This window comes from Gymnoscopelus braueri, assembly GCF_963280865.1.
Source record: "Gymnoscopelus braueri genome assembly, chromosome: 21".
NCBI lineage: Eukaryota > Metazoa > Chordata > Actinopteri > Myctophiformes > Myctophidae > Gymnoscopelus > Gymnoscopelus braueri.
The window spans coordinates 46,596,296-46,716,295 of NC_137623.1; the positions used below are offsets into that span (position 1 = coordinate 46,596,296).

General features: G+C 42.6%; 1 protein-coding gene across 2 annotated transcripts; it reads right to left on the minus strand.

Moving 5' to 3' along the window:
* Positions 1 to 31,991: 31,991 nt before the first annotated feature.
* Positions 31,992 to 72,165, minus strand: pfkpa (phosphofructokinase, platelet a). 2 transcript variants are annotated; one of them, XM_080417327.1, is made up of 23 exons: positions 71,917 to 72,165; positions 65,784 to 65,857; positions 64,536 to 64,613; positions 63,298 to 63,487; positions 58,801 to 58,966; positions 57,765 to 57,809; positions 57,513 to 57,621; positions 55,620 to 55,715; positions 54,380 to 54,472; positions 53,021 to 53,146; positions 50,424 to 50,488; positions 48,224 to 48,293; positions 45,948 to 46,094; positions 44,648 to 44,718; positions 43,485 to 43,572; positions 42,341 to 42,493; positions 39,989 to 40,141; positions 38,386 to 38,550; positions 37,856 to 37,917; positions 36,465 to 36,576; positions 35,773 to 35,872; positions 32,970 to 33,075; positions 31,992 to 32,234 (listed from the first exon to the last, which is right to left on the minus strand). In XM_080417327.1, the coding sequence occupies exons 1-23, from the start codon at positions 72,026 to 72,028 to the stop codon at positions 32,072 to 32,074; spliced, it is 2,544 nt and encodes an 847-aa protein (XP_080273453.1). In that variant the 5' UTR covers positions 72,029 to 72,165; the 3' UTR covers positions 31,992 to 32,071. The 2 variants fall into 2 exon arrangements, with proteins under 2 accessions (XP_080273453.1, XP_080273452.1); XM_080417326.1 differs by lacking the exon at positions 42,341 to 42,493.
* Positions 72,166 to 120,000: the final 47,835 nt, after the last annotated feature.

Consider the following 120,000-nt stretch of genomic DNA (forward strand, 5'->3'; position numbering starts at 1 on the left):
AAGTATTTCAGAGTTATGGGGGTCCGTGGTCTAATGCATACCAAACTGGGGTCCTTGAAATTAAAAAAAGTTTGGGAACCACTGCTCTAGTCTAAGTCTGGCGATGCCAGGCTATGTACTGTAGCTGGCAGGAAATAAACTTGGACCCAAGCTGTTCCTTAGCAACGCTATTCCACTGACAAGGTCTATAATCAAAGAGCTAACATTAGCCTGTCACTATGTGGCTGACAAAGGAGGATGTTGGCAGACAAAAAAAGAAAGAAAAAAAGAAAAGAAATTGACATGAGATCTTTCACATAAATGTAAGTAGCCTATTGTTTAAAGGTAGGGTAAGTGATATTTTTTGGTTAAAACAAAAAGTATTTTGTTAAAAGGTTAAAGCACTATATTCTGATAGTAATCATTGCTATAGAGTGTTTTTTCAGTAACAGATCTCCCTGTCTCTCCAGCTCTTTAATAAACAGAAAATACATTTTCCGGTAGGTGTCAAATTCTCAGCCAATCAGGAGAAAGTACCCATTTTTAAGCTTCATTTGTATAGTGTTCCAGTTCCAATTTTGTCTGCTCATTTCTTAGTGTCATCACTTCCAATTTCACTTGTTTAATCTGTATCCTGATTGAGTTCTCTGTCCTGGTTGGATAAAATTGGAAATGAAACTGAAACTGAAACGAAAATGCATTTTCTATTTAATAAAGAGGTGGAGAGACAAGGAGACTCTTGTTACTGAACAAACACTCTATAGCAATGAGTACTATCAGAATATAGAGCTATTTAACACTTATTTTAACAAAAGCAAATCACTTACCCTACCTAGGGTTAGGGTTAGACAGAATCTTTTTCACTGCATTTTTGATTCATATGGAATTCATCAACTTATGTTATCAGGTGAATGAAGCATTGCAAATGATCAAAGGAGACAGACAGACAGACAGACAGACAGACAGACAGACAGACAGACAGACAGACAGACAGACAGACAGACAGACAGACAGACAGACAGACAGACAGACAGACAGACAGACAGACAGACAGTAAAGGTGTAGGCCTATGTAGCTACATAGGCAGGGGAGCATCATTTTGATATGAGAGAAAGACAGAAAAAAAGTTGTGAACAAAGTTGACAACTCAATATGGCCAAGTAGCCTAATAGAATGTAAACAAATACGCATGATGACGCATCAAACAACGTTCTAGCCTATACACTAATGTATATCATTTACAGCACTGGTTACAGTTCATTTTTAAATGTATCTACTTTAATTACCCACAGTATCTCAAACACAAGTTTACTTTGATGTTCCAAAAGTATCTAATTCAGTTTCCAAAAAATCCTTTAGGTTTAAAGCTCCTTCTGACTGGAACAATCTACCTGTTCATATTCGGTCAATATCATCTCCTCAATTGTTTAAAACGGCGCTGTCCTCTCACCTTGAGACTACCTGTTCACGTTTTCACTAATTATCAGTATAACAGATCTATGACACAATGATTCATGTATGTGCTCTGTGTATTGTTGTTGTGTTATTGTTTTATGTTTTGTCTTGTTTTCCCCCCTTGATTGTTGTTGTTTTGTCCTGTTTATTTATGCTTTGTTTTTGTTCTGTTTCTTAAATGTATTATGTATTCTGTAACTGCGGAGCCCCTTGAAAACGAGATGGTTCATCTCAAGGGGTTATTCCCAATAAAGAATTTCAATATATATTTATTCAGGCTATATTAGGACCAAGGAGCACCAGATCATAGCTTATATCCAAACACCACAACCACAAACACCAAACAAACTGCACCTGCAAATGTCGGTGACAGCAATGTATGTAACTAAATTAAGCATGTGTCAATCAATCAAACAAATACATGAACCCTACCTTAGACTGTTTCTTATGCTTGTGTATGTGTTTCTTTATTTTATTTTATTTTTTTATCTTCTGCCTGAGAGTTTTTATTCCTGTTTATGTGTATTTCCTTCTGTTGTGAGGTGTACAGAGACCCCTCGGGGTGATGATGCACCGTAGACAAATAAAACTGAACTGATCAAACGTATAACAATATTGAAGCTTCCTGCCTTTTGCTCCTGCATAATGATTCGGGAAACACTGATTTTGTGTGCCTTCTCTATTAGTATCCCCAAGCTGGACCCTCTTGCATCTGTCTCTATGTAAATAAGACTTTAAAAAGTCTTATTATTATATCCGCTCCCAACTCTGTTTCTCAACTCTGAGACAATTAATTAGTTGTCTCAGAGTTGAGAGACAGAGTTTGGAGTGGAGTGTACCCCCTGCTGCTGTCTCATGGTGGTAGCTTCACTATGAATTGAGTACAAAGGACCCCAATTGAAACAGTTTTTATTGTTATATTTAGTTGACCTTGTATTTGAACTGTACCTTCATGTGCTTTTTTTCTGCAAACTTCAAAATAAAGTATTCAATCAATCAATTAATCAATCAATCAATCCATCAATCAAAAAGCTGTTTGTCCATTTCGTCGCCAGTTTTTGCACAATTGGCTAAACATTATCTCTGGAGTCATATGGTGATCAAGATGTATCAGTCACATTCTTATCATTTTCCATTCCGATTGGCTACGATTATGTTTTCACCCCCGTGAATCCATCTGTCTGTGAGCAGCTAATCTCGGGCACCGTTTGACCGATCGGCGTGCACACTCACTCAGCAGGCCCCACCCCAAACTTTCCAAATCCGTTGCTATACAACAGGCCACTTCCTATTTTTTGCCTATGACTCTTGAACCATAGGTCGTAGAATCAACATTCACTTTCAGATCCAAATTTTCTTCTTGAGAGAGTGAGAAAGAAAGAAAGAAAGAAAGAAAGAAAGAAAGAAAGAAAGAAAGAAAGAAAGAAAGAAAGAAAGAAAGAAAGAAAGAAAGAAAGAATGATGGCCATGGGGAATAGGCCTACATAGACCTATAGGTTTTGCCACCAAGCCAGTCATGAACCAACAACACACATACACACTGTAGATCCACTGTATAGGTCAGTCTTCAATTCCAAATGAACAACAACAAATGATGGCTGTTACATCAAAGCCCAAAACCTCTAGCTTGAACTGAGAAGTAAATCGTAAACCCAAAGACGGATGTGACGAAGAGCCACACATACACCTGTACTGTTCCCTGACAACACACACACACACACACACACACACACACACACACACACACTCACACTCACACTCACACTCACACTCACACTCACACTCACACTCACACTCACACTCTCACACACACACACACACACACACACACACACACACACACACACACACACACACACACACACACACACACACACACACACACACACACACACACACACACACACACACACACCAGACTCTCTAGATTCACCTTCACCATTGATCATTCAGCCTTCAAATCCAGAGCCAGAACAGTCACTGAACATGTTTCATTGCCACCCAGGCAATAGTACAACAGCTTGAATGACATTAGTATGCACACTGCATAACAGCACAAGCAGAAACCGCACAAATAAATAAAATAAAAAGTTAATAAAGAGCCGTCTTCTACTTGACTCCATCAGTTGTGTAAGTGATGGCCAGGGTCAAACGTTGGAACCCATGGATAGAGAGACAGAGGCCCTCTCTCTCTCTAGTTCATCCTCGGACGTGCCCTCCAGCCACGTCTCCAGTCATCTCCATCCTCCATACACCTGGCTAGCTCGCCAATACGTTCCTCCCCTGCTGGGAGCTCACGGTGTCAATGGCACCGACCAGCCTCATTCTCCTGTCAGACATCATCTTCTCCCTCACACTTGGTAGCCCCCCCGTCCCATACAGATGCTTGTTGGTAACATGTTCATCCTGGTTGATGTTTAGTACTACACATGGCATTCTGGTGTAGAGCACAGTGGTCAGGGACTTATTTGGAGCAGGCTTCAGGGTCCAGCATTCACAGCTGTATTGGAGAACAGACTCTACTGAACTGAGAAGAAGCTGAGCTTGATATGGAGGAGAGGTTGTCATGAAAGCAACACCCATGCCACCCAGGCTGTCAAACTCCTCACTGTTGCCGTCTGGGTGTCATCACCTTGGCTCTTGTGAAAGCAAGGGTCATCCGTGTACATGGCATCTATGGTCCAACATGAAAGAAAGAAAGAAAGAAAGAAAGAAAGAAAGACATTTTTTAAACATGCAGACAGAGCTACACCTAGAAATGTGACTATGGTTGGTGTGCCATGCCTAAATAAATTGAGAGATTAAAATAGAAATCTAGGTGTGCGAATCAGGTTTTAACACTTGTAACGCGCTCCAATCACTTTCAATTGAACCATTGTAAGCAGTGATGATTTAATTTACTGAAACACCAAGCAGTGTGAAATATGTGTGTTTCATATTCAATCATTTCCCTTAAATCACATGAACCAAGCTTAGCATCTCTATTCTGGGGGGCGAACGTTCGGCGAAAACATTGTATCACTGAGCTGATAAGATCCTCTTTATCTATAAAGAGGATCCTGTTCAGAGCTGATGCTCTTATCCAGAGGAACATACAGGTGAGGGTTTAATAAGTATGAGGTTTCATACAGGGATATTTGATGCTGCGACACCGCCAGAAAACATTGTGTATGTATTCATATAAATAATATAAGAGCCATGCAGACAGCAGCTTCAAGCACCTTAATGTTCTGTTAATGGCTAAATATTATACACTAGAGGTTCGGGCCGAGGAATCCATAGAGAAAAAAAAAAATCACACCCTGTGTGAAGTGGGTGGTGTCTTGCTAGCTAATCACAATACTGAATGGAGTCAACCAATCATGTACAAAAAATAAGTGAAGAAGTGATGGAAGAAACCATAACTTTAAAAAAACAAATGTATGTTTTTTTTAAAGTTATGGTTTCTTATATAGGGCTATGCACATGTGTCATGTGACACTGGCCAATCACAGTCCTGAATAGACAGTGCAGGGTTAGGCGGGGTACATTTTTGGCCAATCACAGCACAGGATTTGGTGTACAAATATCCAAACCTCACATATAGGGGCGGTTTCCTATAAAATATTTTCATTGTAGCCTACGACTAAAATATGTATCTGAAAACATTATGGGTTAGAAATAAGCAACATAGTAACAAACATGCTTCTCCACTGGCTGTGTCTCTATCCCTTGGGAAGCGTGAGCCAGCAGGCTACAAACACTAGCCCTCTGCTCCACACAGCTGCAGTGAGTGAGATTCCACCGGTCCATAGCCTGAAGGGGTGGGTCCTCATTTTAAACTTAATCAGTACACTAAAATATGTATCTGATAACATAACTTAGAAAGAAGCCACGTAGCAGCAAACATGCTTATCACGGCCGTCTCTCTCTCCCTTGTAAACAAACACGAGCCCTGCCACGCACGGCTGCAGTGATTGAGATTCCAGCGTTCCATAGCCTGAAGGAATGAGACCTTCTGATTGGTAGAGAACCATGTTGAGACGACATTTCAGACTGAAACTTCAAAATAAAATGACCGAAAAAGCCATTGCACTCGACCTTTAAAGACAAGATACGGTAGGCTATAAGCTGTTCCTCCCAGCTGGCAGTGGGGCACTAAGAATGGCCTTGTCGGGCCATCTGTCTGTCCATCCATCAAATACTTAGGTACAAAACCAGATACTGTATCTCGAAAATGAGTGACTGGCTTGTCAAGGAATTGTCTGTACACCTATAGGCCAAACATTCCACCTTCCCGAATTGTAAAATATCTCTAACAGGCAGGTTGTAGGGTGTACCCTAAGGAGCTGCACTGCCTCTAAGGGCTGCTAGCAAAGCTTCTGGACTATTAGTCTTATTAGAGAGGCCTATCTCACAAAATCAAGCTCTCCAGAGGGTGGGCCAAGCAGCCAAGTGGGTGGGCCCGACCAGTGTGTGTATTATACATATTTCATTTTAATGAACGCATTAACGTGCCAGCGATTCTTTGTGAGAACGTGCCTCTCGATATACCCAATTTATATTCAAGAAGAAAAAAAACCAAGACCAGTGGCTCTCTAGTTTACGAGTGGAGAGTTGACAGTGTGCATTGGCAGTAGTTTGACTGTGGTAGTAGATAATTGGATGGTAATTAATGGAATGGAGAGCAATAAATAACTTTGCGAGTTTGGCTTGTCAAGGACACAGAGGTGATGGGGAGTTTGAGGAAGAGAATGGAGTGAGTGAGAGTGGGAGGGGAAGATGGAGAGAGAGAGAGAAAGTGAGAGGACAGATCTTTTCTTCATCCTGTCAGCTAATCCACATCACTCCTTCATTCATCCCCTCCCTTCCTAAACACCTCCCCAAATGCCTTCCTTCTCTCTATTCTCTCTATTCCCCTCTCCAGATGACCCTCCTCCCCCCTAAAAAGAAAAGAAAAAGAAAGCCCCACTCCGCCTCATCTTCAGCAGGCTGCTTGAAGTTAACTTGTTTCCATGGAAACTAAGACAAAGTGCAAGAATACAGATGAAATTAAAGATTTGATGTACCACAAAAAAATAAGAATCTCACATTAAATGCACAAAATCTCTGTAGGTCCATATGTTATTCACGTATCTCGAGAACCGCCCGGCCGACCGACTTCAAACTCAGCGTGCGCATCGCCAAAGACCCGAGGGAGTTGAGTGTGCGGCGTCGAGTCGCTCGGATAGGCGGTTGTCTAGAACCACTGAGCTGACCGTTACGCCCATATCCAGGCATATACAGTACAGAGATCCGGTTGTCCAGAACCGCCGATCCGACCGATATGCCCATACCGTTTATGGGCATGCCCATACATGGGTACACATCAAGAATCTCCAAATATGGGCATGAAAGGGGCACAGACTGACAGACGGGTACAACAGGTATTACAAACCCGGGTAGGGGGCATGCATTCACAACTTGCACCGTTCCCGAGTAGGTCTAGTATAAATAAATAAATAAATGACTGAATGAATAAATAAATGTATGATATGATGGGCTCTTTTGAATCAGTTTCCCTGAGTATAATCATCATCGAGGATGATATACTGTACTCTATTTAGTCTCTCTCTCCCACATATTGGACATTGGACATTTCCTCCTTGAATGAAAAAAACATCAACAACAACAACAACATCAACAACAAAGATGAAGTCCTTTGCTATTAACTTAAATCCACAGACAAAGAACATGATTCTTTAGTATCTGTCTGTCTCTCTGTCTCACACACACGCATGCACGTGTGCGTGATGACTTATTCGTCATGACTTATTAACCAGGTAATGATGTTTAACCAACATTGACTCCTTCATTCAGGTAAGGTCGGCCACATTGTGATGACATTGGAGAAAATGTAAACAACAATGAAATTAAAAAATAAAGCTGTTAACAGAAAAAAAAAACGACATCTGGCCGAATAGCATGGTTGGGTCATTTAATCCCTTGGTTCTCAAAGTGTGGTCCCGGGACCCCCAGGGGTCCTTGAGGGTGTTCCAGGGGGTCCCCAGCTAAATGACTCATAGTTAGGAACCAAATGGACCCTTACAGATCTGTAACTCTGAGAGTGTGTAAACACTGTACACTCTCAGAGTTGTGGGGGTCCGTGAGCCTAATGAACATCAAACTGGGGTTCCTAAATGAAAAGGTTTGAGAATCACTGCTTTAACCACATGTGCCTTATTCTGGAGCAAACACTCAATGAAAATAGCCAATGTAAGCTCATCACAATCGTCGCTGTGAGCGAGTATATTAGCTATTATCTATAGCTATTATCGTCAAAGAGATTTGTTGTAGAGGGAAATACTAGCGCAGTGGTTCCCAAAATGTTTAGCTGAAGAACCAAAAGAGAAATTAGACATATGCCCGGGACCCAAACTAGTGAAAATAGCAGATCTACAAGCTCACAACGCGGCGTCAAGCTACTCAAAAAAAATTGGGGAGCTCGGCCGGAGCTCTTAATTGATCCCTCTGAACTTCAAAGGGGGTTGTGCAATGAGTCGATTGATTGGGCCATAAAAGTGTCAAACTCGTCCTGTGTTCGTTAGTGCTCTCTCTAATCAATTAATGCATCAGAGACAGCAATCACTTTGATACCTGTCAGAGAGGGGGGGGGTGTGTACACACAAACAGATCTGCGATCTTACCTACTACCTAGTATACCTTTAAACTTGTTTTTTAATCTTTTGAAATAATATGTACTGTATATACTGTATCTTTTTTTATGTAGGAAACAGAAAAAAGGAGATATTTACTCGCGACACATAAAGATTGGACCTACAGTATAGAGCCCAGGGGGACCCCCCGGTCAACTAAGTGTACAGGGTTTAAGTGGTTAAGCCGAGGAGAGGTGCATCCTGTGTTAGACAGGCAGCAGGTAGGACTGATCCGCTATGTCCCTCCTTCACACATGGATGACTTCTCAAGGAGATGAAAGCATGTGTGCTACACGACTGAAGGACACGCACACACACACACACACACACACACACACACACACACACACACACACACACACACACACACACACACACACACACACACACACACACACACAAACAGACACGCACACACACAAAGACAGACACACACACACAGACACGCGCACGCACACACACACACACACACACACACACACACACACAAGCATACATACACACATACACACACACACGCGCGCACACACACACACACACTGTGACGGCAAGAGAAACCGTTACACACACACACACACACACACACACACACACACACACACACACACACACACACACACACACACACACACACACACACACACACACACACACACACACACACACACACACACACACACACACACACACACACACACAGACTAGCTCATACAGTCTAATATCGTTGCTGTCAGGCAGACACCTCGTATCTCCACATTTCAAGTATTTCAAAGTAGAAAATCGCTGATCTACAACACGCTGTGAGCTTGTAGATCAGCTATTTTCACTATTTAATTGTTTTAATATAAAATGATAATAAAAAGGTTTTGGACATGCAAGGTTTCCACATGACAGCAACGATATACCGTGTGTCTCACAAGTTTGTGTGCGTGTGTGTGTGTGTGTGTGTGTGTGTGTGTGTGTGTGTGTGTGTGTGTGTGTGTGTGTGTGTGTGTGTGTGTGTGTGTGTGTGTGTGTGTGTCTGTGTCTGTGTGTCTGTGTGTGTGTGTCTGTCTGTGAGCAAGTGTAGACCTTTGCATACACATAGACAGCAGACACGCACATAGAAACACACACACACACACACACACACACACACACACACACACACACCACACACACACACACACACACACGCACACACGCACACACGCACACACGCACACACATGCACACACATGCACACACACACACACACAGACAGTGACAGTGGCAGCTTAGTCCCAGGAGGCATTTAAAAGTGAGGACACAGTCAGGGAGGATTTGGCCATCCAGGCATGCTCCAGTGGTGCACGAGGAGACCAGTTCAATAGAACCAGTGTACCTTGCCTCCACTCTGTCACTGCTGCTTTTGTGGCTTTTCATCTCCTCCAACAATATATTTATTGTACTTTTTCCTATTTTTTTGTCCTATTTCCTATGCGGTGTGAAGAAGAAGAGTCAAAGAAGCGCTGTGTGTGGATATGGCCTTCAACACGCTGCTGTGGGCCTTTGCACATTCATTTGAATGCGTATAGATACTTTTTTTCTCTTTTCTTTTCTTTCTCTTTATGGATGTTAACCAGGGGTTTTACAAGTTGTGTCACCTTAATGTGCCTCTATTGTACTCCTGTCTAATGCAGTAACAGCGTGCTTCAGGGAAAAGGGATTTTAACTGATTGGGTTGCATTATTCTCTGTCTAAGCCTGCTCCCCTACAGCAGTACAGTGCTGCCACCCAACTGAGTATGATGTATGAGGTACACAGTTCACCAAATTACACCTAATGAAACGTATTGCTTCTGATTGAATTCAACACACCCTGCCTTTTCTTCTGACTTGGCGTCCGTTAAACACGGGTTAACTACCCCGGGATACTGATCAATGGGTGCTGTGAATTGAGGGGTTAATGAGTAAGCAGTTACGGGAGAGAGAAAGAGAGCGAGAGAGGGGGGGGGGGAACAGGAGAGAATGATTTACTCTTTTCATAATTGGGATTTATGGCAAACATTTTCCACACCGTGGCCCTAAAGATTAACCCTGCATGCTATGCTACACTCTCCTTGCTTCTGGGGGTATAAGGTTCATCATATTAACATTCCATATGTTCGGTTTCCTCCCCTGAGGATTATGGGTAAACAGAACCTGGCTGAGCATCTGTCTGCCCATCTCTGATCTTGATGTGCCTCTGGATAGATCCCGAACAGACAGACAGACAGACAGGTTGTTTTGCGGCGCCTTGTGATTGAGGGAGTAAATTTAAGTTTCAGTGCGTCGGACATGCCTTCACCTTCAAACCAAGACCGAAATCACCCAAGGAGCCAAGCCTAGGGAGGGGGAGGGGAGACAAGGAGACGAGGAGGAGGGGGAGGGGGTCGGCCTCCCGTAAATATCCCCAGCTCTTGTTAACGTGTCACGGGCTTTTTAATGCATCGACAGACAGCCCACCTGGGACTCGTGGGGGGATAGAGAGAAAAAAAAGAGAGGGGGAATAAAAAGCGGAACACGGCCCGTCCGCTTCCCCTCGTTATTTTTACACGTCTTTATGACTCAATTTAGCGGGCGGGAAATAAAACAACCGGGGTGTCGGAGCTCCAGGGGCTCCGGTTGAGTTACTGAGGGCTCCGTGAGCTGTCAGACAGAGAGAGAGAGAGAGAGAGAGAGAGAGAGAGAGAGAGAGAGAGAGAGAGAGAGAGAGAGAGAGAGAGAGAGAGAGAGAGAGAGAGAGAGAGAGAGAGAGAGAGAGAGAGAGAGGCACAGTGGCGGCATGGAGTGCTGGGTGGGTAGGGGGTGTTGGGGATTGGGTTGGAGGACAAGAGGGAGATGGCAGAGAGAGAGCAGCACTAATCAAGCAGGTTTATTTGGTATCAGAGTCAGATGTTTTAGAACCTTTAGATTCACGTGTCGGCAGCTCAAAGCTTACACGCTTAGCTGAGGAAGTAAACATTGCAAAGAACCCCCCCTGTATACTATGGCATGTTAACTATAGCATGTTATTTAGTGTGGGCGGCTGGGCGCCATCAAATATCACTCCACACACCACCAACACCACATCACAAACTTCCCCTGGTGGGATTAATATAAAGTTGTTTGAATTGAACCACTCCACCACATAATTAACATACTCATCTCTCTATAAATTACACAAATCTCTGCGTGTGTGCGTGCCGTGTGTGATTCTACCGACTTCCAATTTGGCGTGTGTTTTGCCAAGGACCCGAGGGAGTGCGATGCCCGGTAAGAGGTTAGTCGGATCAGCGGTTCTCCAAAAACAAAATCTATATATCCCCATACGGTATTATAGAAATCCCTGATATCATCAACATAACGTCATTGTACCGGCGTCATAAACTGGCCTCCAAGTACTATGGTAATGGTTACTGCACCAAGTACTCTGACAACAGGTACAATGGGTATTGCATAGCCGGAGGGGCATCTGTAACAGGTATTGTTCCCAATGGGCATCAGCCTAGTGTTAATAAAAACTAAACAAAAGCAAGACTAGGTCAAAAGCTAGTTTAAGGCTGGACCACTTATGAAACGCTGCCTGGAAGGCTTTTAATTTGAAACGATACAGGAAGGTGTTCAGGTTTTCACTGTAGTGGTTTGGTCATGCCATTTTAATACATCATCCAGGCTGACTGGAACCAAGGGTCAGGGTCGGCATGAGGCAATGTGGCACCTAGGGAAAAATAACCAAAGTGCCTTCCCCAGCTAAGCCCCCCCACGGGGATTTCACACATGTGATAAAACACGTCATACTGTCGGCTACTTAAACCAGTGTGCAGTTAAAACCAACATTAAATGTTGGTTTAGGTTAAAACATTACTGTCCACAAACAATGAAACAATAGCAAATAAGCAGGTTATACAGTCAGTCTCTAAGTACAGGCGTCAGAGGCAGAGTTGATGCGTGATATCTGTCACATGGCAGACACACACACACACACACACACACACACACACACACACACACACACACACACACACACACACACACACACACACACACACACACACACACACACACACACACACACACACACACACACACACACACACACAGTTCTTCATATAAATGACTAAGCTTGATACTTGAGAAACAAGCAGCCAGCGCTGGGCTGAATTCACAGCAGCGTTGCTATTTGAGAAAGTGGTCAGCTTTGACCGCCACGGCAGGAGGCCTACTGAACCCAGACCTACTAGACCCAGACCTACTGAACCCAAATCTACTGAACCCAGACCTAACTGGACCCAGGCCTACTGAACCCAGAGTGTCGGCCAACCAGAAGCGTGCTTTGGTCTGAAGTAGGCGTGGAATAGATGTATTCACTCCATACTAAAAACACATAGCAGCCGATAGATGCACGGTAAACCGTTGAAGGAAACATTGAAATATTATTAGTATCACATGAGCCAAAATAAAAGTCATAGCATGTATATTTCTCTTTGTTCTCACATGCTCTCATCCCTTTCTCTATATGCAAATTGTATTGCAAGAGCCATATGAATCTGTCTGCATCACTAACGCTAACCAAATCAAATGTAGTTTTTGACACCTGTTGAATTTAAACTTTTATCATGATATAGCTAAAAGACAATCAAACACAAGGTATATAGTTATTGATATAATGTGTTCACATGAATTACAAACAAAGTGTATCAGACCACAGCATACTATACTATCAATGCACTCAAACAGATGTATCAGATATATATGATTATTTTGGGGGTCCCCAGTTCAAATATGATTAGTTTGGGGGGTCCCGACTCCCCACTCCCAGTCCACTCCCAGTTCAAATATGATTATTTTAGCACTGCTTAAGTAGCATCCGCCTCAGCGTAATCTCTACTTGATTGAATGGACTGTGTGGCTGCACAAGTTCATCAAATCATATGGGCACAGAACTCGTTACAGGAGCTAAATCCATCCTTAAGAATTAAAGGACGTGTGGCAGAAATGAGTGTATTCCATACAAAAACTAGAAAAAGTGCTCCTCGGAGCACAGGTCTCCGCCAGGTCAAGTAAGTTATTGTGGCCTCCTGGTGGCGCTATAATAGGCCAATGTGAAAAGGGTGGCATTTCTTCCTCGGCCTAGTGGGAATGTGCGTGCAAATTTTCACGGAAATCGCACGCCGCGTTCATGATTTCAGACATTTTGTTCAAAACGGACCAATCCTGCAAACTTTGGAAGTCAACCTTAGTCAATCAGGATGGAATATGAAATATCGGACATATGCGTCTTGATCACATGACTATAGAGATACTGTGTACTGATTTGTGTGATGTTTGGATAAAATCTGAAGGATTAATATCCAAAAATGTATTTGACATAAGTCGGCCTCCTGGTGGCGCTGTAAAAAGAATTTAAAAAAAATATTTGATATTTAATATCATATGGTGTATGTCCCTCAAACCTTTTTCAAAAGGTTTGAGCCTAAATCATCACTCAGATATACTCATCCCAAGTCAATTGTCTCTGGCTTATACAGCACTTTCAGCTGCAATACCAAAACGTCCTCTTGGGCAGGGGGGGGCTACTGAGCAATTCTGTCTGTTAATAAAAAAAAATATTTAAAAAAAAAAAAGGAAAAAGGAAAAATTCTGCATAAAAAGAAGCATCTAAGAAAAATACAAAATCGAAAAAAAAAAACACTTTGAACATTTTTGAACAATTCCACCAAGTGTTTGAGGTGCCTGTTTCACCCACTTCCGGGGGGCGGAGCCAAAATCCGAGCCCGAAACATTTGTTCGTAGACCCCCACTTAGGGGGGGTAGAAAAAGTTTCGGAGCGATTCGGGCACTTTTCATTTAACATTGGGTTTGCCATCATTAATGTTTGTGACATCAGAAACATTTCCATTCTGAGATCGCCCGTTCAGACACGCCCATTCTGGAAATCCATGAAATGAGAAGGAATGACTGAATTAAAAATAAAAACATTTTTTGGGGTACAAGAGACACTGGGGACCCCAAAAAATACAAAAAAACAAGAAAAAAGTGATGGTGTAGACCCTTTAAATACATCCCATAGCTTAGAGGGACAATTTCTCTGTGATTGGGTAAGTCATTGCTATAGGCCAGTGGTTCTCAACCAGTGGTCCGGGGACCACCAGTGGTCCTTGAGGAGGTTCCAGGTGGTCCCCAGCTAAATGATGGAGAGTTGGTAACCAAACGGACCCTTTTAGATCTTTAACTCTTAAGACCGTAAAATTAAACCAAATAGACCCTTATGGGTCCATTTGGATTCATTTTACGCTCTCAAGAGTTAAATTATTGTTAACACATTGAATGCCAAAAACGGTCCGGACCGTTTTTGAGGATCCAAACGAGAAGTGCCGAAAACGGTCCGGACCGTTTTTGACCCAATTCTATTTTTATACATGTGGGCCACGTGGGGCGCTAAAACAAAACTTTGACATCACCCAAGGAGTTTCTGAGAAGAAGAGGCTGGATCTGGCTCCATGTCAAAAATCCTTCCGGTCGGCGTTTTCAATGTTATCTCCTTGACTAAAAGCTTAATATCTCCATTTCTTTTTAACGTGGTGGAAACGAGACGTTTTCGATCGGCGATCACGCTGCAATGGAGGATCGCGTTAGAAATATTATTGTTCCAGGCGTTAGTCGGGACCCTCCGCCGTCTCGCACGCACGCTTTGTTTACATGCACTTCCGCGTCGGGGCTTCTACAGCACGAAACGTATAACGCAAGTGGATGGAAGAAATGCAGGCACTCAACGTATAATATTTTAATAAACCTCTGGCACCCAATGTGTTAAACATCTGCATTACTTAATTTACAAGAAGTCTACACAATTAGAGGATGTAGAATAATTGTTATTTTGTCAACGTTTCCCTGTCATCTCTCCTATGCCACCAACATAAATACAGCATGGATTTGTGGACAAAATCTTATCCAACAATAACAAAATATTCTTGGGTCTGAGAGGCTAAATCTCATCAAACGGTGGTTCCGTGGCTCAAATGTCAAATAAATAATGGACCTTGATATGTAAAGGGTTGAAAACCAATGCTATAGGCCAACCAGCATCCCAGGAACGATTGATCTGCGACTGGCTAGTTTGTCGTCATATTAGGCCAACCGGTCGACCATTGGTGTAACTACATCACTCAGTCAGTCAGTCAGTTAGTGCTGCAGGCCCCACTGCTCCGGTCAAGTCAAAAAATAAAAGAAAAAAGGGAGAGATTTCCACATAGTATGCTGTAAACGCAAACGAGAAGTTTTCTGCTAACACTCGAATGCTTTCAATATGCCAGACAGGACAGCCCTCCAAGAAAATGATTGGCGTATTCTGTTGTTTTTCTCTCTAGCCTCTCTTCCTCCGTTTAGGTGCAACATGTAAGCTCTGACTATGCTGTTGTTGATGCTCTGATACATCTCTTTTTACAGCATGCTCTGATAGCCGTACCTTAATGGTGCTGTCTTCCCTTAGAAAGAAAAGGCCTTATCTTCTCTCTCTCTTCTATTTCTTTCTTTTTAATGCTGTTATTCCAGACCAATTGGGAGCACACGCCTGGGGAAAGGAGGAGAGAGGGGGGGTGGGGGGAGGTGTTCCAGTAATTAAAATTCTGTTCAGCATGACAACGCTGTTTCATGCCTCATTTTTTTCACACGTGGGATGAATGCCGGATAAGCGAGGAGAATTTAATGGGTAAATAGACACTGACAGTGTGTGCGCTTCAAGTACATGCCGCTGATGCCGTGCTACGTCGAGCAGCACACACACACAGGTTGGAAAATATAGTGCTTCATGGCAGCTTATCAGTTATACCGACGGAATAAGGTGTGCTGCTCTAGCGTTGAGTAGCAAGCCAGTGGTGTCGGTTGGAGGCTTTAATGTTTAATGTGCATTGACAAAAAGGAATACAGATTTGTATTCATCCGCTCTCTGGCTGAAGACCAAAAACACGCTTCAACGGAAGCATGTGCATCTGTAATGTGGGCACATGCAAGCGTATATTACGAACAAAGGTGTGCGTGCGTACGCGCGTGTATGTGTGTGTGTGTGTGTGTGTGTGTGTCTGTGTGTGTGTGTGTGTGTGTGTGTGTGTGTATCTGACACCGAGAGCATGGTATACAGAACAGGTTGCCAAAGGTTGCTCACACGCACGCACGCGCGTGTGTGTGTGTGTGTGCTTATACCTGCACATGCAGGGACTGCATGCGTTCACGCATGCCTATTTGTGGCGTTCACGCTCGCAAACATGCATGCCTATGCCCTTGCACGTATTCCATTGTGCACATGCTTGCGTGTGCTGTTTCTGTGATGTGTTTACACGTTCCAGGGGGCGGGGGTAGGGGGGGGGGGCTCCCCTGGGACGGTGTCCGCGAGGCTTGTCAACTACTGTCAGTCAGTCATCAATCCCACCCCCACCACGCAAGCATCCGCAGTCCCTATCGGCCTCCAGCCCCCCCCCCCCCCCCCTCAATGCAACACAAAGACGCAGCAGAAGCACTGGTGGAAAGTAGCTAAGTATATTTACTAAAGTACTATACTTGAGTACAATTTTGTGGTACTTTTACTTTGCAAATCTTCTATACTTCCACTCTGTTATATCTCAGATGCAGTTTTTACTCCACTACAATGATTTGAAAGATTTAGTAACAAGTTACTTTGTAGATTTAGATGTATTAACGACTGAAGCCCTATTTTATACTGTGTTTATTCGAAAATAGCTGATCTACAAGCTCACAACTCGTCACATCGCGACGCGCTGTGAGCTTGTAGATCTGCCATTTGGAAAAGGTCCAACAAATGTTGACAAATGAGAACTTTGCTTTTGGTGCTGTACTTATATTTTGATGATGGCAATACTTTTGTACTTTTGCTCAAGTATAAAGTTTTGAACGCAGGACTTTTACGTGTAACAGAGTATTTCTACATTTTGGTACTGCTATACTTTTACTTAAATATACATCCCAATTACTTCTTCCACGAGTGAGCAGAAAGAAGCAACCACAGGGACCGTCGCTCCTACAGTATTTAACCTCTCCACAGTATGCCTGCCTAAGGCATATCACTCTCTCTCTCTCTCTCTCTCTCTCTCTCTCTCTCTCTCTCTCTCTCTCTCTCTTTCTCTCTCTGTCTATCTATTCCTCTATGCATGTCCCAGTGTCTTGCTCTCTCTCTCTTTCTACCCCCTCCCCACTCTTTTTGCCTCCTTATCAAAGCCTTTCTGGCTGTTTTGTTTCCCGACTCCGTGGAGAGTTATTACTTGTGACAACAATCACGGTCGTTTATTTTCCCTCCACTGCTGGCCCATGTGTGTGTGTGCGTGTGTGTGTGTGTGTGTGTGTGTGTGTGTGTGTGTGTGTGTGTGTGTGTGTGTGTGCGCGTGTGTGCGTGTGCGTGTGTGTGCGTGTGTGTGTGTGTGTGTGTGTGTGTGTGTGTGTGTGTGTGTGTGTGTGTGTGTGTGTGTGTGTGTGTGTGTGTGTGTGTGTGTGTGTGTGTGTGCGCAGCAGGCTAGTATTACCCTATGATATTCAAGAGCTCCCTATTAAATATGCATGAACCCTGGAGATGAAAATTAATTTTGGGAATGCTCTCTCCTCTCTCTCACTTCTCTCTATCTCTCTCTCTCTCTCTCTTTCTCCCTCTCACTCTCTCCCTCCCGCATTCTCTCTTTGAAAGTACAAATATGCCCTCATCTGCCTTTGTATCAAAACCATTTATTATACATTTTGGCGATGATGGTGTAATGCAACAGCATACAGGGGGGGGCAACAATATTATCGACCCCCCCCTCCCCCACTTAACAAGAAAGAAAAGAATTGTCGCACAAAGCCCCCCCCCCCCCCCCCCAAATTTCTGAACAAGTTTGCCCTGAGCTCTTGCCATCCATGAATATTTAGGGCCATAAAATGGGAAATATTAAATTGAATTATGTATGTATGAAGGGATGTAAATCTGTATTAGCACACTGCAGTTGTTCTCCTCTGTCTCTCGCTTTCTCAAGCGACATGATCTTCTTCCCGTGCTATCCTTCCATCCCTGCTCGGTTCCACAGCACACACGTGACCTCTGCCCCCTGCTGTAAACACATACATGATGTGGGTGTGCATGAAATGCGCTGTGATGTTGGATAAGTAAGTAATGATTCGTATCAATACTGCAATATAGAAATACTCTGTTACAAGAAAAAGTCCGGAATTAAAAATGTACTTGAGGAAAAGTACAAAAGTATTGGCATCGAAATGTACTTAAAGTACCAAAAGTAAAAAATATTTTGAAAATAGCTGATGCTATTGAAAAAAGCCCACAATGCGTCGCATCGCGACGCATTGTGGGCTTGTAGATCGGCTATTTTCAAATGGCCGAAATGTATACAGAGCTGAAGTGGTTAATGTAGGTTTTGTAATATTAATCAAAATCTAAGTAACTAAAGTTTTCAAATAATTGTAGTGGAATAAAAGTACAATGTTTAGATCCGAGATGTAGTCGAGTAGAAGTAAAAAATACTCAAGTACAAATACCTCAAAATTGTACTTAAGTAAATGTACTTAGTTACTTTCCACCACTGCACACACACGTGACCTCTGCCCCCCATGCTGCAACACATACATGATGTGGGTGTGCATGAAATGCGCTGTGATGTAGGATAAGCAACGATTCGTCTGCAAAGAAAGAACCATGTGCCAGGGCCAAGCATGAAAGCCATCATAGATACACACAGACTTGTTGTGTGTGGGAGGTTGAAGTCAATACAATCTGAGAAATAAAACACCACTACAAAAAGCTACAGTAGGCCTATTGATGCGTTTGTAGGAATGTAGCAAACGCAGTAAATTGTGCTGAAGTATCATTGGTCGGTATTATAACTAACACAACACTAACATTTTTCGGAATGTGGAAAAATGGTCCGTGCATGGGACTAATGTGCAGCCACTGTTAAATCTGTAGCGTTAACCACTTAATCCCTATACATTTTTGTACTCCCTTTTCTCCCCAATTAAGTCGTTTTGTCAATTAATTCCTCCCCACAAACATTTCTGTGTTGTCACTGCTGTCGTATCCTACTGACTCACCTACCAGTGAGGAGCCCCCACCAGGAGGACGTAGAGCCTTCGCCCTACTCCTCCTGCCGAACACTCCCCGCTGATAGGTGCCGCCCCAGCCCGTAGGAGTACGTGCAATAACCACCAGTATCACCCTCCCTGCCCCGAACATAGGCCAATTATGTTCGTGTAGACGCATGGACAAAGCCGAATGCACCACGGTGGATTCGAACCCACAACCTTCGTAGTGGTGGGCAGGGACTTTTACCACTGCGCCGCCCAAGCACGGATAAGTAAACTCTGACACCTGATTTATGGTTGTGTGGCGGTGTCAGAAAAGAATGCAACCGCCTGACAATTCGATTTGTTTGTCATTTTAAGTGCACCCTCATCCTAAAGTGCGCCTCTCTCCTGTAGAGTATGCACCGTGCATTTAAGAGAGGATCAAATAAATAAACAGGAGGAGATATGATGAAGTGCGGCTGATTACGCATTCCACTAAGCTCTGGCAATTTGCAAGGGTTGGCTTTGTGTGGAATTTCTCTGTCTCTAAAAAGCCAGCTAGTGCATATTAGTGCAGGCCTATATTAATCACTTTGAACCCGGCATCCCTATTTTGGGCATATCATTACGTGTGTTGAACAATGCCAAGGACACTGGCACGGCTCACTTTTACATACACACAGACATACATCTAAGTAGATGTTTATATAACCTAGGAGGAGTAAGAAACTTGCACACAGCATTCACTTAAAATATCTCACAGCATGTACTGTAGCAGCATCTGGCAAAAATAGCAGATCTACAAGCTCACGACGCGCCACAACACGACGCATTGTGAGCTTATACGATAGATCGACTAATTTGATGCTGAGGGTTAAAAGGAGGGGACCGAGTATAGAGCCCTGGGGGGATCCCAGTCATTATGAAGTGAATAATGTGTAACTGGTTATAATGCTTTTGTACGTTTTATGTCAGAGAGAAGTAAACTGAAACCATGTTCAAACTACAATAAAGATGGCAGTGTATCTAATCTATGTACAGTAGTGGTCAATCCAGTGCACTGTCTGCTTCAAATAACTTTAATGACATTGTCCACCAGTCATTAGGGAGACACATTCAAACCACTGCAGATATACTGTACTAGTTATTAAAGTATTTCACCCAAAAAAATTGGGTATTTTCTATCAATTACACACCCCATGAAGCATTGAATTCATGGAGTTTTTTTGTTTTTGTCGCATTCCTAAATCAATAATTTGATGACCAGCGGTCTCTCCGGTAGGACTCCTTTGAGTCTCCTACTAGATACATTGGCATCTTTCCACCGGTAATCAAATTATTGGCTTAATGAATAATTTTAACTAATCTGTACTGTGTGTTAAAGGAGTAGTTCACCCAAACAAAATCTTATTTTCTGTCAATTACACACCCCATGAAGCATTGAATTCATGGAGTTTTTTGTCGCATTCTTAATCATTTCCTGCCAGAATTATTTCAGATTTTTAGCTGTAGACTGCCAGAGATTTTTCATTGAAAAAAAAAATTCTCAGGAGCCAAGATACAGATTTTTTAAGTTTTAAGTTAACAATGAAGTGGATAGGAGTTTAAATCTTTGATATATCATATCTCCTTGGTCTTTGGGTCTAAAAATAAGAAAAAAACGAAAAAAAAAAAAAAAAAAAAAAACTTTTTTTTTTTTTTAAATAGAACGCAGATCTGCGTCTTTGGCAGCCAGGCGAGAAATTAAATAGAACGCAGATATGCGTCTTTGGCAGCCAATGTGTTAACTCATTCACTGCCAGAATAAATAAATACATCTTAACCACTTGAACCCCAGCATCCATATTCTTGGGGCGAAATTTGTCAAAAGTAACAGCTCTACAAGCTCACAATGCGTCACGTTATGACACGCTGTGAGCTTGTTGATGCTGCTATTTTTAGCGAAGAGATTGGGCGTAGGTCCAACTACTCTGGTCCGTTTTACGAAGAACAGAGGGATTAAGTCGTTAAAATATGTTCCAGGTTGTAGCTTTAATTGATCAATTTGAGCATCACTGAAATTAGCTTTTCTTTTTTTGTTCTTGAGCTGAAGGCTTCAAATTGCACCAGTCCACTGCACCTTTATTCCTTTAAACTCTGCTTCAGATGCAGAATGCAAGTAGAGAACGGTCCCATGCACTGGGGTCCCAGGGGGGCATAAGGCTGGCACTCACTCACCCACACACCTATTTGCATAACTGCATCTTTCATGAGCTGTAGTCAATGGCCGATCCATATTGTAGAGGTATATGTGCTTATTTCTGTGTGTGTGTGTGTGTGTGTGTGTGTGCGCGTGTGTGCGTGTGTGCGTGTGTGTGTGTGTGTGTGTGTGTGTGTGTGTGTGTGTGTGTGTGTGTGTGTGTGCGCGTGTGTGCACGTGTGTGTGCACGTGTGTGTGCACGTGCGTGCGTGTGAGAGAAAAAGAGAGAGAGAGAGAGAGCATCATTACCTTTTACATTACATGTGCAGGTTCTCAGTGTGAATTGATGTAACTGTAAGTCCAGCAAATCTAAGTAAATGCATGTTTAGTGTTTTTGTTCCACTATGTCTTATATTGATGCCGGTGCAAAGAAATTAATGTTTGTTACTGTTTGGTGTGTGTGTGTGTGTGTGTGTGTGTGTGTATGTGTACGTGCGTGCGTACGTGTGTGTGTGTGCGTGCGTGGCTGTGTGTAGTGCATTTCCGCGTGGTACAACAAACGATGGGGCCCGGGCCTCTGCAGTCATTGAGCATGTCCCTTCTCCACAAGAATTAGCGGAGCCGGCTTCCGTCTCTTCATCACCTTCATGGTCTCTGCTGCTGGCACCTTGTTTAGGTCCTGGTCAATAACAGCAGGAGAAGGATGGACCACGGCTGGTGGGTGGTACGCACACCCCCACCGCTCTTATCAGGTAAAGTGGTTTTTGATTAGTGTTAATGGTGGGGACTTAATGGCCCTCTCCGCCCTTACGCACACACAAAACATGTCTGTCTGTGTGTGTGTGCGTGTGTGCGTGTGTGTGTGTGTGTGTGTGTGTGTGTGTGTGTGTGTGTGTGTGTGTGTGTGTGGGCGCGCGCGTGTGTGTGCATGTGTGTGTGTGTGTGTGTGTGTGTGTGCATGTGTGTGTGTGTGTGTGTGTGTGTGTGTGTGTGTGTGTGTGTGTGTGTGTGTGTGTGTGTGTGTGTGTGTGTGTGTGTGTGTGTGTGTGTGTGTGTGTGTGTGTGTGTGTGTGTGTGTGTGTGTGTGTGTGTTGGGGGTAGGCCTATAGGGGCAGTTTAGGTGGTGGTTGCTTGGATGAGCTTGGAAGAGATTGGATGTAGAGTGTAAAAAGAGCGTACCAAGTACAATTGTATTACATGTGTGTGCGTGTGGATGTGTTAGCATCTGTGTGTGCATCTCCGTATGCACACAATAGTTGTATGTGTGTGTGATGTGTGTGTGTGTGCGTCTGAGTTTTTTGGTGAGCTTGCGTGTGTGTTGTTTGCGCGTAAAGAAAGAGCTCGTGTGCGTTTTTTTTCCTCAAGGGCATGCTAGCAATGCATCACGTTAGAATGGGTGGCCTGCCTGGAAGCTCTGTGCGGTGATGGATCGGAGCTCGTTTTACCCCCAAACCTGCTCTTTAACCGTTACATAAAAAGCACTGTCGCTTTTAGCTATCTGCAGAATGCTGCACGATGGTGACTGTGTTGCAATCCATCCAGCCAGGGGGGGATTGTTCACTATCACGGGGGGAAAGTAATTGAGTACATTTACTCAAGTACTGTACCTGGAGTGCAATCTTGAGATGCATTTAGTTTACTTGAGTACGTCAATGTTTTGATACTTTAAACTACTACTCCACTATACAATATCTCAGAGGCAAATACTGCATTTTTTACTTTACTTGCTCTGACCTACTTGCTGATTTAGATTATTATTACAAAACTTACACTAAACAATGAAGTCCTATGTCATACTTTGTCTATTCTAAATAATCTTTTATTTTCGAAAGATTGTGACAAATATTTAAAACGTTAGACAAAACTTGTGAATATGAACATTCAGCATGAGATCTGCATCAAAGAAAGAAAGTTGCTCATAACGTAAATGACACAGTCGGATTTTATTTTCCAAAACAAATCTTGACAGAGACAAAGAGTGGAGGTGTAATATTGGCGAGTTTATCGCCGTTTGATACAATCGCCTGTAACAGAGTAGGCTATTTCTACATTGGGGTATTCAGAGTACATTCTCCCACCAGTGTCTGTGTCACAATCCCTCTGGCCAGGGTGGGAGGTTCAGTATGCTAGCAAGCACGGCGCGCAGTTCATGGCCTTAAACAGCAAGAATGAGGCTTTTCTTGTTGTTGCATATAGCTCCTGGGTGTAGCATGCTCCAGACGTCGGCTTTCCGAAACGCTCGGCATCTGTTGCGACAGACAGACCGCCTGGCATGTTAATGCAGAGTTAATATTATTCTTATGAACTACGAGTGACTTCAAATGTTAGCGGGCGCTCTTGTCAAATTAGCGTCAGCTCCATTAATGCCACCGTCTATTTCCTGTCATGCTCACACATACTGGGGTCGCTCACTCACTCACTCACTCACTCACTCACTCACTCACTCACTCACTCACTCACTCACTCACTCACTCACACATGCTTATGGGCGCAAACTGACATGCACGCTATTGCCCACATGCACATTAGGCGTGACATGTGCACGCACACACGCACACACGCACACATGCAACCGTTCATACCCCCACACCTCAGAGATCAAACAAACACACACACACACAAACACACTCACACACACACACACACACACACACACACACACACACACACACACACACACACACACACACACACACACACACACACACACACACACACACACACACACACACACACACACACACACACGTATGCATATGCACGCACGTCACGCAGGCACAATCGCACACGCTCAAACACATATGCACACAGACAGACAGACAGACAGACAGACAGACAGACACACACACACACACACACACACACACACATGCGCACGGCAACTTCTGATTCTTCCACAGAGAGGCGAGGCGAGGGGAGGAAAATGAATGTCCTCAGTCATTTATCACAGAGCCCCCAAAAGTACAGATGAATCCAGTGATGAAAATCTGTCCTGAGAAATGTCAGGAAGATATTAACTTCAATACATCAAAGCATGAGGCGCCGTCTCTAAGCTGACTGCCAGCCCGGCGCTCCTCCTAGCCTCCTACCCTTCTGGTTAAATTGGAGGGAGCAAAGCGCCCCATCGGCAGCCATGTAACGTCCGCCGGCTCTGCTGCACGATTTGTCACATTGGAAAACGAGTAAATAAAGACACAAGTCACTTTCATGTAAAAAGATTAACATCGGAAATCACGCGGAGCGAATTTCATTAGCGCTCCAATACCATTCTTTAGATCTGTCTGATCCCAATGAAGTGTGGGGAAGAGAGAGCGGGAATTATGGGGGCATTGGGTGTCTGAGTGTGTGTGTGCGTGTTTGTGTGTGTGTGTGTGTGTGTGTGTGTGTGTGTGTGTGTGTGTGTGTGTGTGTGTGTGTGTGTGTGTGTGTGTGTGTGTGTGTGTGTGTGTGTGTGTGTGTGTGTGTGTGTGTGTGTGCGTGGGGGGGGGGTTCTTTTCATGTAGATTTCACTAATCGCTTCCCAAACAAAATACTGCCGACTTGTAGTAATAAGGAAGTTAAGGCTCAGTGGACAGATAGAGGGAGAGAGAGTGGAGAGAGGTTAATGGAATAGGGAGCTTTCCATGCCTCCCTGACTGGCTTAATTGCCAAGAGGGAAGATTCGCCAGATGAGAATTGGAGAATTCCGAAGCTTGTCCGGTGGATTGTGGGAAATCCTAAATTGGTGTGCGACTTTGGGTCCTGTTTTAAGCCAGGGCCTCGTCTCGTGTGTGCAAGGCTGCACGCGCACGAGCGTGTGTGTGTATGTGTGTACTTGTATTTCTATACTTGTCAGGGCCAAAGGTCCCCACAAATAGATAGAATTTGAGAATTTACATTGTGAGGACCATTTTCTTGGTCCTCATTGGTGTGTGTGTGTGTGTGTGTGTGTGTGTGTGTGTGTGTGTGTGTGTGTGTGTGTGTGTGTGTGTGTGTGTGTGTGTGTGTGTGTGTGTGTGTGTGTGTGTGTGTGTGTGTGTGTGTGTGTATGTGTGTGTGTGTGTGTGTGTGTGTGTGTGTGTGTGTGTGTGTGTGTGTGTGTGTGTGTGTGTGCGTGTGCATGTGCGTGTGAAGCATCAAATCCCTTGGACAACGTGTGGAAATGGCTCCTGTGATTCAGTGGTATTTCTTTGTCAACCAACACCAACCAGAGTGTGTTTTCAAAGCTGCCAATATAGGAATGAAGCAGGGAACCTATTCACGTCGGAAAATCCATAAGTTCTACTATACTCTGTCACCTCTCCTGAAATGTATTATAAGCTCGTTTATTTTTGCATGGATTTATTCGCTCATAAATATTCATCGGGCAACATGTCACGTATAGGCCTGCACAATTCATTAGGAGTCAAAAAATAAATAAATAAATATAGTTTTCTCAATAACACCAAGCAGGGATTTATTGGCTCTCATTACTATTGTGATCACAAAACCTTTATAGAAATCTATTTTAGTACCATGGACGGCTGTATATATGCTATTTACAGCACGAGAAAATTCCCGGACAATATTTTTTCATCTGTGTTTACGCCAGAATGTCGAGTCAGAGTCAGCGAGCGAGAGAGAGAGACGGTGAATGTGCTTTTAATCTAAAAAGGGTCAATTTGCGAAGGCCATTTCGGAGATTCAGTGCGAGCTTATAATTGGGGGGCCTTGTCTGAAGACAATGTAGAAGTAAATGAAGACAAAGTTACTGAGTGCGCCGCTCGCTCTTTGACGGCGAGTGCGGGGCGGCTAACACCCTTCATTTGCAACCTTTAATCAGGCCGAGGAGATCAAACGCGCGTGCGATTTTCTGAAGGGGGAAGAAAGAGCGAGACGAGGGAGGGAGAGAAATGAAATGCTAATTAGTATTGATTACCTATGTATATATGACCCCCAACGGGTTCCGCCTCGCATTCTTAAATCAGCCCAAATTATTGGATTTTGTTAATTTCATGCTCAGGGAGAAAGAGGACGCCGGCAAAAAATGCGGCCAATGGCCTCGGCCATGATCCACGTGCCCGCCGCCGGGGTCCGGGGAAATTATAGTGACATTATAGTGACAGGAAACTATGCATCTTTTGTGTGTAGAAGGCGTGGGTGTAAAGAGCTTGAATGAACCACTCTGCTGGCTTGTGTAGCGGATGATAATTACGACGAGAAGGGGAAGCTGTGGGGAATTTTATGTGATTCAGGTACGCTTTTTTGTTCGCATCATTTCATGTCACTGCGCTGTCACTTAGCAATGGCCACAGACGGTCTTGCCATGTCTGCATGTAATTGCTTATGGACAACGACGGGGAAAAAAAGGTAGATCCATTTAAGCGGGAAGTCGAGCCCAATTACATATACACATATTTAATACACCCATGGGAAATTGAAATTTCCTTTCAAATGATAAGGTTAATTAATTAAAAATAATCATAATTATGGCTGTCTCTCTCTCTCTCTCTCTCTCTATCACACACGCACACACACATACACATGTGCATCCACACACACGCACGCACGCACGCACGCACGCACGCACACACACACACACACACACACACACACACACACACACACACACACACACACACACACACACACACACACACACACACACACAGTGCTCGTACACGTGTGTGCACTCAAACACAAGGCAAATTAATCGACTTTAACCACATACACCCTATACACTCGGGTAGGCCTACCCCAGGGGGGTCAGTGCTTTTTTCTGTCTACACCAAATCTCTGTGCCGAAAATAGCCGATCTACAAGATATAATGCGGGTCACATGGCCACAGTGTGTTTAGAGCTTGTAGATCTGCTATTTTCACCAAATGTTGGCCCATATTCGCCAGATGTAAGCTTATCATGACATACCTGAATGGGGAGTCTAGCGTTTGTGTGGTTAATAATAAGCCACCATGCATTGAAGTAGTCCAGAGCAGTGTTAATTTTGACAGCACATTTTTACTTAGTTTAGTCTTAGTCTTTTGAATAAAATGTCAATTTGTTTTTGTCATATTTTAGTCATCTGAAAAGTTTTAGTCGACTAAACATCATAAGATTTTAGTCCACTAAATCTACAGTTGATTTTGATGACAAAATTTATTTTGGCCGTGCTTTGATGGTGTCAAATAATGGTAGATTTTACACTTGATTGCATGCTGAAAATAGGCAAGTTCACAGTGTTGTGAGCTTGTAGATCTGCTATTTTCAGAGCGCAACACCCGAGCACAACCAAACATAAATTGATTGTCTTTTAGTTCTACTGGATCTCTTCTCCACTAGTCCCTCCCTGACATTTTAGTCTAGTTTTTGCTTAGTTTTCGTCAGTGAAAAAAAGTAGTGACGAAAATATTTGGACCTGATGAACCTCACCTCACAAGCAGCAAGGAGAGCATAGTGTGTGTGTGTGTGTGTGTGTGTGTGTGTGTGTGTGTGCGTGTGCGTGTGCGTGTGCGTGTGCGCGTGCGCGCGTGTGTGTGTGTGTGTGTGTGTGTGTGTGTGTGTGTGTGTGTGTGTGTGTGTGTGTGTGTGTGTGTGTGTGTGTGTGTTGCTGCTGCACTGTTACAGCAAGTGACACTGAATCACAACGGACCTGACGAACCCCATCACCAGCAGAGAGAGCACACTCAGCACAGTGCTTTGGCGCCACCTGCTGCTTCCTCGGTGCACATGCACTATAGCAGCAAATTAACAAGAGCTCGAGACTAAATCACAGTGGTGCAAAGTTATTGAGTACATTTACTCAAATACTGTACTTAAGGACAATTTACTGGAGTATTTCCAATTTTCTGTACTTTTTACTTCTATTCCACTACATCTCAGAGGCAAATATTGTACTTTTACTCCACTACAATTATTTGAAAACTTTAGTGACTAGTTACTTTGTAGATTTTTATTATTATTACAAAACCTACATTACCTACTTCAGCCCTATATACATTTCGACCATTTGAAAATAGCCGTTCTACAAGACGTATTGTGAGCTTGTAGATCTGCTATTTTCAAAAGATTTGTATACATTTTAAAAAACTTGTGAAATGGGACATTCTGCATAATGAGTACTTTCTACTTTTGGTCCTTTAATTACATTTTGATACCAATACTTATGTACTTTTACTCAAGTACATTTTGAATTACAGACTTTTACTTGTAACAGAGTATTTCTACATTGCAGTAGGCTATTGGTTCTTTTACTTAAGTAAAACATTGTAGTAAATGGTGCATTCATATAGCACTTTCATTCAAAGCGCTTTACATAGATTGTGCATTACATTCACCCATTCACACACACATTCATACACCGATGGCGGAGGAAACCATGCAAGGCACCAACCTGCTCATCGGGAGCAATTAGGGGTTCAGCGTCTTGCTCAAGGACACTTCGACACTAACTGGGGGAGCCCGGGATCGAACTGGGAACCTCATCGGTTTCCATCCGACCCCTGAGCCACATGCCGCCCCAGTAGTACTTTTTAACACCACTGCATGGGGGTCATGTTAGATAGATTGATGTATGTGTGTATTTATTGTAATGGCCTTGTGACAGCCTAACTGTTTTATTTGCACCACATAACTGTATGTTCCACATGAGTGTAACTTACCTTGAGGTGCCTGGTGGATCAGCCAGTTATTATTAAAGGGACATTTCGCCAATTTTGCATCAAATCCTGGTGTGTTTTTTGTGTTTGTGTGAGGCAGCTTGATGAAAAAAATACATCTCTGGGACATGATGCTAGGATGCTGCAAAGACCCCATTCAAGCAGGGACCCTCCCAACTTTGTACCAAGTATAGGGAGGCATTGGGGACCATTTATATAGCCTTAGCCAGGGGTTGAACCCACAACCTCCCAACCTCCGGTTGTGATCGTTTAGAATGGAGTTATGAACAGTGGTGGAAAAAGTACTCAGATATTTTACTTAAATAAAAGTAGCAATACCAAATACTCTGTTACAAGTAAAAGGCCTGTGTTCAAAATGTTAGTTGAGTAAAAGTACAAAAGTATTGGCATCAAAATGTACTTAAAGTACATCAACTATTTTCAAATAGCCTATGTATGAAATAGGGCTAAAGTGGTTAATGTATGTTTTATAATATAATATTTTATATCTGCAAAGTTACTAGTAACTACAGTTTTCAAATAATTGTAGTGGAGTAAAAGTACAATATTTGTAGAGTAGAAGTAAAAGTATTGAAAATTGGAAATACTCCGGTAAAGTAAAAAATACCTCAAAATTGCACTTAAGTACAGTACTTAAGTAAATGTACTTAGTTACTTTACACCACTGGTTATGAAAATGTTCTACTGTACCACTCGTCCTAGGACATAACGTCATATAAAGGCTAGTCCAAAATTCTCCTTTAATGTATGACTGCAGTGCCAATATGAGTACCACAATACTTTAATACACACGGTCTGATCCGTCTCACCACATTAGGTTCCACCACCTCAGGTGTGTGTTTATGCCAGCTATACAGTACCTTGTGATATCAAACATTCATACTGTCACTCTGTAGCGTGACAGTATGATTATTGACTCTACTCATTTCGGAAGAATGACATGACATGATTTATGATTGTTGATTTTCCCTCAGGAACATCATGAACTCAGCAACATCTCTCACATGAATCACCAAGGCTACTTTTAGTTTATATGCCCCCATGGAACAGCCTCCAAGCAGATAAGTACCCATACGATAGCATACAACTTTATTGTGTGGAAAACTGTCCTTTCTTATTACACCAGCCACCCTGCTCCCCCACAGTCCATCGTAAACTGCCTGCTTGAATAAAAACCTGGACAACCACTCAAACTCAACAGCAAAAAAACTGAGCTCATGATTTTGGCTCCCAAGGCACTTTTTGATTGATTGATATCTTTATTGATCATGAAATAAAACATTATTTCAGGGCTGCACAATTGAATGTTAATCCTGGTCACGATTTTGACTTCCCACAATTACATAAAAATGATCGTCCGATTATTGATATGTAAAATGTGTGATAATCGTGATAATCATTTTGGCCATAATCGTGCAGTCCTACCTTGCTATTCCTTCATACTTTAACCTACAAAGAAACTCGATTCACAATTTAAGATTTTTACTTAAATATCAACCAATGCAAAGTATATGGTATTTTCAAGCTTTTTTTCATTCACCTGTTTGCAGTCATGTTACAAAAAATTTTGAGCTATTTTAGGATTTGAATCGCTGTGATATTTTTTTTTAATTACTTCTATACTTTTGGAGCTATCCCACTTCAAACCACATTTTCAGGCCAGTTAATCCATTAAAGCAACACTGGTTGTGATAAGGCAAAATGTAAAAAAACAATAAGTGGCTCACTCACCCCATTCTCCAGACACCATTTAGTAACAAAGAAATCAACGACTAGGGGACATTTTGTATATCGGATGTTTATTGTGTGGGAAACATCAGCTGTTCTTACACATTTAAATTAATGGTGCAATACAATATATTACCTATACTTAGTACAGCAGTGCCTAAATTAAATATGTTACATCCAAGTGTTTCGAGCAAAAAACAATGAATAGTATTAAAAAGTAAAACCTTTCTTTGAAATGTAAAGCTTGTCAGACAGTGCTCTCCACCTGCAGCAAGCAGTAGAGTCCTCATCTCTAACAAGGAGGTTGTTTTTGCCTCGTCCGCGTGTCGGTCTGTGACCGACCTATCTCCACAAATAACGACCGGATTCGGTGACCCCTTGACCTTTTTTAGCGCCACTCATCAGGCCAAACTTTCAAATGAGCAAAAAACTAGGCAGTTTAGGCCTTGGTTGGAGGACTGCACTCTACTGAGCGTATTCGTGTTCTGCGTCGGTCTGACACATTAATACGCTGAGCCTCACACTGGCCCTATAGGCAGATATATATGCTGTATATATACTGTATATACACACACACACACAGAAAGGTTCTACAGAATTTAGGATTTATACTGTCATAGCCTACTTAAAGGAGGTTCAGAAACAGAGAAAGTGCAATTTAGAAATGACGGCGACAACGAACAACCAGGGCAACAAAGATACACACATGAACAGTCAGTGGTTGTTGTCATGGCATGGTGTGGGCTGTGTGCGTCTTAACACATTTTGACTTTGAATTTCTTCAAGAGTTCAGGAGCACTGCAGAGCTTCGGGTTAAGGTCCCTAGTAACTATACTAAACAATGGAAACGGAAAACAATGGAATGGTGAATGTTGAGCCTTCTGTGTGTGGGGGGTATTGTCAGAACATGATCACACAGTGTTAGGCGAGAGGAAAAGAGACTTAATCTATACTTTGTCACGCGGTCGCATCGCTCCGCATGATTCGCATATGTTCAACTTAACCAATTAAACCCACTAGTCTTAGTGAACCTGGGCCCTGGGTACTTCTTTTTGGTCTACACCAAAATCTCTTCACCAAAAATAGCCGATCTACGAGCCGCAACGAGACACGTTTTGAGCTTGTAGATCTGCTATTTCTGCTGAATGTTCCCCCCCGGAATATGCTGGGGTTCAAGTGTTTAATACATAATTTTTTCAAGTGACTGCACAGCCGCACAGCGAAGTATATATTGAGTCTCAACAGAGAGCGAGCTGTTTAAACTCTTTTACAAACACGACGATACGCTGACTGCCTCGCAGACTGAGGGGTGGTGGTGGGGTGGGGGGTAGGTGGGGACACACACACATTATGGTCCTGGCGGGCCGGGCCGGGCCTCCCTCATTCTCACATGGTGACGGTGGCAGCTCCGTCGGACTCTCTGGGCCGGTTGCGGATCACGTGCTCCAGCTGGCCGGCGTCGGACACGTCGTAGCTGGTCTTGTACTTGGCCAGGATCTTCATCAGCGGACGCAGCTTCAACCACCACTGTTCCTTGGGGATCCTGTGGCTGTGAGAAGCACATTTCAACATGAGTTTTGAACCCAACCCATTAAGACCTGATGCGATTCTTAAAAAAAATCTAAATCCTAACTTTTTTGAAAAAAATCTAAAAAATATTTTTTCAAGATTGTTCAAAAATAGCAGATCTACAAGCTCATAGCGCGGCACTCGGTGCCGCACTATGAGCTTGTATATCTGCTATTTTTGAATAGCCAAAGAAATCTTAAGTGACACAGATGCGTTCCAGGTCTTAATGGGTTAAGACAGGGAACGCATCTGTGTCATTTTAAGATTTCTTTGGCTATTCAAAAATAGCAGATATACAGATATAATGCTTGTAGAAAATGTTTTGAAAAATCTTGAAAATGTTTGCAAATCTTTGAATACATATTCTTTAAAGCGAACATTTGTTCCAGGGACCTCCAGAAACAAATATTTGAGTTAAAAATCTTCGCCATATATATTCAAAGATTTGCACACATTTTTCAAAAATAGCAGATCTACAAGCTCAGAGTGTGCTCAATGAGCTTGTATATCTGCTATTTTTTTAATAAACAAAGTATAAAATAATGGTTAGAGTGGTTACACAGATGCGCTCCTGGTTTTAATACCAACATTGCCAGGTACACAAAGTTACCCACCTGGTACAGATAGAATACATAAGAGTACCAGGCAAAGCTACAGTATGCATACACAAATGTAACTAGTTGTAACAAAGAGATAATGTAACAGTAATACATACACAAAGTCAGTCTCCGGTTTGAGCTGTAGGACAGGCTGGAAGACCAGGGCTCTACGACGCATTCCCAGTAAGCAGCACGAGTCCTCCGAGTTAGCGAACACTCGTCCTACACAGGAACAACACACACAGCAGTGAGCGCTGGAATACACACAGGTTTAATATGCTGTCGACACTGGGGCTGGGCCATATTGACGAAAATCAAATACTGTATTTTTAACCTAATACCTCAATATCAATAATGTGACAATATTTTGGGGATTGTTCATTAGCGCTTTTTAAAAACTTTTTTTTTTAAAGAAGAGATCATTAGTAATGTGGATATGATGACCAATCAGGTAGAGGCGTTTGTTGTTCATTTTAAGTTCAGATCATACTGTCATTTTAACCGCAGTGGTTCTCAACCCTCAGGGTTCCTTTTGGGGGTTCCAATTGGAGCCTTAAAAGGTCTGCAACTCTGAGAGTGTACATTTGGTTCCACTTGTACACTCTCAGAGTTATGGGGCGGTCCTTGGAATGAAATAAAATAAAGCTAGAGAACCAATGTTTTACAGTAATGCAGACGTTAAGACCAGGGGAAAAAAAAATGAACTAGAATGTGTTTATTGTTGCGGTATGTTCACATAATGAGGAATTTGACTGGGTCGCATTGGTCCTACAATATATCAGTATATTATAACATAATCCCAGATTATTTCTAGTCTCATACTGATATATTGCCCAGCTCTAGTCGACACCACTTTCAGAACAGTGTTTTCCAGCATGCCTTGGCGTGCTCTTAACATTAGTGGCTTTAGTTTTTTGTTAGTGATATGTTTTGGGTTAAAATAAGTTTTAAATAGCTCTGTATTCCCATAGCAATTATTGCCATATAGTGTTTGTTCAATAACAGGGGTCTCCGCATATCTCCACCTCTATAATAAACAGGAGGGAGACCTCAGGAGAAAGGACAAACAAGTCAAATGGAAGTGATGAAACGTACGCATGAGCAGACAAAATTGGAACTGGAACACAAGCTGATATAAATCTAGAACCCCACAAAATCTTTGTGGGGTTCTCACTCCTGATTGGAGTATATGTAACCCTTCTCTCTCCTGATTGGATGAAATAATTAACCCCTCTGAAAATGTATTTTCTGTTTATTAAAGAGCTGGCGAGACGGTGAGACCCCTGTTACTGTAACAAACAATGTAAAGCAATGATTCCTATCAGACCTGTAACTTCTGAACTTTTTTTTATTTTAATTTTTTACTAAAAAACTATAACTTACAGCACCTTTAAATGTTAGGGTATTCTTAGTGAATGCTCTGTGCAGTGAAAGCGTGGCAACAAAGACAGGATGGAGGTGGGGGGTGAGGTGATGTGCGACACAGGACTACTGATGCTTTGTGACAGTGATGACATTGACAGACAGCGGTCTATCGAGAGAACTGAAGGTCAAAGCCACTTCCCCTGGGTCATAAGGAAATGTTCCCAATGAAGAATCCCATTGACTTTGTATAAACATCACTTAATATAACCCCTCTTTAGTCACGCATACATTTTAATTTGCTGATTAATTGTCACTCAAATAATTGTGATTAACGATTGATTTGTGTTTTTAAACATTGGAACAAAATAAATAAAAATAGCATTTCCATTTGCCACCATTGGCCGGGTTAATGCGTGGGTGAAATAGGCTCTTTCTCCCCCTCTTTCTCGTGCTGATAGAGCTCTCCCCTAAGCACCCCCACTCTCTCCCTTTAAATAAACGATACAGTATACCTGGATTCATTGCATTGTTATTTTTGGAACACAGTTCTTATTAAGTGATGGATTTTGAATAAAAATTATGAAATAAACAAGTTGTCCACAGTTCTAAAACACTAATGGTGATATGAAGCTCTATAGACAACACAAGCACAGATGGGACAAAAAAATATGTGTCAATGTATAAGAAAGATGCTCACATATTTTTCATAGGCCTTTTTTAGTTTTTTTTTGGTAAATTTGGAAACGGCTTGCCAATTAGCTTTTAGTAATTAGGGCGAGGGCTTCCAAACTTGACCAAAATAACAAAACATAAAAATATTGAAGCATATGTTGAAGCAGCACTAAAAAAGCGAGGAAACATAGCTGAATAAACAGATGGTCATGGAGTCAGAAAACATAGACAAGTGATTTACCTTCATCTTATGTCATCCATGTTGCACCGCAAATAGACAGGAAAGAACAGGAAAGAGTTCCAACTTTAACTTTTATCCTTTAGGTAAGATACACTGCAGTGTGGTTTTTCAACAGAATAGTTAACTAATAATGAACTAAATAATTAACCACTTAAACCCTCTAGATTTAGAGAAACAAACCTGTGTTTCTTACCGTATTTGGAATCTTTCCCTCCCTCTCTACACCAAATCTCTTTGCCCGAAAATAGCCGATCTACAAGCTCACAAGACGTCGCAACGCAACATCTTGCAAGCTTGTAGATCGACACTTTTTGGTGAATGTTTCCCCCCAGAATTGGGATGCTGGGTTCAATAAGTTAAAAAGAAGATTGAGCATCACGTGCAGTGGCTAAATACATTGAAAAAAATTAAAGAAAGTATATAAAGACTTTGAGGTTGAGTCAAGTAACATTCACAACATAATACAAATCCATAACCACTTAAATAAATGAATGAATTCTTAAAGCGAGTGACTCCATGACAGATCCAGGTAAACACATCACAAACCACACATCTGAAGGGAGAATCTACTGTACAAGTCACAGCAACAAGCTTCTATCCAACAACAACACCACCACGGTTGTTCTACTTGGCAAGCGTACCGTGTCTGTATGTCTCCTGCAGCTTCTTAGAGATCCACTGCATCGCCTTCGCCGAGATCTTGGTCCCGAAGTTACGGTCGAACGGAGAAGGCGCTCCGCCCTTTCAAAACAACCAAGCTTTTACTTAAAGGAGTAGTTCACCCAAAACAAATCTTATTTTCTATCAATTTTCTACACACCCCATGAAGCATTGAATTCATGGAGATTTTTATGTTTTTGTCGCATTCCTGAGCCAATAATTTGATGACTGGCAGAGTCAGAGTAATGCATCCGGTAGGAGACTCAAAGAGTCTTGAGGGGTAGGAGAAAAAAAAATCTCCATCAATTCAAGGCTTCATGGGGTGTGTAATTGATAGAAAATACGATTCTTTTGGGTGAACTACTCCTTTAAGACAGTGGTTCTCAAAGTGGGGTCAGGGATCATTTAAATGAGTCAGTTTAACGACTTTAATTTGAAAATAGCAGATCTACGGGCTCACAACGCAAGCTTGTAGATGTGCTATTTTCAAACAATATCTGTCTCTATACTTATAAACATAGTTCCATTTCTGTCTGGTTTCAATTGTACGCAGAGTAAACACTCTGGTATCATTTTGTACACACCGCTCAGTATTAGGATTTTGCGGTGTGTCAACAGTAATGTGTGTGTGTGTGTGTGTGTGTGTGTGTGCGCAGAACAGACCCAGACATACCTGCTGCATGTGTCCCAGCACATTCTTCCTGCAGTCAAACACTCCCTTGCCTTCCTCAGTGTACAGCTGGTAGATGAAGTCTGTCGTGTAATTCTCGTTACTGTTCTCGTTCCTACACACAACAAGCGACATTCATCTTTGAGCGTATTGCTGCTTTCCATTCGCCCTCACACGGGCCCATTCTTACACGTTCAGAGTTCAATTCAACATGAGTTTCTGTAAAACCAGGGCCTGAAATTCATTTTTTCAAAATAGGAGGGGAATTCCCCCCATATAGGATTCACTTAAGCGGGGAATTATACACTTGGGGGGGGGGGGGGGGGGGTACTACATGTTAAGCTTAACTACAGGTCTTACATTTACCGTTTCGTGCAATTCGTCGCTCTGCTCCAATTTAAGGGAAGTGTGTGTGTGTGAGAGTGAAAAAGAGACACAAAGAGAGACAGAGAGAGAGAGAGAGAGAGAGAGAGAGAGGAAAGCAGGGGATGAAATGGACACAAACTATAGTAGCCTACAGATTTAAGATTGATTTTAAATATCAGTAGAATTAAGCTCTCAAAATCTTAAACGATTTGTAAATCTGGTCACATCACACACTACAGGATAATCTTATAAGATTTGAAACATGCACAACATGCACAAAATAATGGGGCTTCACACATGACAGGATTGGATTAGTGATCCCATGCAGAAGCTGTAGCAAATGTAAAGACAAACTGATGTCTCCTGCTGTATGTTCTATGCACTAATCCTTGGAAAGTCAGAATACACATGGGACAAAGATGGAGAGTTCATAATAATAACATAATTATAAATAGTAATAATTTACACTTCACAGAGATAGATAGGAACTAAAGCACAAGGCAGACAAACAATGTGTAGAAGGGGGGAGAATGATAGAGACGGAACAGAGCGATTTGGAGAGGCGGCGAGAAAAGCAGAGACGTTTGCACTAGTATTTATTGGTCTGGTGTTTTTTTCACAGAGTGGTATTCACTTCAGATGAGGTATTTATATTTTAAGCCTGATTTATACTGATCGTACACTGAAAATAGCAATCATCAAGCTCACAACTCATCGCCATAGAGCAGTGCATTGAGAGATTGCGTAGCATAAAAATACATAGCCAGCGGAGAGGGGAGTGGGAGGGGGTCTCATTGTTGCCTGTAGAGGGAGACAGAGCGCATTTATACGTGTACAGTGGTAGCCAATAAAGAGTCCCGCATTCACGTTGGCTCTGATTAATATTAACATTGATGTAAATGTGTGCGTCCCGCATTATAAGTGCTAAATTTGGGAATCCATTAAAATATGCCGAAATTCAGGACCTGGAAACTCTCCTGCTATGCCATTAAATGTGAGGTGAGAGTGGCTGCTGAGCAGACCATTACCTGAGGACCAGCCCTCTCTGGATGCTGGTCTTCATCTTCTCTGTCAAGTGCTCAACGTTGGCCTGCGGAGATCACAATCACTTCATTAAGATAAAGGTGCTTGCATATTATGCATGGTATTATCTCCATAATTGTAACACAAAACCTGATGAAATGATTAAGAATGGACAAAATACTTGTAAAGAAACGTACAAAAGGACCTCTTCTGTACAGTAAGCATACAGCGGTCTCAACCTGGTACGATTTGGACTTTTTTCAGTTAAAAGTACGTCCTTTTTGTCCAGTCGTCAAGCAAAACAGTATAAAGAAAATCTCTACAAGCTCACAACGTGTCCCATTGCATTGTGATACTTAAAGATTGGATTTTTTTGCCATTTTTAAAACAATTAGATATTTTCATGAATCGATTCGTTTGATTCAATGCTGCACCCGTAGACAACTTAGGAAGTCTAATTTGAGACAGACGTTGCTGGGATAGTATACAGACAACAGCATGATAACTCATTTGTGAAACTAGGAGAGTACTTTACCTGCAGGTCTCTGATGTCAAACGGCTCTTCAAAGATGTAGGCAGCATCTGCCCCGGCAGCCAAGCCCCCTACGCTGGCCAGGTACCCACAGTATCCCCCCATGGTCTCAATAATGAACACACGACGCTTGGTACCGCTGGCTGACTGCTTGATGCGGTCGCAGGTCTGTTATATGCGCACACACACACACACACACACACACACACACACACACACACACACACACACACACACACACACACACACACACACACACACACACACACACACACACACACACACACACACACACACACACACACACACACACACACACACACACACACACACACACACACACACACACACACACACACACACACACAAATTAACTACTACACACATGAACATGAACTACTACATTATGTGACTCTAAAATAGTATATATATTTTAACTTAAAACATACCTTTCTCCTGAGTTAATGAGTGTTTTAGTTATATATTTAGTAGTAAATGTGAAGAGTTTCATTAGTACATGTTAGGAATATGAGAAGGTTTAGATATCATGTTTTGTTACATTAAGACCACCATAACATTACATTCAGTGCATCAAGTTCCAAAGCTCAAACATGGCATTTCAAACTTCAGTACAAAATAAGGTGATAAGAGAAAATAAGGCACATTCAGGGTTATATAATGCAGCTTTCTCCAGATCTCACTGGAGTCCGGATGGGAGAGCATAATGACCAGCTGGAAAACATGTGACATCAAGGACAGTTCTATCTAGAGCACAAAATCGACTTTGAGGACAATGCCATCATTTAATTACAAGCCTAATGTCAATTACAAGCCTAATGTCAGTGAGGTGGAAACAGTGCTGGGCAATATGACTTAAAGTGATCTCACAATTGTTAATTAGCAAAAGCTTTGCTAATTCATTACTTTATTTAATAACTTTAAATAACGGAATTTTGCAACTTAAAATTACAATTAGACCAGTGTAGTTCCATGTTGTTTATTTAATGTCCGGTCAAATATTTTTAATTTAATGTGTAACAGAGCTTAAAGATGAAAAAAGGCCATATAGAGGGATGATTTGTAAGACATTTCTTTTCTATTTTAAAGCTACACTATGTAACTTTTTTAGTGAATGTTATTTTGACCAATATGTACGGTAGAGCATGTTAATACAATATCACTAACACACAACTGTGGTGGTTGCCTTTGGTCTCCCTGCTCTTCTATCGTTGACAATTGCTGCTGCCTTAAGGTCAAAATTATTTTTCTCTCCCGAGTAAGAATGTGTGCTCTATTAGCTCGGTGGTAAAAAACACACAGGGGACCCGGGTTTGAATCTCGGGTAGAACATGTCATGAAAGTTACAGAGTGTAGCTTTAAAGTTCCTATCAGTCACTGAAATATAATGCATCATATTGGACCTCTAGAAATACTGCCCAGCACTAAGCAGGACTAGGGAAACTACTGCACTGAATAAACAGAAAGCTATCAGCACTGTTGTGTGTGATCACATTATACATCAAGGTCATTGATTCATTTCTAGAGCATCTCAAAGCGGTCAAGCTGTGGTGGTGGCAGCGGCGGCGGTCGGTTCGGACACCCTTACCTCCACGATGGCATTGAGGGCCGTGTCTGCCCCGATACTAAGGTCGGTGCCGGGTACATTGTTACTAATGGTGGCAGGCAGCATACACATCGGGATGCAAAACTCCTCATACGTGGACCGAGCCTCATACATCTGCAGCAGACACTCAAAGGCCTGATGAAGCGGCAGTCAACAGCACACACACAGTGAATGGGTTAGAAGGACAGGAGGCTGACGGACGGCCGGCGCTGAGAGAGAGAGATTCACCGTCTCTCCCAGGGTTCTGGAGTGTACTGTATACCCTGCCATTCAGACTCTCTCCGTGTGATAGAGGCTTTGGCTTCCCTTTTGGCAGAAAGCAGGGAGTGAGGGGAGAATCAGAGGGACAGACGTGGCCAGTGCGACGAATGAAATGGAAACAGAGCCGAGATAACATGACTGGAAACATGGAGAAGAGGAGAAGAGAATAGTAGAGAAGAGAGGGAAAGAGGGCAGGGGACAGGAGAAGAGTGAAAAAAGTAAAGTAAAGGATAAGAAAGGAAAAGAAAGAGAGAGAGGAAACAATGGAATTCAGATGACCAGGAAGATAAAGGTAGATGGAAACAGAATGAAGATGGCCTTAAAGAGACAGAGGAGAGAAAGATGCAAAAGAAGTTTTTTTTTGTTTTTGGAGATTAGGAATGTGTGAAAGAGGAGAAAAGCGGGCAGGGTGAGTTCGTTTTCTGTGAGTGAGTGTGTGTGTGTGTGTGTGTGTGCGTGAGTGCATGTGTGTGTGTGTGTATGTGTGTGTGCGCGGGTGCATGCATCGGATGCAGTACAATACAGTGACTGTGGAGAATGGCCTGAAAGGATCAGCTGTACAATGGCAAGAAATGGCAGAAAGGCTGGACTCAGGGAAGACCGGAACCATTCACACATCTAGATCCAGAGGAGGAGGATTATGATAAAGAAGATGATAGGAAGATGAAAATGGTCCAGCCATGACTTGGGCTGGTCAGGGTCTCACTAGTTACTACATTGTGAATGGTCTGCCTCCTCTTGATGGGAAGGGGAAGGCCCCAGAGAACAACATCCGAGATGATCTGGTCTTCTTGCTCCGACTCTTCTTTGTGCCACAACAACAGACAAGACATGGGAGGGATGCTTACCACACATCTGAGCTTGGGTGGGATGGTCCCTGCAACGAAAGCTTCTGGACATACTATCCAAGAGAACTCTTGTGTATGTTCCATCAAGTTGATGCTGGAGCTCTTTATTCATTGCCCAGGTTTTGGCACCATAAAGAAGGACTGAAAAAGTTGATGCCCGTAGCTCTTGAAACATCCGACTGCAATATCGGATGCAATTTAATACAAGCACTCAGTCCAGGCATGTCCTTTCCTGATCGAGAAGTCGTTTCTGCTGCTGACTACATAATGCCCAGGGTATACATGCCTTGAAACTGTAGCATTTGATGGTAATTCTTTTTGATGGTTATGCTACAGTATGTGTATATTATGTAGAAAATATCTTCGACTTTTGCCTGTCCCTGCCATGTTTCTATATACCGTTTGATTTCCTTTCTCCTTGCTCTCCCTGCCCTCCCCCTCTTCTTTTTCTTTTCTCTTCCTGAAAACAACATAAAACGATGGACAAACACAAATTGCACCCACTTCTTTACACCTGTAATATGACTAAGTTATTCTGAATCTGATGGTCATTTGATGGCAAGTATTTGAACCCAAACTATAAAATAATATAATAATAATCTAGGCTACATATATTTTTTCAAAACAGCTGTTACCATGTGCTCTACCAGCCAGCTGCAGCCGCTGACATATCGACAAACTTCTGTATTTCTTCAGAAATCCGTCACAAAGTCGTAAATATAAATTAGTATTCTTAGTATGGTATTACAGAATTCAATGAGTGGTATACTAGTATCTACTTTTCCATTAGCTACAGTTTTGTTAGCCTGGTTAGTACAAGCTACACCACAATGCTATGCCACCACACTACTGAGCACACTTGTCGTGATGTTAATGAGGTGGGTGCAGACACACGCACACACACACACACACACACACACACACACACCCACACACACACACACACGCGTCACAAAAACAACGTCAGGAAGAGGGCACAGGTGGAACAAACATGGCAGCACGACACATTTGCACATAACAGCATGCCTCCATGTTGTCACTCACCTACCTGATGTTGCACCGAGCGACAGACCCGTTAACTACTGGCATGTCACAGGTAGTATTATGAGCAGGTGTGTGTGTGTGTGTTTGTGTGCAATGCATGTGCGTGCGTGCATGCACATGCATGTACTGTATATGCATGTGGGGCTCTCTTGGTAAGCCACGGTAAGCCCCGATCACTTACACTAGTGATGGCGTTCAGTGCCGTGTCAGCGCCAATGCTGAGGTCTGACCCTGGCACATTGTTGGACACTGTGGCAGGAACCATGACCATGGGCACGCACAGCTCCACGTATTTCCCGCGCAAATCCAACAATTCCAGCAGTGAGAGGAAGGCCTACAGGGCAGAGCCAAGGGCTTTTAGTGGCTGGAGAGGGTGCACTGGTGGGTGGGTGGGTGGGTTGAGTGGTGCTACTAGCCAGGTGGGGGGAAGAGAGGAGGGGGGAAGACATGAGAGGAGGGATGGCGCCTTTAGGGAAGAGAGCCAGGTCTATCACAACGGACAGCAGCGTGAAACAGACAGGTTACCACTCCACATACAATGTTATCCTAAAAAAGGACATTCTCTCAACGTACATCAAGAGAATCCAAAGCTGGTGAGTGTCTAAAACAGGAGGAGAGAGAGCGTGAAATGGTTGGAGAAAAGCAAGCTGTTCCTCTTTTTTTTTTCTCAAATTGAGGCCAAATCACTGCGGCTGAAGCGGTTTCACTTCCAGTGTTGTTGGTTCACTTTTGGTTTCAACAGCTTCAATGGCCCAACACACAGGTACGGGATCTAGGTTCAGTTGGACTATTCTATCATCAAGACATCAAAACATCATTTCAAATCACTGAAAATCTGCTGTAAACTAAATGATCAGATTAAGTGTTTTCCCCCCCCCAGAAACGCCTGTAAAGCATCAGTCATGGTTTACAGACATTTCGGGAGAACAAATAATTAAGAAATTATAATAATGTTGCATGACTGAGCGTACATTAGGAATATGCATGAAGAAGCATGTAAATGTAATGTAACATAACATAACATGGCGGAAAGGATGTGAAATTAACACTGTTCTCTGTAATTGCTATACATTCATTAACAACGGTCTATAATTGCTATACATTCATTAACAACTGACACAATTAGCAATGCATTAAGAGAACTGACATTCATTTTACATTATAGTAACTATTTTCAAACTCACAAAACTCATGAAGCATACATTAAGCGTTAGCACTACCGTGTGAGTTTTCAAAACTCGAGAGCTGATATGCTTATGGATTAAAATCATAGCTGAGAATGTAGCATCGTCAGTCTAATTAACAGGAAAAAGGGTTTGACATACCTCAAATCCACCAATAATTAGCAGCGCATTTATGTTATGTGCTCGTATTTGCTCAGCAATTTTGTCAGCATGCTTTGCAGGGAGTGTTCTGGAGGACAGAAAGATACATTACATGAGTTATTTATGTTGTGAAAAAGTATTTCACTAATTTACTGAAAGATGTGAACGGTTTCTATCCATGAACCATCTGTCTGAAGGATCTAATATATAAGTAGGGCTGAAACTTTACTTGACAACATTAAGTTGAGTGCCAAAACCATATATATACCTTTTTGCAAATACACCCGTGGAGTGCGAAAAATCCTTAAAACCGTATATACGGTTTTCATACCTTTTTGTTTTTTTCGTTTTGTCCACAAGGGGGGGGGCTAGCGCAGCCCTGGAATCATCCATGAACACTCTAAGAAGTAAGGGACAGATGGATCACCGTGCCAAAAAATCTCGCTCCCATCCGCTTCCATTCTATCTCCTGGCTAAAAACCTCTGTATCTCCTTAACTTTTTACAGTGGGCAAAACGAGTCCCGTTCGATCCGAGATTACTCCGCCATGGTGACTCGCGTGAGACATGTTGTTGTTCCAGGCTTTAGCCAGGACAATCGCGCAACCTACACGCATGCTTTTTTTTTCATGGAACGCTCGTCGTGGAGTCTACAGATTTAAACAGCACAATGCAGCGTAACTGTGAGATTTCTGGCACCGAACATAATCTGTTATTATAAAATTCTGGCACCCAATGTGTTAATTGTCATACAAATAATTGCGATTAACGATTTAATTGTGTTTTGGGCTTTCAACATTGGAACATAAAAGGGTATTGGAAAGGGTACATACAGTATGACAAATAACTTAAATATACAAAGAAATGACTGACAATGACAGTATCAATAATACAAATATATAATGTAGTACTATTATCAAAATAGGCCATAATAATTTAATAATTTCCTTTTTTTTGTGTAAATAGCCGATCTGCAAGCTCACATCTTGTCAAATCGCGATGTAGCTTGTAGGTTTGATATTTCCAGTTTCCACTATTTTTGAAAATGTTCAACATGAAAACGATTCTGCAAAAATAATTGTGATTACCTTAAATAATTGCGATCAGGAGATTATGGAATAATTGTGACAGGGCCCATATGACAGGGCCCAATGAGGACGTTACCTTTTGGTTCCCAGCAGGGATCCTCCTTGGCCCGTCCATCCTCCTACATCAGACCATTTGATCTCCTTGATCTGAGGGGGAACAGCATCCATGCATGCAACAAATGAGACATGAGGCATATAGGAGAGAGGAAGGGTGACTGGGGTTATCTAGTGGCAGGCCGGGCACCTCCTCTCAGAGATGTCTTGTTTAATTAGGGTTAATTTAATATCTAGACTCATGTTAATTAACCATAATATTTACCTACCCAAGATGCTGCCTGACAACAGTAAACAGTCATTCGGTGTGTGTGTGTGTGTGTGTGTGTGTGTGTGTGTGTGTGTGTGTGTGTGTGTGTGTGTGTGTGTGTGCTTGCGTGCGTGTCTAAGAGAGGTGTGAAGTTGCACCAAGGCCAAGGCCACTGGAGTATAAATATCCATTTCCACAGCTACTGTAATCTTGTTAGGGTCAGTTACCCTTGAATGCTAGCAGGCCATAGAATGCTAACCGGTGATTAGAGTTTTTGACTCAAGATACCCGCTGTGACACATATTACATAACATGTTATGTAGCGCAGTGTCTGGTCCTTTAACATTCATAGAGGGGGCGGGGCATTTGTGGACATTTACAATAGAATCTGAAAGAGCAATGAGAACAAAGGAAAAGGCCAGAGAAACCAGTTTGCCCAAGGGTCAGATTACAGTTAAGAGAATGACATAATGCAGGCTTTCAGATGCAGGTGACTCCACATTCAAACAGTAGACCAGTGGTAGACCACTCCTGAGGTTAACATGATGCGACAACTGTCCCTGACTGATAGATCAACATGCAGCTCATCTGCTATCATTTCTATAACATCCTCCCTCAGTCAGTAGATCGTGGGAGGGTTTTACTGCCCTCTGTCTGTGTGATGTTGTACTAAGATACATTTGAATGCGTGTGAGATGTGAGTGCATGCTGTATGTATGTTAATCTGGGTAGATTAGCCCCAATAGTGTTTCTGGCTCTTTGCCTCTATCTAAAAATGACTTTCGTCAGAAGCTAGTTCTTTGGATGGATTCTGGATGCATGATTGTATATTCCTGTATGGTTCTATGCTGCAGATTATTATTTCAAAAAGTATACAAAATACAATAAAGTGTTTGGTTCATGACGTTTCAAAAGCATAACATTTTGTTAATCAATTGTGATCGAGGCAAACGTTTTAAATAATCGTGATATTGATTTGAAGTCACGTCTCCCAGCCCTAAAACGATAGGTGCACACTCGTTCACAAGGTAATGGCAGCAAAGGTGAGCCAGTGCTCTCATACTGTACCTACCTGTCCCTTATAGAATCCCTCAAAGCCATCACTGACAGCCAGCATCCTGTGGCCCTCGGAGATGCCCACTCTGACGGCAGAGCGGACAGCGGCGTTCATGCCCGCCGCGGGCGCGCCCACGTTCAGCACGGCCACGTTGAAGCCGGTCTGAGCAGAGACAAAACACACAGGAAGGTAAAGGTTAGCTGTGCTAGAACATGCAGACAATGACCAAGACAACTTCATCATTGTCTTACTAATCAGAACAACCCCAGCCACAGCTTGTCAAAGTGGAGCCACCAGGGGTCGACGATTGGAAAGGAGAGTGGAGAAAAGGAAAATAAATAATATATATATACATAAAATGTCATTTCTATTCAAATTCAATTTATAATATTATTGCCAGTTAAGCCCGCCCACATTTGGATACTGGGCCCTGATTGGTCCCTCACGACTTCGGAGGGAGAGAAATGAAATCTCTATTGAGGGGGGCCAGACCTAATCTGCCTAGGGCTAAAGTGCGATGCAATTTTGCAAAGGCAGATTCGTCTGGAACCAGGCTAGTAAAGTCCCTGCCCACCACCACGGAGGTTGCGAGTTCAAATCCACCGTGGTGCATCCGGCTTTGTCGGGCGTCACAATTGGCCCGTGTTCGGGGGAGGTAAGCCGGGCGGGGAGGGTGATATGAAATGTATTTTGGTCTCCAAGAGGAGATACATTTCGACAAATATACATGACATAACTTGAAATGACTGCCATGCATTGTGTGTCTTTGCGAGGGGAGGCAGATCGAAACGTGTGAGAGAATAAGTAATTCAACCAGCAGCAGACAGGAGGAGAATCGATGGCTGGTTTCTGCTCTGCTTGTGGCCACACGCTGGGCCTGTTGTGGTCATTAACTGAGATAGAAGGGAGAGCCAGCCATCACAGCATGGAGCCTGCTGGCCAGGTTGCTTCTACTCCTCACTGCTCTCCAGTCAATGATAGCTCCTCCTGAAGCACAGCAGCAGGCTAACAGAGCTTCCAGATAAAGGTTGAGCAGTCACCCCCCATGGTGGGGCGCCAGGTGTTATCCTCAATGCAAGGACACTACCTCTGAGCTACTCTGTTCCAGAGATCCCCAGAAGCAAAGATTTGAGTTACAAATGTTCGCTTTAAAAGTATGCATTCAAAGATTTGCAGACAATTTTCACGATTTTTCAAAAATAGCAGATATACAAGCTCATAGCGCGGCACCGAGTGCCGCGCTATGAGCTTGCAGATCTGCTATTTTTGAATAGCCCAAAGAAATCTTAAAAAAGGACACAGCTGCGTTCCCGGTCTACATGGATTAAAACAGTGATCAGCCACTGTATCTTCAGGTAGAGGTTGGCATACTGTAGGCAAATTCCAGGACAATTTAAGGTGATACAGTGGCCAGGAAAAATCTGTGTTTTTGATCGTCTCCTCCTGAAGTAAACATACTGTACCCCTGCATTGCAAGACGAGCATTCATACTATACTATCTAGTATACCCTGTCTCAGCTTTCCTACTATCCCTCGGTTAACCAATTAAGCCTGATGTATACTTTGTTGTACGATGCGCAACTGCAACACATTGTGATCTTGTACTGTAGATCTAAGAACGTTTTTGAAAATGTTTGCCTATACAATGACGTTAAAAAGTAGTTAAAAAACAGAAATCACTGCAGGAAGTGAACTACCTACTCTGCTCTCGAGGAAACAATTAGTGCATTATTATTTCCACACACACACAAGGTTATTTTACAACCAGAGTGAGGGATGGTTGTGTGCGTCATTACCCGACGAAGGCTGCAGGCCTGAGACTGCTGTCTGTTCATAATATCAGAGGTCGCTGTAGCTGAGCAACCCAAGGCACTATTTTGTACTGTCGGATGAGAATGCTGCAAATGAAACATCCCAGAGAGGATGAGAGGGATGAGGCTAATTGTATTGTAAAGTCATTCTGCAGGACAAGAGGTGGTAGTGTGAAATACTGTACACAATTCCAAGTCACAGTCTGTGATATACAGTATGTGTACAGTATATCGTTGCTGTCGGGCGGAAACCGCTATACACTTTTTGAGCTTGTAGATCGGTTATTTTTGCAACTTTTGTGTGACATTGTAGTATGACAAAGTAGGGCATTCATTTACATTTTGGGGGCAGGTACACAAACGCACATGCACACACACACGCACGCGCGTGCACACACACACGAATGCACGCACACACACTTATAATTCTTTAGGTGCGGCAGTCCCACACAAGTGTCAAATTGTCTGGAGTCTACTTACACTGACGATCTCTGATGAGGGTTTATTGTGGGCCAGTAGCTTGTACGTCTTCAGGTTGTTTTCAAAGCTCCTGCAATAACACACCAAACACATACAATACGTTAAACATATCGGGCTTGCATACAATTAATGGCTACGCATTCAGGCCAAGGTCCATGATTATTTCTGAAGAGAAAGGTCAAAATGAAAATTGAGGCTTTGCGATTGAGGCTTTGAGATGTGCATTATGGAGAATCCTCCCTGTTGAACAGGTGATGTTGATCACATACGATTTTCTGAATATTCAATATACGTAAACTAATTGACTGGTAGAGGCTATATCATTTAGTTCACCAGGTCTCAATAGAGACATTTAGGGTGCTTCTTGAGGACACACTACATAGTGACTGCACCTGTTTCATGTAACACTATGTTTATTTGCATCTGTGACATTGTAATGTGACTCAAATGTTTGTTATTGTTTCTCATTATGTATGTATTTTGTATGTTGTTATCAGGGCGTCCTTGAAAAAGAGCTTGCTCTCAATGGGCTTCCCTGAATAAATAAAGGAAAAAATTACAAAAGGAAGAGGTCCCCTATGCTCCCCGAAAATGGGGTGCTTGTTCACATTTTTATTGAATGTCCCTGCACTGTCATTTACAATAGCAATGGTCACAGTCTTGCCATGTCTGCATGTAATTGCTTATGGACAACAGGAAGAGAAAAAAAAAAGTACATCCATTTAAGCTGGAAGTAGTGGCCATTTACATACACATTTAATACACCCAAGGGAAATTGAAATTTCCATTCAAAATAATGATTAATTCCTAAGTAATTATGACTGTGCGTGTGCAGTCTGTGCACGCACATGCATGGGTTCAAGTGGTTAATCTCCTTTCTCTTTGCCACTACACACGTTGTCCACAGTAAGCCAAGTCACCCAGCTAGGCTGCAACGTTATTATTATCTTTATCTGGCAAGGAACCCGATGGCTTCCTGTCTGGTGACTGATCCTCCTGGGACAGCAGCACGTCCTCCACGTCCTCAGGGACCCCCTGGTACCGCTGCTTATTAATCCTACCACCAGGACGCTAATTACACCCACCTAGAGTCCTGGTTAGAACTGCAGACTCACGGTGGACCAATTTACCACCGTATTTAATGACAGACGGTCAATGATTGGCTTAGGAATAAAATCTCCATGAATTCAATGCTTCATGGGGTGTGTAATTGATAGAAAATAAGTAATTTTTTGGGTGAACTACTCCTTTAAGCTTGTTTTTCTTTTCTTGACCACAATGTTAAAAATGTAATTCAGATAGCATGTTACTTAGACAGACAGATGCTAGGTTCATTGTTTACCTGTTATCCTTAAGTTTCGATGTACAGATAATATTTTTGAAAGTATATCGTTTAGACTGATAATAGTTTACAGAGGCACTACACTGTCTCTCTGCATTTGATGTATGTGATTACTTTGCTTATTGTAAGTCCCCCAAATAATTGGCAAAACACTAAGATTTTAATGACAATATATATATATATATATATATATATATATATATTTTTTTAAATGTCATGGTATTTTTTCTTGAAAACCATGAAAAGTGAGTTGTTGTTGTGATACCGCTAAATAGGAATTTAAAGCATACTACGTTAGTTCTATTGATGCAAGCCGGAACACAATTGATTGATTGATCAAAACATGCTCTGAAAATACACATAAATACACATAAATGACCACTTAACACGGCAGCCAATAGGCCGCCCGTGTTAACGGTGGGTCTAACATAACTAGGTAGAACTATAGACTAGTTAAACCAAGAGAACCAGGTGAATGGGATCAACTACCAGGTAAGAGACAGTGTTAATTTCGTCGACTAAAACTATGACGAAAAATGTGCGTCGACTACTTTTTTCACTGACTAAAACTACATAAAAACAAAATCAAAACTAAGCTACTGTATGATAACTAAAACTAAGGTCAACAAAAAAAACGAGACTGAAATGTTAGTGAGGGACTAGTGGAGAAGAGATCCAGTAGAACTAAAAGACAAGTCATTTTATGTTTGGTTGCGCTCTGAAAATAGCAGATCTACAAGCTCACGACGCGTCGCTCTGTGACGCGTTGTGAGCTTGTAGTTCTGCTATTTTCAGTATGGAAGGCCCAGTATGGGGGTCCGCCACTATACTGTAAGGTGTAACCAGTCGTCATCATACCTTCCACGGAGCTTGACAGCCTCCTCAAACTTCTTCTCGTCCATGGCCTTCTGCACCTCTTGAGTCTACAGAGGAGAGAAATAACAGGTTACATAGGAATGCTCATTATTGTCAAATGTATGGACGTTTATTCACTAACTTTGTGACATGAACCGTGTCCAATGTCAATCGATGCAAACATGTTTTCATTACATGCACCCACATGGAACTCGGAACATGATACTTTGCTATCTGATCCTATAATACCCAGAATTCACTGTGAAGGCTTGGTTCTCGAAGCAGTTCTCAATGCCATTGCCCTTGGTGGCAAAGGGGAAAGAAAATTGCTGCACTTTTTTTATATCTGCAAAATTATGTCACCGGACAATCTGCGGTGCTTAAAATTTCCTGTTGTTGATGGGCTTGTATGCACCATGTATTCACTATTACTCATACTGATAAAGACATGGAAATAAGGTTGATCAACAGTGTGATTATTCCTTTAAATTATTTCTGTTCTACTGAGAGTGTGGTGGGCCAGAGTGAAGAGAACCATGTGCCACTGTACCCGTGTAGCACAGCAGAGTGTGTGAAGCAGCAGTAGGGACGATTATTTAAAACTTTTGCCTCGATTATGATTAATCGAGGCAAAAAAAAAGAGAAAGCGTGAAAATAGCAGAGTACAAGCTCACAAAGTGTCACGATGTGACACATAACACATTGGTTCTAAGTATTGTTTTCGATATATATTCGGTTAATTTCCCAGCCCTAAGAAGCAGCCACAGCACTTGCCCAGCTTACATATAAGAAGCAGCCGGCCGTACAACAGAGCCTCTTTATGCATGTCTTGCATGACATCACTGCTGTGCAGGCGGAGTTCACCCACTCTGCCAAATGCTTTGGATAATCATTAACTCATTCACTGCCACTGACGTAAAAAACGTAATTTGTCCCGTTTACCAATCCTGCCACTGACGTAAAAAACGTAATTTGTTTTTATTTATTTTTTTTTATTTATTTTTTCAAATTTGACCCAAAGACCAAGGAGATATGATTGTTTAAAGATCTACACTCCCATCCACTTCCTTGTTAACTTAAAACTTAAAAATTCTGTATCTCGGCTCCTGAGTACTTTTTTTTAAAAATGAAAAATCTCTGGCAGTGGGCAAACGCGGTCAGCAATAATTGTGGCAGTGAATGAGTTAACCACACACAACTACATACATCTATCACATAACAATACAACTCTCTCTCTCTCTCTCTGTGTGTTCCACCTCTGATCTCTCTCTCTCTCTTTCTGAGGATCATTTTGAACCGTTTGTTGACTGTCGTCCTTATTGTAAGTCTTCCTGCCCCACCCATTTCCTCTAAGAGTCAGCCAGCACATGCAGAGTCATCACTGTGTGTGTGTGTGTGTGTGTGTGTGTGTGTGTGTGTGTGTGTGTGTGTGTGTGTGTGTGTGTGTGTGTGTGTGTGTGTGTGTGTGTGTGTGTGTGTGTCTGTGTACGAGTCTGTGCATGTGAGCATGAAGTTTTTGATTTACACGCTCGTTTCCCCTCTTTGCATGTATGTTTGAGTGTGTAAACACACCCACCTTATAGGGCATATTACAGAGTACATACACCAGTGGAACTAAGAGAGAGGTGGGAAGTTGCACGTCCAAGGCAACTGGAGTATAAATATCCATTTCCACTGCTACTGTAATCTTGTTAGGGTCAGTTACCCTAGAAACCTAGCAGACAACTAGCAGCGGACTGTGGAGGTGGGTCTGCGCTTTAACACAGTGGATGCTAAGCTAACCGGTGATAGGAGTTCTGTTGGAGTGCAGTTGTGTGTGTGGGAACTGTACAAAAAGCGGTGTGTAGTCAAAGCCCAGTGCATCATCGAGGACAAGCACCACCCCAGTCACAAACTGTTCAACCCCCTTCTACAACGACCACGGCCGGGCAAGGAAGCCTACCGCAGTATCAAGAGCAGCACCACCAGGTTCCTGAACAGCTTCCACCCGGCTGCCGTCAGACTGCTGAACGAGGCATGAGCCTCGTTCAGCAGCCTGGTGACAGGCGGTGTCGTCAGGCTGGTCTCAGACCTTTGCTCTTCCTTGGACCTACAGTACCTGTGGATTATACCAAGGACAAGTGACTTGGATTTTTTTCCTTTGCTCTTCCTCATGGACCTACTTGCGGATTATACCAGTGTCAGTCTACTGTGGATTATGCGCTGGACACGCGCTGACATTTTGCACCTTAATCCCATGTACAACGCACTGACTTTTGTCTCTTTTTCTTTGCGTTTTCTAGTTTTCTTAACTAACGTCCATAGTATATCATGCACAGTATACATCTGCTGTTATGCTCACGTACCTTTATATATTATCTCAGGTACTATGTGTAAATATGTAGATCATTTGTTTGTCTTCTTTGATTGATCTCTTTCCCCCTTGCCCTCCCCCCCTTCTTCTTCTTCTTCCCTTTATTTTTTTCTATGGAAATAACAATACGATGGAACTATGCACGAAAATGAATTGCATCCACTTTTTTACATCCGTAAACCTGTGATGTGACAATAAAGATGATTCTGTGCATGTGCATGTGCGTGCAGGTGAGCACAGTACCTACCATCTGAACACACTCCATGAGCGGCAGACGCACAGACTGGTTTCCAGACAGAGACACCACACATGCTGGAGTGTTGGCTGTTGTCTCCAGGAGCGCTAGCACAGCCTCCACACCCATACGACTGGCCTAAACACAAACACACACACGGCAACTCTTATTGACGGATGATTCTCCATCATCAAACTCTAAATTCTACATATTTAACTCTTCACTGTGTCATGTATCAGTCTTTTCCACAATATGCACTTGAAGCTCTATTATGTCATTTTCTTTTTTACATGCACCGTTTCTGGTTTGACAAAAAATTTCATCTGAAGGTCAAAATTCTATTTCTCCCCAGAGCAAGCAGGCAGGCTCAATGGTAAAACAAATTCAGCACTTGCACAGGAGACCCGGATAGAATAGTGTTTAATAGTGAATAATTGCTTAATTAATTAATTATATATTTGATATACATTTTTATCAAACCCATTGTAACTAGCACCTAGCATAGTGCCCAAGGGAACACGGTCAACTGTCCATGATGGAGACACCTTCATGAGCTGAGGAATAAATCTCTTAATGAACTTAACCTAGAAGCAGTGGCCGTTCTCCTCTATAGACTTCCATGACTAACACAGGATTACACAGCACCAGCAGACTGAGCTAACAACAATAACAAAGTGGTGAGCGGTGTCTGCATACAACATGGATCTCTGCTAGGGAAGGATATGGCCCCAGCTTTTACATTTACTGTGGACTGCTTCCATGGTGTTTGGCTGTGTGTAATATTACAGTATGTGGCTAAGACATATGGACAATAATAATGTAGTTCATTCTGTCTTAATGATGTGCCAGATTTAAACATGATTCAATTGAAATGCACAGGCAATTTACAAGAAAAATGCTGTAGTTCTGACTTTTTACAGATCTCGAGATCCAAATGACATGATTTTCTTTTTTCTATATCAACTTAATAATGAACTTAAAGCTGCACTATGTAACTTTCCTCTTCTACCCCGGATTTGAACCCGGTTTCCTGCTGACAAGTGCTGACATTCTTACCATTGAGCTAATAGAGCCGGCCTGCTTGCTCAGGGGATAAATTGAATGCATGACCACCAGGTCAAAACTTTTGTCAGATCCTGTGTGTAGCTGAGACATGACCTTTGACACAATCTAAATGTTTCAATAAAAGAGCAGGGAGACAAAATACACCCACCCTAATTGCATAAGTTATATTGTAACATACTCTGCCATACAGATTGGACAAAATTACATTTAATTCATAAAAAAACAAGTGACATAGTGCTGCTATAATATGAACAATATCGGGACAACATTCCTTCATTACTATAGCTACTGTATGAGTGTACCTACCAGGATGCGGTCGAAAGCAGATGGGGTCCCTCCTCTCTGGACGTGGCCAAGGATCGTGACCCGAGTGTCGAAGCCCAAGCATTTGACTACAAGCTGGGAGAGAAAGGATCAGGTCTTAGCAAACGTTATGCTTATGAGACAATACCAGCGTTTATTATTCATGAAAATGTCAAAAACAAAAACTACATGACAGGATGACTGCACTTCTTTATGTGAAATGATTCTAATGCATCTCATTTAGAATATAGAATGTTAAAACTGGAAAGGTTGCTAAGTAACTGATGCATACAATGACAAATACACACATCCAAACATGTACACGCACACCAACACAGGCACACACAAATATAAACGTAAAAGCACACACAAACGCAGAGAGCATCTGAAGAGAAAGGGATACAGCATATCACATGCACACATTCCTTCTTATCTGGCACTCATGTTAGTGGGGTTGCTTTTAGTTTGTAAGTTGGAAGTAGTTGATCCCAAGCCAGAGTAGAGACATGCTAACTCAACAATGAAATAAGAGTTTATAAATACAGGATACAAATTAGTGCCATGTCATGGTTAATATAGACAGGGATAATTATTAAAATAAAGAGGGATTATTGTCGACGATAGATTTTCTCTATAAATACGGTACTTCTTTTACAGAACACATAACTTCTTTCCTTTGTCTTCCTACAGTACACCAGAAGCGTTTCTGCCTTCGATATTACTATTTTGTCCATTGCTACGTTAACCATGCACCTTGTTGAACATTAGATATTTGATATTGCCTTTGTGCCTTCCTGTTGCCTTCTTTCTACGTTTCTTTTCTTTTTCACTATATTCTAACTCTTCCCTGAAGCTTCAAAATGTTGGAGAAAAAAAACTTCCACCCATTCTTTCACTTCTGTAACCATGTGACATGACAACAATAAAGTTGCATCTGAACCGCAGGCAGCACAGCTACAGTACATTGAGCTACATTGAGCTACATTGAGTGTGAAAGCCGGCCTTACCAAAGCTACAGTGTCGCAGAGCATTCCAGAAGGCACAGTGACAAGTGAGTCAAAGCCACACCAGGGTAATGCACTGTACAGTACAGTACAGCACAGTAGTAGAAGATGCAGGAGGCAGTAAACGACTACAGCACAGTAGTATAGAAGTGATGCAGGAGGCAGTCAAGAGGCTTGTGCTGTTAACAGTGGGGGCCAGTGCTGCCATTCTTTTCCAACAATCTAGCAGCCGTACTTACATTCTTAATATATTCACTGGTAATGGGCTTGTTGTAATGATCAATCGCCCCTTCGGCTACAATTATGATATTGAGCCTTTTCATCCCGGCTCGGTTCTATACAGGGGAGGGGTTGGTGGAGAGACGATAACACAAAAAAAAAGACAAATTGAGACAGCAGGTTTTTTTGTAACGCGGGGACTTCAGAAGCACGGAGCCGCTGGGAGCACGAGAGCTTGTTCATTCATAAATGAAGCCTAAATGTCATCCAACTCATATATTATATGCACAGTGTAGTCAGCAATATGCTGTCTACCTTATTATAAATAATGCATAGTCATTGCTTTTAGTGCCTCTGCAATAGCTGATCAGAATGGGCGAGAGTTCCTTGTGGCAATATTGGCCACATATTTTCTTTTATGAATACATTCATAAAAAAAAGCCATGCCTATGGGGCCCTTGTGGCTCCTATATCCAGACCTTGTCCGTGCTTCTGGCTTCCCCCGTTCAGAGTTTTTCAGTGTACTCACATCCTTCACTATACTAGAGGTAATAGGCTTGCCGTGCTTGTCAATGGCTCCTTCGGCGACTATGATAATGTTCAGTCTTGTACCCCTGGAGCGGGTCTGCACCACAGAAGGACAAATATGTTCATGTTCAAGGCCAGATTTACACTTCGTTGCTGTGTGAGCAACAAGGTATACATCAAGCCTAGGGTTGGGATCCTTTAGGATTTTAAACGATCCCGGTTAAGGTCCGATTCCTTAACGGTTCTCTTTAATGATTCAAACAATTAAAAAAATAAACGATATCGTTTTGGCCATCATTACACATTTTTGAGAAACAAATATTCAGTCCTACATATGGTATAGCATGCAAATTATTTTAGTGGTTCTTAAAGTGAGGTGAGGTCCAGGGAACCTCTGGGTTACTTGGAGGGGTTCCAAATGGACCCTTACGGTTCTGTAACTCCGAGAGGAACCAAATCCCATTTGGTTTCACTTACACTCTCAGAGTTACATAAAGTCCACATACACTGACAAGTGTGATGAAACCGGTTCCGGAAACGGGTCAAAAAAAGTGATTGAACCGATTCCGGTTCCTAAATGTTGGATTTGCTTCCTCAGGTTCCAAACACTAATCAAGCCATTTAGGGATAATCAACTACAAGCCAAAATAATGCATAATGCAAAGGCTAATTACCCCTGCAAAGTGCATTATCTTTCGAAAACCGCACGTCTCAAAGTCGATTATCCCGCTTATCCCATGGCCACTTACTAACGACTGTAGTGTTTACTCATGTTTTGGGGCATTAATGCTCTGGGAATGGTAACTTTGCGTTGGTGCTATCTTTTGTCAACAATGGAATATTCAATAAACGTTACATTGTTAATCCAAGTGGGAGAGGCCGTATTAAAGACCTAGAAACAAGTCAGCTTGTTTACACACACGCACAAACACAATTCCCTCTAAAAGATTGAAGTTATATTTAAATCCATTCTGTTTTTGAGGATAGGTTGTAGGTTAAGTCATACTGTGTTGACTTGTTCAACATGTTCAATTAAAGAAAAGTTATTTTTGATGTAATATTTCACTATTAAACGCTATTTTCATTTGTGAGTGTCTGCCCCAGACACTCGTGCCACAATGACGTAGGCACCGGAAATGCGTATTTACATCTGAAAATAATGCAAACCCTATGGCCTATGACAAAGGAGTATTCTCAGTGGCCATGGTATAATTAACAGCAACAAACACCCATAAGACTGTCTCTTTTTAAGGACATATTAACAATGGACAAGTACCGGTAACTAAAAACATAAATTACAAAAAAAGATCATCCGAGACAAACCAGACAAGCAGGAAGGCTTGTCTGTGTTGGGTTTGTTTATAGAAGGAGAAAGATGACATTACCGCAGACAGTTTCTGACACATCTTGTCCTCCCAGCCGTCCTCTGGGGGCATTTCAGGAATGAGCACCCAATCTGCCCCGCACGCCAGGGCACTCACCAAGGCCAGGTAACTACACACACACACACACACACACACACACACACACACACACACACACGTACATGTAGTAGATCTGCAGTAGATTGGCATGTAGTAGATTATTGCCGTCTACTTACAATGTGTTTGTGAATGGACTATGAAGCTCCTTCTTACCCACAGTGTCTGCCCATGACCTCCAAGACAAACGTCCTCTGGTGACTGCAAAGACACAGATACAAGGTCACACTTATCATTCTATTCAATGTCTCATTCCTCAAGACACTCAGCAGAGGCGGCCATTTGGAAGACTATCCCTCCATGGAACAGAGGGCTACTTGAATGCTGAGTCATGTTATCATTCTCAGTATGCTGTCTGCATCCACAGAATTCCATGACTGTGTACGTTGCCAATTTTGTATCAACTGTCCTGATGTGGGGAGATCATAATATAGTATGGAGAAAAATATATACCTTATGTATTCTGTGTAATTCTCCGCTAAATGCGGAAATGTCCGTGCTAAATACACAAAAGCCAAGGACACTGGCACATGCTCATAAGTCACAAATATGTTTACATTAGATGTTGACATCCTGGGAGTAAGAGGCAACGGTCACTTTATGTCTTTGGCATGCTTCTGCTTGCTCATAATAATGTTTACATTAGTTGTTGATAACCTAGGAGTCAGAACTTAGTGTACAGCACCTGGATATATGATGACTGGATATATCTTATGAAAAGTTGCGATGTGAGAAAGTGATGGAAGACGGAGGGCTTGCTGTTACCATGGATATGTATACAGTCACTACATCGGTGATGGCGACAGTGGTGAGTGACATTGTTTGTACAAGTACGTATTCATATAGAATCCCATGTGCATCCCTGCGGTGCGGTCGGTAAGGATCTATACATTGGATGATATAATAATGCGGTTGGATGACGGTTGGATAATGATCTGAAATGTATCTACAGTATACAGTCACAAAATTCTGTGGATAATAATACAGACGGCATGCTGAGAATGACAACATGACTCAGCATCCACGTATAGCCCTCTATTCCCTGGAGGTTAATCTTCCAAATGACCTCCTCTGCTGACAATGGACTTTAGGTTTGACATATCAGCAAAAATGATTCCTTCAACTTCTCTCCGCATGACAACGCGGAGGAGGCTCAGCATGACGCCGGCGGCTTCAGCGCCGCCATCCTCACCTCTGTGCGGTGGTCATGATGGCGTCCACCACCTCGATGATTCTGTGCAGCGCCGAGTCGGTGCCGATTGTCATGTCGGTTCCACAGAAGTCGTTGTCGATGGAGCCCACCATGCCCACGATGTGCAGGGCATCGTACTTCTGAACCGCCTCCTCATCGATCAGACCTGACAGGAGGAGACAGAGCAGGGATGAGGGTCTGACACACTGGTCTGAACCGGGTGTGTCGCATGCCATCCACATCAGTGGTTCTAAACCTTTTCTGGATCAGGGCCCACTTTTGGCTGCCGTGTTAACCCATTCAATCCGGGAAAGCATCTGTGTCATTTTAGATTCTTTGCTATAACCATTATTTTATACTTTGGCTATTCAAAAAAAGCAGATATACAAGCTCATAGCGCGTCTATGAGCTTGTAGATCTGCTATTTTTTGAAAAATCTTGAACATTTGTTGGTCAAATCTTTGAATACATATATATCTTTTAAACAACATTTTTAAATGGGGGGGGGGGGGGTTCCCTGCAACACTTCTTTTTCACATACAGTAATATGTACGCAAATTATATTACATTATGTCGATTATTAATAATATAGTCCCCATTCCTTTGAGGCATTTATTTTAGTCACAGAACATTTGCACATAATGTGAAACATCTGTCTTGCCCAGGGACATTTCAGCACATGGGTCCATTCAACGATGGCCGCCCCAATGTAGTATGTTCTGTCACCTCACAGATAGAGACTCACAGAGAAGGAGAAGAGAGGACGGACGGACAGACAGAGCCAGCCAGCCAGCCAGACTGACAGCCATGCCGTGTAGTGCCAAAATGTCATTCTCTGTTGGATTTTCACTCTATATACAACATACAAATATTGCACATAAACTATGTTAATGCAGTGACATATTTGCCTTTTTTAGATATAAAAAAAAAAGTGTTTTGAATTTTTTCTTACATTACATTTTGACAATGAGGGATTATGTCCATGGAACCAAATGTGCAAAAGAAACTTTACTTGACTGACATAAAAGTATTTCTCAAACAAGGCCCTGCTATGATAGTGGACTGTGCTTTGTTGCCAACTGCAATATTTACCTCTAAGCTCGGCGTGTTATTAGCGTCATCAAAACCTGAGCAGCTTGACTCTATGAGTCATGCAAACAGCTGAGGTCAGCTAGGGGGAAATCACCAACAGCTCTGTGTACCGGGAGAACCATCTTGTTAACAGCGGAGGTTTTGGCTTGAAAATAAAAATCTAACCAGATTAAAACCTTCATCCTTTGAGAGATTGTTTAGTTTTGTGAATCTGTATTTTTTAGTTTTGTTTTTTTAGAATTTTAATCTAGTCAGGAGTCACGACACTGACACAGAACAATAGAAGCCTGGCTGGTGGGGAAGGACTGTGTCCTGTAACAGGAAGGCACCATGTTGAATCGCTGTTAAACAAATCAATTGTCCATATAAAGTGCTACGGCTGTCTCAAATACCCCTTTTTCAAGCTTTGGATGTTCTGGGCATTTTTTTAGCGAGAATCTGTAAACTTGTTCTAAATGTATTAGCCAATAAATCAGATCAAGGTTATTTGTGGAGAATTAAGCATGAAGTAAACAAGTCATGAACGTTGCATTGTATTTGATAATCAAAAATGTAAGTGAATCTCTAGACTAGAGACTAAACAATCATTATTGGGTTCTCAGCAATACACCCGCCAAAAGTCGGTTCTTGATATATGCAACGGTTATTGATATATGCAAAGGAGAGACATATGGTACATGCAGAGATTCTTGGAATTTATAGATAGATGGAGGCACATATTTTAAGCAACCTGCTTCTATTATAAACTACCTGATGTTTTAGCTGTTGCTTGATGGAGTGAATTCAAGCAGGTTTTTGGACATATAGTATGTCCCACACCAAGGCCTTAAATACAGGCTCACCCCAGGGGTTTGACCTACCCCCTCTGCTCTTTATTATGTATACTAAAAAGTACTTCTCAAGAGGTCAATTATCTTGTGACACCCCCTGCTGTCTCTCCTCCAAGGCTCAGAGTCAGATCGTGGTTATGTGCTCTACCCCTTCCTCAAATGGTGTGATGATACTGTGATGATGGTGTGATGATACTGATGATACTTCCAGGACCATAACAGATAAAAAAATAAGGAATTACTTATTGATTTCAGACATAAATGGTAATGCATTTTCTGTTTCAGGGTCTGGGTACGTACAGTAGGTGTTTAGCAGCTACTGTCAGTGGCTCTGTGGCGACAAAGCCTAGCTCGGATCTTTCATAAGCTTGTGATCTTCTCTGACACAATGTCTGTCATATACAGTATGTCATGTATGGAAGGAAGCTTGCATCCGCTGATGTGCTTGGCAGTTTGCATGACCCTCTAGTCTGCATTGCTTTGCGGTTGAGGTCAGTACAGTTATATAAGCATCCTGGAGCAGTTTTTGACTCTCAGCTCAAATCTGATGTGAACAAAAAGATGTGGACAACAAATAATTCACCTAAGGCAGAAGCTTAAAGGGGTAGTTCACCCCCCAAATAACTTTTTTTCTATTGATTACTCACCCCATGGAGCCTTGAATTCATGGATATTTTTTTGTTTTTGTCGCATTCCTTCCTTTATTATTTGATTATAATAAATTTAGCCCCATTGATTCCGGTAGGAGACACAAATGCATTTGTGTCTCCTACCGGAATCAATGGGGACACATTTATTCTAATCAAATTATTGGCTTAGGAATGTGACAAAAACAAAAAAATATCTATGAATTCAAGGCTCCAGATGGTCAGTAATCAATAGAAAAAAAGTTATTTTGGGGGTGAACTACCCCTTTAACGCTTTTCGTGTCTGTGAGAATATTTTATGCATTTGATTTTATCAAATATTCATTGAAAGTCATTTAACTTTCGCATTTATTTGCTGGCTTAATGGGTTGTCTGTGAAGGACAATAATGGCCTAAATGGCATTGTAAAAGTCTGCTCTAGGATAATCGGAGCCCAGCAAAGAGACTTCTGCTCCCTTTGGGAGAAACTGGCGGTGGCCCAGAAAGCAAAACGAATGATCAGACATCCTGATATAATGTGAATGCACTGTAATGTTCTCCGGCCGGTGTTATAATATGTCTCAGGGGACGCGTCGCTACAGGCGCAGACGCTTCAGAATCGCCTTGGCAAACAGAGGCCGTGTCCGCAGAAAGCTTCTTCTTTTTTTCTGGGCTGCCAGCGCTACTGCTGTATTTGGTTTAAAAAGCACTGATGAAAATATTGTAACTTTTATGCATGTCTTAAAAAAACGCTAGGAAAACTGGACGCACAACACAAGAGAGGAGCTCCCGGCAATTTATGCTCTGTCGCACGGAGGTGTCGTGCGTCGAAAATAGCCGATCTACAAGCCCACAACGCGTCACAGATGAGACACGTTGTGAGCTTGTAGATCAGCTATTTTCGGCGCACACCATCGTCACAGGACGAAGTATATATCGGGCTGTAGGAGAATATAAAACTACACTAAGTCATTAATTAATTTAAAATTACTGTTGCATTCCTTGATCTCGGTTGTTTACGAACTATAACAAAACGTCTATGTAACTTTATGTGTATGTCTGGTTCTTTTGCTTGATTTGTTTGCTGCTGCTCGTCGTTTCCATGTGTTGACCTGTGTGTTCATCTGTTCTCCTCTGACGCGTATCTGTCTTGCAATGCAAGTCTTCATGTCTGTGGACCGGATATGCTCTGAACTGGCGTTTGGCATAAAGAGAGTCATCAGAATCTGAAAGGTTAATAACCCAAGTAATTTGCAGCCACATTTAGAGAACTGGCTGGTTGGCCGTAGCTGTCTGTTTGTCTGTCTGTCTGCAAAACCGAGAAGAACCAGAGGCTTGGGCTGGTGCAAGTGATAACAGAAAAACAACAACGTCATCACATGAGGGGGGAATGCCCGGATGACTCCCTTCGCACAGGTTGTGTGAGCTCCTGGCGGAGCCCTGCTCATGCCCATGAAAGTGGGTCAAAGAAAGCAAGAGGACTGGAGTTTACTTAGCTCGGCCTTTGCAGCCGTGCCAGCTTCCTTGGCTGGCACATCACATGACATACTCACAGGCACTCACACACACTCTCTTATGCCCCATGGCAGGCTATAAATATACATAGCTGATTGCCAAAACTACATATTTTAACAGTTTTCTGAAAAACGTATATTGCTATATCAGTGGTGCTCAAACTCGTTCATGTCAAGGACCCCTAAAATTATATGTATTTGGCCGTGGACACCCATCTCAAAATACTTTTATTCCAGGGACTCCCAGAAGCAAATATTTGAGTTACAAATATTCGCTTTAAAAATATATGTATATTCAAAGATCGGATTTTTTTGGAATAGCCAAAGAAATCTGAAAATGACACAGATCCTGGTTCCTGGTCTTAATGACGTAATATGCCACGAGGAAGAGATCAGGCATTAGTAGCCACAACTGTACCTGTCTGTAGTTCCTACCTTGACCCAGCAGCTCGGCCAGCAGCCCGCTCCACTCCTCCCTGAAGAGGTTGGCTCCGGTCAAACTGCCGTCTCCGCCGATCACACACAGGTTGGTGATGCCGTGCTGCACCAGGTTGTGGGCGGCCTTCAGGCGGCCCTCGTGGGAGCGGAACTCTTTGCAGCGGGCGCTCCCGATAACTGTGCCACCCTGATGATGATGGAACAGCACAATATTCAGATGCAATTGTTGCAAAGAAATACAGATAATACTGTATTTTACTGGAGAACATGCTAGCACAATTCTAATTACCGTAAATTTCGGACTATAAGCCGCGACTTTTTTCCCATTTTTCGACCCTGCGGCTTATATAACGGTGCGGCTTATCTATGGATTTTTACAGCTAACGGCCACTAGGGGACCTCCTAAATCTATGGATTTTACACCCGCGGCTTATAGTCCAGTGCGGCTTATATATGTACAAATCATTCAATTTAGCTGCTGCGGCTTATATTCAGGTGCGGCTTATAGTGCGAAAATTACGGTACCGTAATTTCCGGACTATAAGCCGCTACTTTTTTCCCATGCTTTGAACCCTGCGGCCTATTACAACGGTGCGGCTAATCTATGGATTTTTACAGCTAACGGTCACTAGGGGACCTTCTAAATCTATGTATTTCACACCTGCGGCTTATAGTCCAGTGCGGCTTGTATATGCACACATTAGTTTTTTCCCCTAAATTTGGCTGGTGCGGCTTATATTCAGGTGCGCCTTATACTACGGAAATTACGGTAGGTTTTAAGCTATACGGTACGATTCAAGTGTTTTAAGATTCTTTTAAAAGGCTAGTTCTACGGACTTGTTATGAAGCACTATATTGAATCACTCCAATATGATATATCCCTCAGTGGCGGGCGGAGGGATATATCATAATCGCTCACATAACCGTGGTTACCTACGTAACCATTGTTCTCCTTAAAGATTTCCTTGACCATTTTTTATTTACCCTTTTAAATACAAATACAAATAAATACAATTTCACTTATTTATTTTGTGGTACAGTATGACTATTTTGCCTTTACCATTTTATCTATTGCTAAAAAGATTTTATGATCACATGCAGAACACACAAAATGCAGTGCGACAGCCCCATACGTAATCAGCTGTCACAACTTGCCTTAAAGGTCGGCATCTAGTAGCTCTTGGCACGCATATCGGTGCTATCTATACGATACGATTCACATGATCATTACTCACCACTTGTAGCATGCTGGAAACACTTTCCCAAGTGGCTTCCTTTATATTCTCCCCACCATCCACCATACCCTGATATCCCTGCGAAGGAAAGAATAGAACAGAATGGAAGTGATGTCTCATATACTCTTGCCAAAAAAGGTCTCAATATGGAACTGAAAATAGTTCTATATGCATTACTTCACATGGTTCTATGCATCACTTCACATAACACCTGCTAACGTGGAATGTTCAGTATGCAACAGTTCATTTTTAGAACCAGAGGTTACTTAGACTACAAAAGTCTAGTTGAGGGGAAAGCATTGTAGATGATAATGTAGCAATACACAGCTTGGAATTGGCTCATAAGTGGTGTTTGTCAGCCTAGTGCACATCTATGCAAACACCCAGTACTGGAAAACCTAGTAAAATAAATGCTATGGCTTTTAAGCTTTGGCCATGAGCAGCATCCTGAGCTGCTGATACAGACACAATGCCACACTAGTACCTGCATGGGAAGGGATTTCCATGCAAGATTATATACACCTGCTAAAGCCTCATGTCTGTTATGTAAAGGTCTCTACCACACATGCACACAGCTGGCCTGTGGATAAGCACTGAGCGCTCTGAACATCCTAGAATGAGCAAGCACTCGTTGCCCCCTGGCATGCATGCAGGAAATCACTGTGCACTTCCTCACGTGCTGTCAGGGACAACACACTGGTCACATCTGCATACAGTGAGCCAACACTGTTATGGTTTAACACAGTTATGGTTCTAACTGTAATTGTATTCTTGCTATGTAAAGCACTTTGAGCTGCATTTCATGTCATGAAAGGTGCTATACAAATAAAGTTTATTATTATTATTATTATTATTATTATTAACACACAGCAAGAGTACAGTGAGCTTTCTTCTTCTTTTTTTTAACAGTAACATGGCAAGTGTAGCATTAGGAAACATTTGTTGAACTGCTGTGCTGTGTCCACTGAAACCACAGTGACACCGCTTGATGTTTTCTCAGTCATTCTCTACCTTCACCCAACTACAAGCTCAATTTGTACATTTGGACTGGACTCTTGGAAGATTAGCCGATGGGCTAAAAGAGATCCAAATCAAATAAAATAAAATGTCACAATTAAATGCAACAAATAGCAGAGTGCCACGCACATCTCCAGTGATGTCAGGCATTTTAATGACTGAGTAGTGAGTAAGGACTATGACAGGAAGGACACAACAAGTCATAAATGGACACTTTGTGGCAGAACTTACCTCACGAATGAAGTAAACTTTGGCTCCCACATATATTCCCATTCGGACCACGGCCCGCACAGCAGCATTCATCCCTATGCAGGAGAAAAGAAATAAGAACAAAAGCAATAAACGACATGTTTGTTGGGCAAGTTAAGCACAGCCAGAACACACAGATTCCAGAGTAGATCATCAAGCAATACTAACTTCACCCTCAAATTTTCAGTCATTTTACCCCCCCCCCCCCCGGGAAGTCTTGAATTCATGGACATTTTGTGTTAGTGTCGCATTCCTTCATGATTAATAAAAAAAATCCCAAAATTAAGAAACGGCCAAGATTAAGAACAATAAAAATACAAAAGAAATGTTTGTAAACTCCCACACAACTCTCAAAAAATATTCCAAGTGTCTTGTATCCAGTTGAATGCTCATTACTTCCAAAACACAGCATTTTCACACAAATGTTACCATTTTAAACACTTCCAAGATAAATGATCTCACGCAAGAACGAGGAAAGTGCCTGAGCGAGTGCATGTGTGTGAACTCAGCTCGTGTTGAACGGACCGCGAGCACAGGCCCGATCCTCTTTCATGCATGAGACTGTTCACACCTGAAGTGTTTTAATTACTAAAGTTTCAGCAAAAATACAGTGTTTTGGAAGTACCGATGACATGACTTGGATTATACTGTGAGAGTTGTTACATTTTGTCTGCTCATTTCTTAGTGCCATCACTTCCAATTTCACTTCTTTAATCTGTATCCTGTCCTCGTTCTCCATCCTGATTGGATAAAATTTGTAGCATGACCTGAAAATGCATTTTCTGTTTAATATGAATCCATAGTTTCACAGTGAACGTAACTGATACAACACTGGGGGCAAAGTATTCCTCTAAGTTGCACGTTAAATGATTTCAACACTGTGATAATGGTCCCAGCTCCAAAGCCCCCCCATCTCTCCTCTCTCAAAACATACAGGCCTATATGTACATTAGGTGTTGGTGGGTGGCGGTGTATTGTGCACGCACCATATGTGCAAGGGTGTAGAGCAGGGATCTTCAACGTTTTTCAGCCCAATGACCCCCTACTGAGAGAGATATGAAGCAGGGACCCCCACTACATATTGTATGCAATTGAGTATGCAGATTAAACTTTTTCATACATTTCATAGATAGCTTTAGACTTGTCATTATCTTTTCTATATGTTGGATTCATGCTAATGTCTATTTTAAGAACCTCAACATTTAGTCAACTTGCCCGTTGGCTCTGTACTTGGTCTGCTCTTTTTCCCCCTCTACACCAACTCTCCGAAAATAGCCGATCTACAAGCTCACAACGCCTCGCAGTGCGAGGCGTTGTGAGCTTGTAGATCGGCTATTTTCGGCTAATGTTCCCCATCACCCTGTAGTTACTCTGAGGACCCCCTAGAGGTCCCAGACCCCCTGTTGAAGAGTGAAGAAATAGAGTATAGACTAGAGTATTTATGTGCACTGTAGCTATTTATTTTTATACTGTCTGTCTGCAGCTTGGCCACGTTTTTTCTCTTCTCCACAGAGAAAATGCAACGCTATGTTTGGTCAAAGCGTACCTAGCTCCTCCCACAAGCTCTCTAGCCTAATAGTTACTCAGTAGCACTGTGAGAGAGATCTTTCACTAAGACAAGGTTGTTCTGTGCCTTGCATGCCAATGTGCCAGGCTGGGCTAGCCTAACTTTGGTGAGAATAATGGATAAAGGTTGGTCCACAGGGGGGTGCAGGTGGAGGAACAGAAAAGCGGACAAAGGATTTGGTTTCCTCACCATGCCAACACGGCATGCACTACAGCACTAATGGTAGCTAGCCGTACGGTAGCAGACCTGTTGCCAAGCAACATAAGTGGTATATTCGCCTTTAAGGGTGCAGAAAAGAAAGAGGCAAGAGGAGGAGGAATGATAAGAGAGGAACACAGTGTACAGCAGAGGTTCTCATACTTTTTCATGTCAAGGACCCCCACATTATGCATACGCATTTGGCCATCTGAAAATATATAGTGCCAGGGACCCCCATAAAAGATCTGTGTTGTTAAATTGTTTCAAAGATATTAAAGAATTTTCCAAATGTTTCAGGATTTTTTTAAAATATAAATACTATATAGGCCAGGGTTAAAGTTGTTCAACTGATTTTGATGCTATATTAATTAATTTTGCTAGTGACCTCCTGGGGGGGCTGGTCCCCGGACCACACTTTGAGAACCACTGGTGTAAAAGCTAGAAAGACTAGTAGACTAACTTCACTGGAGAGAAAAGACGGAGAGAAATGACGACTAGTTTGCTCTTATATAAACCCAAAGTCACAACAGTGGTTCCTGCAGGGTCATCTGAGTGGGACCAGCTACCCATACTCATCACCTTCCAATCTGACAGCCTGTGGTCCATGCTATTACATAACCATGAACCACATGAATGGCCTATTGTTATTTACATTGAGTGAGGGACAGAGAGCGATTGTATTGTTCCACTTTGGCAATGTAAACATATGTTTTCTCCTGCCAATAAAGCCATTTGGGGAGAGAGAGAGAGAGAGAGAGAGAGAGAGAGAGAGTGAGAGAGCGAGAGAGCGAGAGAACAGACAAACAGATATACGGAGACAGAGCCAGACAGAAGGAGAGAGATAGAGATAGAGATTGAGATATGGGGGGGGGGGGGTGAGCAGACTTTGGCAAGGCTTGCAAGTTGCAGATCTAAATCATGGCGGACTATATTACATTAGTGTAGACCTCTCTGTTCATGTTGTTCATTATGACCCTGACTTTCCAGGCACCCCTCTCATACAAGTAAAAGAAGTAAGCCCAGTTTACACGGGGCTTTCTGACACCGGCCGGTCGGCCTCCCTCACGCATGCCATGGTTTCACTGGTTTGTTTTGGGAACAGTTGAATGCACGCTCTCTCTCTGGGTGTGTGTGGTGGGCGTGCAATCTGTGCATGCATGCGTGAGCGAGCGAGACAGAGAAAGGGGTGAGCGGGAGATAATCTGCCTACATTTGTGGTGGGTCTCTCTCTCTCTGTGTGTGTGTGTGTGTCTGTGTCTGTGTGTCTGTGTGTGTGTGTGTGTGTGTGTGTGTGCACAAATAGCCTTACGGGCACAGCCAAATAATATTGATCTGGCTTTCTGAAGCCTCCCACACGAGATCAATCCATTTCCCTTTATCTGAAGTGGACCATAACCAGTGTTCATTTCGTCGACTAAAACTATGACGAAAAATGTCTGTTGACTACCTTTTTTCACTTATAAAAACGAAATAAAAACGAAATAAAAACTAAGCTATGGTGACTAAAACTATGACTAAATATACTGACAATTTCATCAACAAATAAAAACTAGACCAACATTTTTGGAAGGGACTAGGGGTAGAACTAAGCAGAGCTAAGACAAATCATCATGGGTGCGCGCACAGGCGTCACAGACCAAAAATAGTTGATCTACAAGCTCACAACGCGTCGTGAGCTTGCAGATCGTCTATTTTCGGCATGCAGCCAAGTGAAAATCATTTCGATGCCATCACAGCCCGCCAAAAAAAGATTTAAAAAAACATTACTAATATGACTAAAACTAAACAGAATTTTATTCAAAAGACTATGACTAAACTAAATCAAAATTTGCTGTCAAAATCAACACTGACCATAACAATAATCTGAACAATGATGGCATACAGAAAAAAGCCAGTAATGTATAATGCTTGGAAAGTGCCATTGCATCTGCTGCTAGAATGAGATAGAGAGAGAGTTCCTTTTACATAGTGTTTGGAGCGTGGGCCTCGGTCTTGCCTGTAATTGTTTAACCTTATTTATATCTATTAGAAATAAGGTTATCTTATCTTATACATTTCTTGCTCTTTCAATAAAAATGCAGTATTGTCTTGTGTATATTGTACTGCTGTCTTGTGGATATGCATTATTCTGCAACATAATTTCTTTTGTCTATAGGCTCCAATGTCATAATATTATTTGCTGACGGATAAGGAAGCTGGCAGCGGTCTGTCCACACAGCACACACCCTCTTTAGGATAGCAGTTGGGGAAAAAATATATATTAATCTGAATTGTTTAGCTTTAGACATTATGTAATTCAACAAGAGGCCATAACCAAGGGTCATATGTCTGTACACGGACAAATGTGTCCATGGCAAGACTTATCCTTGTCCATGGCAAATTTTACATAACATTATAATGTTCTTATTTTGATTATAAGATCCGATTACTGGATGTCAGCCTCCCATGTTTTATTCAGAATATGTATGACACTGATTTACTATGACACTATGACACATTAGGAGTTCACTAGTACTAGTGGTTCTAAAACGTTTTATTTTCAAGGACCCCCATAACTCTCAGGGTGTACAAATGGAATTTATCCCTTCGGGTCCATTTGCACACTCTCAAGAGTTACAGATCTTATGGTCCAAAAAAAAATCCACCACAAGCCAGCATGGTTGTGCCCGCTGGCTATAACACAGGACATGCTACATTTTCCATAGCTCTGCTCTTTGAGTCATACTACAAGTAAGACGCGCGAACGCGGTAAGCGAACGCAAAAAAAGAAAAAAAAGAATGAAAAAAAATATTTTAAAAAAAGTAACCACTAAAAAAAATATTTTTTTTTTAAAATAAAAATCTGCGTTAAAAGGAGCATCTTAGAAAAATACAAATTCACAAAAAAAAAACTTGGAATGTTTTTAAACAATTCAACAAAGTGTTTGAAGTGCCTGTTTCACCCACTTCCGGGGGGCGGAGCCAAAATCCGAGCCCGATGTATTTGTTCGTAGACCCCCACTTAGGGGGGGTAGAAAAAGTTTCGGAGCGATTCGGGCACTTTTCATTTAACATGGGGTTTCAATGGGGAGTTTTTAGGAGCCTTCTCCGGGGCGTGGCTTCCGGGGGAAGGGGCGGGCTTAAACACAACCTTGACAGGTGTGTTCAGTTTTCAAAGACCTTTCATTTGATGTATGGTACGTCTAAATTGGACATTTACTTATGTCAGAGGAGCTGCAGACAGGCAGTGCACACAGAGACACAGAGACACAGACAGAGATGCAGTGCACACAGAGACACAGAGATGCAGTGCACACAGAGACACAGAGACACAGAGACACAGAGACACAACCCAAGCAGGGTTACATAGTAAGCTCCACTTGGTCGGAGGCGCGGCTTCGCCGCGCCTCCTCCCGCGTTCGCAACTACTACAGCAGGAGGGGGGCAGAGCACGCCTCACTTGGGTTTCCTTTCTGACGCAATGAACTGGGAGAATGCAGTTGATCACGTACACACACATAGGATGATGAGGAGCATCCCTCCCTCATTTAGCTTGCGGCACTCTCATCTTTTGACTGCTGCCAATAACAATTATCATGTGTATAGCAGCAACACGTACCCCCCTATAATAAAACCGTTATCTGTGACCGCACGTTTTTTTTCCTGTTTAATAGCAATCGTATATTTCCCTGCTGCAGCTTCCTGGTTGGCCATTCATTCATTCATTCATTCATCAAGCCTGGAATACCTGCAGAGCAGGGACGTTATACTTTCATTTGCTTCATCATGACTCATGAATGTATGTTAAATATACAGGCGATTGATTGGGACAGAATGTACACCTGCAATGCAGTGGATGGATTTAAAGTTACAGAATCCCGTCACGAAGCATCCACTGAATGAACAGTCAGTGTAAGATCAGGGTACATACAGACATCATACAGCAGTTTAGTATAACCTATATTATTGTTTTGCAAATGTAACAGACAATGCCAATGAAAGCCAGCCAGGGTATTTCTCATCAGCCCTCATTGTGATCGGACATTAGTATATCGTTGCAACAACAAAAAAAAGTGGTTTATGTTGTTAGCCAGAGAGCTAACCAACAGGGCAGGATTCCTGTGCATCATATGGAAGATGCTAACTGTTACTGTACAGCACGCAACATTGCATTATATAACGGAACAGGACGAGCCTCCACTTATCATAATCTACCCAAGATGTGTGTGTGTGTTCTCTCTGTGCACGATCGCATGATCATTCATACTGTACTACAATGTCACACAGGCAACAGCGACAACAGGGAACGTCCTGTCTCAGGGTCACCGGTTGGTTGGTTGGTTGGTTCACAGTCACACCACTATACAGTACCTTGAGCATCCCCTCCGCTCGTCAGCACGGCGATGGCTTTCCCAGCGCCGGACAGGTTCTCAAAGAAGATCTTCTTATTGCCGTCTTTGCCGTCTGCTGGTGGCAGCGCCATTTTCACAGCTTCTATGTAATGTCCCCTCCTTCGATTGAATGAAATATCTATGTACAATGTTGATGATGAAGGGCTGGAATCTGCCGCCCCCTACTATTCTCTTCTCGTCCCTCCTGACTGTGTGTCACTGCTCCGGCGTCCGCATTAACTCAGTGATTTTTTTTTGCATACAGTTGACAATATGACGAAAGATGGATGGACGTGGCCGTTGGCCAATGAGCCGAGCGTACGGCTCACGTGTCCACTTCGCCGTGGCGAGCCAACCGGAGAGAGAGCCCTGAGGGATAAAGTGGGAGTCATATCATGACCGTCATAGATGAACTTCAACCTGGTGTTTGCCGTTTTCACTTTCTCCATTTATAGCCCGTACAGCTACATAAACGTTCAGATTTAAAATATAAAGTGCTGAACCCATGGCTACGGATGTTACAATTATGTACGGGCCCTCAAAAGTACTCGTATCTTCCGTACTATTCAATATAAAGTATTTTTATCTGATTGGTGGCCATTTTCTTCAAATTTTCTCCATGTGCTTTGAACTATGCGACCCTATTGGTTGGAAGGTGTACTGCACTCAGATGCATTATAACTCTATGAGAAAATGGCCACCAATCGGATTAAGATGCGTTTTATTGAATAATACGGAAATTACGGGTACTTCTGACAGCCCGTTCAGCATTTTAACATCAGTGGCCATAGGTTAAGCACTTTATATTTGACATTTTTGTGTAGATATACAGGCCGTAAATAGAGAAAGTGTAAACACCAGGTTGAAGTTCATCCATGACTGTCGTGACAGACGACCGTCGTCACGACGTCGTGTGATTCATGACTACCACCAGCCAGGCCCCATGCAGAGCATTCAAAGTTTCAAACTATACTGTACACCACCGGCTTTTGCCTTATTATGAGGATGATTCTTTTCTTATTTGCAAATGTCTTATTTTAATCAGTGTGACACAATTCAATTACATTGCAATATGTTCGTTTTATCCTTAATAGATTGCATATTCTGGATTGCATTTTGGATGAATTGGATTGCATTTGGACAGTCAAAGATTATTACTGAATTGTATTGTCTCAAGTAAGTCTCTGGGCTAATAATGGGTTAATAGATTCAAATTCCTGGTGAAAAATATTGCACATTTATTTTGTATTTGAGTTTATTTGAAATGAGGAATTATTGTCATCGTCCAATTGTCTCCATAGATCTAGTGGTTTGAAGCATACACTTCCATTGCCCTGAAACATGATATCATGACACTGACAGTCATGGATGAACTTCAACATAATGTAGGCACCTTCTCCCTTTTGGCCCGTACATCTACATAAACGTTACATTTCAAAATTAAAGTGCTTACCCCATAGCCACGGATGTTAAAATTATGTACGGGCCCTCAAAAGTACCTGTATCTTCCGTATCATTCAATGAAAACCATTTTAATCCAATTGATGGCCATTTTCTCCGTATTTTTTCCATATGCTTTCAACTATGTGACCCTATCGGTTGGGGTGTGTATTGCACTCTGACACACTATAACTCTATGAGAAAAATGGCCACCAATTGGATTAAAATGTTTTTTATTGAACAATAAGGAAATGATGGGTACTTCTGAGAGCCCGTACATAATTGCTACATCCGTGGCCATGTGGTAAGGTAAGCAATCTGAACTCTTAATGTTTACGTAGATGCAAATGGAGAAAGTGCAAACAACAGCTGAAGTTAATCCATGACGGTCGTGACTCGTGACCTATTTTTTTTTACAGTCTATGGTCGTGACAGACGACCGTCGTGTGCTAATGTGGGAAGGGCCGAAGGGGTCGTCGTGACTCGTGACTCGTGAAACACCACACGTACAAGCAGAGGTGGCCTACTGGCTACTGCAGTGCAGTGCAGTATTTAAACTAAAATGTAATTAAAGTCACACAGCATTAGTCATTGAGAAAGAAAAGACATTCAAACATAAAACGAGAGTACCCAACAAAGAAAAAAACATCTTAAAACGAAATGAAACATGACAGCTGAGCTCAATAATAATTGTTATGTGTCACTAGCTCCAATGAGGGAGAGGTTCTAAATGGGGCTAAAGTTTTACAGTAGCCAAATATCTGATAGCTATTTTCAAAAGATGTTTATACATTTGAAAACCTGTGAAATGGGACATTCTGCACAATCAATGAGTACTACTTTTGGTACTTTAAAGGGATTGTTGGCAACATTAAGCCTAAATTTGAAAAATATCTCTATATATATATTTTGCATTTTTTCCCCTCTATCAGCCACTATATGATGCTGGGGTGTTTTCCTGCATTGAAACACAGTCCTCTTTCTGAAATCCGTATTTCCCTACTGTTTATGTATGTGTTGGGCCGTAAATTAACGCACGCATGTGCGCATCCGTGCGCGTCCGTGTCCGTGTGAACTTTTTACTTCCGGTTTGAAAACGCTCTCAAACTTGTTTTTGAGGCACATAATTTACTTTTCAGATAGCGTTTGGATAGAATTTAGTTGTTTAACTTCATATATGTGGTCAATTTGTCATGAAAGAGCCTATTTAAAAATAAAAATTCAGAGAACCGGCAGGGGCGGGCAGTTCCGCGAATTGTATCCGAATAAAGCACCCTATATTCGGCATGGCCGTTTAGAAGTCTCCTTAACTCTATGGAAGTCCTCCCTGCGTCACCCCCTGGTGGTCGGGGAAACGAACTGCTGGAGTTTTTTTCTTTGTTTATCTCTGAATCGCCTACAATCCCTTTAAGAACATTTATTTTTGATACCAATACTTTTGTACTTTTACTCAAGTAAATTCTGAATTCCGGACTTTTACTTGTAGTATTTCTACATTGCAGCATTGATACTTTTACTCATGTAAAAAAAATCGGAGTACTATAGGCTAGCTAGGCTACTCATTATGGCGGGAGCCAGGTGAAGCTCATTAAGGATGGAGAAGAGAAGAGTCCTCAGCAGCAAGGTGCTCAAAATGTAAGTATAGCCTATAATTAGGCTTAATTTTATTAACCAGACATCGTTGTCATTAAAAACATAATTATACACTACATACCAAACACAAATTGTACTAAACTGCATGGTTCTGTGGCTGTTAATCATGAGCACCTTTGTCAAAGTGCCACATAGGCTAGCCTACCAATAGAGGTGCATAAACAGTAGAGCAGTGGTGGAAAAAGTACTCAAATGTTTTACTTAAGTAAAAGTCCGGAATTCAAACGTATTGGCGTCAAAATGTATTTAAGGTACCAAAAGGAAAAGTACTCATTATGCAAAATGTGCCATTTCAAGTTTTCAAATGTCTGTAAATATTTTGAAAATAGATGCAAGGCATTGTGAGCTTGTAGATAGGCTATTTTCAAATAGCCAAAATGGGGCCTAAGTGGGTAATGTATGTTTTGTAATAATCCAAATCTACAACATACCTAGTAAGTACAGTTTTCATATAGTTGTAGTGGAGTAAAAGTACAATAATTGCCTCTGAGATGTAGTTAAGTTAAAGTACTGAACATTGGAAATACTCCAGTAAAGTAAAAAATACCTCAAAATTGTACTTAAGTACAGTACTTGTGTAAATGTACTTAGTTACTTTACACCACTGCCATCAATCCTACCTACCCAGACCCTAAGCAACAAGGTCTTTCCAGTCGTTATTGCAGTTTCAGTTTGTGGTTTATTGAAGCAGTTTTACCAATAAATAAACATACCAGTGGCAGTGATTATTCCAAAGCAGTTTCTGTAGCATCATGTCTGCTGTTTGTCAACCCCATTCCCCTCTACCTGTCTTTGCCTAGCTCATTACTATCACCTGTGCCCCCCCTACGTCAGTGGTTCTGGACCCCCAGGGGGGCCCCCACACGATTTTGGGGGGTCCCCAGATGACAGTGAAGTGACAATTGAATGACCTTTTTAATACCTAAAGAAAGAGAAAAAGAAGACCATAATTACTGCATCAAAAGAAGTCAACAAACTATTCTACAAAAACTGGTCAAACATTGGCCAAATTGTCAAATAATATAAGATGGAAATATTTTGAAAATAGCCGATCTACAAACTCACAACGCCTGCTATTTTCACAATATTTATCTGTAGAACCGAGTCAAACTAAATGTAATGCCTCAACTCCTACATTCCAAGTGCTGTTATCAAGATGGGGGTCCCCCCCCCAGTTCAAATATGATTATTTTTTGGGGGTCACGGCCTGAAAAGGTTGAGAACCACTGCCCTACATAACCTGTGCATTCTAATGCCTGCTACCAAGAAGTGTTAAAAAATAATGCAAGATAACAAAGTAATGATATGCCACCAAACAAACAAATACATGGCTGTGACGATTAAATAAAATAAAGTTCATGTGTTTACATTTGATCTATCAACACATGTATATGTATATTTTATTTATTTCGTTAAATGTTCTCAAAAATAAACTTTAATGTCAAATCTAGCTTTTTCAAATCTATTAGATTGACAGGGGTCTTCAACAGGGGGTCCAGGACCCCTAAGGGGTCCAGAGAGTTACTACAGGGGGGCCACCAAATCTTTGGGTGATAGGATGATTTTTTTTACACATTAACCACTTGAACCAGAGTATCCCTATTCTGAGGAGAACTTTAGCCGAAAATAGCCGATCTACAAGCTCACAGTAGATCGGCAATTTTCGGCTACAGAAAAAACAGCAGACTAAGTACAGAGTAAAAGGTTAAGTTTACTTAGTATTGAATTTGAAGTGGTTAAAGGTCTAAAAAATACACATTAACATGAATCCAACATACACTGATGACTGTGCTGTCAAACAAGGCATAAAGCTATCTATGACAAAGTTTAATCTGCAACATAATTTTATATAGTGGGGGGGGGGGGGTGTCTCTGCTTCACCTCTCTCTCAGCTAGGGGGTCCTTGGCCTGAAAAAAAAAACGTTGAAGACCCCTGTATTAGAACATTTTGCAGTTTTTAACAAAACACCAATCAAACCATTGGTAATCGGTAGTCTAGGACTCTTAAACTCTACATTTTTATCCCGCGATTTTTGTAACCCATTTATTTTCACCCGGTGCCAATATCCTAAGTGATCCTGGGCACTACACTAGCCCTACACCAGTGCTACACCAGTCCCCCACAGCCTAGGGAGGCCAGGACCGAGCTCATGCTTCCTTCAATGCATGAGAGCCAACTGACCTTGTCACCTGACAGGGGGGAGTTTCCCCGGTAGGACTTAGCGCGTGGAAGGAACACGCTATTCCAACCAGTTCCCTTCCCCTCCATCAGGCGCCCCGGCTGTCATGGGGGAGGCGGTATAGCGACCAGGATTACTACATGTTTTTGTGAGGGTATTAACTACCCTAGGAGACACGGGGAGAACATACAAACTCCACCCTTTCGCCAACCCCACCTAGAGTATGGGCGCTGATGATGCGGAGCAGAGGTGGTCTAGGACTCTTAATCAGGATTGTCCTCTGACCCAAAGATCTGGCATCTGTCAGTCTCTCTCTATAATTATCACTATATACCTGGATACATCCTGCCTCCCTGAAAGGCTGCTGTCAGAGAACTCTGCCTCCCTCGGGTGATAGATGTGGGGGATTTGCCTCCCAACATTATGTCGTCATGCTCTTTTATGTGGCTGATTTCATGTGTTACATCACGTTTGTGGTATTGCCACCAAAATATGTTAATGGACTTCTTACACACATCATGTGTTGTCTCATTTTTGCTTGTGGGAGTAAAGTAACTGTACAAACGATGCTTGGCTTTCTCTCAGCCATCCCCGCAGTCACTCCGTCTCGTTGTGTGACTGGCAGCGTGTGTGATGTATTTCTTGGCGTGACTGTGTGTGTTTGTGGAACGGAGGGAGAAGGATTGGAAGAAGCAGTTCCTATCGTATATTACTTTGATTTCATTGTTTCACTCTTTCAGTATCATATATATGCACATTTAATTACATAAGGAAAAATCTATAAATGACTGTTTAAAGAAAACAGTGAATACTTAGTATCAATATCAATTCACCCATAATAGCAGAGATAGGGCCTGAAGTAGCTCTGGTCCATAGCGTTAGAAGGAGTTTCTTCTAACGCTATGGACCAGAGCTAGGCCTGAAGCAATGGCATCAACTTGTTTTAAGATTCAGTGCGTGCAAGTAAGTTGCCGCCATCATGTGTCCCATAGGGCAGGTGCCTATGTCCCGTTTCTGTAGCGTGAGGCGTCTTAATGTAGAAGTACATCCCTGTCCTGGAATTCGGGATCAATCAGTAATTAATGAGGCAGGAGGAGTCGAGACAATATTCTAGGTGGTGATGGTTTTGCTTTAATGTACATGATATCATGGGTAGAAGTATGTTAGACACACAGTCTGACACAGATCGGTGGTGAGATAGTTCTGCCAACGAGCACAGGGATCAGACCAAAGTTATACTGCAGCTGCTACAAGGACAAGCTGAACCTTAACAATACAGGCTGTACAAACAAAGCAATAGCTATCAGGCCTAGCGGAGATATCTTGGCTCCTAGGCTACCAAATATCATGGCATATCATAATGTATTATATAAGTATTATAGGCGATGGTAAAATATAAAGGTTAGATATAAACAACCATAATAAAAATAATAGTACAATGTATTCCTCATCCCCCAGCCAATTCAACCCTTGATGCTAAGTGCCAAGCAGGGAGGCATTGGGTACCATTTGTATAGTCTTTGGTTTAACCCAGCCGGGGGATTGAACCTCAACCTCCCAATTGCAGGGCGGACACTCTAACCACAACTGGTGTGTCTGGGGTGGGGGGGCTGGCTATGTAAGATTATGCTCTGTAAATTGGGGCATTGGAAATATAAAATATCGGGGTGAAAAAGTACTTTACACCAGATTTCATTGGCCAACTTAACTGTCCATTAAAAAGCTTGCCATTAGAAAAAGCTGGAACGTAATGTTATTACTTGAAAAACATGGGCGCCTGTGCCTAGGATGCACGTACTTCAATAAAGTAAGACCCCCCCACCTATCAACTGCTGCATCCGTGCCAATTTACCCCTCTATTTTAATCTAAATATATTATTTTTTTAACCGTTATTCACAATACCAATTGTCTTATATTTCTTATTGTAATTTCTATTTATTTTATTTCAACAATCTCCATTTGCTATTACCCATTAATTGCATTTGCACGTATTCCCTCTCTATTATAATGTCCTATTTGTTTGGAGAGGGAACCGTTTCCTTTACATTTGCGTGTCTACATTCCCTCGGGCGTTTTGCAGCAATCATATGCTTTCCTGCATTCAATTTGCCAAGAAAATGGGTTTGGTGCCATTTGCTGAAGTCATGCTTCCAGTTAGAATTTCAAGATTGTATTAGGCTACATTTTGTCTTTGCTCGGCTGTCACATGCTAACTAAAAATGATTTATTATTTGAATGACACAGCATGCGGCCCATGCTGTGTCATTGTTAAAGACTTTTGCACAATCTACCTGATATGTATACTGTAATTGCCATATTTCATAATACTATAGGGCCTACCATAGGGGAATAATAAATTTTTTTTTGAAAATAATTAACAGTTTTTATTATTATTATTATTATTATTATTATTATTATTATTATTATTATTATTATTATTATTATTATTCCTGTCGGAATACTGCCCATTAACTGTTTGGCCAAGCCCAGTACCAGGCCAAGCTTGTGCCTATGACGGCTACCTACCAGCAGAGGTCACTCATGTCCACCCAATCAACAACCCAATGGCCTCAGGTTCCCAGAGGAGAAGGCCTTGTTGGCTGCCAAATAACATGTCTTGATGTTCTTCTTCCTGATGTTATTCCACATACCTTAGCTTGTCTCTTATTGCCCACATCCTGGTTGTATTCCCAAGGGAAATCACATGCCGAATTGAGTCGACTTGCGGTAGAGGGCAGCTCATATTGATTTTCTGCTTATTGGCTGGCGGTTGTCGTTCAGTACTATAGTGCTGTATTTGAGACCACCTAAAGCTAGACCAAGACAAGACAGAGACCGAAGGGGGGCAATGACCCAGTCAAGATTCTTTGAGACCCAATAAAGTCCATAAATAATGAATGTCCAAGTAATTCAGATTTTTCAAAAGGGAAAGGAAATATATACTGTAGTGCTAGATGTGAGGGCTGTGTAGGGCGTATCAGGCAGTGGTGGAAAGTAACTAAGTACATTATTCAAGTACGGTACTTAAAGTTATACAATGCAGAATCCCAAATAACGATTTTTAGCAACCTCTGCTGGTCACTACCGTCACTGCATACAATTTCCGTAATCCTCGATTACCCAGAATTCCATTCGTTTTCACCGGAAGCCGGAAGCGTTTCAAAAAGCGATCTTTTAATTGTTTTATACTATCTACGGATCGTTTCTCTTAGCCAGTGGAGCATTAGTTACCATGAGCTGTGCTTTCTTTTTCTGTTCTTTTTCGATCTTCCAATCCTACATTATCTTAACATCAGCGTGAGGTTCCTTTTTGTTATAGCGCGGTAGTTCCTGGCCAAACAGGAAACCGTTGCGGTAGTTCCTGGGGACGTCGGCCACGACGTCATGACGTTGGCCAGGAACGTCATTTCCCCGGGAAAGTCCCCCCAGTCCACTTTCAATAGAAAATATATAAATAAAAGGCTTCCGGGGGTGAAATTCACGGAGTGGGTGTTGTGAAACTTTTGCCACTCGCAAAAGATATACAATTTAACTTTAGTTTTGTTGAAAACGTTACCTAGTATTACTTTAAGTACAAATTTTAGGAATTTTTACTTTACGAGTATTTTCAATTTTCTATACTTTTACTTCTACTCCACTACATCTCAGAGGCAAATATTATGCTTTTACTCCACTACAATTACTTGAAAACTTTAGTTACTAGTTACTGTAAAAGTGACCGATTGGCCAAGGCTCCAAAAATAAAAAAAGTCCAGAGATGCAACGTTTGGGGGTTTTATTTGTACCCAACCAAATCGTCCACCAACAGTTTATAGTGCAGCAAATAAGGGAAGGCCTTAAATAACAAGAATCAAAATACGACTTTAAAAAATATAGAAAATGAACATGACAGCAAACTAAAGAAAATAACCTAGGCACTTAAGAAACTGACACCCTTAAACAAGGCCCTGGCAGCTCTTCTCTAGGTGCTCCAAGTCTAAACTCCCCATGCCTGCGTTTTAAGCAGGTGGGATAAACCAAGCACCATGAAAGTAATTTGTATCCATTATCTCAAACCAGGCAAACCAAGGCCCATGAGTTAATCTAAAATTACCTAAATGCTTCTTAAACATATTGTCAAAGAATACCCTTCAATACATATTTCAGGCACCAAACACATACAAGCAAAATGCTAAATAACATTAACAAACACCCCTCCTCCTCTACAGTACTTGGCACGTTCCACACCTTCTTAAACCATATGGACTACCTCTGCTCTGTTTCGGCAGTTACAAGTCAGAGGGTGCCAGTACTGCAGAGGAAAGACCAGGTGACAAACAAACATTTCGGATCAGTTCTAATAAACAGTGTTTAAATAAACATAAAGTTTGAACCCCTGAAGTCTGTGTTATTTCTACATTTGAATGAATACAGGTAAAAATCACATCATGCTACAAACTGTCCCTTCCCTCTTAGCGTGTCTGTGTATAGGTCACCGGGCTGCCAACCTCACGTCAAATGGAAGAAGCTTGCGACACAATTTTGTTTCACAGCCTACTGCAAATGAGATTTCCGGAGGGAGGGGGGGTTTACCAGGCTAACGGGCTGCCCCGTGACAGTTAATTTGTAGATTTTTATTATTATTACAAAACCTGCATTATCCACTTTATCCCTATATACTTCGGCTATTTGAAAATGGCCAATCTACAAGCTCACAATGCGTCACTTTGCAACGCATTGTGAGCTTGTAGATCTGCTATTTTCAAAAGATTTGTATACATTGTGAATACTTGTAAAACAGGACATTATGCATAATGCAGACATGCAAAAGTGTCACTTTTCAGCTACAGTCACCTTTTTGAACCCAAATAGGGCAATTGTGTGACACCTGACCCGAAAGAAAACAACATGTTGTCACCTTTTTCACCTCGGGGCTGTTTGCATGCCTGATAATGAGTACTTTTACTTTTGGTTCTTTAGTACATTTGATGCCAATACTTTTACACTTTTACTCAAGTCAATTTTGAATACTGGACTTTAACTTGTAACAGAGTATTTTTGCATGGCAGTATTGATACTTTTACTTGAGTAAAACATTTCAGTACTTTTTCCACCACTGGTATCAGGTTTGTTTATGGTTATGTCTGAGTGACTTGGCTGTATTGAGGTGGCCAATTTTAATATAGTTTTTTTTATGAATTTAACTAAAATACATATTACTCTATAACAGAAGGCAATCAATCCTTTGATCTGAAATTATATTTTTCTGACAAAATTGGGTATAATAAGACAGAAGAGTGTCAAACATCTTACTATTGCTACTACAGTGACGGCCAGGTGGCTGTAGCGGAGTGAGTAGTGAGGCTGTCTGGTAATTGTATCTGTCAATATGGATTATATCTCGAATATGTTTCATTCCATAGAAATATTGTTCATTCTATAGACTATGATAACCATAAACAATTAACTGAAATGCACAATCAACAGCATGAGTGTTTCCCTTTACGAAGTACCACAGCTGTAGCTGACACACTGGCAGATTTATGCCGAGGATAAAGATTTGAACCATATTTAACTATTATCACTGTCATTAGAACAGGTGGCCCACATTTACGAGCCATGGACTTAATTGCAATTGCAGTTTGTCTGTTGTAAACAACAACAACAAATAAGCTATTCAGTATTGCTGCAATCAGTGGTGGAAAGTAGCTAAGATAAAATAGCCGATCTACAAGCTCACAACGCGTTGCATGGTTGTGAGTTTATAGATTGGCTTTTTTCTTTACTTTTGTGCGACACTCTTGTATGATTAAGTAGGGCATTAATAGACCAAAAAAACATTTAAAGTTGAATTATGGAGATACAAGGTTTCTGCCTGACAGCAACGATATATTATGTGTCTATGGGGAAAACCCCTACAACTTAATTCCTCAGTAAACAGGAAGAAGACCATGTTCAAACTCATTGTCACTGATAACTTGTTCAGTAGTTTTTGCTTAACTCCACTGCGTGTGCGCGTCTGTCTGTGTGTGTGTGCGTGTGTGTGTGCGCGTGAGTGCGCACGCTTTATCACATAGCATTGCTCAGCATGGGTGAGTGTATATGTTGTGCAGGTAGCTCCTTGCCAGCAGAGGTCACTCATTAGCACCCATGGTTTCATGTGTCCATTACATATAGATGTATAATATATATCGGTCAATTATAATTTTGAACAGATATGTCCCACCATCTGAGGCTGAGCAGTTCACTCTGGAAACAGAAGGACCTGACAACCACTGATCCAGCATGCAGCCAAAAAGAAAAATATTCCCAAACCTGAGGCGTTCAAGAGTGGACAAGCACTTCTGGAGTCAGCTGAAGTCTGGGCTGAGCTGCATCACTGACCGGTAAGAACGGCACTACACCAGGGTTATTATAGTCAACTAAAACTAACAAAATAACACAAACTAGAATTGAAAAAATAATAATTGACTGAAATATAAAAATAAAAACTAGGATTTACACACAAACGTTAACAAAATGAAACTGTATTGTGTGTTTAGAAAACTAAAACTAACTAAAGTCATGGAGAAAATGTCCTTGGTTCCTTTGTCAGTTTCCAATATTGTATAGTGAAAATAGCCCACCTACAAGCTCAAAATGCATCGCATAGTGATATGTTATGAGCTTGTAGATAGGCCATTTTTGCTGCGCAACACTGACATAATATTATGATAAATAATGCTGAATTCTGATTCATTCAAATTCATTCTTGAATTAATTATATATTAGGGATTATTAATACGTATATATTGCTATTACTACATGAATATATTTTGCTTATAGGCTTTGCATTTCAGATCTTCCCATGAATATACTAGTAATTAGTAATTTAATACATACTGTATGCTACTTTGAACACAGTCAATTATACATGTAGTTAGTAGGCATATCTCATATGTCAATATTATTGACAACGTCAGTAGCAGTAGTCACATGTGCGCTCCAGTTGAATTCTGTTTTTCCTTTCGGAATATTGGCAGAGCAATTGTGTACGTTTTGAGCCCTCTCTATGATGTCATACCATTACAGTACATTTATCGACTTATGGTCTCGAATAGGTTTGAAATTCTTCTGGTGTTCTTGTCTCTACTCGGTCTTGGTTGGTCTTTCTTTATGTGGTCTCCAATACAGTTGTCGCGGAAATCAGCAATCGATGAGGCACATAGGAGTAGAGACAATATTCTAGGTGGTGGTGGTTTATGCTTTATATACATAATATCATGGTCAGAAGTACATTAACACTCATGTCAGTGGTATGGTAGTTCTGCCTCGAGCACAGGGCAGAGATCATAGTGTAGCTGCCTGAAGGACAAACTCAACCATAACAAGGTAGGCTGTACCAAAACAATAGCTATTAGGCCTAGTGGAGACATTTAGGCTCTTACAAGCTGTCAAATATCAGAAGTATTGATGGTAAAATATAAAGGTTAGCCATATAATTTCTTCCTCACAGTGCTAACATTAACAGAAAGCACCAAAGCTATACACTCAGTAAAACACAGTAGAAACACAGTACAAGACAGCACTAGACAATATACAGTCGATCTGAGTACACATTGTTCCAAAGCACTATGTTCTTGCTAAACGTACAGTTTAAAGTGCATACTGTACAACATAATGGTCCGTAAAGGGTGACGACAGAACCATGTCCATATGATCCATGGAAAGTGCATTATTGTGCTAGTCATGCATGAACGTGCAGTGACGTGAAGCCGATCATTTAAGCGGACGCATTGGAGCCATTACAATATCACTTTGACACGCTCAGTGGAATTTCTTATTTTACTGTTGATTTTTAATACACAAAAATCCATTGTGAGTCTTATCACGATAATCTCCCAGAATAGGCCATACGCAGCAAAGTCACAGTCATATATAATGGTTATCAACAGGTAGATGGTCTCGGCCCGGGGGTTAATTAAAGCCACGTTTACCAAGTGGTATTTTCTTCTTTTTTTCAGTGCCCATGTCTTAATATAAGAATAACATGAATACGATAAGAAAATCATAAAAGGTGATTTGAACATTTATAATGGCCAATAATGGGGCTGAAGGTTGTGAAGTGAGTTCTTAAGCTGTCTGATTGCCACACAGGAACAAAACGGGTGCTGCTGAGCCCATTCTGCCAATCTGCCCCACTGATTTCCAGTCACCAGGTTGGTGATTAATGTAAATCGTTGCCGTCGTGGCAGAAACCCTGTATGTCCATTCCATATGTCCATATTTTATGTCCATATTTAGTGTTTTTCCCCGCCTGAAATTAAAGTCCTACTTTGACGTACAAGTAGTGAAAATAGCCGATCTACAAGCTCACAACGCGTCGCAAAGCGACACGATGTGAGCTTGTGGATCTGCTGTTTTCGCTATATTTGAAAACTTGAGTGAAAGTGAAAGTAGTTTGGCTTGTCTGTGGGTTTTGTAAATATTGAACCTATGGAAATGATTAACAAGAGCTTGCGACTAAATGATAACTACATTGGATCCGTTTGTGCAAACCCAGGTTAATTTCCTTGTACTCTCGTTCTTTGTTTTCTCATTTCTTTGTTTCTGTTTGGTTTTCTCCTTTTTATTTTCTGATGAATCATGGTGATGTACTCTGGTTGGTAGCCATTGGACAGAGCAGCTATCATTTGACGATTTTAATGGTAGATAGGGGCAGGTATACATAAGATTTATCTTCATCCTGCTCCTTTTTCATTTATGGAATATGTAAAAAGTAAAAAAAGAAAAGTAAATTAATGTGATCATGTAAACCATAATGAAATTAAATGAAAATGTTCACCCTTTTTTTAAACATACAAGGTTTCCACCCGACAGCAATGAAACGGCAGGAGGACAAAGAGAGCTGTCTGAGTGGTGGCACAGACTTACCCACAATCCCTTGCCGCTTTGTCTGATTGGGCTAATAACCCCCATTGTCCGTCACATTTTTTTTTTCACTTGAGAAAGAAAAAAGCACAATCACTGTCTAAAGGAAGGAATTACACAGAAAACGGTGTCTTCTTAACTCCTCGCCCTTTTTATTCTTGGCCCTCTTTTTTCCCCCTCTTCCTCTTTCTCGTCCCATATTAAAATCCTGCACCATTACCTCCATTTTTTCCCATCCATCTAGCTCACTTTAATGGCAGCCTCATAATTATTTAGATGATTATGTGTTGCAAGCCATTTAGCATGCTCAATGACACATGTTTAATTTATTTGCGGCTGCATGCCGTTAGCAGGGAAAAATAATTTGAGATGTGTGCTGCCTGCCGCCGCTATTCTGCGGTTGGTGTTGCCAGTGGAGTAAATCAGTGGGGAAAATTGTTTGATATATTGCAGCTGTTGTTATAATAATGTGTGATGCCGTTTTCTTTCGCGCGGCTACTGTAATACAAATGAGGTGTGCTTTGGGGCAGCGCCGCGGAGTAACGTTTGCTCGGGCTAATGGCACATGTCTCCGGGCTGACCGGTGAACCAATGCGCCGCGGCACTCCTCCATTGAGCAAGCTAGTAGGCCATGCTAATGGGCCCAAATGCCTGATGGTATCAGCGGCGGAAGAAGTATACTCCGATGTACTCGGAAATAGCAATACCACAATTGAAAAATACTCTGTTACACAAGTCTTGTCGTCAAACGTATACTTGGGTAAAAGTACATTAGCATTGGCATCAAAATATATATGTAGTACCAAAGTAAAAATACTAACATTTTTCAACGATAACATATTCTTCAATTGTGTCAGACTTCTTCAAAAATAGCAGATCTACAAGCTCACAACACGTCACATCACAACGTGTTGTGAGCTTGCAGATCTATTTTCGAATAGCCCAGGTATAAAATAGGGCATAATTGGTTAATTTATGTTCTGTAATATTTGCCTCTGAGATGGGGCAGAAGTATAAAGTATTGAAAAATGGACACACTCAAGTAAAAGTACCTCAAAATTGTACTTAAGTACAGTACTTGAGTAAATGTACTTACTTACTTTCCACCACTGCATATGCTCTAACTACAGCCCCATGGCCACCAGGGGTGTTTTCAGCTCTTTGGAGACTGTTTTCAGCATAACAGTTGTTGAGTTTTTGCAATGTTGAATAATTGTCTATATTTAATTAGTAGAATCATTGACTCATTGAGGGTATTTAGCGGTGAGCAATAGAATATATAACTAGAAATTGTCATAAAATACATTGTTGCCTGAGGGGTTTGGACAGATTGTTCACCCCATCGCTATGTTCTAAATAGAAATGCCTTCTTGTTGCAGTTGGATGATATGGCCACTAGGTAGTAGTACAACCTCACCGATCACCCATGTCTCCCCGTAGCTAAAAACCTATACAAAAAATATGTTTATGAATGTTTGATTACTTTTACTGTAGCCTACATTGTATCACATGTTGCATTTGATTAGTTTATCATTTAAATTCTAATGTAATTCCTTATTTTATGTGTACACTCTTGTTGAATCAGATCGTTGTTATGAATTACATTACAGAATTAAAGATATAGTTTAATAGTAAAGCTAAAACAAGGGTAGTTCTGTCATTTATCATGGATTTATACCTAACACTACAGTTTAAGCAGTTAATTGTGTTTGTGTAGGGCTACTATTTTTGTACACCACCATTGTACAACAAGGTGCGCGTTAAGTGGTTAGACTAATTGATTTCGCCGATTATTAAAAATATCTATTAGAATTGTTTTTGCGTAGATTCGTTGATATATGAAAGAAAGAAGAAAAAAATAAAAGAAAAAAACAACATATATTTAGGTAACACTTGCTATCCCATGTCTATAATAATGCATTATAAACATACTTATAATGCAGTATAATCTGCTTCTAACGCTGTGAAATTATGTTATAAGCACATAAATACTCAGAATGATTTATTAATAATCACAACACATTATAGACATCATAATCCTTTTATAATGCATGCAGTATAATCACTGTTAAAATCCACTTTACTCTCATTATAAGTCACTATAAATGGTCTTTTGTTGTTTTAGGAATAATATAAAATCTATGCAAGATTGCAGAGACAATTATAATGAAACCTTTTTCTAGATTATTCGGTTAACCTACATGACCAAGATTAAGTCGGTTATTGGTTCTAAACGTCAATTTCGATACATTTCAATATCTTTCCGGTTGAATTGCCCCTACATGGTAAATGGTGCATTTATATAGCACCTTTTATCTAAAGCGCTTTACAATGTGCATTACATTCACCCATTCACACACACATGCAAGGAACCAACGTTCTCATCGGGAGCAGTTCAGTTCAGTGTCTTGCTCAAGGACACTTCGACACTAACACAGGGGGAGCCCGGGATCGAACCGGGGAACCTTCTGATGCCCAAGCGGCCACTCTACCGAGCCACTGCCCCCCCCCCCCTCCCCCAATTTGTGGTGTGCACAGAACACACAGTACTGAGGGCTTTTATCCCATATGTTGTTGGATATAACAGCAGACAAGTAAGAGTGTGTGTGTGTGTGTGTGTGTGTGTGTGTGTGTGTGTGTGTGTGTGTGTGTGTGTGTGTGTGTGTGTGTGTGTGTGTGTGTGTGTGTGTGTGTGTGTGTGTGTGTGTGTGTGTGTGTGTGTGTGTGTGTGTGTGTGTGTGTGTGTGTCGGTCTAGCTGTGGTTTGACGTACGCTGTGCACTGAAGTCTGTCACTGTGTGTTGTTCCCACGTTGCACTGCCATCTCCAACATCTGCTCTGACTTCTGTTTGTGAAGCTTCTGGAACTATCAAAGTTCTCTGCTTGTCAGCACCTGGTGTCCCTGTCTGCTTCCATGCAACAGCATCATGTCCTACAAGCTTTTTTCTCTCTCTCTTTCAAACACAACGCGCAGACACACACACACATAAACACGCACGCGCGTGTGCACACACACACACACACACACACACACACACACACACACATACAGGTACACAGTCTATATATTGTTTCTGTCGGGCAGAAACCTTGTCCCTCCATCTTTGATCTTTTAATGTGTTTTTCCCCCTGTACATTAATGCTCTTTGTCGTACAAAAGTGCAAAAGTAGGGAAAATAGGCGATCTTCAAGCTCACAACACGTCGCGATGAGATGCGTTGAGAGCTTGTAGATCTGGTATTTTCACAATATTTTGAAAGTGACCGTGGTAAAAGTGTGCCTGTGGATTTTATAAATGTTGAACCAATGAAAAGTATCAGACAACCTAGTAACTAATAACTGCTAAATAATAAATAACTGCATTGGATTCATTGGAACGCCGGTACTTTTTTTTTATTCCAGCGACGAGCGACACAATGCTTATCGTCATGCACAACGCACATACATGCATACCTTGGCATGCACATTTAGCTCATAGATGCATTTGCAACATAAATGGAACAGCAGTGAATGTAATTTGTGAGATGATGACAATCCATCATGGCAAATGTGTATAGTCCTTGTTATTCAGCCGTGTTGCATCACGTGATACAGCTGCAGTTGTCCCTGCGTTCATGATGCTGACAGTGATTACAGTCAGTGTCACAAAGACAGGGGGAGAAAGAGCAATTAGCTCATTCAACCATATCTGCATATTAATTAGTGCCTACTGTATAATGACCATGTTGTGATGCTATATACCGTATGATATTAGCACGTTATTGTAAATGTACAGGCTAGCCACATGTTGAAACGTTTACATCTACCTAAAATCTATATTATTGTTTACAGTTTTGTGTTATTTTATATATATATATATATATATATATATATATATATATATATATATTTACTTATTGATTGTTAATCTTCTAACACACACACACACACACACACACACACACACACGTGTATACACGTTTTTGGTGTTTTTTGTAGTTTTTTTACAAGCCCTTTGTTGAGTTACAGTATGTAAACTTAAATCTTAATACAAATAAAAAAAATTCATCTAAAATTCCATATTAGAATAAAATATAGCCTACTGTAATTTGCAAAAGAGTAATCTCCCCAAATTTCTGCCAGAAATTGGATGATTTGAAGTAACTCTCAAAAGACAGAACTAATAAGAGATTGCTACCATATAATAGAGGTCCATCTTCATAATTTAGAGAGGTTCGTATTGGGTTTCTTTTTTTACAAAACAACCCTGCACAGCAGCAGATAAACACCAAATCAGTCAGGAACTATACTCATCGATAATTATCTAAATAACTCATTTTTGACCAAAATTTGAAGATGGAACATTGGAACTCTGTAATTCTAAAGTATCAACATCTTAGGTAAGATGCAAGGAGGAGTAAGCTAGTATTCTGACTTTAAGAAAGAGAACATGTTGTGCTGCTCTGTGCGAGTAGGTTTGCTCCGGGCCCCGGCTTTTCTCTTCAAAGGGAATTTGAATTTGCCTCACTGTACAGCAGGAGTTCGGGGGAAACTACTGGCCTCCTCCTCCTCTTCATCATTCAGCAGCTCAGAGGTGCACTCAAATCTCCACACCTTAAAATAGGAACAGAGCCGAGGAGGGAGGCGTGTGGGCAGAACGAAGGAGGAAAGTACAGCAGAGGTCATTCAACTTTTTGAATTGTGCTCGGCTCACCTCCACTTCCTGAACAGCAAAATCTTGAGTGTTAGTTTAACTATATACTATATGTACTATTTTCTTTTTTTTTACGCCATTGGGTTCAAACAAACTCAGGGATTTGCAGTTTAGGGACATGTAGTGTTACAATCCTATAGCCTAGGGCAGTGGTTTTCAACCTTTTTCATATCAAGGTCCATTATTTATTCTGCATTTGAGCCACAGATTCACCATTTGATGAGATTTAGCCTCTCAGACCCAAAACTTAGAATATTTTGTTGTTGTTGGATAAGATTTTGTCCACAAATCCATGCTGTATTGATGTTGGTACCATAGGAGAGACAACAGGCAAACGTTGATCAAAATAACAATTCTTCTTCATTCTCTAATTGTGTTGGACTTCTTGTAAATTATGTTTAACAATAATTTAACTCTTGCTCTATAGATGTTGATTTACTTTTTTTTTTGCTATTTTTGAACATTTTGGAAAGTTTATATGGTTCATTCTGTCCGTTTTGAGCCAAACATTGAGCCAATAAACAATAACTACTTGAGGTTCCATTTCCCGAAAAGTAAGTAACTGTTTTAGACAGTGATTTTATAGATAATTTATTTAGATAGACGGTAGGTATATCATTTACTACAGTACATACGGTAATTATTTAGATCATTTACATGCACACAATGTCTACTTTTATATTGTAACACACACTTGTGCTATTAGCACCCTTAATTCCTTCGACAGATCACCCTGCTGTTGGTTGACAAAACTTCACAGACTCTGACCTTACACTTTGTAAGTCGCTCTGGATAAGAGCGTCTTACTAAATGCCTAAATTTTAAAGGACGGCTTCACCCATTTTCAACCTGTCTTCGTATAATTGGTCCTCACTAATGCTCGTGATAATATGGCACCATTTCTGTCTACTCAGTCTGTGTCTTAGAGGAGGGCTGTGGACAGTTCAGAAACCCGTCTACCAGTGACATCATCGATGGGGAATCCAAGATAATAGAAACTACAGGCTTTCTATTCCTGGAAAGTTGGCAGCCATTGTTCTCGCGTTAATAAAAATCAAAATAAAATTAAAAAAATCTTGAAGAAAAAAAAAACCTTCCTAACGATGATGTCACTGGTAGACGGGTTATGTCCTATGAGACACAGACTGAGTAGAATTTTTTTTTAAACAATTTTATCATGAGCATTAGTGTGGATATATTATATGAAGATTGAAAGTTGAAAAGTTGAAAGTTGAAAATGGGTGAAGTCGTCCTTTAATTGTAAATGTTTTTTTTTTCTTCTGCCTGGTCTATTCCAAATCCGGACGAGGATGCGGTGGCGTTGTCGCATCCCCTCCCCTCTTCATCACCGAGCTCGGTAATAATAACACAGTGACAAGGGCCCGCTAATTAACAACTAAATGATGATTGAGGCTTTACTCACCTGACTGCTTATGGGGGACGCCGCTAGTTTTCTGATTGAAGTCTCTCAATCAGCCACGTAGTAAGTCGGTAATCAGCAGCTTGATTACAATACAGCAAAGCATACAGTGCCTTTCCCCCTTCATCCTCCCATTTGTTTCAATTAATCACGTCGTGATGTTAAGCAGACATTAACCCACTCGAACCGGGAACGTGTCTGTGTCATTTTAGATTTTATAGTCATATTTTATACTTGGCTATTCAAAAATAGCAGATATACAAGCTCATAGCGCAGCACAGAGTGCTGCGCTACGAGCTTGTAGATCTGCTATTTTTGAAAGAAATCGTGAAAATGTGTGCAACTCTTTCAATATAGGCTATTTTTGTTTTAAGCATAAGTAAATAAGCATTTACACCTCAAATCTTTGCTCGGGGGGCAAATACATTTGGGGGTCCTTGACTCGAAAAAGGGGTTGTTCTAGGGACCCCCAGAAGCAAAGATTTGAGTTAAAAATGTTTCAAAAAATATATATACTGTATTCAAAGATTTGCACACATTTTCGCGATGAAAAAAAATAGCAGATCCACAAGCTCATGTGTCTTGCTATGAGCTCGTACAGGTATATCTGCAATTTTTTTATAGATAATAATAATTTGACACAGATGCGTTCCCGGATTGAATGGGTTAATAATAGAACAACCCCTGCTGTCTCTCTGTGCTCTTCTCCTTGTGTCGTTCTGCCTCTCTGTCAATCTCCATGCATCCACTATATTAATAATACCCATACTGAATAACAACAACATATACTGTATACACACACACAGGCACACACCGTGTATATACGTGTTTGTTTTTCAGTATGGTATTAATATAGTGGACACGTTGATGCATACTGTACACTATATACAGTATATATGTAGCGGTTCCCAGTTCGATCCCGGGCTCCTTCAGAGTTAGTGTCGAAGTGTCCTTGAGCAAGATGCTGAACCCCTAATTGCTCCCGATGAGCAGGTTTGCATGGTTTGCATGGCCTTGCATGGTTTCCTCCGCCATCGGTGTATGAATGTGTGTGTGAATGGGTGAATGTAATGCACAATCTATGTAAAGCGCTTTGGATAAATGCGCTATATAAATGCACCATTTACCATTTACCACATGTGGACACATACTAAGATTTCAGCGGCTTTGTCCATTCAGAATGGAATGTGGATGACGTGCAAACTAAGACGTATGTGAACTGATTCACTTGATTGGCCAAGTCAGTCATCATTGAAGCCTCGTTCTAGAAGGTCACCGCTCTGCGCTCTCTGATGGGATGTTGATGGAGGATTGAACTCCTATGTGGAAGGAAATATTTTCAGTGTCCATTGTCCAAACTATCTAAACTGTAAGCTATATTGCAACTGTGTCACGTTGTGAGCTTGTACAACTGCCATTGCAAGTGTGTGTGCGTGTGTGTGTGTGTGTGTGTGTGTGTGTGTGTGTGTGTGTGTGTGTGTGTGTGTGTGTGTGTGTGTGTGTGTGTGTGTGCATGACATGTGTATGTATGTGTTCAAATATGTATGTTGAACATACATATTTTGTATTGAGTGACAGAGTGGTGCAACTAAATCAGTGGTTCTCAAATTATTTAATTTCAAGGATCCGTTTGGTTCCAACTGTACACTCTCAGAGTTACAGACCTGTATGGGTCCATTTGGAACCCCCTCAAGGACCCCACTTTTGTGAACCACTAGACTTGCTATGAATTAAACCCGCACCTGACACCCCCAAAAATCCAACCCTGCCAATGGATTGCAATGGGGGGGGACAGGGCCATCGTCTGATGTGGATTATAGTGAAATAGCGATTACCTGACAGAGAGGCCCAACGAGTGGTATGCCCATTGCCCGGCGTTAGTGGATTCTTACCAAATCTGAATTGACAGGGTGGAGGTGGGTGGTTAAGTTCAATCCACTATTGCTGATGAGCGAGGCTGATTTCTATTAGCCTGCAGCCTTCAGATCAAACACACTATTCTATTCTGCTGCATGGAGGGACAGCAGAGAGAGAGAGAGAGAGAGAGAGAGAGAGAGAGAGGAGAGAGAGAGAGGAGAGAGGAGGAGGGAGAGCGAGCCTCTGCTGCCACCAAACTTTTATGACACAGACTGTCTGCTTAATGGACTGGAGGATTCTTCCCATTTAGCCCTGTGCGGAAATAAAGGAGAACCTGGTCGGTGCTCAGGAAAAATGGCTGCCTCCAGTTAAGTCCCCCAGTGGATTGGAAATTAGGAAATTATCAGCAGAGTGATCAATCTTGGAGAGAAGTATCTGTTCCCATGTGAAACGCCCCAGTATTTCACTAGATGGGGTTTCTGAGGCCTGTGTGTGTGTGTGTGTGTGTGTGTGTGTGTGTGTGTGTGTGTGTGTGTGTGCTGTGCTTGTGTGTGAAGGGATAAAACTTTGTCTGAGCAATTATCCTATGTATATCACTGACTGGCCCATTGCTTAAAGCAGGTCTGGACTGATTTTTCCACATCAGTCACAGATATTAGATAGGAATTAATATAATGGAAAAGCCAGTAGGTGTATCGAATGTTTAAAAAATCACACCCAGTGTGAAGTGGGCGGTGTGGTCATCACAGTGGTCATCACAGTGATGGAAGCTCACTTAAAAAAAAAAAATGTTTTGTTTTAAGTGCATAGTCCTATTTATAGGTTATTCATTTCATCATTAGTCTCGCTAGCCAATCACAGTGCTGAATAGAGTCAGCCAATAGTCAGCCAATCACAGTACAGCTAGGGGTGTACTAATGCTATGGGGTGTACTAATTATGAGCCAATCACAGTACAGCGAAGGGTGTACTAATGAGGTGTCCCAACCAGGCCTGGAATTTCGTCATTTTAGGGGCAAGGCCACTTGGCCTTTGGTGTTGTAATTTTTTTGAGGGCACAAAGGCCAAATGCCAGGGCAGGAAGGCCATCCAAAAAAAAAAATGTAAGTCCAAAAATGATTTCCACGGAAAATAATGAATTTAACTTGAAGGTTAAGGATGATTTTATTTTAATATAGTATAAGAATAGTATAACTATCTGTGAAATATAACCCATTTATTTCACAAAATAATGTGTTGGCAAATGACCAATATTTAGTTATATAGGTCTCAATATGTCACATTCAGCCCTGGACTTCACTGACTGAAGTAGGGGTCACATTAATCACATTCACATTAGATTAGCAGATTAGAGATTTTATGTATTTTCCCCACAAGTTATTTTCATTCAAATGAAACGTGATTGAACTTGCACTAATAATGACTTAAGTTGATTTTTCACTCAATATAGTATTTCTTAATTATTAATACTTACAGTTTGTAGATTGACTATCTTCACGATTTTAAATTGTTTTTAAATAATAATAAAAAAAAGAAGGAACATACAAGATTTCCACCCGACAGCGATAATATATAGCCACTATATGGTTCTGTATCAGTTTATGAGTCAGTTTTAGCAGATTTCATTCTAATTGGCTACTATGCCTGCATATGAATTTCATGGGCCTGGGTAGGTCACCCTGTCCTGGCAGAGATATGCCCTGTTGCGCACACTCCGCAGAGCAGTACAACAGGTGAAAGCAATTCACTTAAACGAGGACTGTGCTGCGCAGTCTGCGCACCAAAAAACGGACTAAAACTGTCACATTCTAGCTTTGATTGATTGATGTAGTTTATTTAGAAAGACATGAGAATAGTACATGACAGTACATAACAGTACATGGAAGTACAAATTCACAATACAAGGTCTACTAAACTGGAAACTCTCATTAAGCACTAAGCTTGTTTAAGATGAGAACCCCATGCACACAAATCATGTCAAGTCATATCATGTCATATAAGAGGCAGACAGATATACACACTTCTATACAGAATGTCATACAATCAGCTTTCAGGTTACTGGTATGACGAGAGAAAAAAAAAATATATATATATATATATACAAAAGAGGAAAATGAAGGAGGGGGGGGGGGGGGGTAGGTTAAGACTTAGACAGGGGCCATTTTTGAATTGCAGCCTCCTGAAGGTGTATCTTTAGGGCAGTTTTGAAAGTGAGTAGGGTTTTACACTCCTTTACTCCTTTTGGTAGGGCATTCCACATTTTTGATGAATAGCATGAGAACGAGTTCATTCCCTTAGTTGAGCCAAATCTGGGTTGAACATGATTTGTGGAGCTGCCTCTGGTGTTATGATCATGGACTGCATTAACATTTTGGAAGTATTTTGACAAATACAGGGGGATCCCAATGTAATAAAATTCCCATTTAGATCATTGTTGACAAACGAACAGAACATGGATGTGGTTTGCAAAAGGATTATTTATTTCTTGTCCATCAGAGCGGTGAGGTCACTCTTTTGTATGATATTGATAGCCTAAACTTATAATTTGTTTGCAGTTATTCTATTGCTTGCTTTATATTAAGACTCATAATTTGGGGATTTTGCTGTATTTTATCAGATGTATTCATCTATATTTTGCTGTTGAAAAAAACATCGGGGCACATCGGTCTGTAGGACTACGGAATCCTCTCTCTCTCTCTCTCTCTCTCTCTCTCTCTCGCAGGCTAGAAATCAAACCTACCATTGATTAGTTCAACAGGCTGCGTTAGATTTATCTCCTGGTTGGCCCGGTGATGCTTTTGTGTCTATTACACTGTGTTGCGAGATTCCGATTCCGATTCCGTTCATTCGAGGCTCAAAATCAAGCCTACCTACCACTGTGCATGTTGTTGGTGCGCAGCTCAACCAAATGGACTGGTGTCTTAAAACAAGACCAGGAGACCTGGTTCTGCCAGACCCATAATAAGTACTTTATAAGATCAGAGCACTACGTCACCGGACTTCACATGACGTGTCAGCCTGTGTCTATGCCCATGTATGGACGAAAGGGGGACAGACTTTTTTGGCTGGGGCCGGAGGACAAATGGCCCCTGCCCATGTATGGACGAAACAGGTACAAAGCCTCATGTAAGCCCGACCCCTTGGGTCTGGCAAACAGGTACAAAACATGCACTACGTCACGGCTAAGCCGGACTTCACATGACGTGTCAGCCTGTGTATGCCCATGTATGGACGAAAGGGGGACAGACTTTTTTTGTCTGGGGCCGGAGGACAAATAGCCCCTGCCCATGTATGGACGAAACAGGTACAAAGCCTCATGTAAGCCCGACCCCTTGGGTCTGGCAAAAAGAGGAAAAACTGTGAAATCAGTTGCTGGGCGCAGCTGGGGCACCACGGCCACTGTGGCCGTGAAGGCATGTCATTTTTCGAGGGGCACACGGTCAATGAGAGGGGCAACGACGGCCATGGCCGTCGTGGCCGCCGTGAAATTCCTGCCCTGGTCCCAACCCCACTTATATGATCTGACTGAATATGATCAAAACTAACGACAATCAATTTTTAAAAAAAGGATCTGTAATGGACAGACATGAGACATTATTCTAATCATAACGATCTGAACACAGACTGTCATTGGGTAATCTGAGTCGTGAAATCATCACACAACGACATCACAATGTCGTCATCCCAATCACAGCCATAACTTGGCTGTGATTGGGATAGCGTTCAATCTGCTAATTTAGCAAAGCATCACCGGCTTCCTTGATTGGATAAACAACCAGCTTATCGGCTTTGTGGATTTGTCAAACATTTGTGTGACATTTGTGGCACTGAGCCAATAAGTGGTAAGCGCCCATGACAGGACTCTATACTATTACAGAGCAAGACTTGACCAATCCAGTTTGATCTACGGCGTGAGAGACATGTTCAGCTGGACGGTACATCTGAATGGAGGACCAGGAGGACCCGATTATGCTACTGTTACAGTGGAGCACAAGGTTTATTCCTTTGGAGGCTACTGTGAGGGACGGACCTTCAACAACATGGAACCGACTGAGGTGCATGTCTTCAACTCAGTGTCTTTGCGCTGGGTGAAGACACCTGCGGTGACGCCTGGAAGAGGAGAACGTCACCTTGAGGTTCTCTCCAAGCGCCAGGGCCACACAGCTGTGCTGCTCGAAGATACAGTCTATGTCTGGGGAGGATACTGGAGAGGGGAGTACTACAACGTGCTTTATGCATTTGATGTCGACGCCCATATATGGTTTAAACCCAGGGTTTCTGGGACTGTTCCAAAGGAGAGGTACTACCACTCAGCCTGTGTGTTGGAGAAGGTCATGTTTATCCATGGAGGATACAAGAAGCTGACTCAATGGACTAATGACATGTACAAGTTAGACACCAGCACAATGGTCTGGTCTTTCATTAACACCAGAGGAACTCCACCACCTGGTTCAACATGTAACTCTACCACCATCATCGGGACAAAGATGTTTGTATTTGGGGGATATGAGGGGCTTGGGGGATATCAGGGGGACTACCACAACACCATCACAGTGTTTGACACAGAGACCAACAGCTGGCTGAACACACCCTCTGCACAGCTTCTTCCAGAAAGACGCTGCTGTCATTCAGCCTTTGCCTACAATGGAGAGCTGTACATATTAGGTGGCTGCGACGATAACCAGACCTTCAGTGATCTGTGAAAATTCAGTCCAGAGACCTTCTCCTGGAAGAAGGTTGAGCCCAAGGGAGAAGGACCGTCTAAGATGTATCGTATGTGCTGTTGCATGATGGGAGATCGTATCATCCTCTTTGGAGGATGCAAAGTAAACACACCCTCTGATGATCTGTACATCTTAGACTTAAGTCCTAGTCTTAAGACACTATGTAAGCTAGCAGTTATTCAGCACGGTGTGGAGCAGTCTGAACTCCCACACGATGTCAGGTGGGAACTGGCAGCCATGACGACCAACTAATGCTGTCAGAACTAAATTCGGGATTGGAATATAATTTGAATCTGAAAAAAAAAAAATCTTCCGAAGTTGAAATTTTCATTTGAATGTTTTATTTTTTTATTTTTTAAAGAATATAGTATTTTTTTTCTGACCTACCGATGCGAAAACAAATTCTTTCATCACGCTGCCACACCACCCAGTGAATCTGTTGTGCACGCTTGGCTGTGCGCCTGTGCGTGTGCGTGCATGCGTGCGTGTGTCTGGTCACGCTGAGCCTGACAGACCACGTTGGTTCAACGCAGAGGCAGGCAAGACTCCTCCCTCCCTTTCCCCCTATAAACTTCACTTGAAAGTTCATAATTATGACAACAGCGGAAGTTTGTATGTAACGTCCTTTACTCTGACCGTCGCTACAACGTGGATTTGCGGCTATAAGCGCTTGTGAGAGCCCGTTCTCGTTAGGAAACGTAGGCTACGGGCTGCGGTCGGAGCGGTGGTTGGATCTCGCTATGATAGTACAGTAACAGACATCCATCTATAAGTAGCTACTACACACCCACGTAAGTGAGAAAGTAGGTAAAGCACGGCCGCTTACAAAGCGACGCAAACCAGCATGGGTTTCTACAGCCTATCACCTGCCCTGTTGTGAAAATGATCATCGCCAATGTGGACTGTGCTCTGAGGTTCCAACACACAAAAGCTTAAAACCAGTGAAAAAGAGGTATTTCCACTTGACAAATCGCACTGATAAACCAGTGAAAGTTTTTTATTCAATGTACTTTTATAAGAGGACGAACTGCAGGGTCAGTGTCGATAGCCACTGGGTAACTCGGCGAGGTAAGAAGTTGTAGCCTAATATTACTGTCCTATAGGCCTGACCTCGACTAAGTCGACTAGTCGACTGGTTAGTCGCGGGGGTCCGAGTCGACTGCGTGTCTCTTAGTCGAATCTAGTCTAGTTTTTTTTTTTAAGGGCCAAAAATGTTTTTAATTGTTTTTTGGCCAAGTCTACACCTGCAACCACACATAACTTCCACTTTATTCTTCTTATGTTGACCCCTAGGCAAGGAAAAATGAGATGGAAGTAAAATCTAAACATCTACTAAAACTTCAAGATGTCTTCTATCAATTGAAATAATGAGTGTCTATGACAAATGGTTGTAAAAATATGGGTTCTCAAAAAAAAAGTGGTCATGTGGTTCAACTTGCCCCAGGTAAGGGGTAAGTTGATCCTAGTCAAGGGGTAAATTTACCCATATGATATTTTGCATTTTCAAGTTTAAACTTGAACAAATAATGTATTCACTTATCAACAATAATTTAATAACACATTTACCTTTTGCAAATAGTCTTATTTATTTTCTTAATGGTATTTAAAGAATATAAAACCTAATAATGTGTGTTATTCAGAACCTTTTAATATTTGCAATTGTTAATACAATATTGAAAACTTCTCTTAAATGAGTGTATTCATCCAAATGAAAGGTCATACAGCATAATTTGAGAAGAATAGTCATAATGAAAAATATGAATGGTGATTAATATTGGGATAATTGGTTCAATTTACCCCAAGGCATTTGGTTCATCTTGCCCCATGGCCACCATTTGGACCTAACCTGGCTAGCTTAATGCTTCAGGCTAATCTTTAGCTAAATGATTCACATGGTTTTATACATTGGAATATCACCAACATGCATGATATATAAGTTTCAACCTGGGTACATTTGCTTTAAAATAAAAATCATTATACCAGAGAAGTGAAAAAAATAACTTTGACCAGCAAAAAACACTTTTTTGTGTAGAAATATGCTTATCACTTTGCCCATGTGTCTCTCAACTTCACAGCCAGGTGGAAATGATGGGTGTGTCCTGATTTTAAGGTCACATGACAACTCATGTGTATAGTTTTAAAGATACAGGGGGTGGTTCAACTTACCCAGAGGTTCATCTTACCCCGTTCTTCCCTATATATATATATATATATATATATATATATATATATATATATATATATATATATATATATATATTAGTCGACTGCCAGTCGACTATTGGCAATTAGTCGGCAATTAGATTCGACTAAACAAATCCTTAGTCGGGGACAGGCCTATATAAAAAAACGAGCATCTTCTTATCTTATCTTATATTACTATTATAATTGAAATGACCTCCAAAAGTTGGTCCGGGGTTACTCAGCACAGGATCACTCGACGGCTTTAATTTAGATGTGAGGGCCGTTTGTTTAGCCTGTGCACCGCCAGGGCCCGTAACTGATTGTGAGCGTGCAAAGTTTCACGGCAACCGGAATGATTGATGATTTGAAGCATTTTGTTCAAAACGGACCACTCGACTCCTTCCAAACTTTGGAAGCCAATCTTAGCCAATCAGGATGGAATATGAAAAAATGGACAGATCCATCTTGATCACATGACTATAGAGATACTGTGTACCGATTTGCGTGATGTTTGGACAAAATCTGTACTAGTCATATCAAAAACGTTTTGCAAAAATTGGCCTCCTGGTGGCGCTCTGCTCTGGCGTCCAGGGAGTGTGTGTGTGCACAGTTTTACGTCGATCGGTCCAACGGTGTGGGAGATTAGCTGTTCACAGACGGACAGACGGACGAACAGACGGACAGGGGCGAAAACATCACTTGAACACAGTAAAACAAAAAAGATGTTGTGGAACCGTTAATACGATGAATTCTTCTTTGATGGTACCAGCACCAAATGATCACCTTGTGAATGTTGTTTGTGAAGACACAGTTAGAACCTGATGTTCCACCTTAAATAACTGTAGCTGATGTTTGACAGAAAATAATAGTACAGACTATTTTAAACAACATAACGGCGCCTTTTAACAGATTCACCACAGTTACACATCAGCTATTGTTACCACCACCATGGCAACAATATTCTAACAACATGAAAAATAAAGCTGTCTGTTTTAGCTATTATTGTCATTTCATAGAGAGACAGAGAGACAGAGAGAGAGACAGTGAGAGAGACAGAGAGACAGACAGACAGACAGACAGACAGACAGACAGACAGAAAGTTATGTCTTCAGTTAGCACTACAATTGTAATACATTGTTCACCATTGTCTTTGCTGTCACCTGATTTAGAGCTTCTTTTTTTTTTAACTTATATTAGTTATATATATATAGTTATATACTGTAACTATAAAATACAGTAAACTAACTGAACTAGACTAGAATAGTTATGGTTGGTTTTCTCAGACTAAGATGAAGACTACTGTACAATGCTGGACTGACTAAATAAAAATCACACCCAGTGTGAAGTGGGCGGTGTGGTCATCACAGTGGTCATCACAGTGATGGAAGCTCACTTAAAAAAAAGTTTTTTTTTAAAAGTGCAGAGTCCATAGTTTAAGTGCTAGCCAATCACAGTGCTGAATAGAGTCAGCCAATAGAGTCAGCCAATCACAGTACAGCTAGGGGTGTACTAATGCTAGGGGTGTACTAATTATGAGCCAATCACAGTACAGCGAAGGGTGTACTAATGAGGTGTCCCAACCCCACTTATAGGGGCGGCTACACCGCCCAAAAATCTAGAGGTTTGGGCCACTATGCGGGCCACTCACACCTGTCGCACCACCGATCCACATGGTGTAAAGTAACTAAGTACATTTGCTCAAGTACTGTACTTAAGTACAATTTTGAGGTATTTTTACTTTACTGGAGTATTTCCAATATTCAATACTTTTACTTTTACTCCACTACAATTATTTGAAAAATAGGGGTTACGTATGTAACCCCAGTTTTATTATTTCCGTAAGTAATGTACTTACATATGGGATATCATCGCCCCCAGACGATGCACAGAGCACAATACATGGACTCCCGTTGCAATCCTATTGGATAGCGTCCTGTGACGCAAATCCGGTATACAGGATGGGGTATAAAACCCCCTGCGTCATTGGGATACGCCCTCTGAAAACTTTCACCTCTGCACGCCACAAATGCGCACAGAAGGGGTTTTCGGTAACCCCAGTTTTATTATCTCTGTAGTAATATACTTACTTATGGGATATCAGCGCCCCCTGGCGATGCACAGAGCAAAACACATGGACTCCCGCGACAATGCTATTGGATAGGGTCATGTTACGCGAAACCGGTAGTCCGGAAGGAGTATAAAACCCCTCGTGTAACAGGGGTACGCCCTCTACTATCTTCTCTCTGCACGCTGAATGTGCACAGAAAGGGGTATTAGGTAAGTATATTACTACGGAGATAATAAAACTGGGGTTACCTACGTAACCTCTAGTTATTATGTCTCTCCTCTCGTAATATAATTACTTATGGGACACATACACTCTCCTTGATCCAACCTCTTGACCCTACCCTTCTGCATGCCCCTGGCACCCGGTCCCGCCACTCAGGCGAGACCCCCATGCCAGGATGCAGAAAAGGTACCCGAAGGTAAGGCCCTGACCGACCGTCCGTCCACCTCATTCCAGCTAATGGACAGACAAGTCTCATTCAAACTGAAATGATAACAGGGCCTCCTCTCCCCTGGACCTCAGCCTAGCTGGTCCAGGGGAGGCCTATAAGGAGAACAAGTAGGAAGAGAGGCATGCCCTTAGACTTGCCCCATCCTCTCTTGGCTTGATCCAGCAGCCATGCCCAAGATTGTGTGCGCCATCTCAGATGCCGCCACATCCAGGCTGTAAAAGGCTGCAAAGGTCGAAGGCGACGACCAGTTTGCTGCTGAGCATATTTCCTGCATCGATACCCCTTTGTAAAGGGCCCATGATGCAGTTACACCCCGAGTAGAATGAGCCCTTAGTCCCTCTGGGACTACAGAGCCATTACTCTCATAGGCCAACCTGATCGCCTCCACGATCCATTTGGCCAAGGTTGGTTTAGCCACCGCCTTCCTCTGGCCAGACCGGCAAAAGGAGACGAACAGCTGAGACGACCCACGGCTGGCTGCCGTCATCTGACAGTAACACTTCAACGCCCTTACTGGACAGAGACAGTGCAACCTTTTGTCATCCACTGACGTGAAAGGTGGAGGGTGGGAGGCCCCCAGTACAACCGGGGCCCTAGCCACCACACCAGTTTTAGACACAAACGCCAAGTCGGGTTTCAGTAAAACCCTCTTGCCGTCGTCTGAAAACCAAATGCACTCTGCACTCACCGAAAGTGCCTGTATATCACCAACTCGTTTGGCTGTACACAAGGTCACCAGGAGGACCGTTTTGAGACTCACGATCCTCAGATCTGCAGACTCAAAAGGTTCAAAAGGAGGACGGCAGAGTGCATCCAGCACCACCGTAAGGTCCCATTTCGGGAACAGAGGCCTGTTGACCGTCTTGGCCCGCCTGGCGCCGTTCATAAAACTGCGCACCAGTGGGTGGTGGCCTACCGTCTTGCCATCGAATCCCTCGTGACAAGCGGAAATGGCTGCCAGGTACACCTTGATGGTGGAAAAGGCTAAGTCCTGATTCAACCTGTCTTGCAGGAAAATCAGGATGCTGCTCACAGGCGCCTGGAAAGCCACAACTGACGGCGACTGTTCTGAGCACCAGGACACAAACATGTTCCACCTGACGTCATACTGTAGTCTTGTGGAGACAGCCCTAGCCCCCTGAATGGTTGCTACCACGTCAGGAGGCAACCCCTGCAAGCTCAGGCTCGTCCTTTCACGGGCCAGACCCACAAGTCTAGTCCCTGTGGGTTCTCGTGGAACACCTCGTTCCCTCCCTGTCTCAGCAGGTCTCTGAACGGAGGGAGGGTCCACGGCTTGCCGTAAAGGAGGGGAGTAATTTCTGACCTCCACACGCCCCACGCCGGGGCTACTAACAGTATTGACAGACCCTGGAGTCTGACTCTCTCCAACGTTGGAGGGATCAGCTCCAGAGGCGGAAAAGCATACAGTAGTACGTTCGGCCACTCGTGTGCCAAGGCATCCCCTCCCATGGAGGTGTCCTTGTGCCCTATCGAGAAGAACCGAGAGCACTTTGTGTTCTCTCTGGATGCAAACAAATCGATCTGGGCCCGGCCGAACCGGGCCCAGATCATGTCCACGACCCGTGGGAGGAGTGACCATTCTCCGTACCGGCGCCCCCCTCTGGACAGCAGGTCCGCCCCGCGGTTGAGGAGGCCCGGTACATGAGATGCTCGAACCGACGCCAGGCGCGAGTCGCACCACAGTGTCAGGGTGCGAGCCAGTTTGTCCAACGCAAGGGAACCCAAGCCTCCTTGTTTGTTGACATAACACATCGTTGTGGTATTGTCCGTTCTGACCAGGACATGACACCCCAGGATGTGGCTCTCGAAGTGTTTGAGAGCGAGGAAGACCGCTAATAACTCCAGGAAATTGATGTGGGCCTCCTTCAGAACGGAGTCCCACCTCCCCCTGGTTGAGTAGCCGTCGTGGACCGCACCGCAGCCTGAAAGGCTGGCGTCCGTGGTAATGACCTTCCAATTCAGCACAGCGCCTATTTTGACCCCCTCGTACAGAAAGTTGCTGCTGCTGCGACCCAGTGCCCTTACTGGACAGAGACAGTGCAACCGCTTATCCTCCACCGACGCGAACGGCGGTGGATGGAAAGCCCCCAACTCCACTGGGGCCCTAGCCACCATGCCAGTCTTAGACACAAACGCCAAGTTGGGTTTCAACAAAACCCTCTTGCCGTCGTCTGAGAACCACATGCAGTCCGGGCTCACCGAGAGCGCCTGCATGTCACTGACACGTTTGGCTGTACACAGAGCCACCAGAAGGACCGTTTTGAGACTCACTATCCTCAGATCTGCAGTCTCAAAAGGTTCAAAAGGAGGACGGCAGAGTGCATCCAGCACTACTGCAAGGTCCCACTTCGGGAACAAAGGCCTGTTAACCGGCCTGGCCCGCTTAGCACCGGCACACCAGCGGATGATGACCCACCGTCTTGCCATCGAACCCCTCGTGGCAAGCGGAAATGGCCGCCAGGTACACTTTGATGGTGGAAAAAGCCAAATCCTGGTTCAACCTGTCTTGTAGGAAAACCAGGATGCTGCCCACAGGCGCCTGAAAAGCCACCACTGATCGTGACTGTTTTAGGCACCAGGACACAAACATGTTCCACCTGACGTCATACTGAAGTCTCGTGGAAACAGCCCTGGCCCCCTGTATGGTGGCTACCACATCAGGGGGCAGCCCCTGCGAGCTCAGGCTCGCCCTTTCACGGGCCAGACCCACAGGTCTAGCTCCTGGGGGTTCTCGTGGAACACCTCGTTCCCTCCCTGTCTCAGAAGGTCTCTGAACAGAGGGAGAGGCCACGGCTCGTCGGAGAGGAGTAATCTCCGACCTCCACACGCCCCATGCTGGGGCCACCAGCAGGACCGTCAGGCCCTGGAGCCTGACCTTCTCCAGCGTCGGAGGGATCAGCTCCAGAGGCGGGAAAGCATACAGTAGTACGCTCGGCCACCTGTGTGCCAAGGCGTCCACTCCCAAGGAGAGGTCCCTGTTCCCCATCGAGAAGAACCGTGAGCATTTCGCGTTCTCTCTGGATACAAACAAGTCGACCTGAGCCCGGCCGAACCGGGCCCAAATCAGGTCCGCCACCTGCGGATTGAGTGACCACTCTCCGTACCGAAGCCCGCCCCTGGACAGCAGGTCCGCCCCGCTGTTCAGGAGGCCTGGCACATGGGAGGCGGGCAGCGAAGCCAGGCGCGACACGCTCCAGAGCGTCAGCTCGCGTGCCAGTTTGTCCAACACAATGGAACCCAAGCCTCCTTGTTTGTTGACATAACACATCGTTGTGGTATCGTCCGTTCTGACCAGGACATGACACCCCACGATGCGGCTCTCGAAGTGCTTGAGAGCAAGGAAGACCGCCAGCAGCTCCAGGTAGTTGATGTGGGCCTCCTTCAGAACGGAGTCCCACCTCCCCCTGGCTGAGTAGCCTTCGTGGACAGCCCCCCCAACCTGAGAGGCTGGCGTCCGTGGTAATCACCTTCCGTGACACTACTGCGCCTATCCTGACCCCTTCGGACAGGAAAGTCGATTGTGACCACGGTCGGAGTGACACCACACACCGTGGTGACACTACCACCGTCTGAGAACCCATGGTGTGCGGGATCCTCAGAGCCCGCATCCACCTCTGAAAAGGTCTCATGTGGAATCTGCCCAACCGGATCAGATGTATGGTGTGGTCGAGTCCAGTGCGATTTCCACGAAAGCGGCTTGTTGGGATGGGATCAGCACGCTCTTCTGAGTGTTGATCGTGAATCCCAGGGATATTAGGTGCGCAATGGCCAACTCCGTGTGCCGCGCCACCTCCTCCCTTGATCCTGCTGCCAGCAGCCAGTCGTCTATGTACGTCGCCAGACGGAGACCCTGCTGCCGCAGAGGAGCTATGGCCGCATCTGTGCATTTCACGAAAACCCGTGGGCTCAGTGACATGCCGAAAGGGAGCACCGTGTATTCGTACACTTTGCCTTCGTAGCCAAAGCGCAGGAACTTCCGGTGTGGGGGGTAGATTGGGACGTGAAAATAAGCATCCTTGAGATCTATGCTTGTCCACCAATCCCCCCTGTCGTATCAATCAATATTGCCGTTGTCAGTAGGGGTGTGCCGATACACTAATTTCACCAAACGATACGATACGATATTGGGCACACAACATCGATACGATTTCAAATTTTCCCAAAACGTTATCGTCACGAAAACGTATCGCGATATATCGCGGGTCGATATATCGGCACACCCCTTGTTGTCAGCATTCTAAAATTGAAGACCTTCAGAAATCTGTTCAGGCCCTTCAGATTCAGAATAGGTCTCACTCGCTTGGCCCGATGCTCGAGAGAACAACACTTTGTTTGTTAGCGGAGGTTTGCTGGAAAATTGCAACCTGTAGCCCTTCTGAACGGTGCGCAGCACCCAAGGGTTCGGTTTGCAAGCTTTCCATTGATCTAGGCACCGAGCGAGAGGATTCGTGGGGTTGGTGGGGGCTGCTGACGTCACCTGCTCCATGGAGCGCGTGCCCGTTCCCATGGGAACCAGTGACGCCTCTAATCTGATCGCAGTGATTATCGAGGAGGCGTCCACGAGGGGCAGCAGCGGTAGCGCCGGCCCGTTCGACGGACACGGGGAAGTCACTTGACTGGGCACTGAAGCCTTCCCTGATGTCAACATCCGCCCTGCAGCTCTGCCTGTTAGCGATAGCTGGGCTCGTGGGACAGAAGGGGTTACTGATGACGTCACCGTCTTGAGTGACGTGGCATCGGAACCCTTCAGCGGTGTTGTCGTTACCCGGAACTAAACTCTCGTCCCACATGGGAAGTGTCGACGGTGTAACACCGGGGCCCTCTGACATGTAAACTTCCGCCTCTCCTCGTCCGCCATCTTGGGGAGGTCGATGGAGGCGGCCATCTTGTGCTGTGTTGTTGTTACCCGGAACGAAACTTTCGCCCCACAAGGGGAGTCTCGAGGGTGTAACACCGGGACCCTCTGATATGTAAACTTCCGCCTCGCCTTGCCCGCCATCTTGGGGAGGTTGAGGGAGGCGGCCATCTTGTCTTTCCACCGTCCTACAGTGGCGCTTTGATGCCATCTGCCGGACGGAAGAAGGAACTGGCGTGATCCCTGTAGGATTTTTGCGTTTACAGAGGGCCCTTGTTTTACACCTTGAAAGCAATACGTTTGAGACATTTGATTCATTGCAATTGGTTTCACTACCTGCATTTGATTAATCATGTTCATTGCATGCACAGGATCTGTCCCAACAGTGTTCGGAATGTCGTTCAAATGACATACCGAGCACTGTGGGCTCATTAAATAATGGTGAGGACGGGGCTCCCCATTCGATTCGGGTAGCGATCCGCCTCGTTCTTTGACAGGAGAAAAAATTTGAGTTTGTGTAATTGGCAATACTTTTATTCCACACACAGGCTGCACATTTGTTACACACATTGGTGGGACCATATGACGGTAAAACAACTGAACCTTGTCCATTGTGTATAGCGTCTCTATTAGTCTCTCGAGCTCCTTCGCATCCTCAACCCATTCGGTGTGGATCACCTCCGCTGACTTCTTCTCCAGGGGTTTTGCCACCAGCTCTTTAAGTCTTGCGGCGGCTGAACCTTGGAGGAGTGACACGGCATTGAACGCTTTAGCTGCTGAGCCCGAGGCCTTGTAAAGGGTGTTCAGTGCCGCGGTGTTGGCCCTCTTGGCGCGGTCAGCGAAAACTGGCTTTTCCTCCGCTGCCAACACGGAGCCAGTCTTCTCCTCCTCGATGCCGCTGGCCAGGGTCGGGTCCATTGGGGGGAGGTTAGCGACCCCCAGTTCCACCCCGGAGGAAATTTCGACCACGAAGCCTAGCTTCACCGGTTCCATTTTCCCTTTCTGCCACGAGTACTGCAGGGCCCCTCATATGCCGCTGGCCTCGGGGAGCAGCTTTGACTCGACTTTCCGGGGAGGGAGGGGTGCCAGTCCCTGGAACCCTGGGATGGGGACCCCGACGGACATCGTCATGGCTTCCATGGGCTGTTTCAGGCCGCACCTGGTGATGGCCCGTTTGAAGATGGCTGATACAGGTTCGGAGGGCTCTTTGTCCGCGACAGAGGCCTCCGCCGCTGGCCTAGGAGGATACCACATCGTTACCTCCTGGACCTCTTGGTAGGAGGTGATCTTCCCCTCATCATCCTCTTCCCCACCTTCGTCCATGACGTCATCGAGCTCTTCGCCGTCGGAGTAGACGCTACCGTCCGGAGTCGGCGCGTCGCCCCAGGCGGGGAGGGAGGCGGGTGGGGAAAGAGGAGCGCCGCTGTCATGGTGGGGCCCTCTGGCCTCGACAGCAATGGCGAGGACCGGCGACGAGGTTAATGCCCCGGAGGCAACCCCGCGCCGGACCTTCCTGGTAGCACCGCTGGACTTCGGAGCGGCCTGTAGTGGTGGGCCCATGGCCCCAAGGCCTGCGCTCTCCGCTGACGCTCTGGGTCCCATGGCGAGGGGAGCGTCGGGGAAAGTGCCGCTGCTCGACTCGGCCGCTAGGTCTGTGGCTCTGTTGAGCCGGTGCTCCAGCTGGTGCACCGTGAAGTCCTCGCAGGGCTTGCACACATCCTCGTCTCCGGCGAAGTGGCGTGCGAGGAAGGCGTGGTTAGACCCCAGGCAGGAGATGCAGAGACGGTGTCGGTCATCTGCTGCGACGAGGAGGCTGCAGCCTTGTCGGCCGCAGGCCCGAGGCGCCTCCATTCCTCCTTCTCCGACACGTGGCGAGAAGGCTAGGTAGCTACCTAGCCTAGCCGTAGCTGTTAGCTTCTGGCCTAGCCGCTAACAGCTTCACAGTATTTCTATATTGCAGTATTGATACTTTTATATTAAATTTTTTATTTAAGTACAAATTGTGAGTAGTTTTTCCACCACTGGTTGTGTCTGACGTCAATGCAGGTTGAAGATCTCCATAGTGTGCGTCCAGCACGGTTTCTTTGTGTCTGACGTCAGTGCATTTGACTCCATACTGGTCGTAAGAGCCATATGATTGCAGGGCATGGTCAAGAAAGGCCAAGGTTACCAGGGTATTGAATAAGGTCCCTAATCAAGCAGCAGGTGTGGCTGAGATTGGCAGAGGCTAAGCCGTTTTTCGACTGTGTTCTTGAGGGCTATGGTGGTCTGTATGCTTTGCCGTGCTCTGTTTAAGTTTTGCCTGTATATTTTGCCTTCATATGTCGTGTATGCTGCAGTGGAACAGAGAGGAACAGAGAATAAATATAATTTGTTATCAACTCAACAGACACGTTTGGACATCGGTTTTATTGAGCACACGTGTAAACTTCATTCATTCCTGGCCGTCGGCAACCAGTAGTGCCTAAAGTATAGGACTTTGACACTACACTGGTTGTGCATCTCTATATGTGCAAATCGCCATTATGTGCATTTGACACAGTTTCTGTTGTGTCTGACGACAGTGCATGTTGAAAACGTACTGCATATGGGATAGGATCGGATAAAACAATATTTTGTAATTAATTTGCGTTGCCAAAGCATATTCACAACACCTCTCGACCACCGCCCCAAACTCACTAAAATGAATCCATTTGAAAACGACAAATGGAAACGTATTTTTTAGGGTTACTATTGACACTGCATTGGGATGTAAAAGGCCACCGGCTATGCACCGGGCTCTGGCGTTAAAATAGACGTGTCAGAAGAGAAAGACTCATCAGATTGGCACATGTCTCCCAGCTTTCCCCTGGCTGACAGTTTGAGAACCCAGCAGCATATGAGAGAGTCTGAGCCAGGGGGGCCTAGCAGTACCAACAGTCTGAGGCCCAAGCACTATATATCGTCACTGTCGGGTAGACAGGAGATGTGAATGTTAATAAAATGTGTACCAATGCTGCTAATTTACTTTATAAAGTTGTAATGATTGTATGCAGTACCACACGCTATCTTATTTAGTGATACCACACCTTGCCATCTTGCAGTGATTTGTTAAAATAATTTAAAGGGCAAGTTCACTGACTTTTAGATGCCACGTTTAACTGTATTCCATTTGTTGCAATAAATAGTTAAATTGACTTTGACGTGAGTATTCCTGACTTAAAAAGTTTAAATATGGAGATACAAGGTTTGTGCCCTGTCAGCAACAACGTGAGAGAGAGTCAGAGCCAGGAGCCCCAGCAGTACTAACAGGTGGTGTCTGATAGACGTCAGGAAGCCTGTAAGGGCAGGATGTTGAAGTAAACCAATGCTGACAACAAGATGCAAATTGTCAGTGTAAACAATCAGTAATCCTCCCCAGCTGCTTTGCGTTGATTGATGGCGACACATGGAAGCATTCAGAATTATAGAATTGAAATAGAATAAGTGTGGTCATTATTATGCATCGTGCGCCATTACAAAGTATCATTCATTAGTCTACTGACCAGAGTAAATTATGCTAACACATTAGGATGGCTCCAGAGTTTCTCATAATATGACTAAAAGACTAAACTGCAGCTTCAGACTTCAATTGTTTTGCCATTGTTGCTTCGTACCTCCACGCTGCGTAGTCAAGAAATACCGTAGCAAGCATTGTAACACTCTCAGAGTTCAATTAACACAGTGTGTGCATAGATGCAGGCATCTCCACATGCTTATATTCTCTATGTGGCAATTAAAAGCCAAAAGTTCAGTTATTTTATGCATAATGTATTCTATGCAGCAGTTTTTGCTCCTAAATCCATACATGTCCATCCATGTGACATAAGTATGACATAATATAGGCTGAACCTCGTTCTGATTGATTTTGCGTTCTGCAGATATTGTACTTAATAGCAAATAACAACACCCAGCACATGCTTTTTATAGAGAGTTATAGCTCTGGTCCATAGCGTTAGAAATAGTTCTCCTTAACGCTATGTTACTTTCGATGGGGGGAAGAGAGAGAGAGAGAGAGAGAGAGAGAGAGAGAGAGAGAGAGAGAGAGAGAGAGAGAGAGAGAGAGAGAGAGAGAGAGAGAGAGAGAGAGAGAGAGAGAGAGAGAGAGAGAGAGAGAGAGAGAGAGAGAGAGAGATAATTAGTGTTATGAAATGGGCTCCCTGAACCCAGGGGTCCCTGTGATGAAAGCTGTGGGCAGGAGAATCTTTTATATAAATTGTCTGTGTGGTGGTCCGGGGCTCGGTCCGAGATGAGAGGCGGAAGAGGAGGTGGAGAGAGAGAGAGGGGAGTAATGGCGATGTCTGGGTAGGGATGGGGTCACAGGGGCGACCAGAGAGAGAGAGGGGGGGGAGGAGAGAGGGGGAGTGAGAGGGAGAGATAGAGAGAGGGGGACCGAGGGAGGAAGAGAGAGAGACAGAGGAAGGGAGAGGGAGGGAGACAGAGATGGGGAGAGAGTGGGAAAGAAGAGAGAGAGAGAGAGAGAGAGCAATAGGGAGACAGATACGGAGAGAGAGGGGCAGAGAGAGAGAGAGACACACACACAGAGAGAGAGAGAGAGAGAGAGAGAGAGAGAGAGAGAGAGAGAGACAGAGAGGGAGGGAGAGGAGAGAGAGAGATAGGGAGACAGATAGGGAGAGAGAAGAGAGAGGGTGAAGAGCGAGAGAGAGGGGCTATGGCCTCCACGGGGAGCTGCGGTGGCGGCTAGGTGCTGATCATTCATGATGGCACCTCTGAGGCCATCCTGTAAGGAAGAAAAATGAAAACTATTAAAGGCTCACTGGGCTATGTTGGCTTTGGCGTGTCAGCAATTATTAGCCAGGGACACCAGTCTTTAGGTCCTCAGATATAGGAAAAGGAGAGGAAGAGGGGGGGCGGTGGAGGGTGCTCGGGGTGCACAGCCATCACTGTCACATATACCGGCATGTGTGCTGCATAACTTTTGTGAGCGTATATACGATGCAGGGGTCATGGTTCCTTTACCTACAAACAAAAACAAATCCGTCCCGATTTGCGCCCAACTATACCAAAACAAGGCATCGGAAAAATATGCATTATAAAGCACATACAATTAGGGCTGCTACAATTAATCGACTAATCGATTTATTCAATTATTAAAAAAATATTTCGAATAAACCTAGTGATTTTTTTGGAGGGGGACGGGGGTGAAAAAATCTTTCAGAAATCTACAAGCTCACAATGCTTCGCAATGTGTGTTGAGCTTGTAGATCTGCTATTTTTGCTATTGTTGTGTTACACAATGATGTATAAAATGGGGCTTACGTTTTTAATCAGACAAATCCATTTAGTCAGTTGTTTTTGTATTATCCCCCCAAAAAAACACGCTGTCAAAATGTTTCAATTAAAAAAGTAATCGATAGAATAATCAATAAGAAAATAACTGATAATTGCAGCCCTAATGTTAATTTTGATATCTGATTTTCACCTACATTATGAACAAGGCATCAGAAACATGCTTAATGAATCACATAGCCTATATTATACTGTACATAGAATCAAGGTCGCAGCAGCAGCAGCAGTATAGCCGCTAACGGTATAACACCTCCTGCAGTGTATGTTCACACATTGCATTGCTGCGTACACATGGCTGCTGGGCTGAACGTGGTGTCCTTGCTGTGGTTTTTGCTCTGCTGTGAAGACAGATCCTCTATGGAGTAACTCTCATTACTCATTACAGTCTTTGAGGACGCAGGGGGACCACCTGAGACACGTATAAATGACTAGCTGTGTACAGTGTGCCTGGGGCTAGCGCTGTTGTTGGGCCTGACCAGATGGCCTGTGATCGACTCTCATACGGTGCAGCACGCTCTCACTCACACACACACACACACACACACACACACACACACACACACACATATACACACATACATACACATACACACGTTTGTATTACTATGCCTGTGAGGACATCAACATTTTAGGACGGTTGAGCTTGTAGATCTGCTATTTTCGGTGCACGACACAGGCGTACAGCTAAGTATAAATCAGGCATAACTATATGTACTGTTTTTTTTCTTTTAACACAAAACAGCCATTTCTCTTGTGCCTACCAGGAACATGGTTCTCAAAATGTCTGTTTCTCAGATTTCACTATACTTGTGGGGACAATGGCCCTCAACAGTATAGGCTATAAGCGCGCACACACACACACACACACACACACACACACACACACACACACACACACACACACACACACACACACACACACACACACACACACACACACACACACACACACACAGCGTGTCCATTGCCCATCAGGGACACAGTTTACCCTTTACACATTGCTGTCGGGCAGAAACCTTGTATCTCCGTACTTCTTTTTTTTTTTTTTTTGTAAATTCATGTCCTATTTAATCAATGAAAAGTATTAACAAGAGCTAAATAGTTATGTTCGATCCATTGGAACAAAGCTTCTGTTTTTCTATTTCCTGAAAAGTAATGTTTTGGACATAATAAGGTTTCTTGGACATACAGTACAAGGCCCAACGGTGACAATACATTAAGGTGTAAGGATTGTCCCAAAGCGCAGTTGACTCCCTCCACGACATATCTGATATCTGGCCAATTATGATGTATCTGATGTGCTGCTATTTATACAGCACCCACTGTATCAGCAATGAGTTTCACTGTGGGAAAGAAAGTACAAATGTAATTGTTCACCTACTGTGCATGTAGCTCTTAAACTGATTGTTAATTATACAGAAATAAGAGTTGCCAACAATTGCAAAATGATTAAAAGAATGTGATGGATACATGAAGTTATACAAATAAAATTCCCTTGTTTTCAGAAACTGAACGATGGTGCTTGTAGAGGCATTTTAACGACCTCCAGCTTCATAATATTTGACTTATATTAAAAACCAACTCCAACAGTGCTGTTTTAGACTGTTAAATGGAATTTTGTCAGTTCACAATCCCTGGAATCCTACCATCTCTGCTAGTGTAGAGATGTTTAAGTTTACATGACAAACAAAAGGTAGGGTTGCAGAAGTCGTGTGTCTGTCACAGTTTTTGACATTAATCCCTGGCAGAGTGGGAAGGTGACGCAGGGAGGTCAGAGAATGTAAACGCCGGCCGTTATATAGCAATGGCGTTAATCCCCCGGGTACGGCCACTGAGCATGCATCAATCACGGACGTGTGTGTCCAGGGGTGAGCCGGCAGGCATTAACCTTGAACCAGAAGTCAGTGCCTCTGCCTGGCTTGTTTTGCCACCAACCCCCCTCTATCCTCCCCCCCTGCGTCCCCCCCCAACCACCACGACCACAAAGATGGACCACCAAAGAGCCTGTGTCCACTCGCTGCTGAAATAATACAATAAGCCTCGACTGAGACCAAAGTCGTGTTTGGAGAATTATGTTGGTGCAAAGCAAGCCTCCGGCTGCTGTGTACAGTAGTGTTGTAGGGGTTAGTATAGACTTAGGGGGTTAGGGTTAAGTCTAATTAATGTACTGGTTGCAGGTCATCGGTGGGCAGAGCTACGTAGCTAGCTAACCAAAGTCCTCACTGAATCCGTTCTCACGCAGTTGACAGTTAACCCATAGAATCTTTTTTTCCATACATCTTATTATCATGTATGTACGTACGTATACCTGCTGCTATGTTCATGCACCTTATGTCTAACCTCATGTACATACTGTAGCTGCTGGATATGCTATGTGTATATATGTAGATATATTTTTGTTTGATTTGTCTTTCTCTTCCTGCTCTCCCTGTCCACCCCTGTATTGTCTCTTTCTGATGAGAGCTTGCACTAAAAGCAATTTCACCCGCTTCTTTACACATGTAAACCTCAACCCCTATAGCATTGGGCAGGTACTTGTCCCCTCTGCCACTTGAGCGCCCCATCTTATTAGATATTTTTTGTATTTATTTTGGCATTGTCTTTTTTTTATTCAACACCCCCACATCATATGTTTTGCACAATGCGGGAGTGTACAGTGAGTTTTCAGCACGTCTCCCCAGTCCAAAAAATATTATCAAACTCATTAACCTGACTTGAGAGATGTCACCATATATTATATCTCAGACATCTACTGCTGTACAGGGAGTTTGTGCGTTTGCCCACAAAATCTGCTGCTGCACATTGCGTTTAGTGGGATTTTCTTTCTTTCTTCTTTTTTTCCCCTCCTCACAGCTATTTTAGGACCGAGAATGACTTCATAGCTTAGATCCTAATCATGCTTCCTCAGCAAGCAGCATCAGATAGCTCCTACACCTTATCAGTGTAGGCAAGGAAGAAAGAAAAAAAAAATCACTTCAAAACCCACAGCCAGGAGGGAGCACAGTGAGTAATTCATGGCAGTAATCAACAGTGATTTAACAATTAGAGGAAAAGAGAGAAACAGAACAGAAAAATATGTAACTAAAGTTAGCCTCCGAGGCGTTTTGTTATTGAGGGAAATGAAGAGGGAGTGAAGAAATTACTGTTAGACTTTTCTTTTTTTTAACCCTTATAGACCGGGAACGCATCTGTGTCATTTTAAGATTTCTTTGGCTAAGATTTCTTAAAGAAAAATAGCAGATATACAAGCTCATAGCGCGGCATATGCATTTTTTGAAAAATCTTGAAAATGTGTCCAAATCTTTGAAAATATATATTTGTAACGAACAGTTGTATATTTGAATATTTGAATGTAGGTATTTTTAGCGACCATTTGTAACTCACATTTTTGCTCCTGGGGTGTCCCTGGAACAACATATTTTGAGATGGGGGTCCGCAGCCAAATAATAATCATTTTTGGGGGGTCCTTGACATGAATAGGTTTGAGCGCCACAAAAAAACATACGTTTAAAAAAATATATTAACCTGCTTCCCCAGAGACAAAGATTTGAGTTACAAATGTTCACTTAAAAAAATATATATATTTTCAAAGATTTGCACAAAATTTCACAATTTAAAAAATATAGTAGCTCATTCTTGTAGATCTACAAGAATGATCTACAAGATCATTCTTGTAGTAGATCTAGCGCGGCACTCTGTGCCGCGCTAGAGCTTGTATATATGCTATTTTTGAATAGCCCAAAGAAATCTATAAAATGACACAGATGCGTTCCCAATCTTAATGGGTTAATGAAGTTTCAAGAGCAGATGAGAAAGATACTAAAGCTGCAGCGGTGCTGTTTGATTCCTTGTCAAACGCCTTTTGATTTCAAGTTTATATGAATGGTGCACAGTGGAGAACATCAAACCTCAGTAAGTCGCTTTGAGATGAATGTTATTACATTTTTTATGAGTGGAAGTACTTTTTTCTTTTATCCATCAGCAAAAGAAAAGCACTTGAAAAGGAAATGGTGTTTTAGTGTTGCCTGAGCGCCACATTGATTGGCACAAGACAGCATGGCAGATACTTGGAATTCTGTATTTTTGTGTGTCGTGGAATTCCGCATCAATCAGAAATCGATAAGGCACATAGGAGTCCAGACAATATTCTAGGTGGTGGTGGTTATGCTTTATGTACAGTACATGATCATTTAAATAAATCATTCCATACCGTGTACAGACTCCAACCAAAACAGAGAGAGGAGGGAAGGCCAAGCCTTACCTTAATTTGCAGCGCTGCGGACTCCTTCTCTGTTTGTTGGAGGATCTGCCGCCGGGTTAGGAATCCTGTTCGTGACGCCAAAAACTGTCGTGGAATTCTGGATCAATCAGCAATCGCTAAGGCACATGGGAGTCGAGACAATATTCTAGGTGGTGGTGGTTATACTTTATATACATGATATCATGGTCAGAAGTACATTAACACTCATGTCAGTGGTATGGTTGTTCTGCCTCGAGCACAGGGCAGAGATCATAGTTATACTCTAGCTGCCTGAAGGACAAACTGAACCATAACAAGATAGGCTCTACCAAAACCTAGTGGAGACATCGAGGATCTTACAAGCTGTCAAATATCATAATGTATTGTAGAAGTATTATAAGTGATGGTATAATATAAAGGTTCGACATAAGCAGCCATTTAACTTCTTCCTCAAGTGCCACTGTATTTGTGTGTATTATTATTATTATTACTAGTGGTGGACCGCAACAAAGTACATTTACTTGAGTACTGTCCTCCTTAAGTACATATTTTCACTATGTGTACAGTACCTATTTGTATTTTTGAATACTTGAAAGACACATATTGTACATTTGACTCCATTACATTTCTATAAGGTAAAACATGCATTATGAACTAGCCACTTAAAGTTGTACAAGAATCACAAATAACGATTTTTAGCAACCTCTGCTGGTCACTACCGTCACTGCATACAATTTCCGTAGTCCTCGATTACCCAGAATTCCATTCGTTTTCACCGGAAGCCGGAAGCGTTTCAAAAAGCAATCTTTTAATTGTTTTATACTATCTACGGATCGTTTCTCTTAGCCAGTGGAGCATTAGTTACCATGAGCTGTGCTTTCTTTTTCTGTTCTTTTTCGATCTTCCAATCCTACATTCTCTTAAAATCAGCGTGAGGTTCCTTTTTGTTATTAGCGCGGTAGTTCCTGGCCAAACAGGAAACCGTTGCGGTGATCCTGGCCGACGTCATGACGTCGGCCAGGAGGTCGGCCACGACGTCATGACGTTGGCCAGGAACGTCATTTTCCCGGGAAAGTCCCCCCAGTCCACGTTCAATAGAAAATATATAAATAAAAGGCTTCCGGGGGTGAAATTCATGGAGTGGGTGTTGTGAAACTTTTGCCACTCACAAAAGATATACAATTTAACTTTAGTTTTGTTGAAAACGTTACCTAGTATGCCTTTAAGCCCTATTTCAAATATGGTGAAGCTAGCAGATCTTAAAGCTCAGTTTTTCTTTCTTTCTTTTTTTCTTTTTTAACAATTTTCGCCTATATTGACAAGCACAAAATAGGGACGCCAGGTTGAAAGTGGCCAAAGCGGATACTTACATCTTATTGTCTCCGCCAGGCCGAAAGGCATGGCGAGAGAGTATGTTGTCCGTCCGTGTGTGTGTGTGTCCTGTCCGTCCGTTAGCAGCTAATCTCCGGCACCGTTGGCCCGGTCGCTGCGATACTGTGCACACACGCTCCCTGGATGCCAATTCAGAACCTCTGCCCCAAATTTTTCACATGGGCCTGTTATGGCGCTACCAGGAGGCCGATTTGTGCAAAACAATATTTTTGACATTACTCCTACAGATTTTATCCAAACGTCATGCAAATTGGTACACAGTATCTCTATAGTCATGTGATCAACACAGATCTGTCCGATTTCCCATATTCCATCCTGATTGGCTAAGGTTGGCTTCCAAAGTTTGCAGGATTGGTCCGTTTTCAACAAAATGCCTCAAATTATGCACGCAGCTTTCAATTTCCGTGACATTTCACACGCACATTCCCACTAGGCCGAGGAAGAAATGCCACCCTTTTCACATTGGACTGTTATAGCGCCACCAGCAGGTCTAATTTAGGAACAAAATGCCTCAAATCATGAATGCAGTGTCCGATTGCCATCAAAGGCCTAAGAATAAATGGCACCCTTTATACATTGGCTTATTATAGCGCCACCAGGAGGCCACAAAAACGTACCTGACCTGGCGGAGACCTGTGCTCCTCGGAGCACTTTTTCTAGTTTTTGTTAA

Excerpts from the sequence above, each read along its gene's own strand:
- pfkpa (XM_080417327.1), bottom strand. The coding sequence starts at position 72,028 with ATGGCGCTGCCACCAGCAGACGGCAAAGACGGCAATAAGAAGATCTTC. Across the intron at positions 57,810-58,800 it reads ATCATGACCACCGCACAGAG|TCACCAGAGGACGTTTGTCT; the intron begins GTGAGGATGGCG and ends GTGTCTTTGCAG. Across the intron at positions 48,294-50,423 it reads GCTGTCAAGCTCCGTGGAAG|GAGCTTTGAAAACAACCTGA; the intron begins GTATGATGACGA and ends GTGTTATTGCAG.